The sequence below is a fragment of the Muntiacus reevesi genome, chromosome 8 (genome assembly GCF_963930625.1).
Source record: "Muntiacus reevesi chromosome 8, mMunRee1.1, whole genome shotgun sequence".
Taxonomy (NCBI): Eukaryota; Metazoa; Chordata; class Mammalia; order Artiodactyla; family Cervidae; genus Muntiacus; species Muntiacus reevesi.
The window spans coordinates 21,308,930-21,430,825 of record NC_089256.1 but is presented as its reverse complement, the minus strand read 5'-3'; the positions used below and the strand labels follow the sequence as shown (position 1 = coordinate 21,430,825).

General features: G+C 45.0%; 2 protein-coding genes across 2 annotated transcripts; both read right to left on the bottom strand.

Annotated features, from left to right (window-relative positions):
- Window positions 1-486: 486 nt before the first annotated feature.
- MX2 (MX dynamin like GTPase 2) lies at window positions 487-37,369 on the bottom strand. The gene is made up of 15 exons (XM_065943256.1): window positions 37,167-37,369; window positions 30,505-30,699; window positions 30,083-30,400; window positions 29,107-29,299; window positions 27,137-27,268; window positions 23,843-23,997; window positions 22,359-22,497; window positions 19,919-20,117; window positions 12,809-12,887; window positions 8,419-8,541; window positions 8,055-8,196; window positions 6,761-6,919; window positions 5,099-5,175; window positions 3,879-4,133; window positions 487-2,545 (listed from the first exon to the last, which is right to left on the bottom strand). Exons 1-15 carry the CDS (start codon window positions 37,347-37,349, stop codon window positions 2,306-2,308), a joined length of 2,589 nt encoding a protein of 862 aa, XP_065799328.1. The 5' UTR covers window positions 37,350-37,369; the 3' UTR covers window positions 487-2,305.
- Window positions 37,370-39,452: 2,083 nt separating this feature from the next.
- Window positions 39,453-100,347, bottom strand: FAM3B (FAM3 metabolism regulating signaling molecule B). Its single transcript, XM_065943266.1, has 8 exons — window positions 100,244-100,347; window positions 92,197-92,340; window positions 74,729-74,852; window positions 47,482-47,540; window positions 45,916-45,966; window positions 44,754-44,841; window positions 42,844-42,976; window positions 39,453-41,443 (listed from the first exon to the last, which is right to left on the bottom strand). The coding sequence occupies exons 1-8, from the start codon at window positions 100,260-100,262 to the stop codon at window positions 41,354-41,356; spliced, it is 708 nt and encodes a 235-aa protein (XP_065799338.1). The 5' UTR covers window positions 100,263-100,347; the 3' UTR covers window positions 39,453-41,353.
- Between the last annotated feature and the right edge of the window lie 21,549 nt (window positions 100,348-121,896).

The window sequence follows — 121,896 nt, the reverse complement described above, 5'->3', positions numbered from 1 at the left end:
GAGAACAACTTCTGTTGGTTTAAGCCAGTTAGTTTGTGGTCTCTTGTGTTGCAGTCCCCAGAAACTCATACACTTGATACTAAGCATCTTCCCTAGATGCCTCGCACCTAAGTTTTGGGGTCAGTCCTGAGGAGGTAAGTGAGAAGGCTTGGTTGAGGCTGTGTGCATGTGCACACATGTGTGAATGCATGTGTACACATGTGTGAAATGTACTAAGTATTTAGGGGCAGATTTGACTATACAAGTTATGACACAAATGATAACATCAGATTTCATTTTTCTCAGACTCTATTGTTCACAACTGCATTTATACTGTGAAGGGATTTGATTCTTTCCTTTTCTTTAGTTCTGCTACTATTTGTACCCTTCATAAAATGAGGGAAAATCCAAAAATAAGAAAAGTATGATATCTAAGCTGAGACCAATGTTTGTCTTTTAAATTTTCTTAAGATCTTCAATTTTGATATTGCACTTCTTTAAAATCAGAGTAAATTTGTAAGACATGGATTCCCACTTGTGCCACTTTTATTTAACATAGTATTGAAAGTTCTAGACAAAGTAGTTAGGCAAGATATGGAAATAAAAGGCATCCAAGTCAGAAATGAAGAATCAAAATAATTTCGCTTCACAGATGATATGACCTTGTGTGTATTAGAAAAACCATAAATATACCACAAAACTAACTAAGAATGAATTCAACAAAGTAGCAAGATAGCAAATCAACACATAAAAATGATATGTGTACATTTACATATATGTAAATTAGCAGTGAATGAGTTGAAAAAGAAATTAACAATTCCATTTACAAGAAGAACAAAACACTTCGTAACTAAGGGACTGAAAAACTTGTACACAGAAAACTAAAATATTGCTTAAAGAAATTAAAGAAGACACAAATAAATGGAACGATATCCTATGTTCATGGATTGAAAGACTTAATATTGTTAAGATGCAAGTACTACCCAAAGGAATCTATGAATTCATTACAATTTCTATCAAAATCCCAATGACCTTTTTTTTTGCAAAGATAGGACAACTTATCCTAAAATTCATATGGAATTTCACAGAAACATGAATAGTCAAAACTCATGGGAAAAAAGAACAAAGCTGGAGGACTCAGAGTTCCTGATTTCAAAACTTACAAGTGTACAATTATGAAAACAGTATGGTAATGTCATAAAGTCAGTCATATAGACCAGTGGAATAGAACAGAAAGCCCAGAAACAAGTCTTTGCATATATGGTCAAATGATTGTTGACAAGGGCACCAAGAACAATAGGGAAAGAACAATCATTTCAAAAAATGGTGCTAGGAAAACTGGATATCCATATGCAAAAGGATGCTTATCTAACATCATATACAAAAATTGTCAAAAAAGTATCAAAGAACTAAATGTAAGAATTGACTGAAAGAGTCTTAGAGCTGAGAGCTTCTCTATAGACCTAGAGGTAAAGAGAAATTAGAGGGAAAAATTGCTGGCAGTTTTGAACACCTGCTTTGGGACACATAGTTTGTAAAAATGTTTTCACTTAACCCTCCTAAAATTGCTGTGAAGTCATTAGCTTAGTTCAAAGAAGAAAATAAAATTATCCATAATCCCACAATCTAGAGATGACCACTATTGTGAAACTCTATATTTTTTAAAAAAATGTTTCTCATTATTAAATGTCTCTTTAAGACTTAATACAGCAATGGAGCTCACTGCATTAAGAGAAACTAAATTAAAAATGGTATCACTCAGCTGCTTTCATCTAGGGGGACTGGGAAACACCATCACAGCAAATGATGGGAAGCAGGTGGTACGACTGAATTTATAAGAAAAGGACCAGCTAAGGAACACCATTCCAAACAACCAAACTGGATGTAAGCCAGCCTCAGTTAATCCCCATCATTCATTTGTTCAATGAGATATTTATTAAGTGAACCACTATGCGTCAGAGGCCACACAAGATTCTGGAAATACAAAAGAATAAGAACTGACCTTACCTCTCTGAGTTCTCCTAATCTAATGGGGAGGGGTGACAAGTGAACAAAGAATGACAGCAACGTAACTGGGGGCTCTGGGGCCCAAGGACCAGAGAGACCCCTCTTCACACAGGAAGGGGAAGACCTCCTGGAGGAGGTGACAGCTCTGGGCAGCTCAGGACTTCAGATATAAACTCTTGTTCTGAGTGCAGTATAGCAAAGATGGACGCAGACAGCAGCAGAAAGGTCTGGTCCCAAACAAAAGGCCAATTCCTAGACCAACTCCTTTAATGATCATACACAGAAGCAAAACCCAGAAGTACTGCTGTTCCTTTGGGATTCACCCCTTGAAATGGGGGAATTCGTAGAGAGCTTGCTGTGCCTGAGTCAGCCGGTAAATCTTCTCCTTCAGGAATTTCCTCTTGGTAGCTGTATCACTCTGTTCTTGAAGCAGCCAGGAATAGTGCTGGGTGTCCTGTAGTAGCCGCATCATGGTTTTCTGCACCTTGTCACCATTCTCTTGGAGCATAAAGTACTGAATGATGAATGGGATCTGATTGGCGAGACGTTTGCTGGTTTCCTGGAAGAGGGGGTAAGAGGGGTCAGCTGGAGGGGTCTATGGTTGCAGAGAGAAGTTCCTTGGATGCATGCTAAGTCCTGGGATCCTGTCCATCTCCACTCCAGTGGTCAGTACCAACCAAGGGAAGGATCTCTTTGGGTCGCCCCATTTTCACGACCCAGGTATTCCCTCTGACACTAAGATCCACCTGAAGGCTAGCAGACCCAGCCACGTTCTAGACATCCCAGCCTTCCTGGAAGTGAGCTCCTCCTCACCCCCTCTCTCCAGGGAGGAGAGACCTCCTGGCAGTGAACCCCGGGTCCCTCCTGGGAGATGATTGGGACATATTTCAATGCTTATTTCATTCACTCCTTTCATCAGCATCTCCGGTTTCCCTGACAGCTGGACCCCACATCTGGGTCACTCTACTTTCTATCCCAATCAAGAAAGGGCTTCAGGAATTGGGTAGTTTAAAAGCTACCTTCTGGGACTTCCTTAGTAGTCCAGTGGCTAAGACTCTGCAGGGGACCTGGGTTCGATCCCTGGTCAGGGAACTAGATCGCATATGTCACAACTAAGATTCCATGCAACCAAATAAATAAATAAAAACTTAACTAAAATAAAAAGCTACCTTCTTTTCCATGCACCCTGATACTTTAACCCATGGATGAAGCCTTAGAAACCATGAAGTTGGCTGGGTTGCAAAATTTAGGGACAGGCTTTTTCACTTCTACTTTGTGGGACTTAGTTTGAGTTTGAGGCACGCTGGGTACCCTCTGAACACGTAAGAAAGCTAAAACATAGCTAGTAAAGTTAGTGTTTATGTTTTGCTGTATTCTGATCATAGTAATTTTGGAATTTATGCAGAGAATAAAATATAATGAACTTTGGAGTTGGAATTAATTTTGAACACATGTTCTGCTAAGATGAAAAATCTGATTTGGGGAAAATTAATTAACAGTGTCTTGATAGGGTTACTGTCCCTGGTGGCTCAGATGTAAAGAATCAGACTGCAATGCAGGAGACCAGGGTTCAATCCCTGGGTGGGGAAGATCTCCTGGAGATGGGAATGGCTACCCACTCCAGTATTCTTGCCTGGAGAATTCCATGGACAGAGGAACCTGGCGGGCATGGGGTCTAAAAGAGTCGGGCCTGACTGAGCAACTAACTCTTCCCCTTTCAGTGTTACTGTAAAACTATGATGAGATGCTATATGAGTAGGTTTTCACAGCCTAAAGGGCTTTGTACGCAGAGATGCCCTGTTCTTTGCTCAGCAAGCAGCTGTCAGCCAGGACTCCCCGCTTTCTGCTCGGTAGGGACCACAGCACTCTGACCTGTATCCCTACATGCTCACCATGAAATACGCATTCAGGTGGACCCCAATCTCAACAATGGAGGAAACCGAAGACTGATCATTTAAAAGGGGCTGCTTCAACTGAGGATTCTCTGAAGCCTTCCCCATGGAATTAAAAACCTCTTCTCGGACTCTGTTCAGAACCACGCCGTAAATCTGGTCTTGACAAAAAACCAGCTTCTCCATCTTGAACTGAAGTTGGATCAGATTTGTTGCTTCTGCCATTTGTTCTGTTTTTATGCCTTCGATCTTGTTCTGGTCGAATAAGGAAGATAAATACATTACTTTTCCTTTTCTTCCCCTGCTGTTTAAACAGCTTAGAACGTATTATTACTATTACTACAGTACCGTATTATGATGTTGAACACTGAATTAAAAATAATCTGAGGTCAACGAAGGTCTGAGACTTTTCAGGAGCAATTTTCAGAAGCTCCCAGTTTGCCCTCCGCTGTGTCCTCACCTGTTGCATCTTGTGGCTCCCCACCTTGCACATGCCACGCTCACCCTCTCTCCTGCCTGTTCTGTGTTTGTCAGTATATATGCTGCCGAAGTGAGCACCTGTCTGTTCTTTCTCTTGGCCCCAACCTATTTCCTCGCACGTTACTGTCTTTCTGCTTCCTCAGTTACGGTTTAGTCTACATGTTCAAGCCCATCACTCTTGTCTCTGTTGTTGGCTTGAATCCAAGCATTCAAGAATGCATCCGGTGCTAATGAGCACCATGGGATAACAGCTCCATCTCTGTGCTTCCCAGAAATCCTGCGACTCCCGAGTCATGCATATGGGCAAAGGCATCCCAGGAAAGGGAGAGGTGACTCAGTGGAACTGGGTGTATGTGGCCACAAACACGTATGTGACAACCCACTCCCCTTGCAGATTGGGGGCCTGAGAGCAGAAATGGACTGTGAGTCACTTCCCAAGAGGAGTTTTATGGGAGGAACAAGATCCTGGCTTCTGATGCAATTTGGGAGAAGAGGGTATAGATGGTGGAGGGAAGTGGCTGGGTGGGAGTCAGGTAGCTGCACCCAGATCTCTGTTCATCCCAGGATGCTACAGGGGACAGAGGCCCTTGAACCTTCCTGGCCCCAGAACAGCCTGTGCTTGCAGCAGGTAAGAATATTGGAGTAGGTTGCCATTTCCTTCTCCAGGGGATCTTCCCGGACAGGGATCAAACCCACGCACTGGCAGGCAGACTATAAGCAAGTAAACTGTGGGTGCTTACCTGGACGGTCTGATGCAGATTGCAAAATTCAGCAAAATGCTTTTTGACTGTGTCCTTGAAAGTTTGCCAGATAATTTCTGATCAAGGAAAAGAACGAAACATCAGCAAAATGCAAGCAGGAATGAAATGGGTTAAAGACACAGGAGGATAAATCATGATACACTGGCCCCATTCTGGTACTGAGCTCTTCAGACCTACAGACCAAGAGAGAAGGAGGGATGGCACATAATCCCATGGAGAAACCAAATCCAGCCCCATCCTGAGCAGATCCTGTCAACTTCTGGTCCATTCCTGGGTGTGCACTCTCGGCAGGATGGTTGCTGTTGTTTAGTCACTCAGTCGTGTCCAAGTCCTTTGCAACCCCATGAATGGTAACCTTCCAGGCTCTTCTATCCATGGGATTCTCCAGGCAAGAATACTGGAGTGCGTTGTCATGTCCTCCTCCAGGGGATCTTCCTGACCCAGGGATCAAACCCACGACCCCTGTGTCTGCTGCATTGGCAAGCTTATTCTTTACCACTTGTGCCACCTGGGAGCCCCTCTCTGCAGGGTTAGCAGCTATTTCACACACCGCACCATCCAGGCTTAGGTAAGAGGTGCATAAAGCTCATGCACACTCTCAGTTCAGTTCAGCTCAGCCACTCAGTCATGTCCAAGTCTTTGCGACCCCATGGACTGCAGCACACCAGGCATCCATGTCCATCACCAACTCCCAGAGTCTGCTCAAACTCATGTCCATTGAATCAGTGATGCCATCCAACCATCTCATCCTCTGTCGTCCCCTTCTCCTCCTGCCTTCCATCTTTCCCAGCATCAGGGTCTTTTCCAATGAGTCCATTCTTTGCATCAGGTGGCCAAAGTATTGGCGTTTCAGCTTCAGCATCAGTCCTTCCAATGAATATTCAGGACTGATTTCCTTTAGGATGGACTGGTTAAATCTCCTTGCAGTACAAGGGACTCTCAAGAGTCTTCTCCAACACCACAGTTCAAAAGCTTCAATTCTTCAGCACTCAGCTTTCATTATAGTCCAACTCTCACATCCACACATGACTACTGGAAAAACCATAGCTTTGACTAGACAGACCTTTGTTAGTAATGTCTCTGCTTTTTATATGCTGTCTAGGTTGGTCATAACTTTTCTTCCAAGGAGCAAGCATCTTTTAATTTCATGGCTGCAGTCACCATCTGCAGTGATTTTGAAGCCCCCAAAAATAAAGTCTCACTGTTTCCATTGTTTCCCTATCTTTTTGCCATAAAATGATGGGACCGGATGCCATGATCTTAGTTTTTGAGTGTTGCGTTTTAAGGCAACTTTTTCACTCTCCTCTTTCACTTTCATCATGAGGCTTTTTAGTTCTTCTTCGCTTTCTGCCATAAAGGTGGTATCATCTGTGTATGTGAGGTTATTGATATTACTCCCAGCAATCTTGACTCCAGCTTGTGCTTCATCCAGCCTGGCATTTCTCATGATGTACTCTGCATATAAGTTAAATAAGCAGGGTGACAACATACAGCCTTGACCACACTCTCCCCGTCCCCCTAAGTGGACAAACATCTGCAGGCTGTGTTTGATAATTCCATTCCAATCTCTTCCTCCAAGCACTGAGACCTATGGGAGGTATAAGGGTAACAAAGTGAAAGTTTTTTATGAGAGTTCCTCACCCATGACCTTCTGGAGCATCTTGAGCGCTGGGTCTATCAGTTGCCCCAGGTAGTGCTTCACCACAGTCTCAAACGTCTTGTAATTGACAAATCCAAGAAGTTCTTTGCCTCGATACTTCGTTTCATATTTTGAGACTTCCTCGTTAAGGATACTTTTAACTGCAACAAAAACAAACCACCAGGATAAATTCTAATAATTTCACAGACAGTTAAAAGATAGAGACTTTTTTTCAAGTCTTGCTTACGCAACGAATCCTATGGCAATGTTTCTAAATAGTTCCTTTTAATCATGAAAATAATTATTTATGGCCTGATAATGCCTGTTTGAGAAATATTGACAGTTAAGAAACAAAAATCTTCTTCTATTCCAATGTGTTTCAGTTGAGAGTCATCATGCCAGGAGAGAAGCTAAGTGTTTATAATTGGTAGGGGAAAAAATCTGATTAATTAAATGAAAATAGAAACAAAAAATTCTTGCAGCCCTTACAGCTCTTCTTCCAAGACTACATATAGCTGGAGGGCTGTTACCATGGAAGGAATAGCGCTGCTTTTATTAAGTGTCAAAACAGAGCTTCCTCGGCAGACCAGTGGTTAAGAACCCACCTTGCAATGCATGGGAGACTAGTTTGATCCCTGGTCCAGGCGGATCCCACATGCTGCGAGGCGACTAAGCCCACACACCACAACCGCGGAGCCCACGCCCTGGGGCCCACGAGTCACAGCCGCTGAGCCACATGCAGCAGTTACTGAGGTCCGAGTGTCCTAGAGCCTGTGCTCTGCAACAAAAAAGCCCTACTCTCTGCAACTAGAGAAAGCTTATGTGCAGCGATGAAGACCCCGTGTTGCCAAAAATAAATAAATAAATATATTTTAAAGTGTCAAAGCAAAGATACACACACATACAACACAGTACAACACCACACAGGCACACACCCTATTGGCCTTTGGGCTGGAGCAGATAGAAGTTGGAATTCTGCCAGAGGAAGTAAGGAGTTTGTTGTCAAAGCATAGACCTTTCTGATCTTGGACTGGGGGTAAAGAGGAGGAAAGAGACAGGGTAAGTGAAACTGCTGAGCCTCAAAACACAGAAGCAAGGAGACAGTTGGTGGAATGGTCTACTATTGAATTGGCGAAGGTCATGCTCCACAAGAATGGCTGGGAAGCTGTTACAGATACTAAGAGGTCCCTAGTGTGGGCGCAGTCGGCTCTTCGCACAATTTTTATGTGCCAGAAGTAGCTCCTGGTCTTGGTAAACGTGATGCTGCTTTTGGGGCAGCCCTGTCCCGGGACTTACCTTTTTCGATATTGGCGGTAAGTATGAGTACCCAGCTTGTAAACTCCTCTCTGATTTTGTTACATAAGCGGGACTCTGTCTCCATTACAATTTCTTCTCCTTCTATCAACTTTTGAATGTCCTCATTAAATACCTTAATTTTCTGAAAAGATGAGATAAAACCGTCAATCTGTGCTGTAATTATATTAAAGAGCAGGGATCTGGATCAGCTGTGCATGGTGGTGTGGGGGCTGGGGCTCCAAGGGGGTCAGATGACCCACTAGCTACCTCATACACCCCCCCCCCCCACCCGCTACCCCCACCCCCCACCACCTCAGGAGAAAGGAGGAGGGCAGGGCAACAGGGAGTCCTGGGTAATCCTCACCTCGATGAGGAAGACAATTTTATCCCCTTCATTGCTGGGAATGTCGTCCCCGTACTGGTGCAGCTCCTCTGTCGCCCTCTGGCGCTTCTCCTTTATTTGATTTTCTAACAAAGGGAGCGATTTCTGAACAAAATAAGAGCAAGCGATGAAAGGCTACAACTTGATGAACTTTTTTTGGTTTTAAGTTGCTAAGTCCTATCTGACTCATTCCTGACCCCAGGGACTGTAACCCACCAGGCTTCTGTCTAAGGGATTCCCCAGGCAAGAATACTGGAGTGTATTGCCATTTCCTTCTCCAGGGGATCTTCCCTGAACAAAATAAGAGCAAACAATGAAACGCTGCAGCTTGCTGAAATTAGCTGACAGGTATCTTAGGTGTATGGGCAGAGTCCCGTTTGAAAGCATTCAGTTTCTATTATCATGTGACTCTTGTTGAGAGCGACTCCTGATAAGAACTCAAGGAGGACTTGGGATGCAACGTTATGCATGATACAGCTTGGACAATCTGGTGTTGAGAATTCTGCAGTTCTGTCATGTGACCAGAGTGGGGAGGGAATCTGGTGGTGGCCAGTTTTGGGTTTTTTGTTTGTTTGACTCAGAGCTTTTATTGAGATAACAAGTACCTTTGAATACAATGGAAGGTTTCTGTAGTGAAATGTCCCCTATAACATTTGAGTGTTATAAACTGATAAATGATGCTTAGGAGATCAGTCCTGGGTGTTCATTGGAAGGACTGATGCTGAAGCTGAAACTTCAATACTTTGGCCACTTCATGCAGAGTTGACTCATTGGAAAAGACTCTGATGCTGGGAGGGATTGGGGGCAGGAGGAGAAGGGGACGACAGAGGATGAGATGGCTGGATGGCATCACCGACTCGATGGACATGGGTTTGACTAAACTCGGGGAGTTGGTGATGGACAGGGAGGCCTGGCGTGCTGCGATTCATGGGTCGCAAAGAGTTGGACACGACTGAGCAACCGAACTGAACCGAACTGAACTGATGCCTGTGTGTCGGTGTCGGCTGGCTAACGTCCAAAGCAGTCAATGTTGCTAATGACAATTTAACAAAGTGGAGGAGCAGGAATGATGGAAGGGGACCCGAGGAGGGTTGTCTTTGGGGTGAGCATCATTCCAAGTCCTTTACATCTCAGTGAAGCCCCGCGCTGTGGTACAAAGCACATGACTTCGTTGCCTGTTTTTCACAAAAAAGGAAAAGGCTCAGAGAGACAAACTGTTTGATATCATCACTGAGGTGGCAAGCAGCAGACTTCACTTCACACCCGCTCACACCTTGACAGCCTGAGCAGGTAAAAACTGCAGGTAAAGATGTCTGAGTGAATGTCATTATTATAGTCAGCCAGGCAGAATGAGCTATTGGGATTTAGAGGAAGTTTGTGGAGTAGTGTTCCAAGAAGTTGATAAGGTCTCATCCTCTCTCTCTTTGAGCAGTTTGTATCTGTAGGCAGAAAGGTGTTAATCTTTTTCCTGATATTTCAAATGATCATGATTGTGTCTTGAAATAAATTTTAAAAAATTAATTGAAAATAGTACAAAACTGAAATTCAAAATTTAAAGTGCAATATTTAAATGTTGACAACTGTTATGAAAAAAATTATCAAAATATAACAGCTTTTTTTAAAGAAAGATGCTTTTCTCAATTAGATAGGAGACAGAGCTTTTAGACGGACTTCCCCAGTGGTGCTAGTGGTAAAGAAACTGTTTGCCAATGCAGGAGACGGATGTAAGAAATGTGGGTTAGATCCCTGGGTGGGAAGATCCCCTGGAGGAGGGCACGGCAACCCACTCCAGTATTCTTGCCTGGAGAATCCCATGGACAGAGGAGCCTGGCGGGCTACAGTCCATAGGGTTGCAAAGAGTCAGACATGACTGAAGTGATTTAGTACTAGCAGCATAGTTTTTAGACAGGGCTATTTCTTTTAGAATTCTCTGCTGCGAATTGAAGGGATTCCACCAGAATAAATACTTCTACAAGTATATTCCCAAGATCACCTGAGAAAAACAAATTCATGGGCCCCACCCCAGACCTACTGACTCAGAAGCTCAGCTATGGCCCAGGAATATGAATTTAAACAAATTTTCTAGGTAACATTTTTGCCTAACTGTGTGTTAGACAAAAATTCTCCAGGCAAGACTACTGGAGTGGGTTGCTGTGCCCTCCTCCAGGCAATCTTCCCAACCTAGGGATCTAACCCACCTTTCTTACATCTGCCTCCTGCATTGGCAAGCAGGTTCTTTACCACAAACACCACCTACAGTTTGAAAAGTGTTGCCCCTAACAAACAAATATTTTGAGTATGTGTTTTCTGGTTCAAAAGAATTCATTGTTTCCATGCAACATGCAATTTAGCACGGACTGGGATCCAGCCCCTGCGTTCTACCTCTGTACTCAAGGTTCATCTTCTCATGGACAATGGTTCAGGCAAGCGTGACAAATACTCCATTTATCATTTGACTTTCTCTCTATTGTTCTGACTGAGTGATTTCCATTCTTCTACCTTCCAGATCACTTGTTTATACTTCTTCATTATTCATTCTGCTATTTATTGTCTTTAGATCAGCTTTCATCTTGGCAAATGAGTTTCTTTTTTCCTCCTCTTTATAGTTTTTAGTTCCTTTTTTATAGTAACCTGCATTTCTGTCCATAGCCTTTCTTAATTCCTCCAATATTTTCATTATCTCCCTTTTGAACTCAGCATCTATCAGACTGAAGAAGTCTGTTTCATTGTTCTTTCAGGGGCATTCTCTTGGTCTTTTCATTGAGAGTTGCTCTTCTGCATCTTCATTTTACTTCTATTTCTCTTACTCAAGAGAGTTTAGGAGAAATGATTATCTACTGTGGTCTCAGAGGGCTATTTTGATGTGAAAGGGTCCTTGTGTAGCTTGTGTGGGTTTAATATTTTTAATGGGAGGACTATTTTTAGTATGGACACCTATCACTTCTTTCCTCCTCATGTTCTGGCCATTATCCTCTTGATTTGTTGTTATTCAGTCTATAAGTTGTGTCTGACTCTTTGCAACTGCCCAGACTGCAGCATGCCAGGCCTCCCCGTCCTTCACCATCTCCCGGAGTTTGCTCATGTCCATTGAGTCAGTGATGCTATCCAACCATCTCATCCTCTGTCGCCCCCTTCTCTTCTTGCCTTCAATCTCTGCCAGCATCAGGGTCTTTTCCAATGAGTCGGCCCTTCACATCAGACGGCCAAAGTATTGGAGCTTCAGCTTCAGCCTCGGTCCTTCCAATGAATATTCAGGTTTGATTTCCTTTAGGATTGACTGATTTGATCTCCTTGCTGTCCCATGGATTCTCAAGAGTCTTCTCCAGCACCACAATTTGAAAGCATCAATTCTTCAGTGCTCAGCCTTCTTTATGGTCCAACTCTTACGTCATCCTCTTGATGGGGGTGTTCAGATTCAGTGGCTGGTGCCCAGTCCTGGGGCCCACAATGGCGATGGTGATGGCTGTAAATATTCTATTTCTCAATAAGCACAAAGCTAGAGTCCCCCTTCAAAGACATCATGAGAACTTTGTCTGTGGTTTTCTTATTTTGAGAATCACTGAAAACCGAACATTTATTTCCTACAAGTTTGAAGCTGGGGAAATGTTTTATATTTATATTTTTAGTTTATTGTTTAAATCTTGTTGAGGTGAACCATTCTTAAAGTCTTTATTGAATTTGTTACAAGACTGCTTCTGTATTATGTTTTAGATTTTTGACCTCGAAGCACTTGGGACCTCAGTTCCCTGACCATGGATCCAACCTGCAGCCCTGCATCGGAAGATGAAGTCTTAACCAGTGTTCCATCAGGAAGTCTCAAAGGAAAGTGATTTTTATACTGTGAATTGTTAACAAACTATTAAAAATGTGCTAGCTTGATATTGACTCCTTTTTACACTGCTAACCTGGTGTTAGCATTTTCCTTCTCTCTTTGCTGGCCCCAGATTGACAGATTCAACTCCTTATTTCAACACTATGCAGTTACTGCTTTTCTGTTTCAGAAGCTCTTTTGTGAGCCTCTGACCAGGAGTGATTTGGTTTTCAGAAAGTTCTTATTTGTCTGCTGGTTTGGACATTTCACTGGAGTGTCCTAGTCAACCCATGACTAAGAAAGTGACGTGAACAGGCTGTCATTTTTTTTTTAAAGATTTGTTTTTGGATGTGGATCATTTTTTAAGTCTTTATTGAATTTGTTGTAATATTGCTTCTCTTTTATGTTTTGGTTTATTGGGCACAAGGCATGTGGGATCTTAGCTAGAGATTGAACCTGTATCGCCTGCATTAGAAGGTTGAGTCTTAACCACTGGACCACCAGGTACGTACCCAAGGCTGTCATTTTTTTTATAGCTTGCAACTTAAACTACTCACTCACATTGATGTGCCAGATGAGCTCGGTGGTAAGTCTTTCTGCCAGAAGAGGCACCGTGGCCTTTCCTTCATCCAGAAGAACCCTGAAACAAGACAGAGCACGCATGAATTTAAGAAGGGCCCATAGGATCACTTTCCAGTATTGTACCTTATAAGTGGGTAGATGAGCTCAGTTCCTTGGAGTGACACACCCCATCAGAAAAGCCAGGTGGTACATGAGGACAGCTGATAATTAAGGAGCAAGATCATATCTAGGCAGGCATAGTACTAGAGAGGTTACTTTTTTTTCTTTTTGTGCCCCAATAAACTCAGGTGGTAAGTCATTTTTTTTCAGGAAAAGCAAAACAATACAATTTCATAGAGGTTAAGTGACTTGCCCAAAGTAGTATTTTATTTCTTATAGCAAATATTTATCCCTAATTAGATGTATCAATCTTAATAAAGAAATAAGCTAGAGACATCATATTTCTGATTTCAACTATATTGCAAAGCTACTGTAATTAAAGCAGTATGGTGTTAGAATAAAGACACACATAGTCCAGTATTCTTGTCTGGAAAATTCCATGGACAGAGGAGTCTGGCAGGCTACAGTCCATGAGGTTGCAAAGAGTCGGACATGACTTAGAGACTAAACAGCAACAGCATAGATCTACGGGACAGAATAGCAAGCCCAGAAATAAATCCATGCATATACAGTTAACTGATTTTTGCAAAAATGCCAAGAACACACAATAGGAAAAGGATAACCTCTTCAACAAAAGGTGTTGGGAAAATTAGATATCCACAGCAAAACGGATCCTTTTTTTACACTAGATATGAAAGTCAACTGAAAATTGATTAAAGGCTTAATGTAAAACCCAAAACTGTAAAACTCTTAGAAGAAAACATGGGGGGACATCTTCATCATATTGTTCTTGGAAATTATTTCATGAATATGACACTAAAAGCACAGGCAACAAAAGCAAATATAGACTAGTAGGATGATGTCAAACTCAAAACTTCAGCACTGCAAGTAAACAAGCAACAAAGGAAAAGGCAACCTACAAAATGGGAGGAAATATTTGCAAACCACATATCTGATAAGGGGTTAATTTCCAAAATATGCAAGGATCTCCACAATTCAATAGCAAATAAATGCTAATAACTCAATTTAAAAATAGGCTAAAAGACTCAAATAGAGATTTTTTTCCTCAAATAAAACATACAAAAGGCACATGGAAAGATGGTCAGCATCATTAATTATCTGGGAAATGCAAATCAAAACCACAATTAAACATCACATCATATCAGTTAGGATGATATTATTAAAAAAAAAGACAAGTGTTGGCAAGGATGTGGAGAAATTGAAACACTAGTATACTGTTGATGGGAACTCAAAATGATGCAGCCTCTATGGAAAGCAGTAATAAATACCTTAAAAAATTAAAAATGGAACTACCATATGATCTAACAATCCCACTTCTGGGCATTTATTCAAAAGAATTGAAATCAAGATCTCAAAGACTTATTAGGGCTCCTATATTCACTGTAGCACCATTCACAAGAGCGAAGATGTGGAAACAACCTCAATATTCATGGAAAGATAAATGGAATAAAAATTGTAGATACATACAATAGGATATAATTCAGCATTTAACAAGAAGGAAATTTTGCAGTATGTGACAACATGAATTAACCTTGAAGATGTTATGCTAAGTGAAGTAAACCAGTCACAGAAAAACAAATACTACATGATTCCATTTATGTGCTCTATCTAAAACAGTCAGACTTAGGCAAACAGAGAGTTGAATGGTAGTTGCCAGGTGTTGTGCGGAGGAGGAAATGAAGAGTGCTAATCAAAGGGTAAAAAGTTTGTGTTACAAAAGATAAACACATTCTAGAAAGCTGCCGAACAATATCGTGCCTGTAGTTAACAATACCACTTTGTGTACTTAAACATTTGTTAGGAGGGTGAACCTCATGTTAAATGTTCTTTCCGTAATAAAATTAAATTTAAAAAATGTTTACATGGTCTGTACTAAGTGCCTATTCCATTCTAAGGGCTTTACACATATTTAATCATTGAACAACCAGTTTTAGAGAGAGAAAGGCAAAGGCACAGGAACATTAAGCAGCTTGCCCAGAGTCACAGACCAGGTGGTCTGGCTGCAAAATGTTTACCTTTAGCATAAATTCATGAAGGACCCAGTAGGATCATTTTTTCCAGTGCTACTTTGAGCATCTTTGCTGCAAAAGAGCTGAGTTCCAGCACTTGGGCACACAAGGATTGAAACGCAGATATTCAGTGACAAAGCACTTCAGCACACTTTTTCATGCAAGCCTTAACTTTCCCAAAGACCTTGAACAGTGGTTTTCAAAGTGTCCCTGGACCAGCAATGTGGTCCCAGGACCAGCAACGTTGACCTCAACTGGGAAGTTGCAGTGCTTTTGCTTAGTCACGGTTATATGACTCTTTGAGATACTCTGGATTGTGGCCTGCCAGGCTCCCCTGTCCATGGGATTTCTAGGCAGGAATACTGGACTAGGTTGCCATTTTTCTCCTCCAGGGGACCTCCCTGACCCAGGGATCAAACCCAAGTCTCTCATGTCTTTGGCATTTCAGGTGGATCCCGTACCTGCTGAGCCACCAGGAAAGCCTGGGAACTTGAAGAAACACAAATTCTTGGGGCCTACCTCAGAACTCAGAAACTCTGGGATGGCACAGCTAGCTGAATTTTAACCAACTCTCCCACAAATTGGTCCTTGAAAGAAAAGCTATGACAAATCTAGACAGCATATTAAAAAGCAGAGGCATCATTTTGCCAACAAAATCTGTAGAGTCAAAGCTATGGTTTTTCTAGTTGTCATGTACAGATTTGAGAGTTGGACCATAAGGAAGGCTGAGCACTGAAGAACTGCTGCTTTCAAATGGTGATGCTGGAGAAGACTCTTGAGAATCCCTTGGATAGCAAGGAGATCAAACTGATCAATCAGAAAGGAAATCAAACCTGAATATTCATTGGAAGGACTGAAGCTGAAGCTAAAGCTCCAATACTTTGGCCACCTGATATGAAGAGCTGACTCACTGAAAAAGACCCTGATGGTGGGAAAGATTGAGGGCAGAAGAAGAAGGGGATGACAGAGGATGAGATGGTTGGATGGCATCCCCAACTCAATGGACATTGAGTTTGAGCAAACTCTGGGAGATAGTGAAGGACAGGGAAGGCTGGCGTGCTGTAGTCCATGGGGTTACAAAAAGAGTCGGGCACACCTGAGTGACTGACAACAATAACCCACAAATTCTGTTGCTTGCTTAAGGTTGAGAACCATGGGTGTGATTGTTACAGAATCTTCTCTTTGCTTGTCAGTAGTCTTCTCTGCTGTAACACTCAATACTTCTGAAAACCTTCTGTTTCTTTCATTCAGGGCAGGAACAGAGAGAAAGAAGGAACCAGGGTGATATTTATGGTGTGCTGGCCAGAACATTTGCATCTGTCATGTTATTTAATGCTAAACACAATCTCATAAAGCAGTAGCAGGACTCTCTGAGCAGATGAAAAAGCAGAAGCTCAGAGAGGTAGAGCCATCTCCCAAAGGCACAGAGTAAGTAGTAAACCAGGTCCGCAAAAATTCACCGTTTTCCCAGAGTCTCTCTTTAAAGTAGGAGCGACCACTATATCTTATTACCCTCTCCCCCATGGCTCGGGAACATCAAGTTCCTAAACAAAAGGAAAGGAAAAAAGTATCCAGTTCAATGGAAAAAACCCCAATGTCTTTCAAGAATTTTGTGGGACTCAAATGAGAGAGCAAGGGAAAACATTTTGGGAGACTAAAGTGTGCTATGACAGTGATCCCCAACCTTTTTGGCACCAGGAACTGGTTTCCTGGAAGTAATCTTTCCACAGACCCAGAAGGGAATGGTTTGGGGATGATTCTCATAAGGAGCTTGAAACCGAGATTCTTCACATCTGTGGTTCACAGTACAGTTTGTGCTTCTATGAGAATCTAATGCTGCTGTTTATCTGACAGGAGATGGAGTTTAGGTGGTAACGTAAGCAATGGGGAGCAGTTGTAAATACAGATGAAGCTTCACTTGCTTGCACATCAGTCATCTCCTGCTACGTGGCCCAGTTTCTAAGAGGCCACAGACCTGCAATGGTCCATGGCCTGGGGGTTGGGGACCCTTGCCCTATGAAATACTCGACTTCAATTTAAATCAGTGTCATCATCAGAATCCAAGAAAAAGTGAATTAAGTAAGTCAATGCATTTAATACTAAAATAATGAAAAGCGTTGGTTATGCTAATTGTGAATGTCGACATTTTATGAATCAATGAACTAAAATGGACTGGAATGGGTGAATTTAACTCAGATGACCATTATATCTACTACTGTGGGCAAGAATCCCTTAGAAGAAATGGAGTAGCCATTGTAGTAAACAAAAGTGTCTGAAACGCAGTACTTGGGTGCAATCTCAAAAATGACAGAATGATCTCTGTTTCTAAGGCAAACCATTCAATATCACAGTAATCCAACCAGTAAGGCTGAAGAAGCTGAAGTTGAATGGATCTATGACGACTTACAAGACTTTCTAGAACTAATACCCAAAAGAGATGTCCTTTTCATTATAGGGGACTGGAATGCAAAAGTAGGAAGTCAAGAAACACTGGATTAACAGGCAAATTTGGTCTTGGAGTACAGAATGAAGCAGGGCAAAGGCTAATAGAGTTCTGCCAAGAGAATGCACTGGTCATAGCAAACACCCTCTTCCAACAACACAAGGAAGACTGTACACATGGACATCACAGATGGTCAATACCAAAATCAGACTGATTATATTCTTTGCAACCAAAGGTGGAGAAGCTCTATACAGTCAGCAAAAACAAGACTGGGAGCTGACTGTGGCTCAGATCATGAACTCCTTATTGCCAAATTCAGACTGAAATTGAAGAAAGTAGGGAAAACCACTAAATCATTCAGGTATGACCTAAATCAAATCCCTTACAATTATACAGTGGAAGTGAGAAATAGACTCAAGGGACTAGATCTGATAGAGTGCCTGATGAACTATGGATGGAAGTTCATGACAGCAAACAGGGATCAAGACCATCCCCAAGAAAAAGAAATACAAAAAAGCAAAATGGCTGTCTGAAGAGGGCTTACAAATAACTGTGAAAAGAAGAGAAGCAAAAAGCAAAGGAGAAAAGGAAAGATATACCCATTTGAATGCAAAGTTCCAAAGAATAGCAAGGAGAGATAAGAAAGCCTTCCTCAGTGATCTTTGCAAAGAAATAGAGGAAAACAATAGAATGGGAAAGACTAGAGATCTTTTCAAGAAAATTAGATACCAAGGGAACATTTCATGCAAAGACGGGCTCAATAAGGACAGAAATGGCATGGACTTAACAAAAGCAGAAGATATTAAGAAGAGGTGGCAAGACTACACAGAAGAACTATACAAAAGAGATCTTCACAACCCAGATAATCATGATGGTGTGATCACTCACCTAGAGCCCAACATCTGGAATGTGAAGTCAAGTGTGCCTTAGGAACCATCACTACAAACAGAGCTAGTGGAAGTGATGCAATTCCAGCTGAGCTATTTCAAATCCTAAAAGATGATGCTGTGAAAGTGCTGCACTCAATATGCCAACAAATTTGGAAAACTCAGCAGTGGCCACAGGACTGGAAAAGATCAGTTTTCATTCTAATATCAAAGAAAGGCAATGCCAAAGAATGCTCAAACTACCACACAATTGCACTTATCTCACACACTTGTAAAGTAATGCTCCAAATTCACCAAGCCAGGCTTCAACAGTATGTGAACCGTGAACTTGCTTGAACCGTGGTTCAAGCTGGTTTTAGAAAAGGAAGAGGAACTAGAGATCAAACTGCCAACATCCGTTGGGTCATCGAAAAAGCAAGAGAGTTCCAGAAAAACATCTATTTGTGCTTTATTGACTATGCCAAAGTATTTGACTGTGTGGATCACAACAAACTGGAAAATTCTTAAAGAGATGAGAATACCAGACCACCTGACCTGTCTCTTGAGAAATCTGTATGCAGGTCGAGAAGCAACAGTTAGAACTGGACATGGAACAACAGACTGGTTCCAAACAGGAAAAGGAGTATATCAAGGCTATATATTGTCATCCTGCTTATTTAACTTATATGCAGAGTACATCATGAAAATGCTGGACTGGATGAAGCACGGGCTGGAATCAAGATTGCCGGGAGAAATATCAATAACCTCAGATATGTAGATGACACCACCCTTATGGCAGAAAGCGAAAAAGAACTAAAGAGCCTCTTGGTGAAAGTGAAAGAGCAGAGTGCAAAAGTTGGCTTAGTGCTCAACATTCAGAAAACTAAAATCATGGCATCCAGTTTCATCACTCTGTGGCAAATAGATGGGGAAACAGTGGAAACAGTGACAGACTTTATTTTGGGGGCTCCAAAATCACTGCAGATGGTGACTGCAGCCATGAAATTAAAAGATGCTTACTCCTTGGAAGAAAAGTTATGACTAACCTAAACAGCATAATAAAAAGCCAAGACATTACTTTGCCGACAAAGGTCCATCTAGTAAAGGCTACGGTTTTTCCAGTAGGTCCTGTATGGATGTGAGAGTTGGACCATAAAGAAAGCTGAGTGCTAAAGAATTGATGCTTTTGAACTGTGGTGTTGGAGAAGACTCTTGAGATTCCCTTGGACTGAAAGGAGATCCAAGTAATCCATCCTAAAGGAAATCAGTCCTGAATGTTCATTGGAAGGACTGATGTTGAAGCTGAAACTCCAATACTTTGGCTAACTGGTGTGAAGAGCTGATTCATTTGAAAAGACCCTGATGCTGGGAAAGACTGAAGGCAGGAGGAGAAAGGGTTGACAGAGAATGAGTTAGTTGGATGGCATCACTGACTCAATGGACATGAGTTTGAGTAAACTCCAGGAGTTGGTAATGGACAGGGAGCCCTGGCGTGCTGCAGTCCATGGGATCACAATGAGTCGGACATGACTGAGCGACTGAACTGAGCTGATGCTAATTGTATAATTTTTAAATATGGTAATCATCTTGGCCAATTCTGATAGGCAGGGCTGGTTTCCCTGGAGTCCAAGGCTGTCGTGAAGAATCTTACCTGAAATACGGATGTGTCTGAAAGAACAATGTTTCTTTCATGGTTGCCTCTGCCAAGCTCAGCTTGTTGGTGATATCCTGCTGGCCCCGGCACTTCACGATCATATAGCCCTTCTTGAGATGATAGGTGAGGTTCTGCATGACCTTCAGGACGCTTTTCTCAGTGCCCTTGTCCACTAGGTCTGGTTTGGTCAGGATCCCTGTGAGATGATTAGAGGAGGGCAAATGGAAAGGTCAACTTTCTCTTCAAATATATTGAACGCTACTAGGCTACGGGGTCGTTTTTGGCCAAGACCAGCAAATTATCATTTTCCCACTATATATTCTTACCACTTTTGCCCCAAATCAGCTAACTCTACAGACACAAATTTATTTCTGGGCTTGCTATTCTGTCACACAGGTCTGTACGTCTGTCTTTTTGCTAGCACCATACTGCTTTAATCACAGTCACTTTGTAATATACTTGCCATCAGGGATTATGATGCCTCCAACTTTCTTCTTCTTTATCAAGATTGTTATGACCAAGAGCCTTTCCTGCCCAGTGCCTGTCAGCTCATTCTTTCATTCCATTGTCATTCCTCTCACTTGTATTTTTATTTGCTCATCCAGTCACTCAACTCATTAACTGCCTTGTGTAATTTATTTAACAAATGTCTCTTGGGTGCCCACTGAGTCCCCAACACTAAGGCAGCATGCATCATCAGAACCAACTCACTCCATCACTATGTCTCCAAAAGCACATCATTCCCTACTGTAAGGGGGGTCTGTGACTCTCGAGGGTCTCCTGTCACAGACTCACTCTGCCCCTCTAGTGGGACCTCCTTTGAGATCCTCCCTGCCTTCCTCTCCCATGCTCCTGCCCTTACTCCTGTTGCTCACACTGGACTGAAGGTTTTGAATTCCAAGTGACTGTGTTCTTGACGGATGCTTGGTTTGCTTCCACCTTTTGGCTGCTGTGTACTTGAGTGAGTATTCCATTTCTTTTTTAAATTTATCATACTTCTCTCTATTTATTTACTTGACCCAGAATGCATGGAAAATTTGCACAATGTTATAAGGCTGTTTGGAATACACTAAGGCCTGACTGTGTATACTCTATGCATATAGTACTTAACTGAATTTACAATAATAGTTAATGTTTAGTGAAAACTTACAGATTATCAGAGTTTGTTGCTAATGAATGCTGGAGTGGGTAGCCATTCCCTTCTTCAGAGAATCTTCCCCACCCAGGGATCAAACCCATGTCTCTTGTGTCTTCTGCACTGGCAGGCAAATTTTTTTTTTTTTTAATTTTTTACCACTGAGCCACCTGGGAAGCCCCATGAGAAGAACAGAAAACTACTAGTAAGAAATATTACTCAATTTCTATAAAGATATTGATATCCAAATAGATCTATCTACTTAACAGATGAAACTGTCTTCTGTCATTAATGAGACATCCCTAAGGACTTACGATTGCATAATGGTGGATGACCCCAAACCTGAGTTTTCTCTCTGGTCCAATGTGTTCTAGACGCCTGTAGAAGTCAGCAGGTAATAGGGTACAAGTCTAGATAATATAATATAATATAATACCACATTAAACTCGAGTTGTATTCCCCTACTGTTATTTTTATCCTTACTGGAAATCTGGGCATTTTTTGGAAAAAAAGTGAAAAAGGCAGTAATATACTGGGTATCCATTTAGTCAAAGAAAATGACTGGCATACTTTCAGGAAGGTAAACTCAATGGGTAAGCGAAATGGTTGGAGAGAAGTAATATTAAGTAATAATATTAGAATTTTAAAAATAGCAGCTCTCATTTGCCCAAGGATATATAGCCAGTAAGTTGTAGAACAAGGATTGAAACCCAGGCAATCTGTGCTCTTAAACCAAATCCCCTATAATGCCTTCTGCAGGGGACATTTTTAAAAAAGGAATTTAAGAGAACCCATCTCCCCAAGGAAGAGTTCTACTTGAAAATAAACTCTATAGACACCTGTGCTCCAGTGTAAACCTGGAAGTGTATTCCCTGAGTATGTTCACACACGCCCTGGTGAGAACTTTTCCATGAACCAAAGACTCACAAGAGTTTTTCCTGTGGACTTGCAGAGTTGGCAGGCCAGTCAGTTCCTCCTTTCTGGACCATTGTGGGAGAGCAAATAATGTATTTCTCCTCCCTGATCCAGAATTGGTTGAGAATGCAAATAAGGGACAATAGGAAGGAGGGCAAAGAATATCCAGATATTGGCCATACATCTAGCCCTGACCATGAGTGAGGGTGACCCATCTGTTGTGTACAACTGCACCCCGAGCCCACGGAGTTTCCCTGGGAACAGAGCTTGTATCTGATGCAGGGTGTGGGCACCTCTAACAGAGCTATTACATCCAGGACCTTCTAAATATCTGAGGGGTCTCCCCTGGCTTCCTGTCCTCTAAGGAGCTCAGCGCTTTCTTCTTACCTATGGTCCTGTCTCCATCGGGGTCCACCTCCTGGGCCATGCTCAGCGCCTCTGTGGTGGCGATGTCCACGTTGCAGGGGACTACCACCAAGTTGATGGTCTCTTGCCTCTGGATGTACTTTTTGATGAGTGCCTTGATCTGATGCCAAGGAGTCACAACGGAAGAGCACATCTCTGGTCACCCAAGAGCACAGCTGGTCATCCCAGAGCACCACCCACACGCTAAGCTTTGGCTTAGCCCATGCCCTTCCTCTAGAATGTCTGACCACCTGCCCTCATTGAGTTCTCTGCTGAGGTTCTGCTTATCCTCCAGAGCTCATCACTGGTACTTCTTTCCCAAAGGCTCCCTGATTCCTGTGGCCAGATGAGACCCCTCCTTCCTCGACAGATCTTCCCTGGGATGCTTCTGAGCTGACGGCAAGAGGAAGAGGCATGCTTTGACCCCAGGCAAGCATTTTTGTCATGCCCTGGGAAATCCCACCCATTTGCTGAATGAAGTAGGATAAGAAGTGTGGAATTAGCCCATTAACTCAGGAATGGGAGTGACCTAATTACAAGGCTCCCAGAGACAGAGAATGGTGATCTGGATGTTGAGGAAGAAAGAGTAATCAAGTGCCTGAGACAGTGGGGCCAGCAGAGACCCATCCAAGAGGGACTGCCATGGTCTTAGTTGGGCTGTAACTGGGTTCCCAACACTGGCAGTGCCGCCCCCCACTCACCTACTCGGAAAAGTGAAGAGGGCAGCTGTGACCTCAGTCCTAGGGGAAGAGGGTCTCATCTCCCTCTCCTTCACCCCGTCCCTTTACACCCTGGACAGCAACCCTGCTTCTGAGACCATCCTTGCCTCCTTGGCCTCCACGTGAGCTGGCTCGGCAAGGCTTGACAAGGCTGGTCTCAGGGTGGACCCAGCCAGAGATCAGGTGTGATTCTGGCATCCCTGTGACGACTACGTTCTCAGGCAACCTTAAGTGGGAAGGTCTTTGGTAAAGAAGCCCCAGGCTCAGCAGCTGTTGGTTTGTATTGGTCAGAACTGCTCTGCGGTTCTCATGCAAATCCACCGCATCGGCCTTCTTGTCCCTAGCCAGAGATCACAATCTGTGTCCTGGTTGGTTTACGTAGTGTTACTTAAAAAACTTGTGGCTAAGATTGGTAGATCCCATGTAAAAATCCAATGTCTGGCTTCTTTTAAATATTAGGATAGTGGTAACACTGGGTCCATATTCCCAGAGGACAGCATTGCGCAGGGTGTGCGTTATACACCTCCAGGCCTACAGAGTCAGCTTTGCCTGTTTCCATGACTGCCGGGCCCTTGTCTGAACCCGAGTATGAGGCCTCCGCCCTAGACTGTCCTCCGCAGTCTCCTCCCCAGCTACTCAGATTGTGGGCTGGGAATGTGCACCAGAGCCCTGGGGGCTGCCGGCAGGGACCTCAGAAGTGCCCCCTGCTGAGGGTGGGGCCCACTCCCAAGTTGCAGAGAGGCTCACCTGCAGTCCGATGTCCTGCGGCTGGTTCTCCACAGCCACCCTGGTGATGCCGGGAAGGTCAATGAGCGTCAGATCTGGGACCTCAGGGGAGGTGACCTCCAGACTGATGAGCTCATGGCTGATGCCAACTCCGGTTCCAGCTATGATGTTCTGGGCTATGGAGAGGAGAAACCAAGAGAGGAGAAACCCTGAGTCCAGAGGACGAACCCAACCAAGCAGAAACTGTGGAATCTGTGGGCAGATTTGTGTGTCTCACCTGTATCTGGGGACAGTCCTAAGGTGAGAAACAAGGAGGCAATTTAAGCACAGCCCTGATGAATTGCCTAATTCTTTAGAGATTAGGAGGCGGGAGAATGATGGCAACCAGGCTACTTTGCAAACGTTTCCTGCTTTAGCTATCACTCCCAGTCACTACTTAAGCTATGATTTTGTAACTCTGTATTGAAGTGAAACATACATACAGGAAAGTACCCTTTGTCTTAAGCCTGTGGCTTGGTGAGTTTCACAGGTGGGACCCATTGGTGTCACAGAAACACACATCAAGAAATAGAACATGGGCAGCCCCCCTGCCCTGCTAAAGCCCCTCTCTCCTTGTGGATCTCTAGCCCTCACATAAACTAGCGCTTATCTTAAGCTTTACCAGTATCTACTCTTTTGCCCATTTTTGTACTTTATACTTGGTTGAGCCAAGTGAATTTGCTGATAGATAACCACTTTTGACCTACAAGAAGAGCATCTTCCTGTGGTCCCACCTAATTATAAAAGGAATCGTAAACTACGTCTTCTCTTGGTATCATGCGTGTGTGCATGTGTGCTAAGTCACTCAGTCATGTCTGACTCTTTGCGACCCCATGGATTGTACCTTGCAAGGCTCCTCTATCCATGAGATTCTCCAGGCAAGACTACTGGAGTGGGTTGCCATGCCCTCCTCTAGGGGATCTTCCTGACCCAGGGATCAAAGCCGAGTCTCTTGCGGCTTCTGCATTGCAGGTGGATTCTTTACCGCTGAGCCACTTGGGGAAACCCTCTCTTCGTCACGCTTTCTCAGCTCAACATTTCGTTTGCATGATTCCTTTATACTGGTGCTTGTGGCTGAGGCTGTTCCTTTTCATTGCCATTCTGTGTCTTGATCCAGTCTGTGGGGTGTGGGGGGTTGGGGCTGGGGGTGGGTGGAGGGAGGTGGGTAATCATAGCTGCTTGCTTGCTAAGTCACTCAGTCATGTCTGACTCTTTGTGACTCTATGAACTGGAGCCTGCCTGGCTCCTCTGTCCATGGGATTTTCCGGGCAAGAGTGCTGGAGTGGGTTGCTGTGCCCTCCTCCAGAGGATCTTCCTGACCCAGGAACTTAATCTATTATGCCTCCTGCATTGGCAGCAGATTCTGTCACCACTAGCACCATCTGGGAATCACCATAGTGCTGCTATAGAGATTCCAGAAGCTGACTTTTGGTGCACATTTTGGCTGGGAATGTACTCGGGATAAAGAAAGCTGAGCGCCGAAGAATTGATGCTTTTGAACTGTGGTGTTGGAGAAGACTCTTGAGATTCCCTTGGACTGCAAGGAGATCCAACCAGTCCATTCTAAAGGAGATCAGTCCTGAGTGTTCATTGGAAGGACTGATGTTGAATTTGAAACTGCAATACTTTAGCCACCTGATGCGAAGAACTGACTCATTTGAAAAGACCCTGATGCTGGGAAAGACTGAGGGCAGGAGGAGAAGGGGACAACAGAGGATGAGATGGTTGGATGGCATCACAGACTCAATGGACATGAGTTTAGGTGGACTCTGGGAGTTGGTGATGGACAGGGAGGCCTGGCGTGCTGTGGTTGATGGGGTCGCAAAGAGTCAGACATGACTGAGCAACTGAACTGAACTGATACTCGGGATTAGAGTTTTGAGGTGTTATGGGGGATGCACACACCTCCAGCCTTAGTGGATATTTTGTCAGTTTTCCAAAGTAGTTGCACCAGCTTACACTCCCAACCACAGTGGACCAGAGTTCCAAGATGCTGTAGATGCTTTAGAGATGCTATTCTAAAGATGCTCATTACTCATCCTTACACAGAACATTCACCCAGGTTCACAGAACGTGCCCTCCCAGTGCTGCCCACAGAGCTCGCAGCTAGAGAGAGACTGGGTAGACCTCAGCCACGCTGCAGGATGTGCTGGGCACATGTGGACAGGACAGGCATAGCAGGCCCCGCAGGGCAGAGCTTTTATCGTTTGAAGCTAGGTGACTTGCTAGGTGAAGGTCTCAGGAAGATCCTGTTTTGGGGGTGGATGCTAGAATTGAGGCAGCACTTTGCAATTTGGGGAGCAATCCCTCTGGTGAGCCAGCTGGGGACGTGAGATTCTCGGGGAGCTGAGACCCAGGAGTCACGTGAAAACCCCAGCCTTGGATGGAGTTTGCTGCTCAGTGAGGCATAAGCTCAACTCCCTAGGATGGAAGCTATGGCCACAGAGTTTCCTGTTATGATCAGAGTGAATTTTTGCCTGTCTGGCTGAGCCCAGCTTGAGAGCAGGAAGGGGAAGATGCCTTGGGGAGGGGTGGGCAGGCCCAGGGACCTTGGAGGCAGGGCTGCGAGGGGATGACCTCCAGGGTCCCCTCTGAATGAGTATGGAAGTGGATTCCAGGAGCGTGCTACTTCAGTCATGTCCGACTCTTTGTGACCCTAGGGACTGTAGCCCACCAGCCTCCTCTGTTCATGGGATTCTCCAGGCAAGAATACTAGAGTGGATTGCCATGCCCTCCTCCAGGGGATCTTCCCCACCCAGGGATCAAACCTGTGTCTCATGTTTCCTGCACTGGCAGGCGGGTTCTTCAACACTAGCGCCTCCTGGGAAGACATTCCAGGAGCAACTGAGCCTGCTTCTCATTTGGTGGTTACGACAGGCTGATCTCAAGAGCTGGATGTGCTTCTAGGAGTGGTGGGTGGGCGGGGTTGGCCTTGGGGGAAACCTCGCGGCTTGGGGACAGGGATGCGGCCACAGGCAACCAGACACTTCAGGTTAGAGCAGCGCCTCGTGACACAGGTCCCCAGCGCTGACCGGGGTAGCTGGAGCAGGGGTGCTGTCTGGGACACTTCCCAGAGGAGAGGCAGGTAAAACTGACAGTCGCGAAAGTGTAGGGTTATGCAGCAAGGAGGAGGGACGTGTGCGAGGCAGAGGGCGGCACGTGGCAAAGCCTGGAAAGAAGAGACGGTGCTCGCTGTGGGGCTGGAGAGGCCCGGGTGACTGCTGATGACCCCAGGGGGAGAAGGAGCCGACCTGCAGATGGCCTGCAGGGCCCTACCTTTACGGATCTCCCACTCCACCTCGGAGGGGTTGTGCAGTTGCTGCGTTATGTTGCGGTAGCTGATTCTCCCCGTCCACTCACACTCCCGCTTCGTCAGTTTCAGCACCAGCGGACACCGGGTAATGATTCCTGAGAGAGAGTTTCCCAAACAGCCTCTAAGTTTCCCTTAAAAAGAACCATTCACAGGTGCCCTTTTCTTTTTTGACTGCACCACAAGGCAGTAGAGTCTTGGTTCTCTGACCAGGGATTGAACCCCCATCTCTTGAATTGGGAGCATGGAGTTCTAACCACTGGACCACCAGGGAAGCCCCACCCTTTGCTCTTATCCTCCCCAGTGTCCCCAGAGGCCTTGTCTGAAATCTATATCCCTCTCTAGGGAGGACTCAGTCCAGCCCCACTAATTACCCCCGTTCCTAGAAAGGCCTCGGGCACAGTCCAGGTGGCGGCCAAGGGTCAGGATGGGGCTAGGAGTGGGAGGGAAGCAGTGAGATTTACCTGGCCCCATCCAGCCCTCCTAGCCCCTCACACTCGGACATGGAGGGAGCCCAAAGCACTGTCCTGTAAGGGGGTCCTGCCTGCCCCACAAGACTGCCACGGTCACACTGGACTCCAGACTCTTTGCTCTGTTGCTTTTCTCCTGGAAATGCTCAACCCAGGGCGGAGAGGAGGAGCCGCTGGTCCCCACTCTGATTCCATCACACATCAGAGTTGGGTGGATGGGGATCTCACAGGAGACCCAGGAGTAAAGGACCGACTGCCCATGATTGGGAGGACACACAGGCCGAGGCGCCTGATCTGGGTGGTTGTTGAGGGCTGTGCAGGGTCCATGAAGCCCCCATACCCTCCTCTGTGCCCAGGAGGCAGCCCTGGCTCCCTGGGTTCCTGTTATTTTTGACGGATGGGCAGTGCTGGAAGAAGATGGGTATGAGAGAGGGAATCAGGACAGGGGAAACTACCCACTTGAGGGTGCCGAGTGCGTCCTTTTTTCCCCTTTATAATTATTTTCATTGTCAGAATGTATGACAGCTTTTTAATTCTGTGCTTGCATGCGTGCGTGCTAAGTCACGTGCATGCGTGCGTGCGTGTGTGCGTGCGTGCGTACTTCAGTCGTGTCCAACTCTTTGCAACCCTATGGACTGTAGCTGGCCAGGCTCCTCCGTCCATGGGATTCTCCAGGCAAGAGTACAGGAGTGGGTAGCCTTTCCCTTCTCCAGGGGACCTTCCCAACTCAGCGATTGAACCCAGGTCTCCTGCACTGCAGGCAGATTCTTTACCAGCTGAGCCACCAGGGAAGGCCAGATGATCATAGTAGTAGTAAGTAAGTGTTAGTTACTCAGTTCTGTCCAACTCTTTGAGATCCCATGGACTATAGCCTGCCAGTTTCCTCTGTCCGTGGGATTCTCCAGGTAAGAATACTGCAGTGGGTTGACATGCTTAATTCTACAAACGTTTAAATTTTTTTTGTTGTTTTTTTTGAAGGGAAACAGGAACTTCCTTGGTGGTCCAGTGGTTAAGACTCTGAACTCCTAATGCAGGGGGTGCAGGTTCAATCTCTTGTGGGCATGAAAGCCCACATGCCTTGAGGCATGACCAAAAAAAAAAAAAATTTTTTTTACAATGAAACATTTAAAAACATATCACACCATGATCCTGGCTAATAGCTTCTCAAAGTGTTGAGAAAATTCTTCAAAAAGACTTTGCATGTTACCGGAAACTCACAAATTAACATAGAAATGTATCTATAGTCTTAGAGGACTAGAAAGAAACCAACTAATACAAAGCCCAGCAATGACTGTTGACACGTGAAAGAGGACTCAGGACCTAGGGGCAGCAGGAGCATCCAGGCCCACCCCCTACCCCACCCCCTGCCCACATCACCCGTCCAGGGGGCTTCCCGTGGCCCCTCCTGAGCCTACTGGTCCTGGGATGCTCTGTGGCTTGCAGGAGGCTGCCCCAGCAGTGCTTACCACTGCCCCTGGGGAGGGCAACCCCCGACAGAGCCTCCAGCACGGAGCTCTTGCCCGAGCTCTGGTCCCCGATGACGGCGATGGCGGGCAGGGCCAGGTCCTGCTCCACGCCCAGGGCCCGCAGGGAGTCGATGAGGTCAATGCAGGGCCGCACCTTCTCCTCATACTTTCTGTACAGGTTGTTTTCGGGCTCCTAAAGGAGACAGACAGACTCACAGCCTTGGCCTCTGATGGACTCCCACTGCTTTCTGGACTTTGCGGCTGAATTGATGGATTTGCTCATGTTGGGTTAGAGACAGGAGGGGCGAGAGGTGGACCTGGGTGTGCCAGAGGCAAGGCCACCGCGCTTGTTCCTGCAGAGGCTTGGCTTCCACTGCTGTGGGCCGGAGGTGGAGGTGCCCGTGTGAGTTGGGAGATGACCCTGCGAGGGCAGGCGCTCCCAGTTGGAGGGAAGGGAGAAGCCCACCCTGGGCCTGCAGGGCTGGGGTGGGGGGTAGCTGACAGTGATGACTGTGGCAGTCACAGCTGGAGGGTAAGCTCTCAGGCAGGAGACCCCAGCACAGAGAACCAGGAAGGTCATTGCTGCCCCAGAGACTGGGTCTGCCCCTGGGACTTGTTGGAAGTGCCTAGAAGGTTGGGAGTGGGGGAGGGCACCAGCTGTGCTACAGGGACTGGAGTAGACTGACAGGTTTTATTCCCCACTCCCCCCCCAACCCCTCCACCTTTCAGATGGTAAAGAATCTGCCTGCAATGCAGGAGACCCAGGTTCCATCTCTGGGTCATGAAGATCCCCTGGGGGAGGAAATGGCAACCCACCCCAGTACTCTTGCCTGGAGAACCCCATGGGCAGAGGAGCCTGGCGGGCTGCAGTCCATGGGGTTGCAGAGTCAGACATGACTCCGTGACTAACACACACACTTCTCTCCCCTCCCTCCCCCTCAAGCACCCTTCCTGACCCACCCTCCTTTCACCTTACCTTTGACCTCTGTTGGCCCCCATTTGCTTCTGGCTGCTGAGGGTCCAAATTGAGCTGATGGAAGTTGTTGGGAAGGAAGTCCGGGTGGCTCTCTCCCACCTGCCAATGGAGGGGACTCATTGTCTGCTCCGGTGCTGGAGCCGGCGGCGCTGGTGGCTGCTGATGGAAGTTCATGTCTTCCTTTGGGCGGGGCTGAGTGGAAGTCAGAATGCGCCTCCTTGACGTCAAAGGCCTGTAGGACAGCGCCATGACTGTCTCCTCTGAGAGCTGGGGTATGCGTTCTCTGGGGCTCAGCGCCTTCGGTCTTCTCGACGAGCTCTGCGAAGACACAAGACGGGAGCGTGGCCCAGAGGTCCCCCAGCAGACCTTTCTGGGGGCTGTATTTCCTCCAGCTCTGCCTTGCCCAACCGCTTACAACCCACCTGTTGCTCACTGACGCAGGGCAGGCCAGAAGCCCAGCTCAGGCCTGTCTGCAGGAGGGGCTGATGGCCACAAACAGGCACAGAACACAAAAGGGGTGTTGGTGGTGCCCCGGGCCTGGGGACAAGGGGACTCTGCGCTTCCACGGAAGAGTCTAAAGGTTCTGCTGTCACTTCTGCTGGGCTCCGCGTCGTCACCTACAGTTCAAGATGGAGAGGAGGCAGTAAGGTGTGGAGAGATGACAGGGAGCCCATCCAGCATCCCTTGGTAGGCAATCTCTGCCCCACCGTCACCGTTTCTCACCCTGGCTAGGTCAGGCTGCTGGAGATTCTGGGAGAAAGGTTGCTGGGGTCTCTTACTTCTCTGTGGGACCTATAATCAGGTGGTCGTCCCCCTAGAGACAGCTGGCCTCACCCAGCACTGCTCTGAGATGCTCATTTCGTTTTCACAGCAACCCTGCATGTCAGCGCCTAATTTGCACTTTTTCAGGTCAAGAAGGTGAAGCGCAATGGTCTAGTTACTGGCCTGAGTCAGGGCCCACAGGCTGGACAGGGACTCTGGGTCATGAACACTTTCCTGCTGTGACCGCCCCTCCACCCCCCATGGGGACCAGAGTGGAGACAGTGAGTTGAACGGCTTCGCTCTCCTCCCAAATGCAAGTCCACCTGGATATGTGGCTGTGACCTTATTAGGAAAAGCCCACTCGCAGTGGAATTGAGGCAGATCTGGGGATGATGGTGGGCCCGAAATGCAAGAGACAGGCGCGGAGGGTTTGAGACACAGGAGCCCCTTGGCTGGAGGGCAATGGAGGCAGAGACTGGAGGGTCACTGCCCCAAGTCAGGGACCCCCGAGGGGATCAGGGGCCTCAGAAGCTGGGAGAGGGGCCTGAAAGAGTTCTCCCTCAGAGCCTCCAGGAAAAACTAGTTCTACCGACACCTCGCCCTGGAACTTCTGGCCTGAGAACTGGGAGAGAATAGATATCCTATGTGTCTGAGTTGGGGGAATTTGTCATGCCAGCTCCAGAGCACTAACCACTGGGGAGGATTGGAGTCTCGAGGTGGTGCCTACCCCGTTGCTGACCCTTGGGGCATCCGTGTGTGCCCTGTTTTCAGCCATCCGTCCATCCCTTCCTCACAAAAGTGGCCCCATCCTTGCACACACTATGGCCCTTTCCCTTCTAAGCCCCTGGTCTCATCCTGTCACTACCCTTTCTAAAAACTTCTGGGGTCTTTGTGTTCAGAACAAAGTTCCTAAAGAATTTGGTCCTAACCTACCTTTTCCTATTTGATACCATCTCTGAATGCTGGGCCAATTTTTTTGCCTTCTCTCAAATTGGACCTGCACATTCATAACCTTGTGTGTGCCATTGGCCTAGCTTTAAAAGTGAGGGTGGTTCATTCACTTGTTCATTCATTCAGCAGATGTGTTTTGAGGACTGATGCAGGCTGAATTCTGTCCCCAAGTTCATGTGTCAGAGTCCTAACCTCTAGGACCTCGGTGTGTGTCTATACTGGAGAGATGGCCTTTAAAGAGGTGATTGAGGTAAATGAGGTCACTGATCCAACCTCACCGGTGTCTTAATGAGAAAAAAAAACAGATTAGGACACAGATACACAGAGAGGCAACACCACGTGAGGACACAGGGAGAAGACTGCCGTCTCCTGTCCAGGAGGCCTCGGGAGAAAGTAACCCTGCTGACACCTTAGTCTTGCACTTCTGGCCTCCAGACTGTGAGAAAATAAATTTCTGTTGTCTAAGCCATCCATCCTGCGGCACTTTGTTACAGCAGCCTGAGCAAACTAATACGAGGACCTACTATGTGCGAGGTGGTTCCTGCCGTGAGGGTTCAGTGGTGAGCAAGCCAGATGAAGTCCCTGCCTCCGGTACACACATTCTGTCAGGGAGGACCCCCCCCCCCCCCCAAGCAAGAAAGCCAACCAATGAAGAAGGCTGCAGTAATGCAACCCCAGGTGATGATGGAGTGTCTGGAAGAAAGGGAGTGGGTGACAGATCCTGGGGTCAGCGTCAGAGGTGGAGGCAGGGGCTGTTAGAGGGCGTGTCTGCATGTACAGGAAACAAGAAATAAATGAGGAGAGCAGCAACTATTTGAGGACTTGGGGAGGAGCCTTCCTGGCAGAACAAGTTCAAGTGCAAAGGTCCTGAGGTCAGAATGAGCTCAGGGAACTGGGAGAAGCACCCTTGTCTCCTGGGGGCTCAGAAAGCCCAGCCCAGGGGCGGCTCCCTTCTTTGGGATTGGGGATTGGCCCCTCTGGTCCTCTCTGCCTTGCACTGACTGGGCTGTGCCCTGGCCTTTCCTGGCATGACAGGGGCTGGACCTGACATTTGGGTTTGGGTTGGAAGGAGGTGAAGTCTTCTACCTGTGCTTTTCTAAGCGGTGAGCTCCACTGACCTGGAGACCCTAAAAAAGGGAGACCCCCCCCACCACAGGCTCGTCCCTGCTCCTGGGGGAGCCCTGCAAAAGATGTCCAGTGGAGGGAGCACCCTTATCTCTGTGCTGAAATCCTAAGACAGCACCTCTGTTCCCTCTTGTGGATGAAGGGCAGTAAGACTACTCAGTTGAGTGTTGGGCAGAAGGCCAATCTTACAGGCAACCCCAATCTTACAGTCAGTCAGCTGATTCCCGATTCCCGATGTGTGGGGCTATTGGGGGGGTGAAGCCGGCACTTCCTGGCCAGGAATTGCTGGCATGCAGCCCTCAAGTGCCCTGCGGCTGAGGCTAGCTTTAGAGGAAAAGACTCTCAGCCAGCCCCTCCCACTGGTTGGGGACTAAAACTAAATCTGGGTTTTTACAGCTGTTTTGCATCTTCCTGTTCTTCATTTCTCTGAGTCCCTGAGGTTCAGCCTTTTCTCTGTTCCACATCTGAATAGTTTCCCATGGGGCCAGTCTCCGCCACGAAATTCATTGTCTTACAAAATACCTGACCCTTCAGCAAGTGTCTAGAGAAAGTATGATCCCATGAAAAGGCCTCTGCTTTTTCTTTTTCATCCTGCTGGAAGCATCCTCAGATATTTCCCCCAGTAGTGCCAAGGAGTGCTGGCAATGAGGAGAAGCTGGAAGAGACAGGGATGGACTCTATGCAGAATCTCAGGAGGAACCAGCCCTGCTAATGCTTCCATCTCAGACTTCCAGCCTCCAGGGCTGGGAGAGACTAAATTTTCATTTTTTAAGCCCTCTAGTCTGGGATCCTGTGCCATAACAACCCTAGGACACTCACACACCATTGATGTTCAGTCACTCAGTCGTGTCTGACTCTCTGCAACCCCATGGACTGCAGCATGCCAGGCTCCCTCTTTCACAATCTCCTGGAGCTTGCTCAAATTCATGTCCATTGAGTCAGTGTTGCCATCCAATCATCTCATCCTCTGTCATCCCCTTCTCCTCCTGCCCTCAAACTTTCCCAGCATCAGGGTCTTTTCTCATGAGTCAGCTCTTCGCGTTGGGTGGCCAAATTATTGGAACTTCAGCTTCAATATCAGTCCCTCCAATGAATATTCAGGGTTGATTTCCTTTAGGATTGACTGGTTTAATCGCCTTGCTGTTCAAGGGACTCTCAAGAGTCTTCTCTAGCACCACAGTTCAAAGGCATAGTGGTTTATACTTTATCTGTTCCCCCCAAGGCCTTTCTTTGCTGGGTGGACTTGGCATCATATCTGTCTCTCTCTAAGTAAAATTCTGAAGGCATAATAATCCACCAGTTCATGCTACAATGGGAATCAGCAAATGCTAGAAAGCAGGTGTCCTTGCCCCTCAAGAGAAACAGCGTCAGGAGCCCTCTTGGCCACCACTGCCTCAAGCAAGAGGGATCCTGAAGCTCTGAGACCAGGCTTTGGGGCTTCAATTCTGATTCTGAAAGTGTGTGTCATTCTATATATCATCAAACAGTTGACTAAATTCGGACACTATCTACCGGGAGATGACAGTGGATACCACAGGACTATTATCAGATGGGGCTCACCCTATCACCCGCCCCCACCTCATCCTGCTGCTAATTACAAACTGGCATTTGTCATCTGTCTCTAGGCTTCCCAGGTGGCACAGTGGCAAAGAATATGCCTGCCAATGCAAGAGATGCAGGAGATTCGGGTTTGATCCCTGGGTCAGGAAGATCTCTGGAGAAGGAAATGGCATCCCACTCCAGTGTTCTTGCCTGGGAAATCCTATGAACAGAGGCACCTGTTGGGCTATAGTCCACGGGGTCACAGTCGGACACAACTCAGCGACCGAGCACACACACACACACACCCTAACTCTACAAGGATTAAATCCTGAGCCACTGCAACTGCTCCCTTGAAAGTAGTTCAGGATGGAGATCAGGAGCAAGGCCCTCTGTGCTCTGGGAAAAACTGGCAGAACAGGTCTTCAGATAGTTTAATATTTTCCAGAGAAGATTTTATGAGCACAATTCTTGCATCTCCTCATATCTAGAAAAGCACTAAAATCGCTAATGGTGACATCTGCTCCTCGTGACTAGCAGTGAGCTTCTGCCAAAATGTGTGCTTGATTGCACATACGCCCTTCACTAAAATCATATATTACTGACTTCCCCACTAGCTGTTTGTCACAGCTCCTCAGAGCTATCCAAAATGCTGTCTCTCAGGCTATCATCCTCATTTTGCCCCCAATAAAACTTAACTCACAACTCTCATGTGCATTTTTTTCCCCCAGTCAACACTGCCCACACTTCAGATGCAAACCGCTAGCAAGGACACCCCCCACCTCATCCACCGCCCCTCTTGTGTTTGAACAATCTGCTAGAGCAGAAACCTTTCGCTGACTAGATCACAGGTTTATTATAAAAGGATTTCCCAGGTGGCGCTAGTTCTTTACAGAACCTGCCTGCAATGCAGGAGACATAAGAGACACGGTGCGAACCCTGGGTGGGGAAGATCCCCTGGAGGAGGGCATGGAAACCCACTCTAGTATTCTTGCCCCGACAATCTCCATGGACAGAGGAGCCTGGTGAGCTGCAGTCCATGGGTTCACAAAGATTCGGACACGACTGAGTGAAATAGCATGCACACAGACACAACTCAGGAAAAGTGAAAGCCGCTCAGTCATGTCCTACTCTTTGCGACCTCGTGGACTATACAGTTCATGGAATTCTCCAGGCCAGAATACTGGAGTGGGTGGCCTTTTCCTTCGTCAGGGGATCTTCTCAACCCAGGGATTGAACCCAGGTGGATTGCAGGATTGCAGGTGGATTCTTTACCAGCTGAGCCACCAGGGAAGCCCAACTCAGAAAAAGCCAGATGGAAAAGATGCAAAGCGCAGGCGCAGGACGAGGGTGGAGCTTCCACCCTGCGAGCACCGCTCTCCCGCATCTCCAGTGCGCTCCAGAAGCCCTCCAAACACTCTCCGCTTTTAAGGCGGCTTCATTCCATAGACCTGTGTGATTCCATCACTGACTATCCGAGATTGAACTCAATCTCCTGCCCTGCTTCCCTTCCGGGAGATGGGGCGTGGCTGGAAGCGCCAGTCCTCTGTCACGTGATCGCTCACCTAGGCAACTGGCTCCTACCTCATTAACGTAACCCCGGGGACCTGACACCACCTGATTAGCATAACAGAAGCGGACGCTATCCTCCCTTTTGAGGGTTTTAGGAACACCAGTTAGGCTGCAACTGAAAGTGAAAGTGAAGTCGCTCAGCTGTGTTCGACTCTTTGCCGACCTCGTGGACTGTCGCCTACCAGGCTTCTCCCTCCATGGGATTCTCCAGGCAAGGTACTGGAGTGGGTTGCCATTTCCTTCTCCAGGGGATCTTCCCGACCCAGGGATCGAACCCGAGGCTCCTGCATTGCAGGCGGATTCTTTACCATCTGAGCCACCTGGGAAGCCCAACACAGACCAAATAATCTCTCCTTTTCCCCTACAATTGTGAATATTAGGAAATAGTCACCTGGATGAGTTAATATCTATCCTCATACTTACTTTTTTTTCTTGTGATGAGGACTTTTAAGATCTGCCCTTTTTGTTGTTATTGTTTAGCCTCTAAGTCGTGTCTGACTATTTTGCAGCCCCATGGACTGTAGCCTCCCAGGCTCCTCTGTCCATGGCATTTTCTGGGCAAGAATACTGGAGTGAGTTGCCATGCCTTTCCCCAGGGGATCTTCCCAACCTGAGGACTGAACCTACATCCCCTGAGTCTCCTGCACTGGCAGGAGGGTTCTTTCCCACTACTACCACCTGGGAAGCCTTCTACTCTCTTAGCAACTTTCTAAAATGCTACACAGTATTATTAGCTGTGGAGATGCAAGGTACAGCAAGGTGACTATAGTTAATATATTTCTTATTCTAAATCACAGCTTCACAGAGCATGAAACTCTCTCCCCTCCTCAGGATGTACAACTTCCATGGAAGTTCCAGAAGCCACTTCTGAGTGGTCACAAGGTCTTTGGCCAGACTCGGGGAGATGGGCACCCCCTGTGCTCCCAGTCCCGCCGCTTCCTTTCTAGAGCGTGCATGCAGGGATGGCTAGGGACCAGCACCAGCGCACAACACAGGCAGCTTCAGAAACAGCATCTTTCTACCTCCAGCCTTCTGGCACAAGCCACGTTTAACAGGAGCCGCTTTTAATAGAAATGCAGATCTGCTGCAGGAAGAAGCATTGAGGTAGCCCTCCCCACGCTGACCCAGCTCTTACCTGTGCACCTGTAGTAGGGAGGCCAGCAAAGTCATCTCTGCCTATTCCTCCCTTTCCTTTTAAAGGATCCCTCCTCCCCTCACGGTTTCCTTTCCCAGAAGCAAAGGAAATGAAACTAATGACTTGCCACAAAAATGAAACCATTAGTCTGCCACAGAAACGAAACCTGAAGTATCCATCCATTTCCTGGTGCTTCACACAGTGGTCCTCAGACTCCAGCTGCATCAGAGTCTCCTGGTGGGCTTGTGAACTCACGGGAGGGGGCGGGGCGGGAGGTGGGTAACTGGGCTAACAGGTTCTCGGCAGGCAGGCTGGGGCCAACCACACTTGGAGAACGGGTCACTTAACATAGCACTGTACAGAAGGACTTTCTGATTTTTCTGTGTCCTGCCACTCTCTGCCCGTATTAAGCTCTGAACATGCCAGGAAGGGATATCCACAACCCCTCACATAGGTGCGTACCCTCACACTTGGGCTGGTTCCCAGGAGTGAGCCTGACTTCCTGGTCCTATGCGGGTTACTTCACCTGCAAAACTATAGGCACGCACTCCCCGGGGTCCCAAAGCCCTCCCTTCGCTGTGACTGAAGCGTGGGTGAGTTGGGCACCCCCACCACCAAAGTATGGGGGGCCCCAAGGAGCCCTGGGGGTTCGGGGCTGGCACAGAATGGGGGGATTCTGCCTCCATCTCAGCGTCACACCCATGGGGCTTTCCGAAACAAAACAAAAAATCTTAGAAAATTAAGAAAATGAATCCCGAGCACTTTTTTGCTCATTCACCTGACTTGTGGGCAAAATGTCCTCTAAAGAAGAAATTTGGAGGCTTAAAAGATGGCTTTCAAAGCCTGACATTAAGAGGTCCTGGGGGTAGTTTTCAGGGTCTGCGTCCTGCAGGACCTGATGCCCAGGTCATCCATCCAGAGGCTCCTGGGCAGAGAGGGAAGACGGAAGGAAGAACTGGACAGCTGACTTTGCAGCGAGTTTTCTGATTCATCAAGCTGTGTCAGAGGGTGGATGCCTCTGCAGTTCCAGGAAAGGCACAGGGAAGACACCGCAGAGACCAGACAGAGTGGGACCCCTTCCACGGAGGGAGCGAGGGAAGTTCGCTGAGGAGGTGGCTGAGGATCCACCCTCCCCAGCAGCACAGCACCCTTCCTCGGCACACCCCTCAGGAAGGCTCTCCAGGAAGGTTCGGGGCCTCAGGAGCATCAAGGCACTGGACTAGTTCACAAGCTACTGTCCGGGGTTTTGGGCGGGACCTTGGTCATGACCCCTAGCTGGGGTCCCACATCCCACCCGGCCCACGGACCCTCTGAGGGAGGGCTGGTCCGGGTGCTCATACACCCTCAGCAGGACCGCTCCTTCTGAGTTTGCTTTCTCGTCGTGCAGAGGAGACCATGCAGTCTCCCCCGCTAATGGATTAAGGAGGTGAGGAACTGGGAGCCTGTGCACAGATGAGATTCTAAGTGTGTGTCTGTGCAGGGTGGTGGAGTAGCAGAGGCCACTGTGGGTGGAAATCCCCCAGCTCTTCACTGTCTGGACCCCCCTTGCTCCAGTGGTGCAGGGGTTGGGGTAGGGGATGATGGTGACCCATCTCAGGGCAGGTGCTAGGAGGCTGTCAGCCCTCATGCATGCGTGGACAGAGGACAGGCCTGGGTGGGTAGTGTCAGTGTCTGGGCTAGAGGGTGACAAAGAGCCGCTGGGCAATAGAGGGTCTCAGCTCCTTAGACAGGAACAAGCTCCATTTCTGCATCAGTGATGTCTAAAGTCGTGTGTGTGTGTGTGTGTGTGTGTGTGTATGTTCAGACACTATTTTAAGACCCCTTGGACTGCAGCCCACCAGGCTCCTCTGTCCATGATGATTCTCCAGGCAAGAATATTGGAGTGGGTTGCCATTTCCTTCTCCAGGGGATCGTCCCGATTCAGGGATTGAACCCACATCTCCTGCGTCGACAGGTGGGTTCTTTACCGCTGAGCCAGCGGGGAAGCCTGTCAAAAGTCCAGGCATATTGGTAATAGGGATTCTTAGAGCTCAGGAAGTGCCTGCCCTTCACAGGGTGGAGGTTAGAGGCCCTGCCCTCTCGTGGAAGGAGTAGTCCTTGCAGGCCCACCCGCTCTTCAGCAGCAGAGAGGGGGTGCTGGCCCTGCCGGGACAGTGGGGGTGGGGGTAGAGGAGGCTCAGGCTCACTTCCACATGGGGGAAGGGTGGGGGCGTCTGGGGAGAGAGGACAGACGCCCAGGACGGGTGACTGCCCATCTGCGTCTCCGTTTCCTTGGCAGCTTGGTTTTGTAATAGACTTTATTTGTTTTAGGTTCACAGTAAAAAGAGGAAGACACAGAGATTCTGAGATTTCCCTTAGACTCCCTGCCTCACCCCCCACCACAGGCACAGCCTCCCCACTGTCGACCGCCCCCTTCAGAGGGGTGACCTCCACGCTGACACATTGTCACCACGCAGAGCCCACGGTTTACACTAGGGTCACACCTGGGGTTGGACACCCGGTGGGTCTGGACGAGTGTGCAGTGACAGGCACCCACCGTGAGTCCCGAGAGGAGCCCGCTGCCCTCCGAGTCCTCCGTGTTCGTCCTGATCACCCCTCCCTCCTCCAGCCCCCACGCTCCCGGGGCCTCCATTCCGCTGCCTTTTCAGTGACCCTCAAGGTCCCTTCCAGGCCTCCTCTGAGGTGGTCCAGAGACCAGAAGGGGGTTTTCTCTGATGGCCTGTTTGTGTCCAAATTTCTCCTTTTTGTTAGGACACCAGTCACACTGGATAGGGGCCACCTGACTCAGACTTATTATATCAACAGTGACCCTATTTCCACACAAGGTCACATTCTGTGGTACTGCTGGTCAGTTATGACTCAACTCACGAGTTAGGGAGGAATAGAGTCTAGCCTGTAACAGGGCCCCAGCCAAGATCCCACCGACTGGTTTGCAGATTCCTCTGCAGAGAGAGACTCAGGCTCCCTGAGGGGTCCATGGTCACCCCCCCACTGCCAAGAAGCTGATGTTCCCCTGGTTGGCAGCAGGGTGCAATGATGAGGGCTCACACATGTCCTGGCAGGAGCTCTGGCAAACATCTGGACTTTCGCTCTCTCTGGCTTCCATGCCCGATAGGGACCCTCCTTCAGCCTGGCCCCCCGCTCAGAGTTGAGCCTCCACTGTCCTTCCGCCCACCTACAACCATGGAGGACTCAGCACTGCTGTCAGCCACTGAGACCTGGGGAGCTGGATCCTGCAAGGATGCTGAAATTCAGGGTGCCACGTGCTGCCGTGTTTTTAAAAGGAGGCCTGCTGATAAAAGTACTTGAAAATCGTTCATCTGTTCTAACCCCTCCATGGATAGATGAGAAACTGGAGGCTAGATAAGCACTATCAAGCTGGCATCAAAGTCTCCTATCATTTCTGGGAGCCAGGTTTGGGAGGGAGGTCAGAAAGAGCACTTGGCAATGACTTGATTTTCTTAACCCCACGGCGCTGGGCATCTTGGCATGTGGATCTACAGTGTGCCTCCTAGGAAGTCAGGGTGGTACAGTGGTCCTCCTGAGAGCAGCCCCTGCCCGCCCGGCCCATCAGAGATCCCTCCTCCCCATCCTGTTAAACAAGGTGCCACTGGAGAACACCCCTGCGTGGATGCAGACACTGAATCTCTTCACCATCTTATTGCTTGTGCCCGAGTTAGGCGCACCCAGATTTGTGGGATGAATGAATAAGTTCAGGGGCCTGCAAGGAGAGCTCAAGAAGGTTGACCCAAGAAGGTGGCTAAGCCCTGTGGCTACTGCTCATTGTCCCTATGAGATGACCGTCCATAAGGAGGGTGTGCTCTGTGGTCGGAGAATAAAGGTTTTCTCTCTGCAGAGCTATCTGGACCACACGGGTCAAACTTGGATCTGATGATAAAATAGCTCCACACCTTAACAGGCAGGGGCTTCTTCCCCTAATCCTCTCCTTCCCAGATGATATCACTGAATCCTCTTGAGCACAACCATGTATTTCAGCTCAACATCTTCACTCTATAAACACTGGCATAAAAAGTCTGTGGGACAAGATTTTATACAACTGGCAAATATTTTGATTGGTTGGTTGACAAACCTGAAATATTCATCAAATATTGACCATTGGAGAAGGGCCGCAGTCCATTCAGGATGCATTTGTCTATAAAAAGCCCATTTATCGAGGCGTAGCAATGTTAGCTGGGCCCTTTTGGTATGCAGCCTTCTACCTGGATCTCGGCTGGCCAGCCAGAATACCTGTTCTTCGCATCATCTGAGTGGTTGATCTGTGCAAAGGAAAGAAAAGGATTTAATTTATCCATTCATCTAATCAGCAATGCTTAATGTGCTAGCTGTGAGCAAAATCAGAAAAGTGGATCACTTGCTAGAATGGGATTTGCTCCAGCCTACTCAGTAGTCACACATGGATGTAAGAGTTGGACCATAAAGAAGGCTGAGTGCCGAAGGATTGATGCTTTGGAGCTTTGGTTTTGGAGAAGACTCCCGAGAGTCCCTTGGACTGCAAGGAGATCAAACCAGTCCATCCTAAAGGAAGTCAAGCCTGAATATTCATTGGAAGGACTGAGGCTGAAGCTGAAGCTCCAATACTTTGGCCACTTGACGTGATGAACAACTCATTGGAAAAGATATTGGTGCTGGGAAAGATTAAAGACAGGAGAAGGGGATGACAGAGGATGAGACAGTTGGATGGCATCACCGACTCGATGGACATGAGTTTGAGCAGGTTCTGGGAGTTGGTGATGGACAGGGAAGTCTGGCGTGTTGCAGTCCATGGGCTTGCACAGAGTCAGACCAACTGAGTTACTGAACTGATAACTGACTTACGTTTCAGGTACACTGCAAGGTGATTCAGTTATACACGTACACATATATTATTTTTCGGATTATTTTCTGTTATAGATTATTACAAAATATTGGTCATAGTTCCCTGTACTATATAGTAAACCTGTGTTGCTTGCTGCATATCTATAAAATTCATCTATTTAAAGTTTAATGGTTTTAATGATAAAGTGGTTACTCAGTGGTTTTCAGTATATTCACAGAGACATGCAAGCATCATCACACTCAATTTTAAAACATATTCTGGGAATTCCCTGGCAGTCTAGTGGTAAGGAATTGGTGCTTTTACTACTAGAGTCTGGATTCAAACCCTGGTCAGGGAACTAAGATCCTGCAAGCCACATCCTGGCAAAACAAACAAATGAAAACATTTTCATCCCTGAAACAAGAAAGCACATACCCTCTCACCATGCCCCACAGCCCAGTCAGCTCCTAATCTACTTTCTCTCTCTGGTTTTGACTGTTACAGAAATTTCATTCACATGGACTCACACCGTATATGGCCTTTTGTATTTGGTCTTCTCACTTAGTGTGTTTTCAAGGTTCACTCATGTCATGGCAGATATCAATACTTCATTTCTTTATGTGCCTGAGGAATATTTCAGGGTGCACTTACATCTATTTTATTTATACATTTTTAAGTCCATTCATCCGATCTGGGTTGTTCCTGCTTTTTTTTTTTTTTGCTGTTAGGAATAATAGCACATTCCTGTGCAAGATTTTGTGTGAATATGTGTTTTTGTTCTTTTGGCTGTGCATCTGTGAGTGGAATTGCTAGGACATACGGTAACTGTTTGAGAAGAAGGGATGTTTAACAACCACTCACCTTTTCTCTCTGAATTCCTGGAGGAAGTTCAAAGCCCTTTGATGCCACAAACACCCAGCTTGACCTGAACCGCATGTTCCTGATCTCTTTACTTCCCAGGGCTGCTATGGCCTTCTTGGCATCCTCCTTCAGCCTGGGGGTATGCAAAGGGGAGATGCCTGTGAATGTCTCACCTGCAGACTCGGGTGTGTACCCTGGGACACAGTCTGGTCCTAGGACAGGTTTCTAAAGCGGCACCTGCTATCCTGGGGCAGGGCAGGAGAGAGACGTGAACACTGGCTGAGTGTAACACCTCTGTGTGCGTGTGCGCTCAGTCGTGTCCAACTCTTTGCAACCCCATGGGCTGAAGCCTGCCAGACTTCTCTGTCCATGGGGTTTTCCAGGCAAGAATACTTGAGTGGGTTGCCATCTCTTTCTCCAGGGGATCTTCCTGACCCAGGGATTGAACCTGTGTCTCCTGCATTGGCAGGCGGGTTCGTTACTGTTTGAGCCATTCAGGAAGCCTCTAGTTACACATAGGGCCACATCCAAGACTCTTTGGAAAAGACCCTGATGCTGGAAAAGATGGAGGGCAGGAGGAGAAGGGGGCGACAGAGGATGAGATGGTTAGATGAGGAATAAAAAACTCAATGGACATGAGTTTGAGAAAACTCTGGGAGATAGTGGACAGGGAAGGCTGGAGTGCTGTAGTCCATGGGATCACAAAGAGTCAGACACGACTGAGCGACTTAGCAGCAACAACAAAAGACCCTTTTAGATTCAATCTGGGGCACAGAGTTTTAATTCTCAATTCTGAAAAGCCCTAGGTCTCACGGTCCAATTATCCTCACCCCTAAACAACATAATTTCCAGTCCTTCCTTGCTGCTGCCTGTTTACTGACCACAGAATAAAATAAAGCAAACAGAAAATGCTGAAAGATGAAAACAAATGTCAAAACTGTATCTTTCATATTCACAAAAGTCAGTATCAAAGAAGAAAAAAAAAAAAAACCTAAACAATCTTGAAAGTGAAAGTCGCTCAGTCGCGTTAGACTCTTTGCACCCCCATGGACTATACAGTTCATGGAATTCTCCAGGCAGAATACTGGAGTGGGTTGCCATTCCCTTCTCCAGGGGATCTTCCCAACCCAGGGATCGAACTCAGGTCTCCTGCATTGCAGGCAGATTCTTTCCCAGCTGAGTCACCAGGGAAGCCCTAAACAATCTTACTTTGTAGAAAGCTGCCATTTAGAGCTCATAAAGGAAAGAGGGCAGAAAAGAAAAGAAAAACAATAAGCTCAGATTTTCCTAAGTGGGCTAAATCCAAGTTTTTCAAAGCATATGCCGTAGAATTTCCACCCAGGAAGATACTCTATTAAAGAAGAGGATCTGAATTCAAACACATCTGGGAAATGTCTTGTTCAGGAGTCCCATCTTGGGAAGTCACAGTGCAAATCAGCACTGTGAGGTTCTTGGAAGTTGTACAGTGAAGAAACACATGTTTACTTAGAAGAGCACATCTGGAGAAGCTCTGAGCCAGGTCACGTTCTCTCTCATAAAAGCACTGCAGATGAGTGCATGTGTGTGTGTGTGTGTGTGTGTGTGTGTGTGTGTGTACGTCCCACTCTGCGTTTAGCTCTCTGGCCAAGGGTTAGCTTTGCTATCTTATTTACTGTCAGTGAGGAATTTGTCTTGCTACCTGGAAATAGTTCTTATTTCTAAGATTCATGTGCTCCACCAGCTCATCATTTTTCTGGAAATGCAATCTGTTCATCGTGGCTGCCCATTCCTTCTCCTTGAAGAAGCCTCCTGTTCCTTGGAGCTCTTTTCTCTCCCAAAGGGTGTCCTGAGGGACCCTGGCAGAGCTGGCACTCTGCCCTCAGCTGGCATCTCTGACTCTGGCCCCTGCTGCGATATAACTGTACACTCACCTGCTGCTGCCGTCATCGTGGGTTACCATGAAGAGCAGGGACTTCAAGGGAGCACTCTGAATAAAGTTTGTCATCGGTCCAGAGTTATCTGCCGGGTCAATGTACATTGATTTAGGACCTCCTCCATCAGCTGAGGCTGTGACCCTAGAGGTTGTTCTGCTCTCAACTCTGTGCTCTGTGTTCTGAATCCTCTGATTCTAGAGCTGTCTCTCCACCATGCACCTGATCTTCTAGTGCCCTCATAGTAAATGACCTGGGTTCCACGCTCTGGCCACATGAGGTGGGCAGCACAATCAGATCATAAAGACTCTTGTGAGTTTGACTCTCAAACCAACCAGCAATGATTTCACAGAACAGGTGGGCTTTTCTCTACAATCACTGAGAAAGCACCAGATCTGGTGTGACCGTCTTAGAGCTGAGTGGCCCCAGGACACTGAAGAGCAATGGGAGACATACACGCCTGACCCGGACAGGTTAAGTCTTTGCTGACAGACCCCTCTTTTTCTTACAGGGAGAAAACAAAGACTCAGATCAAACCCCGTTATTTACCATTGGAACTTGTCATCTATAGTTACGATCAAGTTTAATGACAGAGGGAAAACACAGCATTCCCCAGGGCATTGGGGATAGCTTCTTAATTGTTCCTCTCCATTATCTTTACAAAGGCTTGTTTCTGTTAATTCTCAGGGTTAAATAAAAATAACTGCAGTGGAGATTCAGAGCCCAGAATGGAGGGATCATTGGAGGAGGATGGGCACGTGGTCTCCAGGATCGTGCAGACCAACAAGCCCATCACAGGGAAGACAACGATATATATGATGACATTCAGGACTGGATACTGAGCATGTTATTCTGGTGTAAGACAAAAAGAGATGTTTTCTCTTTCCCTTTATCTGATGAAGGAGCAGAATCAAAGTTCCAGGACAAGTGTGAGCAGAGAAGAGATACTCTCTAGATCATGCCTTCCAACTTAAATGTACACACTCACTTAGAGACCACAAGGACTGCGTCAGACCACTCTAGAGTATTCATGCGCACTTCTGGCAGCTTTCTTGGTAGACAAAATAAGAACATTTGACATTTTTGATTGTGGGTTTTTGATCTTAATTCATTTTAATTTGATATAACTCATTTAAGTTTAAGAGGAAAAGAGTTTTCTTACCACCTTCGTACATATCGAAATACTGTGTTGCTATCACTTTCCCAGTCACATCTGGAAATGAAAGAAACAGTTTTTGAAAAGAAGGTTCATGGAGATTCAGGGTGCATGTGTGGTACTGTGGTTCTGAAAATGGGCTTCCCTGGTGGCTCAGGGGTAAAGAACCTGCCTGCCAGTGAAGGTGATACCGGTTCAATGCCTGGGTCTGGAAGATCCCACAGGTGAGGAAATGGCAACCTGCTCCAGAATTTTTACCTGGAGAATTCCATGGACAGAGGAGCCTGGAGGGTTACAGTCCATGAGGTAAAAAAGAGCTGGACACAAGTGAGCCACTGAAGAACAAAACCAAAGTTCTGAAAATGGTGTGTTCCTTCTCCCTGTCTTCCAGGAAGCATGATGCCTGGTCCCACCTAAAGGAAAGGCCCGCCTTCCCTGGAGGGGCCCCCGATGATGTTGGTCAGGAAGGCAGTGCTCTTCATCTGCCCGGAGCCTCCCTCTTGCCTGCTTCCAGTTAGACTCTCATCCATGCTCTTGCCCAGCGCACCTGCCTCCTCCTGAGAAGAGACCTGCCCTCAGCCCTTTCTACTCCCTCTATGTATTTTCCTGCCTGATTATCAGAGCTGGCACACATTCCTGAGGTTCCTACAGCCTGGGGTCACAGGAGTCTGTGCTCACCTTGCTCACAGGGACAGACACCCCTGGAAGCCCCTTCCCCAAACTTGCTACCATCCTTACTGTCGGGGGTCCCAGTGGCAAAAGTGACAGGTGTTCTTTTCCAGCCCTCAGAGGAGGTCAGGCCGTGCTCCTCTGAGGTCCTTTCGTCAGACAAGATAGGAACTGGTGTCACCCTCTGCTCGGCCACCAGGAAGCAGAGCAAACACGAGGCCCACCCCCAGGCTGTCCGTGTTCTCGGGTCTGCTGGCCCTGGTTTAGCCCTGACTTCTGCAGGTCCTTTTTTTGTTTTCTTAAAGTCGTTTTAGATTCCACAGATAGGCGCGAATACAGGATACTTGTTTTTCTCTTTCTGACCGACTGCACTCTGTATGACAAACTCCAGGCCCACACGTCTGTACCAATGACCCTATTTTGTTCCTTTCAGTGGCTGTACCACACCGTCTTTATCCATTCATCTGTTGTTGGAAATTTAGGACATATATACAATACCATATGTAAAATACATAGCTAGTGGGACCCCGCCATAAAGCACAGGAAGCTCAGCTTGGTGCTGTGACCTAGAAGGGTGGGATGGGGGGAGCAAAACCCAAGAGGGAGAGGATACGTATACACACATAGCTGATTCATTATATCGTATAGCAGAGACTAACACAACACTGCAATTATACACCAATAAAACTTAGTAAATTTATATCTGATTTCATTTTTTGGGGGGGAAGAATCACAAACTTATAAAGTGAGGCATTGTAAAAATAGTTAAATATATACTCTTAAATGCATTAAAATATAAACCTAGACTAAACCGTGTGCAAAAATAAAGAAACCCACGGTACCACAGAATACCCAAACACAAAGCTTTTAGAGGTGTTTTAAAGACACCATTTAATAACTTACAGTTGACAATGGCAATGTTTATTCCTCTTGCAACATTCCCAGTCTTTTCTCCTATGAGCCTGAAATGTAAATAAGCATCAATCGCAGAACTCCTTTCTCGCTGAGCAGTGAGCAGCCCTCCCTGCTCTATAAGATCTTCTCTTGGCAGAATTACTGTTTATCCTTTGTCACTTATCATTTCCTTGTAGATACACTCTGGCTTTGGCCCAGGTCCCTTGAAAGTCATCCCTACACTTGTTGTATGCATATCCATCCCCACACCCATGTCTGTAGATGGAATCCCTCAGGGAACTTGGGAATTGCATATAGTCTCATAATCTACACAAACAGCCAGGGAGAGAAACGCCAGTGTTTGCTTAGCACAGCCTTTCTGCAAACACTGTCTCACTGAAGTGTTAACCTCCTCATGGGAGGGCATTCATTTTCCAACTATATAAATATGGAGAACAATCACCAACAGAATTCATTAGGAGCCAGAAAGTCTGGAGACACACACACACATACTCTACCTGGGTACTTGCGTAGTCTGATAAAAATTTACTAGACCATGAACAAGGAGATGAGAAATGGGAAGAGAAAGGAGATGGCAAAGTAGAGAGATACTGAAGATGTATACTTGCTGGGCTTCGACAATGGATGGGATGTGAGATGCATAAGAGAAGGGGCTGGCAAACATGACTGACACATTCAGCCTGGCGGGCTGGAAAAAATGAGGTACAAGAGGTGGATGAAAAGAACTGGGTCTGATCCAACTCTGGTGTCAGCTTCTCTTCATCCTGTTCCCCTCACCGCTCAGAGCTTTTGCTGATGCCCGGGAAGCTTGGCGTGTTGCAGTCCATGGGGTCACAAAGAGTCGAACATGACTGAACGACTGAGCAACAAAGAATCCTTTTATCCAACCACAAAAAGTAACCCTGTTTATCTCCTTAATAAATTCCTTTCACTACCTCACTTAATTTTTACTTTTAAATTGGAGACTATGAAATGCCCAGCTTCAAGGGGATTATGCCTTAAAACCAGGGAGAAAACTGACTTTCCTGGAAATGGGAAGCATTACCGAAGGCCTTGAGAATTGTGTGTGTGTGTGTCCATCTGTATGTGTGCATGCATCCTCTGTCAAGTTTTAGAATCAATGATAGGATAGCTTCATAAAAAGAATTTGAAAGCTGTCCTCCAGTTTCGATGCTTTAGAACAATAAATATGGCCCTGGAATATTCTGTTCTTGACATGCTCACCCAAAGTCCCCGTGGATCTTCCAAACTAAGTCCTTTTGCAGAGAGGGAGCTTTTAGGGGGCAGTTTTAGAGAATATCCTATAACAATCTGAAGAAAGAAAAAGTGTGTAATAAGCCTATTCTCTCATAGGGAAATTTTTAAAAATAAAACTTTAAAAAAAAAAAAAAAAGATCTGCTACAATATGCTAGATTACCTAATAAGTATTAAAGCATTCTTAGGCCAAGATTTTTGAGAAGGCTAAGTTTCAAAGTGGTGAGACCAGCATTTAAAGTCACTTTAATACTAGCAGCATTTGCTGATTTCAGAGAAAGTACAAAAGATGAGTAGCATTTCTGACAACCATCTGAGGCAAAGAGGACAAAGGCTGGAAGCCAGGGCTGACCTAGGAGGGCCCTGATAAACCTTCCACATTTGTTTGGGTTGGGGTCAAAAAGAATTGAATCCTAAAAGTGAAAGTGAATCAGAAAAAAAAAAAAAAAGAACTTGCATGGCTGTGGTGCAGTTTTAACTCCAATGGGTGGCTCAGAAAAATAAATCTCAATCCTTAACATATATTAGATCATTCTGTTCTGCTAAAGGTTCTGCATCCCTGACAGAAACAAACAAAAAATCCTCAGTAGAAGAAGATAATACCACTAATGCCTCAATAAAAGACAAAATAAACAACAACAACATAACCCAAAGTAAAGCAATTTACCAAACGCGCTGTCTGGCATTCTGCACGTAAAGAGAGACGTCAACATAAAGAACCACCACAACCAAAAAAAAAAAAAAAAAAAAACTGGTGATAAGGACTCATGGACCCCAAATAGTAGGTTTATCAAACAGACTTTCAAACAACCATACTTAATATGTTCAAGAAGATGATAGATAAGACTGAAGATTTCAGAACTGGGAACCACAAAAGAAAGATAGATTAGAAAAATAAAGTTCTGAAAATAGAATATTTAAAATTAATAATCAATGGCAGATTATATTCAGTAGAAAAGAGAATTAGGGAACTGAAAACAGCCCTGTGCACAATGAAGGGCAAAGATACAAAGATGGAAAACAATAAATGGAGTGTATTCTACAGAGAACGTGGTAATCAAGTCTGGCATATGTTTCATCAAAAGTCTCAGAAGTATGGGAGAAAGTGAATGGGGCAGAAGAGTCAATGATGAAGAATTTATTAAATGTGATGAAGGACTTCAATAGGCACATATTTAAGAAGCCAAATAAATTCCAAACAAGATAAAGCAACAAAAACAATGGACAAAGAAGGTGCAAGTACTGAAAACCACAGACAAGGGGAAAAGTCTTTAAGGCAATCAGACAGGGAAAAAAAAGACAGTTACTTTCACATTATCAACTTTAGATTGTTGGTTGACCTCTCAAGCTTCAATAGAAGCCAGAAGACAATGGAACAGTCTCTTGAATGGGTTGAAAGAAAAATAATAGCCAACTCACCACAGAAAAAAAAAATCTTTTAGCAATGAAGATGAAATAAAGATATTTGAAAGAGACATAAATTTAGAAAATTCTCCACCAGCAAACCATTCAGTAGCTTTTGCTTTGTGTCTTTTGCTGTAACAAACTTTATCTGTAATATTAACTGTCATTTAGTTTTATGAGTCTTAGTCATTGAAACTAAGGGTGTTTATGCCCCACCCCTAATACTCAACCAAAATATATGTATATATGCAGCAAAAGTATGAACAGAATTATTTATAGCACTGTGATTCATCACAACTCCAGAGTAGAAATGACCCAAATGTCATTCAATAGGAGAATGAATAAATAAATTGTACTATATTTATGCAATTCAATATTATACAGCAATGCAAATCAACTTCTTTTATATACTAGCAACAAGCAATTGGAAGTTAAAATTTTAAACTTATTTTTAGGTTTTAATTAAAAAATTATGCACAATAGCATAAAAGTGTGAGATGTTTAGAGATTAAAAACAGCAAAAGGTCTGTAAGATGCATACACTGAATACTACAAACCATTACTGAGACAAATTAGATTTAAATAAATGGAGCTGAGTAAAAGACTCAATATTACCAAGTTGTCAATTTCCCCCAAATTATCTAGAGATCCAATGCAATCTCAATTTTTAAAAAAGCCAGTTGGTTTTTTGTATAGACATTTATAAGTTGACTCAAAAACTCATATGGAACTAGAGTTTCCATAGAGGATTCAGTAGAGAAAGACAGTGTGATGAACACACGGTGGTAGAACAATTAGTTAGCCAGGTTTTTAAATGATTATGATTCATATTTCACATCATTTTCAAAAAACATTCAAAATGGACATATCATCTTATATAAAGTAAAAACCTAAAACTATCAAAATTCCAGAAGTTTAAAAGAAAATTTGGAGTTCTTTGGAGAAAAAATTTGTGACCTTGGGTTAGACAGAAAGTTTTTAGATATGCCATGAAAAACATGTTCTGTAGAAGGAAAAAAACTGGTAAATTAGATTTCATTAGAATTAAGACTCTCTGGGCTTTGATAAAGACAGCTAGGAGAAGAACACAAGACACAAAATAGGAAAATCTGTATGCAAATCTTATATTTAATAAAGAGCCTGGATACAAAATATATAAAGAAACCTTGAAATTAATAATAAAACAACCCAGTTAAAAATGAGCTGATTTGAAAAGGTATTTCACAAAATAAAATGCACTTACAACAAATAAACACATGAAAAGATGCTCAACATTATTAGCAATTAGAGAAATGCAAATTTAAACCACATTCTGTGCATCTATTAGCATGTCTAAAGTAGAAGGACTGACCATACCAAGCACTGGTGAACATAGTGGCTAAACTGTAACTCTTATACATTGTTAGGGAATTAAAATGGTATGCTCACTTTGCTTTAAATTTCACTCCAATTTCTTCTTGCTTGCATGGCTTTTGCTTGCTTGCATGATTTCTGAAGAAAAGTCTGATGTAATTCTTATCCTGGTAAGGTAACACCAGGTAAGGTGTTTTTTGTTTTCTGGCTATTCCCACCTCCCCTGGCTAGTTTCAAGATTTTCTTTTTGTCTTCAATCTTCTCTAGTTTGAATACAGTTTACTTAGGTGTACATTTTAGGGTATTTATCCTACTTGGAACTCTTTGAGCTTCCTGAACCTGTGGCTTGGTGTCTGTGTCTAATTTTGAAAAGTTCTCAGCAGTATTACTTCAAATATTTCTTTCTCTTTTCCTTTTTCTGGTATTGTTATTACATATATTTTACCTTTTGAAGCTGTCCCACAGTTGTTGGATGTTCTTTTTTGTTTTTCCAAATTTTTCTTTTTTTTTTCTTTTCCTTCCCCTTTTCCCAGTTTGGGGAATTTTCCCAGTATTATTGACATATTCTTAAGCTCACTGATTCTTTCCTTGGATGTGTCTAGTCCACTAATGAGCCCATCAAAGTGTTCTTCATTTCCACCTTATCCTTTTGATTCTTTCTTGGGATTTCCATGTCTCTGCTTACATTACTCATTTGTTCTTGCATTCTGTCCACTTTTTCCATTACAGCTCTTAGTATATTACTAAGAAAAATTATTATGGTTAAAAGACTATTAACCATAGTTGTTTTAATATTTCTTTTGTGTTAATTCCAAAATCTCTGCTATATTTGGGTAAGCTACTGATGCTTTTTATGTCTCTTTAAATTGTTGTTGTTTTTACTTTGAATAAGCATTGCTATTTTTGCTGAAAGGCAAACATAGATAACTTGGTGTTTAACATGAACTTTATGTTCATCTGGCAAGGAGTTGGGTTGTGTTTACTCTCTGCTACAGCCGTAAGTGTCAGAGGCTAACATTTCTCCCTGCCTTCTTGAGTATCCCCATAGGCTCTTTAGACCCTGATGCTGGGAAAGATTGAGGGCAGGAAGAGAAGGAGGCGACAGAGGGTGAGATGGTTAGATAGCATCACTGACTCAATGGACATGAATTTGAGCAAGCTCCAGGAGATTGTGAAAGACAGAGAAGCCTGGTGTGTTGCAGTCCATGGGGTCACAAAGAGTCAGACTTGCCTTAGGGACTGAACAACAACAGACTCTTTGACACTGGGTTTGAGACTTTCAGTTCTTCTCCGCTTTAATCCTTTGTTATTTTATAGGAGCCCTATTATGTGGTAATGAGATGCTGGATGAGGATGTGTTCTCTACTCAAGCGACTAGATCTCAGCCTCTCAGTGAGCCTGGGCCCCTGGGTTGTGGCCTTCACAAGTGACCTTATTTTTTCTTCCACTCCTCCCGTGAGACAGAAAGGCCAGAGGGGCCTGGAGTTGGGTATTTCCCTCCCCAACCCAGGTTAGCCTTTGTTAAAATCTACATTGGTTAGACTCTGGTAAAACCACTTCCCTTGAAGGCAGGCCATTGTTAAGGAGAACAGAACACTGTGAACGTATTTCAAAAGGGTTATTTTACCACTGGCTCAGCTGGTAAAGAATACACCTGCAATGCAGGAGACCTAGGTTCGATTCCTGGGTTGGGGAAGATCTCCTGGAGAAGGGATTCCCTCCAGTATTCTTTGACTTCCCTGGTGGCCCAGTTGGTAAAGAAGTGAAAGTGAAAGTCACTCAGTCATGTCCGACTCTTTGTGACCCCACGGACTATACAATCCATAGAATTCTCCAGGCCAGAATACTGGAGTGGGTAGCCTTTCCCCTTCTCCAGGGGATCTTCCCAACCCAGGGATCGAATGCAGGTCTCCTGCATAGCAGGTGGATTCTTTACCAGCTGAGTCACAAGGGAAGCCCAAGAATACTGGAGTGGGTAGCCTATCACTTCTCCAGCAGACCTTCTGGACCCAGGAATTGAACCAGAGTCTCCTGCATTGCAGGCAGATTCTTTACCAATGGAGCTATCGGGGAAGCCCCAGGTGGTAAAGAATTGGTCTGCAATGCGGGAGACCTGAGTTTGATTCCTGGGATAGGAAGATCCCCTGGAGTGGGAAATGGGAACCCACTTCAGTACTCTTGCCTGGAGAATCCCCATGGACAGAGGAGCCTGGCGGGCTACAGTCCATGGGGTTGCAAAGAGTCAGACACTACCGAGCTACTTAGCATAGCACACCACAGCACTTTTCCACTCCTACTGCCAGAACCTCAAGGGGATTTTTTTTTTTCTTTGATCTTCACTCTGAAAGCCTGATAGGGTTCTTGGAGGAAAAACTCAGGAAGGCCGAGGAGCTCCTCCAAGGCTTGGCTTCCAAGAGTTAATCTCTCAAGCTTGTCCAAGCTCAATCTCTAGCAGTTAGTCATTTCACCTTTAAGGGTTCCTACCTAATGCTAGCTCCAGCTGAGCTCTCTGCTCCAGGTAAGCTGTGATTCTATGAATCTGCCTGTCTTTCCAGTTTTCAGGGTAGTGGTTTGCCCTGTGATCTCAATTCTTTTTGTATGTACATGTTTTTAATATACAGCATAATTTGGGATTTTTGTGTTGTGATTCAACCTAAGAATCACCTTCTTGGCAGTTTATAGGCCACTTATTAACATGTGAGATATATTTGGGTTTTTGTGTGTGTGTGTGTGATGCTTTCATACTTGGGTTGTTTTCATTGCTTTTCAAATATTTAAACTTTTGCTTTCACTATATGGGGTGTATTTGCTTTGTTAAAGGTCCTATATTAACTAAAGCATGGACATGCTTAGTCATTCAGTCATGTCCAATTCTTTGTGACCCCATGGACTCCTCTGTCCATGGGATTTCCCAGGCAAGAATGCTGGAGTGGGTTGCCATTTCCTGCTCCAGAGGATCTTCCTGACCCAGGGATTGAACCCATGTCTCTCGTGGCTCCTGCACTGGCAGGAGGATTCTTTACCACTGGGCCACCTGGGAAGCCCAAACTAAATCATGTTGTGCTGCACTTAGTCACTCAGTCATGCCTGACTCTGTGACCCCATGAACTGTAGCCCACAAGGCTCCTCTGTCCATAGGAATTCTCCAGGCAAGAATACTGGAGGGGCTTGCCATTCCCTCCTCCAGGGGATCTTCCCAACCCAGGGTCCAGACCCAGCTCTCCTGCATTGCAGGTGGATTCTTTACCATCTGAGCCACCAAGGAACTCATGGATAAGCATGTTTAAAAAAGGTGTCTAAAAAACAAAAAGCAAAGTATGGAGGACAGTTTTACAACACAAAAGGGCTAACTACCTTAATACATAAAGAAATCAATTTTAGAAGCCAATGATAGGAATAAAATGGGCAAGAGATATGAACAGTTCACAGGACATATCATCCTCCCTCAGTATCTGCAAAGAGTTGGTTCCAAGATTTGCCATGGATACCCAAATCCAAGTGCTCAAGTTGCATAACTGACTCTCGTTATCTGCCAGATCCATGTCAGTGGATTCAACCAAGCACAGATCATAAACATAGAGGGGGAGAGCTGACATACAGCTAGCTGTTTTTAGCATGAAAATACCCTGGATTCACTTGGGTTCACTCACAGCAAGAATGATGAGAGTAAAACACTGATCTGAGATGAACGTTCTCTTGGAATGGAAAAAAGTCAAAATATTGGTCAACATGCTTTGTTGGACAGACTATGAGGAAGCTAATCATTCTCACTGTGTTCATCTGAATCCTCTGAGAAGTGGATAGGGAAACAGAGCTAAATGCCAAGAATTTTTATTGGGAAAATACCTATGAGAGAAGATGACAGGTGTGGGGTTAACAGGGATGGTGGGCAGACCCCAACTCAAGCCTGACTCTAAGGGGAGGAAAAGCTGGGGTGGACATGTCCCAGGCTGCTGCGCTGTCTCAGGAGGTTTCAGCAAGGCCACTGGACATCTGAGACCTCAACTTGGCCTTCAGCTGAGCTTGTGTTTCCCAGGAATGGAGCTTCCTGCTTCTAGGTTCTGACAAGGGTTATTATCTCTTTGACCAAACTCTACTCAAGCCCTCCAAGCTTTTTTCAAATTTTTAAAATAATTTTATTTATTTATTTATTTAATTTTTGGCTGCGCTGGGTCTTAGTTGCTTTTCTCTAGTTGTGGCGAGTGGAAGCTACTCGCTAGTTTCAGTGTGTGGGCTTTTCATTGCAGTGGCTTCTCTTGCTCTGGAGCATGGGTTCTAGGAAGCTCAGACTTCAGTTGTTGTGGCTCCTAGGCTCTACAGCACAGGATCAATTTGGAGTTAGTTGCTCTTCAGCATGTGGGGTCCTCCTGGATCAGGGATTTGAACCTGTGTCTCCTGCAATGCTGCAGTTCATGGGGTCACAAAGAATTGGACACGACTGAGTGACTGAACAACTCCTGCATTGCCAGGTGGATTCTTTACTACTGAGCCACCGAGGAAGCCCTGCTCTGAAGTCTAGTTTAAAAACTAGGCTTGACTTTTGGATAAACTTCTTGGTGTTTATCTTCACATTGCCCAATTTTAGCAGGAATTCTGCTAAGTCAGTTTAAAGGTGTGGTTAAATGATATCTGATATCATTTGATATCTGATCATCACCCATATAAAATCAGTTTGCTTATCCTCCTAGCCTCCAGGTGATGTCTGATCACCCTGGCCGCCTTTAACAAGAATCTTGTTAGCCTGTTTAGCCAGAATACCCTAGCCTCCAGTGCTTCCTCTTGGTAGTCTTCAATCCATGGTCTCCACACTGCTTCTTGGCTGTCACTTCTTGCCCATGATGTATCTGGAGTTGAATCCTATCTCTCACCTTCACTGGAGGATCTCATGGCAGTCGTCCCCACACCTGCTGCCATCACCCCCTTGAATAAAGTCTGCCTGGCCATTTTCACAAAGTGTCATGAACATTTTTTTTTTCTGTAACAGTCCTCAGTCACTGGCTGGGAGCAGCCAGGGGAAGCCTGGCCTCCAGCAAACCTGCTTCGGATTTCAGAATGCAGCAGCTGGAGCTCTTCTTCAATGAACTTCCTGCCACTAGAAATCTGAGAAGTGCGTTCTCACAGTCACCTCACTCAAATGTTGCTGGAGGGACAGTTGCTTAATTCCAGGCAATGACTTAACAAAATTCAAAGTGGATGCTATTTATACAGTGCTGTGCTGTGCTTAGTCATGTCCGACTCTGCAACCCCACGGACTGTAGCCCGCAAGGCTCCTCTGTCCATGGGATTCTCCAGGCAAGAATACTGGAGTGGGTTGCCATGCCCTCCTCCAGGAGCTCTTCCCAACCCAGGGATTGAACCCAGGTCTCCTGCACTGCAGGCAGACTCTTTACCATCTGAGCCACCAGGGAAGCTTATGAATACTAGAGTGGGTAGCCTACCCCTTCTCCAGGGGATCCTCCCGACCTCAGAATCAAACAGGTGTCTCCTGCATTGCAGGTGGATTCTTCCAGCTGAGCTACCAGGGAAGCCCATTTATATAGTAACATTGTACTAAGTATGCAGTAATCCATAAGTCTATACTCAGCCAAACTATCAGTTGATTGTGAGTGGGAATGAATACACTTTAAACATGAAGAATCTTTAAAAAACATTACCTCCCCTTGTACCCTTTTCTCAGGATGTTACTGGAAGGTGTGCTCTAGCAAAACAAGGGTGAAAACTAAGAAAGTGGAAGGTACTATATCCAGGAAACAGGGCTCCAATGGCAGAGAAGGAGACAGAGGTCATCCAGAGTGGTGTTAGAGAGGGGTCCCCGGACGACAGACACACAGTGGCTTCAGGACAACCTGGCTGATTGGAGCGGAACAGAAGCTTCACAAGGTGACATTGGCAAATACCTGATGTGAGAGATTTATTTTAACTGGAGGAAATTTAGAGATTAAATTGATGTTAAGTTCATGGAAAACCAAGGGAGCCAACCACAAACAAAATGCAATTATTGTACACAACATGCTTCAGTCATGAAGAACCTTTGCTTCATCCTATTAGTAAAAACCAAACTAGAGGCTAGAGTTTGAATATATTCCTGAGATGGATCCTCACAGCCACATAACCAAAACTTAAAAGTGTCCTGACAGCCCCCAAATGCTCACTCTGACCTTAAACAAAACCTACACTTTCTTCATGTCAGCATGACCTTGCAGTTATGAACAAGTCAGCTCATACAATGCAAAGACATGTAAGTTTCTAGTAATAAATCACACTAGAAGACAAGGCACTTATTCATTCAAGCTTTATAAACCCAGTCGTGAGCACTGGGAGCCACACCTCCTAACCACCTTCCAGCTGGAAGTATCCTCGTTCGCCAGAGGTTGGGTTCTCACTTGGTAAAATATTCCAATCAAGTAAAGCTCTCTGAATTTTATGCTCACAGTCATAATCTTGTAAAGGCTGAATTTTGCTCAAACCATGATGACAGTATAGTGACTTAGTCAGAACAATGCTAAGGAAAGAGGACAGGAATTGTGTGATACAGTAGAAGACAGCTAAACTCCCAAGGGGCAAGTTCCCTTCTCCAGGGGATCTTCCCAACTCAGGGGTCAAACTCAGGTCTCCTGCATTGCAGGTAGATTCTTCATCATCTGAGTCAGAAGGGAAGCCCAAGGAAAGAGAACAGAAATTGTGTGGTACAGTAGAAAGAGAGGTGACCTACTGGGGCAAGACAGCAGATAAAACAGGAAAACAAGGAGGATGTGGTATAATCTTGCTGATCAGAGGTGGGGATGTGAGTGAGCAGGGAGCTCTGCTGACAGCTGGAAGGGCTGTTCCCGGGGCAGGAGTGCCTGTAGGCACCCAGACCATGACATTTGTAGGGATGAAGTGAAGTTGCTCAGTCGTGTCCGACTCTTTGTTGCGACCCCATGGACTGTAGCCTACCAGACTCCTCCATCCATGGAATTTTCCAGGCAAGAGTACCGGAGTGGGTTGCCATTTCCTTCTCTAGGGGATCTTCCCGACCCAGGGATGAAGGAAATGCCAAAAAACAAACAAACAAACAAACAAAAAAAACAAAAACACCCAAAACCAACAAAACACTTGTCATTCTACATAAACCTGCATCTTTTCTATATGAGACAACGAGGTCTCTACAACCTGAACTATCTGTTCCAGGAGTCAGTAACGAGAAAATACAATGCTAAAGCCACAAGCAAGTGTCTCAGCATCTGGTCGCATTTATTCCTGTTCCATTTAATTTGTTTTTATTTCTGCTTACCCTGCTTTACTCTGCATTGAATTCTGAAAAACATCTAGAATATTGTTGGAAGCAGGCAAGCTATCTTTGGGTGCTACACATTCATAGAAAGATTTAGTGGTTCCTTTAGACTACTGGATTCAAGGTGGTTCACTCAGCAGATCCTATATTTACCAGGGTGGAATCCTGGCTCTGTCACTAACAGCTGTGTGATGAGGGGCAGGTGATTGAACCGCTCACCTCTCTGTGACTCTGTTTTCTTGTCAGTATCATAGCAATAATAATGGTAACTACCTCAGAGGGAGTCACATGAAGTCAATCCTTAAGTGAGGTGGTATGTACCAGGTAGGACAATATACTCCTACGTCATGGTCTGGAGAAGGCGTCAGGCGCTATAGAGCAGGGTAGCTCCCAGGCTCTGGGGTCTGAGCTTGACTAACCTTCTTCTGATGATGTGATTCTAGATAAGCAACCTGACCCCCTGTCCCCAGTCCTCCCAGGTCATCCTACCTCTTCCTTTCCAAGGGATCCTGCTGAGTTTTCAACTTAACCTATCTCACTGACAATTCCGTTCATTAGGCCATCATCTCTGAAATTATATCAATTAGTTAGGTTCAGTTCAGTTGCTCAGTTGTGTCCACTCTGACACTTTGCAAGCCCATGGACTGCAGCATGCCAGGTCTCCCTGTCCATCACCAACTCCCGGAGCTTGCTCAAACTCATGTTCATCGAGTCGGTGATGCCATTCAACTATCTCATCCTCTGTCGTCCCCTTCTCCTCCTGTCTTCAATCTTTCCCAGCATCAGTCTTTTCCAGTGAGTTAGTTCTTCCTATCAGATGGACAAAGTATTGGAGCTTCAGCGTCAGCATTAGCATCAGTCCTTCCAATGAACAGTCAGGAATGATTTCCTTTAGAATTGATTGGTTTGGGCTCCTTGCAGTCCAAGGGGCTCACACAATTACCATACAGCATGACCATCAGTTCAGTTCAGTTCAGTCGCTCAGTCATGTCCGACTCTTTGCAACCCCATGGACTGAAGCACACCAAGCCTCCCTGTCCATCACCAACTCCTGGAGTTTACTCAAACTCATGTCTATTGAGAGGTGATGCCATCCAACCATTTGTCATCCCCTTCTCCTCCTGCCTTCAATTTTTCCCAGCAACAGGGTCTTTTCCAGTGAGTTAGTTCTTTGCATCAGGTGGCCAAAGTATTGGAGTTTCAGCCTCAGCATCAGTCCTCCCAATGAACACCCAGGACTGATCTCCTTTAGGATGGACTGGTTGGATCTCCTTGCAGTCCAAGGGACTCTCAAGAGTTTTCTCCAACACCACAGTTCAAAAGCATCAATTCTTCTAGGCTCGGCCTTCTTTATGGTCCAACTCTCACATCCATACACGACTACTGGAAAAACCATAACTCTGACTAAACAGACCTTTTTGGCAAAGTAATGTCTCTGTTTTTTAATATGCTGTCTAGGTTGGTCATAGCTTTTCTTCCAAGGAGTAAGCATCTTTTAATTTCATGGCTACAGTCACCATCTGCAGTGATTTTGGAGCCCAAAAAATAAAGTCTGTCACTGTTTCCACTGTTTCCCCATCTATTTGCCATGACCAGATGCCATGATCTTAGTTTTCTGAATGTTGAGCTTTAAGCCAACTTTTTCACTCTCCTCTTTCACTTTCATCAAGAGGCTCTTTAGTCCTTCACTTTCTGCCAATAAGGGTGGTGTCATCTGCATATCTGAGATTACTGATATTTCTCCTGGCAATCTTGATTCCAGCCTGTGCTTCTTCCAGTCCAGTGTTTCTCATGATGTACTCTGCATGTAAGTTAAATAAGCAGGGTGACAGCATACAGCCTTGATGTACTCCTTTTCCTATTTGGAACCAGTCTGTTGTTCCATGTCCTGTTCTAACTGTTGCTTCCTGACCTGTATACAGGTTTCTCAAGAGGCAGGTCAGGTGGTCTGGTATTCCATCTCAGAATTTTCCACAGCTTGTTGTGATCCACACAGTCAAAAGCTTTGGCATAGTCAGTAAAGCAGAAATAGATGTTGTTCTGGAACTCTCTTGCTTTTTTGATAATTCAGCAGATGTTGGCAATTTGATCTCTGGTTCCTCTGCTTTTTCTAAAACCGGCTTGAACATCTGGAACAACGGTTCACATACTGTTGAAAGTATTACCATGGACATTGGCAAACTCTGTTCTCTCCATTTATACCAATGGTTCTTTTTTTTTTTTATTGAAGGATAATTGCTTTACAGAATTTTGTTGTTTTCTGTCAAACCTCACCATGAATCAGCCATAGGTATCCATACATCCCCTACCTTTTGAACCTTCCCCCCATCTCCCTCCCCATCCCACCCCCCTAGATTGAGACAGAGCCCTTGTTTCAGTTTCTTGAGCCATGCAACAAATCCCCATTAGCTATCTATTTCACATATAGTAATGTAAATTTCCAAGTTACTATTTCCATACATCTCAGCCTCTCCTCCCCTCTCCCCACGTCCATAAGTCTACTCTGTATGTCTGGTTCTCTGTTGCTGCCCTGTATATAAGTTCTTCAGTACCATTCTTCTAGATTCTGTATATATGTGTTAGAATATGATATTTAACTTTCTCTTTCTGACTCACTTCACTCTGTATAATAGGTTCTAGGTTCATCCACCTCATCAGAACTGACTCAAATGTGTTCCTTTTTATGACTGAGTAATATCCGTTCTGAGTAACACACAAGATGGTCAACACCAAAATCAGATTGATTATATTCTTTGCAGCCAAAGATGGAGAAGCTGTATACAGTCAGCAAAAACAAGACCGGGAGCTGACTGTGGCTCAGATCATGAACTCCTTATTGCCAAATTCAGACTTAATTAGAAGAAAATAGGGGGAAACCACCAGACCATTCAGGTATGATCTTAATCAAATCCCTTATACAGTGGAAATGAGAAATAGATTTAAGGGACTAGATCTGATAGACAGAGTTCCTGATGAACTATGGACAGAGGTTCGTGACACTGTACAGGAGACAGGGATCAAGACCATCCCCAAGAAAAAGAAATGCAAAAAAGCAAAATGGTTGTCTGAAGAGGGCTTACAAATAGCTGTGAAAAGAAGAGAAGTGAAAAGCAAAGGAGAAAAGGAAAGATATACCCATCTGAATGCAGAATTCCAAAGAATAGCAAGGACAGATAAGAAAGCCTTCCTCAGTGGTCAATGCAAAGAAATAGAGGAAAACAGTAGAATGAGAAAGACTAGGGATCTCCAAGAAAATTAGAGATACCAAGGGAACATTTCATGCAAAGACGGGCTCAATAAAGGACAGAAATGGTATGGACCTAACAGAAGCAGAAGATATTAAGAAGAGGTGGCAAGACTACACAGAAGAACTATACAAAAAAGATCTTCACGACCCAGATAATCAAGATGGTGTGATCACTCACCTAGAGCCAGACATCCTGGAATGTGAAGCCAAGTGGGCCTTAGGAAGCATCACTACAAACAGAGCTAGTGGAGGTGATGGAATTCCAGTTGAGCTATTTCAAATCCTAAAGGATGATGCTGTGAAAGTGCTGCACTCAATATGTCAGCAAATTTGGAAAACTCAGCAGTGGCCACAGGACTGGAAAAGATCAGTTTTCCTTCCAATTCCAAAGAAAGATAATCCCAAAGAATGCTCAAACTACCTCACAACTGCACTCATCTCACACGCTAATAAAGTAATGCTCAAAATTCTCCAAGCCAGGCTTCAGCAATACATGAACCACAAACTTCCAGTTGTTCAAGCTGGTTTTAGGAAAAGCAGAGGAACCAAAGACCAAATTTCCAACATCTGCTGGATGTTGAAAAAGCAGGAGCATTCCAGAAAAACATCCATTTTGGCTTTATTGACTATGCCAAAGCCTTGACTCTGTGGTTCACAATAAATTGGAAAATTCTGAAAGAGATGGGAATACCAGATCACCTGATGTGCATCTTGAGAAATCTGTATGCAGGACAGGAAGCAACAGTTAGAACTGGACATGGAACAACAGACTGGTTCCAAATAGGAAAAGGAGTCCATCAAGGCTGTATATTGTCACCCTGCTTATTTAACTTTTATGCAGAGTACATCATGAGAAACGCTGGGCTGGATGAAGCACAGGCTGGAATCAAGATTGACGGGAGAAATATCAGTAATCTCAGATATGCAGATGACACCACCCTTATGGCAGAAAATGAAGAAGAACGAAAGAGCCTTTTGATGAAAGTGAAAGAGGAGAGTGAAAAAGTTGGCTTAAAGCTCAACATTCAGGTCATGGCCTCTGGTACCATCACTTCATGGCAAGTAGATGGGGAAACAGTGGAAACAGTGACAGACTTTATTTTTTGGGCTTCAAAATCACTGCAGATGGTGACTGCAGCCATGAAATTAAGAGACGCTTACTCCTTGGAAAGAAAGTTATGACCAACCTAGACAGCATATTAAAAAGCAGAGACATTACTTTGCCAACAAAGGTCCGTCTAGTCAAAGCTATGGTTTTTCCAGTAGTCATGCATGGATGTGAGAGTTGGACTATAAAAAAGGCTGAGCCCAGAAGAATTGATGCTTTTGAACTGTGGTGTTGGAGAAAACTCTTGAGAGTCCCTTGGACTGCAAGGAGATCCAACCAGTCCATCCTAAAGGAGATCAGTCCTGGGTGTTCATTGGAAGGACTGATGTTGAAGCTGAAACTCCAGTACTTTGGCCACCTGATGCAAACAGCTGACTCACTGGAAAAGACTCTGATGCTGGGAAAGATTGATAGTGAGAGGAGAAGGGGATGACAGAGGATGAGATTGTTGGATGGTATCACCGATTCAATGGACATGAGTTTGGGTAAACTCCAGGAGTTGGAGGTAGGCCTGGTGTGCTGTGGTTCATAGGGTTGAAAAGAGTCAGACACAACCGAGCGACTGAACTGAAACTGAATATTCCATGGTGTATATGTACCATAACTTCTTTGTCCATTCATCTGTCAATGGGCATCTAGGTGGCTTCCATGTTCTAGCTATTGTAAATAGTGCTTCAATGAACAATGGGATACAAGTGTCTTTTTCAATTTTGGTTTCCTAAGGGTATATGCCTAGGACTGGGATTCTTGGGTCATATGGTGGTTTTGTTCCTAGTTTTTTAAGGAATCTCTATACCATATTCCATAGTGGGTGTATCAGTTTACATTCCCACCAACAGTGTAAGAGTGTTCCCTTTTCTCCACACCCTCTCCAGCATTTACTGTTTGTAGACTTTTTGATGATGGCCATTCTGATCTGTGTGAGGTGATATCTTGGTGTAGTTTTGATTTGTATTTCTCTAATAGTGAGTGATATTGAGCATCTTTTCATGTGTTTGTTAGCCATCTGTATGTCTTCTTTGGAGAAATGTCTGTTTAGGTCTTTTTCCCACTTTTTGATTGTTTTTTTTTTTTTTTTTCTGGCATTGAGTCATATGAACTGCTTGTGTATTTTTGAAATTAATCCTTTGTCAGTTGTTTCATTTGCTACTATTTTCTCCCATTCTGAGGCTGTCTCTTCACCTTGCTTAAAGTTTCTTTTGCTGTGCAAAAGCTTTTAAGTTTAATCAGGTCCTGCTTGTTTACTTTGTTTTTATTTCCATTACTTTAGGAGGTGGGTCATAGAGGATCTTGCTTTGATTTATGACATTGAGTGTTCTTCCTATGTTTTCCTTTGAGAGCTTTATAGTTTCTGGTCTTACATTTAGGTCTTTAATACATTTTGAGTTTATCTTTGTGTATGGTGTTAGGAAGTGTTCTAATTTCATTCTTTTACATGGAGCTGTCCAGTTTTTCCAGCAGCATTTATTGAAGAGGCTGTCTTTGCTCCATTGTATATTCTTACCTCCTTTGTCAAAAATAAGCTACCCATAGATGCATGAATTTATTTCTGGGCTTTCTGTCTTGTTCCACTTGTCTATAGTTCTGTTTTTGTGCCAGTACCATACTGTCTTGATGACTGTAGCTTTGTAGTATAATCTGAAGTCAGGAAGGATGATTCCCCCAGCTCCATTCTTCTTTCTCAAGAAGACTGCTTTGACTATTTGGGGTCTTTTGTGTTTCCATATGAATTGTGAAATTTTTTGTTCTAATTCTGTGAAAAATGCCATTGGTAATTGGACAGGGATCACATTGAATCTGTAGATTGCATTTGGTAGTATAGTCATTTTTACAATATTGATTCTTCCTACCCAGGAACATGGATTATCTCTCTCCATCTGTTTATGTCATCTTTGATTTCTTTCATTAGTGTCTTATAAATTTCTGTGTACAGTTCTTTTATCTCCTTAAGTAAGTTCATTCCTAGATATTTAATTTTTTTTGTTGCAGTGGTGAATGGGATTGATTCCTTAATTTCTCTTTCTGATTTTTCATTGTTAGTATACAGAAATGAAAATGATTTCTGTGTATTGATTTTGTATCTTGCAACTTTGCTAAATTCACTGATTAGCTCTAGCAATTTTCTGATATTATTTTTAGGGTTTTCTATGTATAGTATCATGTCATCTGCAAACAGTGAGAGCTTTACTTCTTTTCTGATCCAGATTCCTTTTATTTCCTTTTCTTCTCTGATTGCTATAGCTAGGACTTTCACAACTATGTTGAATAATAGTGGTGAAAATGGACACCCTTGTCTTGTTTCCACTCTTAGGGGGAATGATTTCAGTTTTTCACCATTGAGAATAATATTTGCTGTTGGCCAATAATATTTGCTGTTTGCTATTGGCCATTATACATGGCCTTTACTATGTCGAGGTAGGTTCCTTATAGGCCCATTTTTTGAAGAGTTTTAATTATAAATGGGTGCTGAATTTTGTCAAAGGCTTTTTCTGCATCTCTTGAGATTACCATATGATTTTTAGCTTTCAGTTAGTTAATGTGGCATATCATACTGATTGATTTGCATATATTGAAGAATCCTTGCATTCCTGAGCTAAACCCAACTTGATCATGGTATAAGAGCTTTCTAATGTGTTCCTGAATTCTGTTCGCTAAAATTTTTCTGCGGATTTTTGCATTTAAGTTCATCAGCAATATTGGCTTGTAGTTTTCTTTTTGTGTGTTGTTTTTGTCCGGTTTTGGTATCAGGGTGATGGTGGGTTTGTAGAATGAGTTTGGAAGTGTCCCTTCCTCTGCAATTTTTGAAAGAGTTTTAGAAGGATAGGTATTAGCTCTTCTCTGAGAAGAAGAATTCTCCTGTGAAGCCATCTGGTCCTGGGTATTTGTTTTTTGGGGAGATTTTTGATCACAGCTTCAATTCCATTGCTTATAATTGGGTTGTTCATAATTTCTATCTCTTCCTGGTTCAGTCTTGGAAGATTCAGCTTTTCTAAGAATCTGTCCATTTCTTTCAGGTTATGCATTTTATTGCCATATAGTTGTTCATAATAGTCTCTTAAAATCCTTTGTGTTTCTGCATTGTCTGTTGTAATCTCTCCTTTTTCATTTCTAATTTTGTTGATCTGATTCTTCTCTCTTTTTTCTTGATGAGTCTGGCTAAAGGTTTGTCAATTTTGTTTATCTTCTCAAAGAACCAGCTTTTAGTTTTATTAATCTTCACTACTGTTTCTTTCATTTCCTTTTCATTTATTTCTGCTTGGAATTTTTTATTTCTTTCCTTCTACTATTTTCGGTGGGTTTTTTTGTTTGTTTGTTTGTTTGTTTTTGTTGTTGTTCTTGTTCTTTTTCCAGTTGTTTTAGGTGTAAAGTTAGGTTGTCTATTTGATGCTTTTCTTGTTTTTGAGGTAGGGTTGTATTTCTATAAACTTCCCTCTTAGGACTGTTTTCGCTGCATCCCATAGGTTTTGAGCTGTCGTGTTTTCACTGTCATTTGTTTCTAGAAACTTTTTGATTTCTCTTTTGATTTCTTCAGTAACCTGTTGGTTATTTAGAAACATGTTGTTTAATCTCCATGTGTTTGTGTGTCTTACAGCTTTTTTCTTGTAATCGATATCTAGTCTCATAGCATTGTGGTCAGAAAAAATGCTTGAAATTATTTCAATTTTCTTAAATTTACTGAGGTTTGATTTGTGACCCAAGATGTAGTCTATCCTGGAGAATTTTCCATGTGCACTTGAGAAGAAGGTGCATTCTTCTGCATTTGGATGGAATATCCTGAAGACATCAATGAGATCCATCTCATCTAATGTATCATTTAAGACTTTTGTTTCCTTATTAATTTTCTGTTTTGATGATCTGTCCATTCATGTGAGTGGGGTGTTAAAGTCTACTATTATTGTGTTATCGTCAATTTCTCCTTTTACATCTGTTAGTGTTTGTCTTATGTATTGAGGTGCTCCTATGTTGGGTGCATAGATATTTATAATTCTTATGTCTTCCTCTTGGATTGATCCCTTGATCATTATGTAGTGTCTTTCCTTATCTCTTGTAATCCTCTTTATTTTAAGGTCTATGTTGTCTGATATGAAGATTGCTACTCTAGCTTTCTTTTGCTTCCCATTTGCATGGAATATATTTTCCCATCCTTTCACTTCTAGTCTATAAGCATTTTTTAAGTCTGAAGTGGGTTTCTTGTAGACAGCATATATATGAATTTTGTTTTTGTATCCATTCAGCCAGTCTGTGTCTTTTGGTTGGAGCATTTAATCCATTTACATTTAAAGTAATTACTGATATATATGTTCCTATTGCCATTTCCTTAATTGTTTGGGGTTGATTTTGTAGATCTTTTTTCTTTTCTTGTACTTCTTGACTATATAAGTCCTTTTAACATTTGTTGTAAAGCTGGTTTGATGGTGCTAAATTCTCTTTGCTTTTGCTTGTCTGAAAAGCTTTTTATTTCTCCATCAATTTTAAATGAGATCCTGACCAGGTACAGTAATCTTGGTTGTAGATTTTTCCCTTTCAGTACTTTAAATATATCCTGCCATTCCCTTCTGGCCTGAGGAGTTTCTGCTGAAAGATCAACTGTTAAGTGTATGGGGTTTCCCTTATATGTTACTTGCTGCTTCTCCCTCACTGCTTTTAATATTCTTTCTTTGTGCTTAGTCTTTGTTAACTTGATTAATATGTGTCTTGGCATGTTTCTCCTTGGGTTTATCCTGTATGGGACTCTTTGTGTCTCTTGGACTTGATTGACCACTTCCTTTTCCATGTTGGGGAAATTTTCAAGTATAATCTCTTCAAAAATTTTCTCATACCCTTTCTTTTTCTCTTTTTCTTCTCGGACTCCTATAATTCACATGTTGGTGCATTTGATACTTTCCCAGAGGTCTTTGAGGCTTATCCTCAGCTCTTTTCATTCTTTTTACTTTATTCTTCTCTTCAGAAATTATTTCCAGCATTTTATCTTCCAGCTCACTGATTCACTCTTCTGCTTCAGATATTCTGCTATTGATTCCTTCTACAGTATTTTTAATTTCAGTAATTGTGTTGTTTGTCTCTTTATGTTTATTTTTTAATTATTCCAGGTCTTTGTTAATTGATTCTTGCATTTTCTCCATCTTGTTTTCAAGGTTTTTGATCATCTTTACTATCATTATTCTCAATTATTTTTCAGGTAGTTTGCCTATTTCCTCTTCATTTATTTGTACTTCTGTGTTTCTGGTTTGTTCCTTCATTTGTGTAGTATTTCTCTGCCTTTTCATTATTATTATTTTTTGAACTTACTGTGTTTGAGGTCTCCTTTTCCCAGGCTTCAAGGTTGAAGTCTTTCTTCCTTATGGTTTCTGACCTCCTAAAGTTTGTCCAGTGTTTTGTGTAAGCTTCTTTCAGGGTGAGATTTGTGCTGAGTTTTTGTTTGTTTGTTTGTTTTTTTCTCTAATGGGGAAGGTTGAATTAGGTGGTAATCCTGTCTGTTGATGATTGGGTTTGTATTTTTGTTTTGTTTAGATGAGGCATCCTGCACAGGGTGCTACTCGTGCTTGGGTGGTGCCAGGTCTTGTATTCAACTGGTTTCCTTTGTGTGAGTTCTCAGTATTTGATACTCCCTAGAGTTAGTTCTCCGGAGAAGGCAATGGCACCCCACTCCAGTACTCTTGCCTGGAAAAATCCTATGGACGGAGGAGCCTGTAGGCTGCAGTCCATGGGGTCGCAAAGAGTTGGACACGATTGAGCGACTTCACTTTCACTTTTCACCTTCATGCATTGGAGAAGGAAATGGCAACCCACCCCAGTGTTCTTGCCTGGAGAATCCCAGGGATGGGGGAGCCTGGTGGGCTGCCGTCTATGGGGTCGCACAGAGGTGGACACGACTGAAGCGACTTAGCAGCAGCAGCAGCAGCAACAGCAAAGTTAGTTCTCTGGTAGTCTAGGGTCCTAGAGTCAGTACTCCCACTCCAAAGGCTCAGGGCTTGATCTCTTTTCAGGAACAAAGATTCCACAAGTGGTCTGTTATGGCATTAAGTGAGATTAAAACAAATATCCAAAAATGAGAAACCAAAGATGAAACCCAGACAAATGGCAGCTAGAAAATTGGCAAATAATAATTAAAATAATGACATATACACATATACATATACACCCATGAGCAAAGTCAAAATAGTTCAATGAAAATAAAGTACAGTGAATTGACCTGGTGAACAAAGAAATAAAAAATAATATTTACCAGTTAAGAACAAAACTAACTAAAGCACAAACTAGAAAACAAAACTAAAGCAAGGTGCCAAGTGGGAAATAAAGCAATGAAAACAAAAGTAACAAACATGTTGAGACGAAAGGAAAGAAATAAAAGATAGCAATAATAGATACACAATGTTAAATCGAGGTAGATGAAGAAGATTTATATACATTAAAGATTAACTGCAAGGGGAAAAGAACAGTAAGAAAGGCAAACAAAGGTATAAATGTAGAGAAAATAATAGTAAGTTTAAAAATTTTTAAATTAAAAACACTTTTATAATTTCTTAAAATCTTCTCAAACAACTTATAAAAGTGTTTTTGTCTCTGGGACTGATCTGGAGAGAAATAATTACACTGGAGAGACCCAGTAACAAGGAAAGGCAGAAGTAGGGAGTAGCTTAGAAAGAGAAAGGCTCCAGAGGCAAGGATGGAGGGTGGCTTAGAGCAGAGACGGGCATTCTTGGAGCAGAGGAAGTGGTTGTTTGAGTTGTATATCCTTCAACGTAACATGATGTCACTGGGAGAAGCATTCAGTACAGTTTGACTTAACACTGTTTCACTTAATATTACGTTGTCTTCCATGTTATTAAATAGCCTTGAAAATGTGAAATAAATCCATAGCATTTCATTGTAAAAAAAAAAAATTTTTTTTAATTAAAAAAAGAGAAAAGAGAAAAAAAAAAGAAAGAAAACTCCACAGAACTGCAAAGGCCCAACATAGAGGCAGAGATTTAAAACAACAATAAAAAATGCGACTGAGAAAAAAAAAGCTCAAAAGTTTAATTAGATTCCATAGTGCCGGTAAAATCGACAACTCCAACAGAGGGGGGAGAAAAGGGAGAAAAAATCAAAAAAATCTACAGAACAAGTGAAAATATAAGAATAATAAACGTTTTTCTTGAGTCACTGCGTCAGAGTCCTTTCCCTCGCTTGGAGTCACCGTCCACCTCAGCTCCCTAGGATGCCCTCCAACACTTTGCTCATCTCTGGACCTGCTGAGGGGGCAGCTCAGATTCTAATCTGGTCCCACTCCTGTGTGTTCTTGCCTCCCATGTCCACAGCTATCAGAACTCATGCTTTTTCTTTTGTGAGAGCTCTCAATGGCCTTTTATATATTCCATAGGCCATTTATATAATCCATAGATCAACTCGTTGATCGTGTGGATTTAATCTGCAGCTTGTACAGCTGGTGGGAAGGTTTGGGTCTTCTTCCTTAGCCACACTGCCCCTGGGTTTCAATTGTGGTTTTATTTCCACCTCTGTATGTGGGTCGTCCACTGACGTTTGCTCCTGAGGCTGCCCTGGAGGGCTTGGGTTTGCCCCTGTGAGGGCCAGGTGTGGAGGTGGTGTACCTGCTTGGGTCGCAGGGGTTCTGGCGGCACCAGGTACTCAGGGAGGTTGGCGGCTAGGGCAGCAGGAAATATAGTGATCTAGAAGGGTATTGGCCAATACGTTCCAGTATCCTTGCCTGGAGAATCCCCCTCCCTGACAGAAGCCTGGCAGGCCACAGTCTAAGGGTCACAAAGAGTCGGACACTACCAAAGCGACCCTAAGCGCATAGATGCAAGACATTTTTTTGCCTGTGGCCGCTCTGCCCCAGTGAGAGCTGAGCATGAAGGTGGTGCAGCTGCTTGATTTGAGGCGACCCTGGTGGCCCCAAGGGTGCAGGGACACGGACGGCCTCCACTGCAGGAGTTATGGCCGTATCAGAGTCTTTTTTCAACCTTGTGTAGCTGGCAATCAGAAGGCCTTTTTGGCCAGTCTTTCTCCATAGCTCCGCCCATTCAGGCACTAAGAGGGCTCCCTTGCCTGGCGTCCTTCTCTGTTGTTTGGTGCATCAGACACATAGAGGGGCCCCCCTGGCTGTCCTACACTGTAGATTGGCACATCAATCACTTAAAGGGGCGCCCTGGGTGGGGTCCTACTCTGTGGTTCAGTGCCTCAGGCGTTTGATGTGCCAGCCTCTCTATTGTTCAGCTGCCAATGCTGGCGTGTAGGGGGAGCGAGGTTATGTCTCCACCCTGTACGTGTGACTCAGCAGTATTGCCTTGCTCCCGGCTTTCCTCCACAGGCTTTTCCCACGACAATCTCCTCCCTCACATCCCCTTCATCCGTCTCTCTACAGTCAACAGCAGTTCTCACCCTGGGATTTGCTCCACAATCCCTAAACTCCAGCTCCCAGCTGCTGCGCCTTCCAGAGGACTGGCATCCCTGTCTGGGGTATGTGTGGCTGTGGCAAGGACTGTCTGATTTTCATTCCGTTTAGGCTGCCACAGCTCAGCTGTTTCACTCTCAGCCTTAAATGTTTCTCCTCTGACTCGGACAATTTGCCCCCATGTGGGGATCGAACTCCTGCTTTAGTCCCCTACCTGCTGAGAGCAGGTCCAGTCCTACTAACACTATTTTCCCCTGTAGTTCCTTCGTGCTACCGAGTTTTGTGTGGTTCTATATATTCTTTTCCACTGGTCAGGTACTCCTGTCCATTCTCAACTGGTGTTCTGCATGCATTTCTGTGTCTGAAGGTGTGTTCCTGATGTATCTGTGGAGAGAGATGTGCTCCACGTTCACTTACTCCTCTGCTATCTTGTTCTCTCCTATACCAGGGGCTCTTAATGAGGTGGGGAGTAGGATTATGCCACCCTGGGGACATGTGACAATATCTGGGATGAGTGCTGTTGTCATAGCCAGAGGGAGGGGGAAGGTTCTATGGCACCCAGTGGGTGGAGGCCTGGGGAATTGCCAAGCCTGCAATGCCCAGTGTGGCCCCCACTGCACAGAACCAGCAGCCCCATGCGTTCATGGAGTTGAGGTGGAGAACCCTGAACTGTGAAATCAGCTTCTTGGGCATCAGCCACAAGTTCTGTGTCAGGATCCCTCCACTGAGTGCCTCACCCCTGGGGGTTCATTGGTGGATGAACGTTTGTCAGTAAGCTCTCTGGCAGAGTGAGTGGGGCTTAGAGAAGGGATGGACCTGCAGAGGGGCTATTTTTACCCAACTCACAAATACTGAACAAGGGATAGGCCAGGACTGAGTAAGGCGTATGAAACTGAATCTGACCCCCTCTCTAAACGTGCTGCCCGCTCCCTGGTGGACAAGGTACGTGCAGAGACAAATGACTAAGATGGAGGGAGGAAAATGCAGGCGAGCCAAGTGCTCTGGGCAACAAGCGACCAACAAAGAAGGGAAGGTGGGCCTGGTTTGGGGGGATTAGTGGGATGACTCCAAATGGCCTCCTGCTCAGGGTTAGGAGCGCTCAGTTTATTTTATCTGCAGTAATCACTTAATCACCCAAACCATCCTGAAGTTGGGTGTTGTGGGTAACCCTGAGTTCCCTCAAAGTTCAATTGTTATACTAATCCTAAGAGCCTCAGAATGTGACCTTATTTGGATACAGGACCTTTAAGGAGATGACTCAGTTAAAAAAAGATCTTTAGAGTGACCCTAATCCAATATGAAACAGCCTGTTGATGAGAGTGAAAGAGGAAAGTGAAAAAGCTGGCCTAAAACTCAACATTCAAAAAACTAAGATCATGGAATCTGGTCCCATCACTTCATGGCAAACAGAAGGGGAAAATGTGGAAACAGTGACAGATCTTATTTTCATGAGCTCCAAAATCACTGTGGACAGTGACTGCAGCCATGAAATTAAAAGACACTTGATCCTTGGAAGAAAAGTTATGACAAACCTAGACAGTGTATTAAAAAGTAGAGACATCATTTTGCTGACAAAGGTCCGTCTAGTCAAAGCTATAGTTTTTCCAGCAATCATCATGTATGGATGTGAGATTTGGACCATAAAGAAGGAGGAGCATCGAAGAATTAATGCTTTCAAATTGTAGTGTTGGAGAAGATGCCTGAGAGTCCCTTGGACTGCAAGGAGATCAAACCAGTCAATCCTAAAGGAAATCAACCCTGAATATTCTTTGGAAGAACTGATGCTGAAGCTGAAGCTCTAATACTTTGGTCACCTCATGCAAAGAACCAACTCATTGGAAAAGACCCTGATGCTGGGAAAGATTGAAGGCAGGAGCAGAAGGGGGCGACAGAGGATGAGAAGGTTGGATGGCATCCGACTTAATGGACAGGAGCTTCAGCAAGCTCCAGGAGACAGTGAAGAACAAGGATCCTGATGAGCTGCAGTCCATGGGGTCACAATAGACTGAACATGACTTAGTGAGTGAACAACAACAGCAATCCAATATGACTGGTGTCCTTTTAAAGAGGGGAAGTTGGGACCAAGACACAAGGAGGGAGGCGATGTAAAGACCCAGGGAGAAAGTGCCATCTGCAAGTCAAGGGGAGAGGCTGAGACAGACGTTCCCTAGCAGCCCCAGAGGGAACCAGCCCTGCCCACACCTTGATCTTGACCTTTGGCTTCCAGTGTGAGAGAATGAACGTCCATTGCTTATGCTGCCCTGTCTGTGTACTTTGTTATGCAGCTCTAGCCATGGAACACGCTGGGCTAGGACAGTTCCAAGTGCCAGGGATTAAATGGGCTATTAAGGGTGAGGCAGTTGCAGGGAATCTAGACTGAGTTGAGCAAGGGGTGTGGGCTGCAGGGAGAGATGACACTGACTTTATTCCAGGAGGGTGAGACTCAAAACCCAAATGCAAGGACAACTATGTCCTGAGTTTGGTGTTTCCCTGACTTTGAAAGGCTAGAGTACAAAATACATACTGAAGTTTGTGCTGTGTGTGTGTGAGCGTGCTAAGTCGCTTCAGTTGTTTCTGACTCTGTGATCCTATGAACTGGAGCCCACCAGGCTTCACTGTCCATGGGATTCTCCAGGCAAGAATACTGGAGTGGGTTGCCATTTCCTTCTCCAGGGAATCTTCCAGACTCAGGGACTGAACTCCCACATCTCTTACATTTTCTGCATTGACAGATGGATTCTTTACCACTAATGCCGCCTGGGAAGCCCTGAGTTTTGTGCTGACTGCTGTCAAATGGAAGCTCAACATGTGACACATAAAACCACAAGAGAAAATCCATGTGTCCCCATCCCACCGTGGGCACAGCGGGCTTTCTCAGCTCCCCTCGGATGCCCCTAGCCTCTGCCTAAAGTCAAGGACATGCCCTTCTCTCCTGGGACAGACTTGCTGCCTAGTCAGTTTCAGATTCTGCCTGCAACGCAGGAGACCTGAGTTTGATCCCTGGGCTGGGAAGATCCCCTGGAGAAGGAAATGGCAACTCACTCCAGCATTCTTCCCTGGAGAATGCCATGGACAGAGGAGTCCATAGGGTCAGAAAGAGTCAGACACAACTGAGCGACTTTCACTTTCACTTTTCAGCCTCAGAGAAGGCAAACAACCACGTGGGGGAGCTAGGCTTTTTTTCTTGCACTGATACTTACATCTCATCCTCAAAGCAGATCTTGGCGTATTTGTCCCTGCCACCCCCGCTGAGCAACCGGTATGCGTAGGTGTCTGCGGGACACGGGGACCAGTGATCACATTTTTGCCTTTTGGGGGTTGGGGCTGCAACAAACAGGAATATAACAGTTAGCATCACACAGTATTGATCAGAAGAATCCACTGCTTGGCCATGAACGGCAGTTTGTCTGCCCCAGGACTTCATATTGGCAAATCCCAGTAGTGGTAGAGGGCTTCCCAGGTGGCTCAGATGCTGAAGAATCCACCTACAGTGCAGGAGACCTTGGTTTAATTCCTGGGTTGGGAAGATCCCCCAGAGGAGGGAATGGCCTCCCATGCCAATAGTGGTAGAGGAAAACTGGGAAGATGTGAAGCTAATTCAACCTGCTTTTGTTCTCAAATAGCAAATATGCAAAAGGAGGGGATGCTGAGTAGATGGAACCATTTAAAAGGAGTTGGGAATCACTCTTAATCTTTAAGCGTGCTGGTGAACCAACCAGTAGCCTGTGGAACATCTATCCAGCTTCTGAATTTATACACCTGAAATATACACACACACACACTCTTGACCATTGTTAGTCCTGTCCCCAGGCCACAGGTGCAAGACCTTGTACCAAGGCCAGAATTAAAGCCCAGAAACAAGGTCACCTCTGAAGCTGACCGAGCCCCTTTGTAATCGTTGCCAAAAGCCCATCCCTGCCCCCACCCCCCCCACCCCGCCTTTGATCCTCATGAACAGGCTTCCTGAGCCATTATTAGACAAAAATGCCCTCCCCAGTGCTCACCCTAACCAATCACCTAATGCCACCATTCCAGCAGGAATTTTCTTTGTCTTGAGGCTTTAAAAATTGGCTACTAACCCACGAAAGGGGTCAGCTCTCCCTGGTCTGTCAGGAGGTATTGGCCTGCTAGCTCGCAGCACCCACATTACGTCTGCTCTTTGTTCTCTATAAACTCACTCCCTTCTGAGATGCTCTGGGTCTGGAAACTCTTTTCCAACCCACGTTCAGACTGCCTCCACAACACCACTCTGGCCCTGGCCGATCCCTCTCCTTTCCCTCAAGTGTGAGACACTGAGGTTTTCTGCCTGGGCTGTTGTCAGTGGTGGCAGTCCCTGGAGATGTCTTGCCCAGCAGTAGAGGTCAGCAATCGGGGAGGGTGGGGTCAGCCAGCCCCAGGCAGTACCTGCATCTCCCACTACTGGGTGCCTTGTTGCCATCACTACCACTCGTGTCTCCCTCCTTTCACAGGTGTGGCTGTCTGGCATCATCCACAGAACCCATGGTCTTGTGCTGGGCTCAAATTTTAATCCTGAGTCTCCAGAAAAAAAATCAGAAAGTGCACCCACTCCTCCAGTTTGAGTGGGGATGTGCTGCCTTATGGGTCCATGCAGCGCTCTTCTGTTTCATCTACCTGGATGAAAGCTCGGCCGGCAGGGTGACTGGGAGGCCCTGCTGGGGGAGTCAGGACTACCCGTGAGTCCTGTGATGGCTGAGTGCCATGGGGCTGAGCTGGACCAGGGCTGAGCTGCTTGGGGATCATGGGGATGTTGGTGCATGCCCACTCCTGGTGCACCCCAACATCACACTTATCTCTTCACATCTTTCTTCCCCTCACTTGCGCTACTCACATCACTAACCAAAGCTCCATCCCACCTCACACTGTCCAGATTGCCCTGTTTTATTTTCTTTTGCTTAGCCCTCATCACTGTTTAACACCCCATAGTTTTTTTAAAGACAGCTTCTCCTTGAGGACAAGGATGTCATCTGTTTATTTTCACCGCACCCCCAGCACCTAGTGGGTGTGCAGCATAAGCAGCTCCTCCATCAGGATGTTGAACAAATATGGAATGGAGCAGGACCCTGTGGGGCCTCCCTGGGATGGATCCCCACCCTCCCCCCAGCCCGAGTCCTCTGCCTGCCTCTTGTCTGTAGAAAAGCTGAGTCTCCCAGGACCCCCCAGAGTCACAACAGCCTGACTCAAGAATTAATGATTGAAGGTATATGTGACCATATAGTGACAAAAGCAGCAGTTGGGCCAGGAGAAGTGGTAACAATTTAAACAGTAAATCAGCGATATGGCAGTGACAGAATCTTTAGTTCCTCCCTGAAGTACACAACAGGGATAAGAGTATCTCATGCACAGCACTGAGTTGTTTTACAGGTTCTAAAACCACCACCAAAAGGAAGAGGGTAACCACCCAATGACTACTGTGTGTGTTTTAAGTTGCTTCAGTTGTGTCGGACTCTTTGTGACCCTATGGACTGTATCCCAACAGGCTTCTCTGTCCATGCGATTCTCCAGGCAAGAATACTGGAGTGGGTTGCCATGCCCTCCTCCAGGGTATCTTCCCTACCCAGGGATTGAACCCACATCTCTTACATCTACCTGCACTGGCAAGCAGGGTCTTTACCACTACTGCAACCTGGGAAGCCACCCAATGACCATCATTAGCATGTATATTCCAGACCTACTGGAGCCTCAGGAGTGATTGCATTAACCCCTGGTACCCTGCGGTGACACTAAACTAGCGGGCAGTCACTCCTCGCCCTTCTTTTTCCGGCTCTGGCAACAACAGGCCGTTGAGCCCCAGGTCTGATCTCTATGTGCACCTACATGATAGGTGCCAGAGGCAGGAGCAGCAGACTCCCAGCTGAGAGCAGGTGGAAGGAAAGCGGGAGCCGGCAGCTCTCCGAAAAGCACAGCTGCATGATGGCCTAGCGTGCTTGGGTACCAGGGAGTTGGGGCTCCTCCCCTCAACTGGCCCTTGTTCCTCCTCCTGCCCTTCAGAAAGAAAAATAAGGTCGGCCCTCCCTCCTCTCTCCATGGATTCCACATCTTGGACTCAACCAACCAGGAACTTAAAAGATTTAAAAAAATTCCTGAAAGACCCAAAAAGCAAAACTTGAATTTGCATCTGGCAGGCAATGCTTTACTTAGCATTTACATTGTATTTACAACTATCGACATATCATTTACATTGTACTAGGCTTTATACTTAACCTAGCTACGATTTAAAGTGTGTAGGAGGGTTGTTAAGACAGCAAATCCTCAGTGTTCTCATCACAAATTTTTTTCTATGTCTTTAATTTTGTGTTTATATGAGGTGGTGGATATTTACTAACTTGTGCAAACCATCTCATGATGTATGTAAGTCTGGTCATCATGCTGCATACCTTAAACTTATACTTGCCTGTTTAGTTGCTCAGTCATGTCAGACTCTGTGACCCTGTAGACTGTAGCCCACCAGGCTCCTCTGTCCATGGGATTATCCAGGCAAGGATACTGGAGTGGGTTGCCACGCCCTTCTCCAGGGGATCTTCCTGACCGACCCAGGGACTGAACCCATGTCTCTTGCATTGCCGGGTGGATTTTTTACTACTGACCACCAGAGAAGCCTCCAAACGTCTCCAGTGCTGTATATCAATTATGGGATTCCCTGGTAGCTCAGCTGGTAAAGAATCCGCCTGTATATCAATTATATGATAATAAAATTGAAAGAAAAAGAGATGAAGTATAAAGGAGGATGTGGGTGGGTAACATGCAGAACTTGTACCATTTTATATAAGGCACCTGAGCATCTGTGCATTTTGGCATCTGCAGAGGTCCTGGAAGCAATCTCCCACAGATGGGGGGTTGACTGTAGCTGTCTCAATTGGGCTTGATGTTCCAAAGGTCATTGGAAGCCTGAGAAATGCTCGTCACAGCAGCAACTTGCCACTTTGTGCCTGTCCCTCTGGGAAATTTGGAAAGCTGGGAACTGCGAGTGTTGCTGAGGATGGCGGGAGACAGGAGCCAGTTCTGGAAAGCTGTCAGGCTCAATGGAGTCACCTGAACTGACAGGTGCGCTATGGTTCCACTCCTGGGTATGTAAATACTAAAAAAAGTCTCAGCCATGTCCATGAGGAGACCTGTGGGGATGCCTCCTACACAGCATCTGTATGGTGACAAGCTGGAGGCAACGGGGAGCCGGCCCCCACTCCCAAGAGAGAAAGAAGAGGAAAACTCGAGAACTCGAGCCCCAGGCACCATGCAGCCTGAGCAGCCTCAGAGGAGAGGCACCCACAGCCAGACAGGGCCTCAGCCATGGCGCTAAGTGACACCAAGAAGCAGGTCCACGCAGCACCGAAATGCAGGCCTGAAAAACAGGACAAGCTGGGATGCAAGTAGGTGTTCAACAGAAGGATGTCATTAGATGCATCAGAGGGCTGGCGGACAGTGGGTGATGTCAGATAGGGAAGTGGGGATAAAGGGAGAAGTAAATAAAATGAGAGAGCAAGGAGGAAAGTGGGGGATAGGATGGATTAGGAGATTAGGATTGATATGTATATACACTACTGTGTATAAGATACACATTAATAATGTGTGTACAAAATAGCTGAGAAAAGAAGGGAAGCTAAAGGCAAAGGAGAAAAAGTAAGATAAACCCACCTGAATGCAGAGTTCCAAAGAAAAGCAAGGAGAGATAAGAAAGTCTCCTTCAGTGACTGATGCAAAGAAATAGAAGAAAACAACAGAATGGGAAAGATTAGAGATCTCTTCAAGAAAATTAGAGATACCAAGGGAACATTTCAGGCAAAGATGGGCTCAATAAAGGACAGAAATCATATGGACCTGATAGAAGCAGAAGATATTAAGAAGAGGTGCCAAGAATACACAGAAGAATTATACAAAAAAGATCTTCATGACCCAGATAACCACAATGGTGTGATGACACACCTGGAGCCAGACATCCTGGGATGTAAAGTCAAATGGGCCTTAGGAACCATCACTATGAACAAAGCTAGTGGAGGTGATAGAATTCCAGCTGAGCTATTTCAGGTCCTAAAAGATGATGCTGTTAAAGTGCTGCACTCAATATGTCAGCAAATTTGGAAAACTCAGCTGTGGCCACAGGACTGGAAAAGGTCAGTTTTCATTCCAATCCCAAAGAATGTTCAAACTACCACACAACTGCACCCATCTCACACACTAGCAACGTAATGCTCAAAATGCTCCAAGCCAGGCTTCAACAGTATGTGAACTGTGAACTTCTAGATGTTCAAGCGGAATTTAGAAAAGGCAGAGGAACCAGAGATCAAATTGCCAACATCCATTGGATCATGGAAAAAACAAGAGAGTTCCAGAAAAACATCTAATTCTGTTTTATTGACTATGCCAAAGCCTTTGACAGTATGGATCACAACAAACTGTGGAAAATTATTAAAGAGATGGGAATACCAGACCACCTGACCTGCCTCCTGAGAAATCTGTATGCAGGTTAGGAAGCAACAGTTAGAACAGAACATGGAACAAGACTGGTTCCAATTTGGGAAAGGAGTGCCTCAAGGCTGTATATTGTCACCCTGCTTATTGTCACCCTGCTTATTTAACTTACACGCAGAGTACATCATGTGAAATGCCGGGCTGGATGAAGCACAAGCTGGAATCAAGACTGCCGGGAGAAATATCAATAACCTCAGATATGCAGATGACAACACCCATATGGCAGAAAGCAAAGAAGAACAAGAGCCTCTTGATGAAAGTGAAAGAAGAGAGTGAAAATTTGGCTTAAAACTCAACATTCAAAAAATAAAGATCATGATATCCAGTTCCATCACTTCATGGCAAATAGATGGGCAAACAATGGAAACAGTGGCTGACTTTATTTTGCGGGGCTCCAAAATCACTGCAGATGGTGACTGCAGCCATGAAATTAAATGACACTTGCTCCTTGGAACAAAAGATATGACCAACCTAGACAGCTTATTAAAAAGCAGAGAGGCATTACTTTGCTGATAAATGTCCATCTAGTTAAAGTTATGGTTTTTCTAGTAGTCATGCATGGATGTGAGATTTGGACTATAAAGAAAGCTGAGCGCTGAAGTATTGATGCTTTTGAACTGTGGTGTTGGAAAAGACTCTTGAGAGTCCCTGGGACTTCAAGGAGATCAAACCAGTCAATCCTCAAGGAAATCATTCCTGACTATTCATTGCAAGACTGATGCTGAAGCTGAAACTCCAATACTTAGCCACCTGATGCGAAGAACTAACTCATTGGTAAAGACCCTGATGCTGGGAAAGATTGAAGGCAGGAGAAGCGGATGACAGAGGATGAGATGGTTGAATGGGAACCAACTCAATGGACATGGATTTGAGCAAGCTCCGGGAGTTGGTGATGGACAGGGAAGCCTGCAGTCCATGGGGTCACAAAGAGTCGGACACGACTGAGCGACTGAACTGATCTGAACGCACAAGATGGGCTTCCCTGGTGGGGCAGTGTAAAGAATCCACCTGCCAATGCAGGAGACTCAGGTTTGATCGCTGGGTCAGCAAGACTCCCTGGAGAAGGAAATGGCAACTGGCTCCAGTATCCTTGCCTGGAAAATTTTATGGAAAGAGGAGCCTGGCGGGCTACGGTCCATGGGGTTGCAAAGAGTTTGACACGGCTGAGGGAGTGAGCACAAACACATGTATAAGATAGATAACTAATGAGGACCAACTGTAGAGCAGAGGGAACTCTACTCAGTGTAATTCAAGGAAGGGATATATGTAAACATGTGACTGATTCACTTTGCTGTACGGCAGAAACTAGGGCAACATTGTAGTTTTTCCCAATACAATTTTTTAAAATTAATCAGTTAATTAAATGAGGGCAGCCTGGGCCATGGCAGGTCACCTCTGCCCCTAGTCCAGAGGTTCTGACCACTGAAGATGGTGGTCCTCTTGCTCTCTGTCCCTCCCTGGCTCCACCAGGGCTTGCCTCCCGTCCATCCACTCACCTGACCTTTCTTCCTACAATTCTTGTCCCAGGCCCGCCTGGTGATAGATCTTACTAAGGGGGCAGTGAGGGGCCTGCCCCTCTGCTGGTTTCCCTGGCAACCGATGAGCCCACCCGGTTCAGTGGCCCCTGTAACTGATAACCTCCCCCTGCCCCTGGGAGCAGGACCTGCTGCCTTGGCAGCACTGTGAGTGTGGGTGTCGCCCCAGGACCCTGCTCCCCATGTGTAAGCCCCCCATCCATTAAACCAACGATGTCTGCGTTGCTGACTCTGGGTGCTTCCGTGGGTCTTGAAACTGGGCAACTGCAGGGCGTGTAGGCCTGCTGGGGGACAGCCGGACAGGGAGGAAAGGAAGGAGTGGGTGGAGGAGGAGAGACGTGGGAAGACTTGCCCCTCACGGGGAGGGAGACTGTGTGTCTGTCCTGTCCTGGAGGCGAGCCCAGAACCTTCCACGAAGTCCTCATCTCCCCGTGAAATATGAGAAGGGGGATGCAAGGGTTAATAGTCAGTTACCTGTCGTTCTGGCTAAGCCATGAGAAGAACAGCATAGGTAAAGAATAAAAGTCAGATATAGCAACTAAGTATAATCTAAACTAAAAGCCCATCGGGCTGATTAGTTGGGGTTGTCATGCTTTGATAAGCTAAGGAGGAACACGGTGTGGACCTTGGAATGCCAGGTCAGCGCAAGTTCAGAACGCGGCTTGTGCACACACTGATGGTTCTTCCGATGTTCCTGTGAAGATTGCTGCCCCTGGCCGTGTGATGCCCTTGGGACTAGGAGGTAACATAAAAGTACAGAGAAGAGCATGAACTCTGGGATGTGACTGGGGGCATGGGAACCTTATGTTATCTAAAAACCAGACACTTTCTGCATAACGAGAGCTCAATAAAAGCGATGTGGACTCGGTCAGCAGGGCTCTTGATCCTAGAGGTCATGAGTCCCCTGGTCCCATCTTTAAAACACTAATACAGTATACTAAGACACATATATGGAATTTAGAAAGATGGTAACGATGACCATGTGCGAGATAGCAAAAGAGACACAGATGTAGAGAACAGTCTTTTGGACTCTGGGAGAAGGCGAGGGTAGGATGATTTGAGAGAATAGCATTGAAACATGTAAATTATTATATGTGAAACAGATCACCAGTCCAGGTTCAATGCATAAGGCAGGGTGCTCAGAGCTGGAGCACTGGGATGACCCTGAGGGGAGGAGTGGGATGGGGAGGGAAGTGGAGGGGGGTTAAGGATGGGGAACACATCTACACCCATGGCTGATTCATGTCAATGTATGGCAAAAACCACTACAATATTTTAACGTAATTAGCCTCCAATTAAAATAAATTAATTAATTAAAAAAAAACAACTTTAATTCTGTCTCTAGTTTCCTTTTTCCAAACTGTGTGGTAACCACTTTCAATCCCTACCTGCTGCGCTGGCTGCAGCAAGTGGAGCCCAACGTGGGCTCAAAAGTGAAGGGTCGCCGAGAGAGAAGCTAAAGTTGAACAATCGCAGCAGGGTCCCGAGGAAGAGTGGGGTGAGGCCTCTGGAAATCCCCCTTTGCAGTAAGTAACACTCTCTCAGGCACTGAAACCCGGGTTAAGCATGGAAAATTCAGAAAGCTTGGAACAACACCCGCCGTATATATGCCTTGTAAGGCAGCTTTTAAAAGAGGCGGGGCGGCGGGGTGGAGGAGGGGGCAAAAATCAGTGAGGGCCGGCTATTGGAGCTTTTACAAACCATTGAGAAACACTCCTGGTGGTTCCCTTCTTTAGATTTAGGAACATGGGAAAACGTAGGTAGTGAGTTAGAGAAACTTCTTTGCAAGGGAGTGCCCTTGCCTGCATCTATCCGGTCAACTTGGACACTGATAAAATCCATTTTGGAAACTCTTCAGACCCCTAAAAGCTCAGAAGGGAGTGAGGATGAATGTGAAACCCCATCAGAGGGAGGACCTGAATATACAGAGCCCAAGGGGGTAGAACAAGCTGCACTTCCTTCTGTGCCTTTGCTTAAGAAAGAGGAATTTCCTCTGCCTCCTCTTCCTCCCCCTCTTGTCTTAACTGCTGGAGCAGCTCAAGCTTTTCCTTCCTTAGGACTGACAGCAGTTCTGTCGCCCCTCCAGAAAGGCATTTGGCAGGCTCGACAGGAGGGTTGATTTGGAGGTTATGGCTATGGCATTTCCATTGACAATATATGAATGGATAGCTCCTGGGACAGATCCTAATAATCCTAGTGGGGTGTATGAGGCTGTACACAAGCAGATTCAAAATATTAAAGGAACATAAGCAAGCTGTTCAGAACTATGAAGTAAATTCTCCTTTCACCTTGGGAATAGGGCAGGGACTAGCTGAGGGTGCCCCTTTGATTATGACGGCTCATGACCAAGCCAGGTAGATCCCCATCTCTTCAGATCAATTGATAGGCAGTGGAAACTGGGGGAGAACTCAAGATCAAGTGCTTATGGAACAGGTGAGGCGACACTACATAAGAGCCTGGGAGAAAACAGAGGTTAAAGGACAGGCTTTCTTTACTTTAAGAGAAGACCTCACCGCCCCAGAGACACAATCCCTGCTGGGACAACATCTTATCAGTTAGGCCACCCCTGTCATCAGAGCCCATTTGAACACTCTTTGGTTTATTTTTTAGCTATGAAACTATGACTACAAAAAAAAAAAGATGACATTTTTGACACTGAATGGCCAGGATATTCTTTAGACTTCAGAGAAAACTGGTTAAAATAAAATCTTTTTAAAATTCCAAAACTGGTTCTTCCTGCATGTACAGTTAGGAAAAAGTTGGCTTGTTAAAATACTTTTTTGGAGCTCCAATTCTGCCTGAGAAACAAAAACGGGCCTGGGTAAAAACCTGAAGTTAACTCTTATCATATCCTTGGGATACACAGCCCACTCTATCTGGGACTCCAGCCATGAACAACTTGGTAGAACTCAAACCAAGAAAAAACAATGAAGGGGCAAAGAGACATTTTAAATTTCAAGAGGAAAACCATGAGATCTCTGTCTGTCTGTCTGTCTAAATTTATCTGTATCTCAGTGTGTGTCTTTGTTTTAGGATAATATGAGGTTAACTTATAAATGAGCTCTATTTAATTTCAGGTTCACATGAACTGAGAAATATTCAATATTAACTAACATTAATGTTTTGTTTGTTAGGCTAATTATGTCTTGAGTCATCAATATTGTGTAATACTTTTATTATGCTTAGGCTTAATGTAAATTAAATATGTCGACAAGGAAAGTAACTTGAGTGAAGGAACTTTAAAAATAACACACACACACAAATATATATGAGATGAAAACTTTTAGATAAGCTCTACTAAAAATAATTATATTTTAGAAATGTCTATCTAAAATAATCTCTGAGGACTGGGATAACTTAAATTTCTAGGGCTGTGCTAAACTAAATGATAAAAGTTTATTAAATCGCTAGGTCATTGCAAATAAATAAAGATTTTTGAAACATTAATTACTGAACAGTAACAGAGAAACTAAAGAGATTTTGGATTATTAATAAATATGTTTAGTGCCATCCCGAGATGTTCTCTATTAAAAAAAAGTTAAAACTTTTATTTATGTTCACCAATCTACAAAATGCTAATAGAAAAGACAGTTCATGGTTTCTTAAGGAAAATGAGATTTATGTTTTTAATAAAAAAGGTATGAAAAATAAAATTGCAGTCTACTAAAAAGTGAGACTAAACTTGCAGGTGGTTATTTGCTAAGTAGATAAAGTGATGAATACAAAAAGTGTAAAAAGGTTTGTGGCAAGTGAAAGAAGAGTTTTGTGCATGGTACATTTTCTTAAGACATAAACTGCCTTTGAAGTCTTATTGTTACTTTGACTAAGTTAAAAACTATTATTTCACAATGAATATAAGCTGGTACCAATCTGGAATTTGGTTTTCTCTTCCTGTTAAAAGAACAAAGTTTTCTTGGAATATGGATTTTGATAACAGATTATGTAAATTTCTTTGTCTTTAAGTGATTCATACTTGCTTATAAAATCTTTCATTACTTTGATAAAATGAATGAGTGTTATCTCACAATGATCTATGGAGACTATGGCAAACATGCACAAAGATCATTCTGCTTCTACAAAATTAACTCTTCATCAGGAAATTTAAAAAGGATAAACAATGGTTTTAAACCCAACAGTCAGGGCTATGGGAAGTCCAAGATGGCCACTTGGCTTTTCCTGGGTCCCTGACAAACTTCACTTTTATTTCATAAGCTAAAGCCTCTCCTGGCTTCAGGGTTGATATCTCACAATAGGAAAAAAAAATTGTTAAAATGTGTTTTCTACAATCTCCAGTGATTGGGGCATCCACTTTGCTGGACAGGTCATACAGACATCACAAACTTCTTGCAGACTATTATTTTTACTGATGTCCTTGGTCGTCAGGAAAGGACCACAGAACAAAGGGATTGGTTACGTGAGATTGAACAGACTGCTAAATATGACTAAATATGCTAAATATGACTAAATATGCTAAATATGACTTTTTGTCTGACATATTATTGGCTTCTAATTTTTGTTTTCAGATACAAAAAAGCTCTTCTCCTCAAGTCACTAATGGTTTAAAAGAATTTAGTGATTTACACCTGTGGGTAAAATTAAAACATTTCTCTTTTCTCTTTGCCTCGTCCCTCCAGAAATTGGAGACATTTGGGCTGTGAACAGCTTCATCAAGGTAAAAAGGACTATCTCCAGACATTTACAAAAATCTCAGAGTATACTGAGGATCTCTAAAAGAAATATCCCCCCCACCCCGACTGATGTCAGGCCTATGGCATCTAATACGTTTCACTGAATCTTCAGTTCTAGTTTTGCTAATTACTATCTGTTTTTACTAAGGGGGCTTCCCTGGTGGCTCAGATGGTAGAGGTCTGCCTGCAATGTGGGAGACCTGGGTTCAATCCCTGGGTCGGGAAGATCCCCTGGACAAGGAAATGGTGACCCACTCTAGTACTCTTGCCTGGAGAATTCATGGACAGATGAGCCTGGTAGCCTAGTTCCTTGTGCTTATGTTACACTGTTAAGAGGTTTAATTAAGTTATTCAAAAGGACACTCTAAGTTTGTTTCTAAAGATTATCTCAATAACCAGTCTTTGAATGAAGATCAGATGCTCCAGGATCTACAACCAGCAAATTAACAGGCCATAGTCATTTAAAAAACTAAGTCAGATGACCTGGAGATGTTACTGAGCTATACCTAATGAAAGTTCTTGACTTAAAGTTCTTACTTACGATTTTACTATTACTGCTAACTATATTGTTTTCTATATTGCCTGTTTCAAAAAGTGTCATCCCTTACATTATCAAATGTGTGACTGAGCCACTGATATAATGATGGTAAATAGTTCCATATGAAACCCATAGTTATAATGGATGTAACTCATATATCTCCCTTTGGTAAGCTCTCTTACATACATGTGACTATTGATACATTCTCTTAATTTAAATGGACCACTACTCAATCTGGTGAGACTACAAAACATGTACAAAGACATTTATATGCTTGTTTTTCTGTTATAAAACTACCAAAAACTGTAAAAACTGATAGCAGCCCTGTTTATACCAGTAGAGCATTCCGACAATTTCTTAAAATTTGGTCTATAAAACACTCTACCGGCATTCCCTATAATCCACAAGGACAGGCCATAGTGGAGAGGGCTAATCAATCACTTAAACATACGATACTAAAACAAAAAAGGGGGCGATGCCATAGGACAACAAACAATATTGAATAAAGCTTTATTTACTCTCAATTTTTGAATATTTCAGCACAAACTATGGAAACTGCAGCTGAGGGACATTTTCAGGCTACATCCACAGATACAGCCAAGCCTGTGATTTGGTGGCAAGACCCACTAATAAATGCTCAGTCACTGGGGAAGTTAATTACATGGGGAAGAGGGTTTGCTTGTATCTCCCCAGGAGAAGGTCTAGAACCTGTGTGGATTCCAGCTCGTAGAGTAAAACCGAGCAGAAACAGCCAGTGACTCCAGGCAACCTGATCATGGCTATGTTTGCCCTGATAACCATCACAGTGAGTATATACCTGACTTTGGCAGAAGCAGAGGATTATACCTATTGAGTCTATGTACCTAATTCCCCCACTGCTAAGCCCTGTTAATTGGGTGGATCTCTCCCTGTTTATGTTAATGAATCCTCCTGGATCCCTGGTCCAGAAGACAAGCGTTTGTCTTTCATAAAAAGGAAGAGGAGACCCCCTTCAGTAGTACTTTGGGTTTTGACACTTGGCCTCTTTGCCTGGGTGCTTACCAGCGCTGTCTTAATCTATCAATGCAGGCGTGACTTTCTGTAAATTCTTTGGACAGAAATCACACTAAGGCTTAACTGCATTTACTTTCTGGATTGAGCTTTGGATATCGAGAAACTAATCAAAATAATCTACCAAATCAGATAGAGCCCTGTGTTAGAACAGATGCATATGGGCCAACCGACAAGATCAAATACACTGGGATAATTGAAGCGGGACTGAGGTGGTGATCTTACTTAATGGTTCCATGGAATTGTCTGGGACCGGTCCCCTAAGGGGTATACAGTGTCTAATTGCTTACACCATAACTCATCCTGCAATCCTTATAAGAAGCTGCATTGGCATGTATGTGAGTACAATCGCACTACTATTACTACACACTAAGAATATCCCACTATCTGGCATGGGAGTGGCATGTCTTCTCCATAGCAACAGCTCAAATCAGGTAAGGCTCAAATATAAATATGGAAGTTGGCCTGAAGAAGTATTGAAATAAGCCTGAAGAAATATTGAATTTGGGATGGAAATTATTCTCATTCCACAGTTTATACTCTGTCATTCAATACATCAACAAACTGGACATTTTATACTCAAACTTGTGTTTGGGATCCATACGTGAATATGATTGGCACTATAACTATTAACAAGCCAGAAAGGAACCTAACCTGCCAGGATTGCAAACTATATACTTGCTTGATTCAACTCTAACCATTTCTATGTGATGTTGCACAGGAGTTTAGGAGTCTGGCTGCCAGTAACTCAAAGTTGGCCTTGGGAACCCTCCCCTGACATGCATACTTTGCTCACAGTACTAAATACCATTCTGAAAAGATCCAAGTATTTCATTGAGCTCCTTCTTGCCACCATAACAGGCATTATTGCCATCACCACCACAGTGGCAGTGGTGGGAGTAGCTCTCCATCAGATGGTACAAACCACCACTTTTGTGCAGGAGTGGCATAAAAATGCCAGTTCCGCTTGGGGAGCCCAAACTCATATAGATGAGGAGATTAACAACAGGTTGGTGGATGTAGAAAGGAACCTACATATTGCAGTGCTACTGTTAGGGGCAGAAGTGCAAAATCTTAAATTACAAATGCATTTAAAGTGTGACTAGAACATTACTACTTTCTGTGTGACCCCCCAAGGAATATAACCAATCTGAACAAACCTGGGAAAATATTAGATGACACTTGCAGGGTTATATGACTGACAACCTTACTCTAGATGTTAAACAGGCAAAAACCATTGGCATGCAGCATGCTTCTCTTAGACTACTACCAGGAACAGATACACTTCAAGGAATAGCAGAGGGCCTTAAACAATTGAGTCTTCTTGAGTGGACCAAAGGTATCAGAGGTGGTCTCATTAAAACACTACACATGCTTTGTTGTTTCACTATAATCCTCTGTTTAGTCTTCAGAGGCACATGAAAAGTCCTCCGAGAACTAATGAAGAAAGAAGCCGTGAGACTGGCATATCTTCTGCTACAAAAAAAAAGGGGGGAAATGCAGGAGTTAATAGTCAGCCACCTGTCACTCTGGCTAAGTCATGAGAAGAACACCATGGGAAAAGAATAAAAGTGAGATATAGCAACTAAGTATAATCTAAAGAAAAAGTACATCGGGCTCATTAGTTGGGGTCGTCATGCCTTGCTGAGCTAAGGAGGAACATGGTGTGAACCTTGGAACTCTGGGTCAGCACAAGTTCAGAATGCTGCTTGCGGAAACACTGGTTCTTCCGATGTTCCTGTGAAGATTGCTGCCCCTGGCTGTGTGATGCCTTTGGTACCAGGAGCTAACATAAAACTACAGAGAAGAGCATTAACTCTGGGACATGACTGGGGGCATGGGAACCTTATGTTATCTAAAAACCGGATACTTCTGCATACTAAGAGCTCAAAAAAAGTGATGTGGAATCGGTCAGCAGGGCCCTTGATCCTAGAGGTCATGAGTCCCCTGGTCCCAACTTTAAAACTTTAGTTCTGTCTCTAGTTTCCTTTTTCCAAACTGTGTGTTGACCACTTTTGATCCCTACCTGCTGCGCTTGGCTGCAGCAGGGGGAGGCAGGGAGGCCAGAGGACGAAGACCAGCTGTCCAGGCAGATTCCAACCACGGCCCAGATTCCTGAGCAGGAGGAGACTGGCTCTAGAAAATGAGCCAAGTCAGCGGGACTTTTCCGTGCATGCAAAATCACACAGGAATGGTGGGGAGGCTACACCCAACCCACTGACAGATGGTATGAACCCAGGGAGAACTGGATTTACAAAGGGAAGGGTCAACTCCATGGAATTCCAAAGCCATGACCAAGGGCCTCCACAGCTATGTCAAGAAATGGGCCATTTTAAGGGAATAGGTAATGAAGTGGGCAAAGCCAAGCCAGGATGAAGGAGTGGCAGCCCCCGGTGGTGGATGCAGGTGGTCTCACTCCGGGGCCTGGGCCATGGGGGTTCAGTGCTCAGAGCCCCAGTTTCCAACGTTCGTCTTGCTCAGTGCCCGACACTGACCTCACACCTCAACGTGATCTTCCTTCGCTGCTGATTCTGAGTGGGTGTGTCACTCACGGTGGCCCGTAGCCTCGGGGACTGAGGAAGGTAGGTCAAACTCTGTGTAGAGCCCAAAGTAACAGAGGATTCCAGGGTCCCGAGGCCTGCAGGAGTTGTGTTCTGTCCTTGAACCTTGTCCTGAGGCCAGGAAAGCATCCTCTACCCACCTGTTTGCCAGGCACAGAGGGGCTCTGAAGGTGGCACCTGGACAGGGCGCACCTGTCCCTCGGGAACATCCATTCCCTCAGCCACACTGTGGATAACAGCACAGAGTAAGTGTGGCCGCCAAGCCAGCCCAACCCCATGGAGGATGCTGTCCCCTTTTGATCTTTTATCCATGTAAGAAATGGAGTGCTTCTTGCCATATCAGTAAACAAGGATGTCACAGTCATCAGCAGTTGCAGCCCTCCTATGAGAGACAGTGAGCCCTGAGGGAACTCAAGAAGGAAAGAACATCTGCCATCTAGCAGCCATCAGGCTGCAGCCACTTCCTACGGTGAGCTCTGAGGAACTCAGGACATAAACCAGGATACTGGGCCTGGAAAGCTGAGGCGCATATGAAAGGAATGATTTCAGTGAACCTAGATTCTTGTGTTTTCCCATACATAGAAAAGTGCCAAATTCCTTAACTTGGGATATCTGGTTTTCTTTAAATAACGGTCATCTTTTGATGTTCAGACTACTTGCCTTTTGTTGCAAGGCTTCTATATAACCTGGCTCCTCCCCTTGCCTCCTCAGAGTTTCTCTCTCAGAGCTACTTGAGATGCTGACTCCCGGACCTGAAGTCCAAAAAATTCCCACTGAATAGAACATAACTCTCAACTTTTAGGTTGTAAATATTTTTTAAGTCAACACACGTGAGAGTTAAACTACAAATCACAAGACACAACCTCCACACTCTGTGTCCACCAGACTCTTGAGCAGTCATGAGTTCCCCCAGAGCTGAGGCTGCAAGCCAGTAGGATCCAGGACACAGCTTCTGGCTTTCAGCACCACCTTTGGTTCCCAATAACTCAATGTGCTTTGTCACGAGGGAGGATGACAGGGCCTCCCTGCTCCCCTGGCGGGAATCAGAAACCACATGAATGAGCCCGTATAAAAAGATCAGGTCAGAGGCAGCTCTTGGAGGCAAGCCCTCACCCGGAACAGACTCCCATTTTGCATAAAATTGGAGAAAATGAGAAAGTCCGCCCTTTGAGAGCAGATCCATTCCCTGAATACACAGGGTCTCCCCCAGGGCACTGGCCTCATTCATAATCCACACGCAATAAAATCCATCTGACTACAAGCAAATTCACTGTGAAAAATACTACTTAAAATAAAAACACTTCAGTCATAGTCAATATCTAAAAAGTTCTTTTTTTTTTTCCTGGCCACAAAAGGTAAACAAGTTTGAAAAGGAATGGTTTTTTAATAACATTTTAAAATCATCACCTGGCTCTTTACCTGTGACAATTTTGTATCATTTATTTCTGTTAAAAGTATATCAGCTACCTATTTACGAGATTGTGGGAAAATGAACAGATGATGACTTCAGGGTCCCACACATTTTCCAATGTAATTTTTAGTGGATATTTTGTAATTTCACTTCATCCCCTATTCCAGCGTGAATTTTTAATGCATCCTGCATATAAAGCTTGCTTTCCTAACATCATGGCTTGCTTGGGGTCTCATGGGGTGTGAGCAGGGCAATGGAGTGGGAACTAGGGCAGAAGATTCTTCCTCTTCCTCCTCCTCCTCCTCTTTCTCATCAACATAAATGGCAGTAGAAACCACAGCCGAATCTCACTGCTGTAGCAGGGCTACAAGTTCTTGCCTTGACCCCACCGTGGTACCCACCTTTGAGGACGGGCTTCTTGCCGATGCTCTGGATGCTGTAGACGGCGCTGGACAGGTGCACGTCTGGGATGAGCTCTGCCAGCAGATACCCGGAGTACCAGGCACACAGGGAGACGAAGATGAAGAACACTGCCTTCAGGGTGCCTGTGGACAGACAGACGACAAGACGCATGTGGGTGCCTCCACCCGCTCTCCTGACCCCATCCAGGCTTTCCTGATGGCACTCCTGAGTCTTGGCAGAATGCCCCGTGGGGAATTCCTCAGGACGGTGGGCTGGCGAGGGCCTGGGGGCACTCAGTGGAGCCCATCAGCTTCTAAGCACAGCCGGAGGGGAACAGGATCAGGTGACGTGAGCAGGTGACAGGAGTGGGATGTGAAGGAGGTCGGGCTGAGGTTCCCATCTGCTGCTGTGCTGGTGAGCTTCCTCACGGGCTCACATCAAGGACTCGTCAGGCGGCCCTGACACCTGGCCTTGGGACAGAAGAGGCCCTTCCCTCCAGAGCCCGTGGGACTTAGGAAGCTCCTGGAAGCAGAAAGAAACCCGGAGGGTGACGGAGGCGCCCTGGTTTGTTTACTGTGTCACCAGTGCTGAGGGTGGGACCTGGCATCCGTGAGCATGCAGTCACCCTTGTGACACTGGAAATGGCCCCCAGACTGTCATTATCCTCAGACAAGGCTGGAGGGACACCCACGGTTCCTGGCGAAGGATGTTGTTGAGTCCGGCTGCAGGCCACAGGTGCAGAGCTTTGCACCGATCACACGGAAGTGGAAGCAGAACCCAGAATCAAGGTCAACTCTGAAGCTGACTGAGCCCCTTTTTAACCATTGCCTAAGCCCCCTGATCATTACTAACTAGCTTCCTGCCTCCCAGTTAGACAAAATGCCCACTCCAGTAAACACACTGCTTTGCTCAGTCGCTCAGTTGTGTCTGACTCTTTTCGACCCCACTGACTATAGCCCGCCAGGCTCCTACATCCATGGGATTCTTCAGGCAAGAATAGTGGAGTGGGTTGCCATGCCCTCCTCCAGGGGATCTTCCTGACCCAGGGATGGAACTCAGGTCTCCTGCACTGCAGGCAGATTCTTTACCATCTGAGACACCAGGAAAGCCCAAGAGTACTGGAGTGGGTAGCCTATCCCTTCTCCAGGAGGATCTTCCCAATCCAGGAATTGAACTGGGGTCTCCTGTGTTACAGGTGGATTCTTTACCAGCTGAACTACCAGGGAAGCCCAAATACCCTACAGCACCCCAACCAATCACCTAATGCTAACCTTCCAATAGTAATTTTGTCTTGAGGCTACAATAATTGGCTATTGACCCATGAAAACTGTTGACTCTCCCTGGTCTTTCAGGAGTTGTCGGCCCGCTGAGCAGCTCCCAACACCCACATTATCTCTGCTCTTTGCTCTTAATAATAAATTCACTCCCTTCTGAAATGCTCTGTGTCTAGAAATTCTTTTCCAAACTGCGCTCAGATTGCCTCCACAGACATCCCTGGAGAGAATCTGTCTGGTCGATAGACTCCAGGATCCTCCTCTGAACTCCTGGGGACAAGGCAATGACCCACTCTTAGGTTCCTAGAGGCCTGGGGGATAGCTCTGTCCCTCCACAGACAAGTTTTTTAGAGTTTACTCCATAAAGAGTCCACAGATCAGGACTGTGCAGCATTCCCCAAGCTGCCAAGATCCAGGGATGGCCCAAGACCCTGCACAAGGGGACTCAGGGATGTCCCAAGACCCTGCACAAGGGGACTCAGGGATGTCCCCCATCAGTGTTTAGGTCCAGTCCTGAGAAATAACAAGAGGACGAATGGATGGATGGAAGGATGAAGGAAGGGAGAGAGGGAGGAAAGAGAGGGAGAAAGGAATGGAGGATGAAGGTAAAACAAGGGAGGGGAGGGGAAGGCAGGGGAAGAGCCTGCCCACTGGACCCCACACCTCCTTACTGTCTTCTTTCTGTTCCCTCTCAGGCAAAGCATCCGGAAATAACTGTACCCTGGAGTGGCTCCAGGCCTCACCATCCCCCTGCGCTCCAGGCCGCTGTGCTGGTTGAGGCCTCCAGAGCCTCTAGGCTGCCAGCCCCAGGCCCCTCGGATGGCTCTGCCCCATCCACACCCTCCCTGGACAGCATACACACTCCTGGAGGCGGGAGGTTCCCCTGTCCTGGGCAGGCCTAGCCTCCTCTACTGGTTTTTCCCCTCTGTGTCTCTCTGCAGGATCTCAGATGAGCTCATCCGGACCGTCCTCCGAGCTCTGGACAAGGCTGCCCCCTTGCTGACCAGTCAGTACCCAGGATGCCTCTCAGGGCCTCGCAGGCCCCAGATGAAACCCTTGATCCTCTCCAGCTCCCCAGTCTGCTCCTGCCCCACATCTTGCCCAGGACAGGCTCCGACATCTGGGCCTCTTCCCAATTCCTCATGTCCCCTGCCAGGCTTTGGTGGAATCCACTGGCCAGGCTGCTGGGGCCCCGCCACAGACCTCTCTTCATCGCTATGGCCTCTGTCTTCTCAGGTCCCCCGTTCTGGCTCTTTGTCCCTTGTAGCGAACCTAGGTGCTCTCCATGGTGGGTGCTGACTTATCACTGGAGTGTAATAAAGAATAGGCTTCCCAGGTGGTGCTAGTGGTAAAGAATCCACCTACTAATGCAGGAGATATAAGAGACATGGTTCGATCCCTGGGCTGGGAAGATCCCCTGGAGGAGGAAATGGCAGCCACTACAGTATTCTTGTCTGGAGAATCCCATGGACAGAGGAGCCTAGTGGGATACAGTCCATAGGGTTGCCAAGAGTTGGACACAACTGAAGTGATTTAGCCTGCACCCATGTACATAATAAAGGATATATCTCATCTTTATCCCAGTTCCTGGCACAGAATTCCTTAACCTCTGATAACTTCCTGATTGGAGTGTCTGCTGTGGTTCATACGGGGCCCCTTTCATCCACACCAGAATTTATGCTAATGAGGCGGGTCCTGGGATAGTTTCCAGGGAGGGTGGCTGGCCATGCCAGAAAGACCCAGCCCATACCTCAGACCCACTCTCTCTCTTTTTTTTTTTTTTTTACTGTAGTGGTTTTTGCCATACATTGACATGAATCAGCCATGGATTTACATGTGTTCCCCATCCCAATCCCCCCTCCCATCTCCCTCCCCATCCCATCCCTCTGGGTCTTCCCAGTGCACCAGCCCTGAGCACTTGTGCTCAGACCCACTCTCAAATCCCAGGAGAGGGGAGAGAAAGGAGGCCAGCTCAGTCATGTACCAATGATGTAATAAGATCCCAGTGAAACTTGGAACTCAGAAACTTGGGGGGTTTCCTGGCGGGGAACACACAGATGTGCCAGGAGGGGACGTATCCCGATTCCCAGGGGTGTGGGGACGGGACTTTTGCTCTAGGCCCTCCAGGTCTTTGCTGATGGCCACGCCTGCTGCTCAGCTGTGTCCCACTCTTTGTGACCCCAAGGGCTGTAACCTGCCAGGCTCTTCTGTCCATGGGATTCTCCAGGCACGAATACCGGAGTGGGTTGCCACTTCCTCCTCCAGGGGATCTTCCCAACCCAGGGCTCAAACCTGTGTCTCCTGCATTGACAGGCAGATTCCTTCCCTGGGAAGCCCTGCATCTGGCTGGTCCTCCTGATTTGTGTCCTAAAGGATAAAGCTGCAGCCGCAAACACAGCAGTGCTTGCAGTGCTTCTGTGAATCGTTCCAGAACTGCCCCTGCCCTAGGAGTGGTGGGAAGCCTCCGTTTTGTAGCCAGCTGCTCAGAAGTGTGGGTGGCCCCTGAAGCCTGTGGCTGAAGACAGGGCAGCTCGCAGGGGGCACAGCCCTTTGCCCCTGGGTTCTGTGGGTGGTGGGTGTCAGAGGTGAACTGAATGGCTGGACACCTAGTCTGTGTCAGAAGGCTGGTGTCTCCCCACCCAGAGCCCTGAGCAGAGACCAGTGGGTATTCCCCAGCCCCCTTTCCCACTCTCCAGAGCCCAGCCCTGGGTATCCTCTTTCTCTGGCCATGATGAAGTGCAAACCTCTGTCAGTCTGGCCATGTTGAGCCCCGGATCTCAGCTCCCTCTTCATTGCTAGTACCTAGAGATTCTCTTACCCCCAGCCACCTCCCCCACCGACCTGGACTAACATGGGGTGGGTTATAACCGGTCAGTGTTACAGGTGCTTGGGGGGTGTCTGGTTAACTTAGGTAGTCACCTGGTGAAACAGGACCCCTCTGCCTCACCTGGATCATTTAGTCATTTTTTCAAGTGCATATTTCAGTATCAATTCCCTCTTTTTTCCAACCATGCAGTTTCTGAGAAGGTTAGAACATAATGCAGAGAAGGCTTTCGGCTGGGAAATGACTGAGACAGTGTGGTTATTGCAGTCCCTAGCACAGGGACCTCTCCAAGCTGGAAAAACCAGCCACAGAAAACAGCGAGAGCCCAGGGGGAGCTGGCATGCTGTCCCGGAAACCCCTTTGTCTGTTCTAAGCTCCAGCCTCGCCGACCCACTGCTGAGCTGCCCGCTGCATCTGCACCCTGGGGATGAGTTTGTCCCTCTGCCCCCACTGCGCCCACCTCCAGACCCTGGCCATCTGTTCCTTCAAAGGCCCCAGCGCGCATCTGTGGCCTCCTGGGTGTGGCCTGCGTGGGCACCCTCAGGTCAGCCCATCGGCGCTGCCCACCGCGTCTCCCCTTCAGGTCTGCGCCGCACACCGGGGATGGGGCGAGGGTCATAGGGTGTCCCAGACAGGCTGCTGCATGCGCCCTGAGTGAACCGTGGGATGCGACTGCTGGAAACATGGATTCGGCATCAACAGTCTCAGGTTCAAAAACAATAGTTCACTGTGTCCCACGTGTCAACTCACAGACAAGTGTTGTATTTGAAGAAAACTGGTAAAGTGGAGGTTATTCAGATCTTCTCAATGTCACACGTGAGATCTTTGAGCAAAGAGTTGCTGTTTGGTTTGGAGGAGACTGAAAGGGAGCGGGCTGCCACCTCTCTGATGCCCTTTTGCTTGGAAGGGAGGCATGGTTTTGTCCCCACGTGAAGCAGGACAAACCGGTGGCAGTGACAGGGAAGATAATGAAGACAGAATAAAAGCCCAGACATCCTCACACAGGGAATCATGAACTTGGAACTTAAACGTTTTCCAGGGGCTCCTAGGAAGGCTATAAAGAGTCTGTGCTCCAGGGGAGGGGCGCAGCTGCTGACCCCCAGGCCAGGTTTCCCACAGTGACTGGGAGGAGCCATGATCTGCAGCCAGAACCCTCCTGGGCAGGGCGGGCAGAGCCAGCAGCACGCACTGGGACCAGTTTACGGTAGGAAGATGAGGCACGGGCGGGAGGTGGAGCCAGCACCTGGGGCCGCAGTGGGGGGCATGGCTGAGGATTCATCTTGGGGCTCAAGGACTTGGCTAAGATCAGCCCCGGTGCAGGGGGCAGGGCGGGGAGGTCTACCCCAGCAGGCGAGGTCCAGCACCTTCAGACGTGGAGGAGGAGGTAGAGGAAGTACACAGAGTCCAGGAACTTCTGTGATTCTATGACCAGGATCTGGCCTTTCCTCATAAGGCAATAAAGTTGTCATCAGCCCACAGACGTGTCCTGAGCGCTTCTACCAGTTGTCACCCATGAGCATTAGAGCAAAGGCCATTCTGGGCACAGGTAGGAAGCTGGAGCTCCCTCCTCAGAGACCCTCTGTTAGGGCACCTGTGTGTATGCCCCCCCCTCGCCCCTCCCCTCAGATGCTCGGGTGTTTCAGGCTGGCGCTGACCACTTAGGCTGGAGGACAAAGCCAGTGCACACTAAGGCAGGATACTGGTGAGGGGGGTCTCAGGATCCCCCCGCCCATCCAATCCTGAACCCACAAGAGCACACTCAAGAGGGATCCCTTCCACATCAAGTGGACGAGGATGCTGCTTGTTACTGGCAGCCTCCCCCCAGGGACCCACACCCCCTGGGCCCCCGGAGCAGCCACACCTGCACTTCTTGTCCTTGAGAAGCTGGGGGCGCTGAGGGGTGGGTGGACCAGACTTGGGTTTCAGCGGCTTTGTGGCTCCACGCCCTGCTGGTCCCAGCGGCCACAACTGTCACAGTCCTGTTGATGAGGCTTTGTGGCAGTAGGGCTGGGAAGTGTCACGTCTGAGCATCTCAGCAGGCTTGCAAGGTAACTCACCTTTCAAAGTTCACATGCCAGCACCCGTACTTTTAAGGAATTAGGATGACTGCTCCAGGTAGCTGCCCTTCTCCTTCGGTCTGAGTGTCCTTCCTAGAGCCCTACTCAGGGCAGACCTGGGGCTTGACTGAAGTGTCTAGGAAATGCTACTTCCACGCATTGTCAGATCCTTAGCTCACAAAATCAAAAGTGGCATAGCCCTGACATTTTGTGAGTATTCTCTCTGCAAGTCACACACAGATAAATGACAACTCGGTGTGACTTCAAAGCTTGATGTGAAAGGACCACATAGCTCACAAATGAATCACAAGGACTGCGTGTGAAAAAGTAGTAGGTGGGGGGAAAAGCAATCTAATAATATTCAATTATTTTCCACCAAGTCAGCAGCAAAATCATATGATAAGTATATACTAAACAATATGTTGTGCTCAGATGCTCAGTCGTGTCTCACTTTTTGTGACCCCATGAACTGTAGCCCATTAGGGTCCTCTGTCCACGGGATTCTTCTGGCAAGAATGCTAGAGTGGGGTGCCATTTCCTCCTCCCGGGGATCTTCCCGACCTAGGGACTGAACCTGCGCCTCATTTGTCTCTAGCATTGACAGGCAGATTCTTTACCACTAGCGCCACCTGGAAAGCCCAAGTATACAACGTAGAAATAATGAAAAAAAAATTCTTCCAAAATGGCTGTAATAAAAGTCAGTGCCCCAAGAGATTTATTTTTCCCCCAAGCAAAGAAGTGCATCTCCTCACATTTATCCTACAAGCCATGCAAGTTACCCAAAGCAGTACTGTTCATAGAAAAATGGTTTTGTAGAAAGCATGGATATTTTACACAAAGACAACAAAAGTCTTAAAACTGGGCTTTCCTACATGTTGGGCATGGAGCAGAAAAGCAATGAGCAGGACTTTCTGCTGTGTGGTCACACAACCTGAACGCCTCTCAGGGAGGAAGGAGGTCGCCTGCCACCCAGGGATGGAGGGGTGACCTCTAGAGAGGCCAGGAGAAAGCTCCATTTTTGATCTTTTCATTTCTTCCCACTATGCTGCCACACTCTGGGAGGAATCCAGATTTCCTCCAATTACGGAAGAAACAGCAAAATTGACTAGAAAGGGAATGTGTGGCAGGGGCCAGAGGTTCACATGGACCCCAGGGTGCCTGAACTCACAGGCAGGCGGGAGGGCGAGGCACACAGGGGCCACTGCTGGGAAAACGAGTGCTGGGAGATGAAACAGTCTCTTTCTTACTTTTTTTCCCCAAAACATTCTGCAGGCTCAAGTAGTTTGGAGGACAGGAGTGGGGAGTAGGGCGTCTTATAAAAAGACGCTACAGGAACTGTCATAAAAGTGACAATGGGGCACTCCTAGTTAATGAGCCCCCACTTCCCAGCCACCCGCAGACCGGTGACTTAAAACACTCAAGTTTCTGCACTCTTCATAATTCCCTGGGTTCGTTGGGTGGACCTGTGGCTAGGATACCCTGGCTTCGGCCCGAGGGACCCCAAGTGCAGTTCACAAGGGCCTCTGACCGGCTCGGGCAGCCCCCTCCCGGCCCAGGAGCGCGGGGCCGCTTAAGGGCTCACTGCGTTCCGCTCTAGCTGCGCTCAGCCACTGCCTGCTCTCCCGGCAAGGCGTCACAGTCACTGGTTTCCCCTCTTTTCTCCGCCCTGCACGCCACTAGGGCGGTGGGGCAGGCGGGAGGGCGGACGAAACCCCAGCCCACTGGCGCCGCGGCTGGATTCGCTTCGCGCCTTCCTGATCCCCGAAGAGAAGACCCTCCCCGTGCCGCCCCCACCTCTGGCTCCGCGCGGCGGGTCCCAGGAAGGGCGAGGGGGCGACTCTCCCGTGCCGGCCCCCCTTCCCGTCTCCCTCCGGTGGGGGATTGCACTCACCGGCAGTCACGGGGCGCATCTTCCAGGTGCGGCTCCGGGCCCTCCTGACCCTTGGCCGCAGCTCCGGGCGACAGAGGGAGCCTCGCGAGGGCTGGACTGACCACTGGGCGACACGCCCTGGGGGGCAGGCCGGCGGCGAGGAGGGCGGGCAGATGCGTGTGCTGGTGTGCCAGGCGGGCGCGGGCGGGGCAGGTGAGCGCGGCAGGTGCGCTGGCTGCACCCCGAGCTCTGGGTCAGCAGCCCAGGCTGACTAGGGGATCAGAGAGAACCAGAGGGTTTTGCTTTGAAGGGAGGACGCCCTCCCTTTATGGTTGGCAGCTTCAGATCCCAATTAATGTCTCTCAAGGTCAAGAGACTGCCAAGATAGCCATATTCTGAGTCTTTAAGACGTTCCACCAGAATCCAGGTTCCAAGTCCAGGTTACCCGGGCCACTGTTATAAGGCTCTTCACTTCCTCCAGAAGTTTCTGCCCACTGCTGTTTGCACAGCCCAGCCTCCTGCCTCTTGCTTCCTCCTTGACTCCGGGAGTTGATCGTGGAAAACAGAACAATGTCCCAGGTCCCATGGTCGGGGTGGCAGGGCTGCAGGTCCTTGAGTTTCCAGGAGGCCAGGCATGCTCCAGTGGGAGGCCAACAGATGTTGGAAGTGAGCTTCCCAGAAGACGCGCCACCTCCAGAGAGAAAGGGCTGTGTCTCTCCCACAGATAGCTTGCACTCCAGACATCCATCAGGTTATAGGAGCATTTGAAAGTCACGGTGGACTCAGACAGTGGAGGGCAAGTTGAAGCTCCAAGGGCAGTTGGTCACTTTTGTGTAAAAAAGAGCTCCCGAGAGGCAGGGAGCGCCCCCCTCTGAATCTATTGGCTCCTGCAGTTCTGCTCCCCTAAGAAAGCCCAGAAGATTCCAAAGTACCCTGGGTGGGGGTTCAAGGAAGCTTGGCTGTGACCCGCCCATAAGACAGGGGTCTCTATTACAACTCCTTCTCCGGGACTCCAGTTTCCCTGGTAGTTCAGCTGGAAAAGAATTCACCTGCAATGCTGAAGACCCCAGATCAATTCCTGGGTCTGGAAGATCCACTGGAGAAGGAATAGGCTACCCACCCCAGTATTCTGGCCTGGAGAATGCCATGGACAGAGGAGCCTGGTGGGCTACAGAGGCAAACAGTCTGACACAACTGAGCAACTTTCACTCACTTCACTCCAGGACTCCAGAAGGGTAACCGGCTTGAGCATGGCACATTTCCATCTGGATGCTCCTCTGAGCTGCTCTATAGTGCTGCTCAGAAGTCATTCCCCAACTATTCCTAACAGTTACACTAAACACTGTGAATCAGCTCATTAAAGGCAGTGTGGGTTTCATCTCACCTTTGTCTTGAGCTCACCTCATTTTAGAGATGGAGCTTTTATCTCTGAGTTTGCTTTCATTTAAAAAAATGTGGTCAAAAGTGCTCTTAACATAAAATTTATCATTTTTACCAAATTTTAAAAAATGTACACTTTTAAGTGTACAGTTCAGTGATGTTAAGACTACTCACATTTTTGCATAACGGAACTCCAGAACATTTTTATCTTGTGAAACTACAACTTTGTTCCTACTAATCAACTTCCCATCCCCTCCCCACTAGCACCTGGTAACCACCATTCTATTTTCTAAGACGTTGAGTACTTCGGCTATCTCAGATAATTGGAATCATACAGTGTTTATCTTATTATGACCTACTTATTTCCCTTAGTATAATGAACCTGAGATTTATCTGTGCTGTAGTATGAGACAGGATTTCAGTCCTTTTTAAGACCAAATACTATTGTATGTCAAACAGATCGCCAGTCCAGGTTCAATGCATGAGACAGGGCACTCAGGGCTGGTGCACTGGGATGACCCAGAGGGATGGGATGGGGAGGGAAGTGGGAGGGGGGTTCAGGATGGGGAACCCATGTACACCCATGGCTGATTCATGTCAATGTATGGCAAAAACCACTACAATACTGTAAAGTAATTAGCCTCCAATTAAAATAAACAAATTAAAAAAAAAGAACAAATACTATTCCATTATATGTATAGGCCACATTGTCTTTACCTATTTGTCCCTTGATGAACACTAGAGGTTGTTTCCACCTCCAGGCTAGTGTGAATAATGCTGCTATGAACATAGGTGTGCAAATATCTTTTCAGTTCTCTTGGGTATATACCAGAAGTGGGATTGCTGGATCATATGGTAATTCTATTTTAATTCTTTTGAGGAACTACTATGCTGTTTTCCACAGTGGCCACACCATTTTACATGCCTAATAACTCCATTTTACAAGTGTTCTGATTTCTCTGCATGCTCACCAACATATTATTTTTATTTTATAGTATTCATCCTGAAGGATGTGAGGTGATAACTCATCGTAGTTGGATTTCCATTTCTCTAATAAATCAATGTTGTTGATATGCTTTTGATATGCTTGTTCATTATCTGTATAATATCTCTGGAGAAATGTCTATTCAGGTCGTTTGCCTATTAATAAATCTGGTTGCCTATTAATAAATCTGTTGTTGAGTTGTAGGAGTTCTTTAAATATTCTGGACATTAACTCATGATCAGATATATGGTTGACAAATATTTCCCCCAATCCATAGTTTTAACTGTGAGGATTGTGCAGAAGTCTTGTTTGATGCAGTTTTTATTTGGCTCATCCACTTTTCCTTTTGTTGCCTGTGCTTTTGGTGTCATATCCAATAAATTATTATCAAATCCAGTGTCAGAAAACTTTCTTCCTATGTTTTCTTCTAAGAGTTTTACAGTTTTAGGTCTTGAATCCACTTCAAGTTAATTTTCCTGTACGTGGTTTTAGGTATGGGTCTGATTTAATTCTTTAGAATGTGGATATTCAGTTTTCCCCAACTCCATTTGTTGAAAAGACTTTCTAGTCTGTCTTTGTGCCAGTACCACTGTTGCTTTATAATAAGTTTTGAAATCAGGAAGTGTGAGCCCTCCAACTTTGTTCTTCTTTTTCAAGGTTACTTTAGTTGTTCAGAATCCCCTTAAATTCCATTTGATCTCAAGAATCGATTTTTCTATTTCTGCAAAAAGAAATATTTTGATAGGAATAGCACTGAAACTGTAGATTGCTTTTGGTAGTACAGGTGACTTGTGTGTGTGTTAATTGCTAAGTTGTGTCTGACTCTTTGAGACCCTGTGGACTGTAGCCTGCCAGACTCCACTGTCCGTGGAATTCTCCAGGCAAGAATTCTAGAGTGGGTTGCCATTTCCTTCTCCAAGGGATCTTCCCAACTCAGGGATCAAACCTGGGTCTCCTCAATCGCAGGAAGATTCTTTACTGTCTGAGCCATCAGGGAAGCCCATGGGTAGCTTGACAACATTAAATTTTCAGATCTCTGGACACTGGATGGCTTTTCATTTCTTTGTGTCTTCTATAATTTTCTTCAGCAGTTTTGTACTGTTCAGTGAACTTTCTTAGTTAGGTTAGGGTTTGCTTTCAGTTTGCTGTAATCACCATACATCCAGACCCCACTCCTGATTCTCACACTGTCTATGAGAAACTTCCTCAAGTTCTCCTTAGCAACTTCCCTGGATAAACACAACATAGCTTCCATGTCTGGGGAGCTGTACTAAGGAATTTTCTTTAAAGGAGAAATGCTGTGCACACACGACACTGAAAAAGGTAATGAAATCTATGGGACTGACAAATGACGGAGTGATTGTTCGAATAAATTACTGTGTCACCGCTTGTAACTCTATGAAGGAATTTAAAATGATTGGTGTCAGGAGCATTCATTACTTGTAACACACATGAAACATGTACATGAAATACACGTTAAGTGGCAAAGCAGGAACAAACAGTGGACACTGGTACATATAAAAAGACTGGAAACACATCAAAGTGAAAAACTGTTTCACTTCCTGGAGCAGACTGGACTGGGTAGCCATTCCCTTCTCCAGGGGATCTTCCCGACCCAGGGATGGAATCCATGTCTCCTACATTGTAGGCAGATTCTTTACTGTCTCAGCCACCTGGGAAGCTGGTATAAAGCCACATTACTTTTACAATTTTGAAAATAAATGTGCACTGAAAACTTCTATAACCTCTGCTTCATCCCCCCTCCATACCTCAAGCTTCCCTGGGCCACCAGCTCATTCTCCAAACCCTTCTCTCACAGCCGCTCCCCACCCAGCAAGTCTGTTTCATAGGAGTCCCCTCTCCTTCACAGGTACTTCCTGCCAAGTCCAGAGTTCCCGTCTCAGAGACCACCACTGTCCCAAGCATTTCCTGTAGCCATCAGTGCTACCTCACCCAAGCCCACATAGGATTCCCTCATCCTGTTTATACACATGCTATAATTTTGTACATGGTATTTCATGACTTACCTTTGATGTTATAATATCTCAGAAAGCATCATACACAAGCGCACACAGACTTGGCCTGTTACAGTGGATTCCTGTATTCTCTTCTACCGTTGGATTTTTTTATTTTCTTCTATTCTTTTAATTGTTTGATGAACCGTCTTTTATTTTTGGATTGTAGATCTTATAACCATATTTTTTATTGCTGGGTGATCCTTCTTAAAAAAATTTTTTTTTTTTGCTGCCCTGGATCTTCATTGCTTAGCTTGGGCTTTCTCTAGTTGCGGTGATCAGGGGCTACTCTTTGCTGCGAGGCATGCGCTTCTCATTGCAATGGCTTCTCTTGTTGCGGAGAACTGACTTGAAGTTCATATGGCTATGAAGCGCATAGGCTTCAGTAGTTGTGGCTCCTGGGCCCTAAACTCAGTAGTTTGGCGCACGGGCTTAGTTGTTCCGTAGTGTGCAGGATCATCCAGGATGAGGGGTTGAATCTGTGTCCCCTGCATTGGCAGGTGGATTCTTACCCACTGTACTACCAAGGAAATCCTCTATTCTTTAAGTAGGCTACAGAAGGGCATTTTGGTTTTTTCCCAGGCTTTTCTACTATGAACAATGCTGCAGGAAACATCTTTGTGCATCCACCTTGGCATACATATAGGGGTGGACTTAAAGTAAATTCCTAGAAGTGAATTACTGAATCAAAGGTTATGTGAATTCTGAATTTTACCAGATACTTCCCACAGCCCAACAGAGAAGTTACACCTATTTACAGGGCAGCCAGCAGCATATGAGAATCCCAATTTTTCATATCCTTCCTGACACATTATATTACCCAACTTTTTGATCTACACAGCCTGTTGTCGAAAAAACTTAGTATGGTTCTAATTGATTCTCTCATTAAAGTGACAGAGTTGGCATACTTCCATAGGTTTAAAAGTCATTTGTGATTGGTGCCTGTTTGTTTTCCCAGGAAGAATCTAGTCATATACATTGCACACTTTTCTATTAAGTTAACTTTTTTTTTTCTGATTATGTTAGTAGCTCTGAGAAGTAATTTGTGGACTAGATAATACATGTATATAGTTCACTTTTATTTTTAAAAATTTAAATTGTATTTATTTATTGTTTTTGGCTGTGCTGGGTCTTCATTACTGTGTATGGGCTTGCCTCTAGTTTCGGCAAGCGGGTGCTCCTTTCTAGCTGCAGTGTGCAGGCTTCTCATTGCAGCGCTTCTCGTTGCAGAACACGGGCTCGGGCATACAGGTTTCGGTAGTTGCGGCACTCAGGCTCAGCAGTTGCGGCTTGCAGCCTCTAGAGCTCAGGTTCAGTAGTCTTGCCCCAAGGGCTAAGCTGTCCCTCAGCATGTATGATCTTAGTTCCCAGACCAGGGGTCAAACCTGTGTCCTCTGTATTGGCAGGTGGATTCGCAACCACTGGACCACCAGAGAAGTTCCCCTGGTTCAATTTTTAAAGTATATTAGAAAGTTGATAGTAATAAATCACCCCCTTACTCTTGCATCTTTTCTACCCAATAGAAAACCAACAGGTTTTTAATAGGTTATTAATTTCTTGGGAGTGCTTCCAGAATTTCATTATACACATTCAACCAAATAAGAATATCTTTCCCTCCAACACTTAAACTAACATGCTCTCACTCTGACCCACCTCTTGCCTCTCAAGACATCTTGGAGAGCCTGCCGCTTGTGCACACAACGCTCTTCTTCATCCTTCCGCACCTGCAGAGCATCGTACAGCAAGGATGGACCACAGTTTACCAGCTCCCTAACACAGCTGCTTCTTTTCCACCTTCTTTTAGTACTAAATACACCCTGATGAAAACCTCCCACATAGAACAAGTTTGAAACTACTTGTTTCAAACAAGTGAAGAAAAGTAAATAAATCCCTAGAAGAGTTGCTGGGCTTGTCTATCAGTAATCCTGAGATTCTGCCAGAACAGACCCGGATTGGATGCTGTGTTCATGGACATGTTCCCCTCCACCCACCCCCTAGCAGTGTTCATGCATATCTCCCTTTAAGGGCTTTTCAAGGAAAATTTTTACTGCTCAACTTTCACCTTCACTTGTTACTTTAAGAAAGTACTGCTGTTTAAGAAGGGACTTCCCTTAAAACACATTCCTATGTGAAGCAACCAAAATAGCAAGGTGGGGGGGGGCACCTTCGTTTATATATAGTGCAAAGCACCCCCTTCCTACACAAAGGGACATCTACTGTAGACATGGATATAGAATTATAAATTGTGTATTATAGCTTTTGCAATTTTATATTTATTAGTTCCTTATTGTAGGTAAAAAAATTTTTTTTCCTGTTTATTTTTACTTTGGATATCAAATTTTTCCCTGTAGGCAGCTAAAAAATGTTTGATTTTTCTTTTCATAGTTTTGTTTAGCTTAGAAAGGCCTTTTTCTCCCTCCCTTTCCCCTACATTTTATTTTTAAATCAAAATATTTGATTCCTCTATATTAAGTTTTGATGGAAATTCAAACTTCAGCTGCCCAGCCAGTTGTTCATTGTTTGTTGAATGGTAACCTTCCTTCATCGATTTGAAATGTCTCTTCCTCATATTAAGTGCCACGTGTAATAATCTTGTACATATCTGGACTTTGTTCTGTTCTTTCTGCCTTATTTCCTTCTGCTTAGGTATTTTCTAGTGATTTGTGCATGTTTATTTTCCACATGAACTTAAAAGATTTGTTTTTAATTTATTTTATATTGGAGTATAGTTGATTAACAATGAATGTTATATTAATTTCTACTGTACAGCAAAGTGACTCAGTTTTACATACGTATCTCATCTTTTTCAAATTCTTTTCCCATGTAGGTTATTGCAGAGTATTGAGCAGAGTTCCCTGTGCTATATAGTAGGTCCTTGTTGGTTGTCTATTTTATATACAGCAGTGTGGACATGTCAACCCCAAAGTCTCAATCTATCCGCACCCCTCTTCGTCCCTGGTAACCATAAGTTCATTCTCTAAGTCTGTGAGCTTTATCTGTTTTGCATTAATAAATAAGTTCATGTTTACTTTCCCCATGAACTTTGATTTCAGCTGACGGTTCATGAACCGTTACTACCCTCCAGCCACGAAGTCTGCACTCTGTTTTGGACGTTTTACTGAGAAATCTTTTTCAAACTGCACAATAGCCTAAAGTGGAGACATCGGAACCATTTATGGATGGTGAAGTGAACATCAAATGTCACGAAGTTCATCAGTTAGTGATCAAAGTTTCTCCAGGGTTGCAAGTGGGTCCACACATCCTCCCTCTGTAAATTCATTTGCTTATTTAGCACATCAATTAAGACAATTCCAGGGCCTCCTAATAATTCTATTTTAATAACTATGATCCCTAAGTTCCATCTACTTGTATCCATGAACATCCTTGCTTCCGAAGTTTAATTTTCCATCTGAAAAATTCGTAGCACATAAAATGCTAAGACTTCAAAAAATTCTTCTACATAATTACATTTAACTTCTTTACAACTAAGTCAATCCTGATTTTTCTCGTTTATTGTACAGCTGGATGTATTGAAATGTCCCCAAATTTCTGAAAACTAACTTCCCTTCTTTTGCAGCTATGAGATCTTGTCACTGTGTCTCCCCAAAATTGCTTACCCTTTCTCTATTTGTTCTCTGTGTAGCTTTTTCTGACTTTCCCTCCAGTTCACTAATTATATGTTCAGCTCTATCAAACCTGCTGTTAAACCTATTCATTGTTTGTTGTTGTTCTCTCTGTGTGTGTGTGTGTGTGTGTGTGTGTGTGCGTGTGTATAAAATTTCTAGAAATTCTAAAGGGTTCTTTTTCAAAGCAGTCCTCCCTAGGACTCTTCTTCACTCCTCTATACCTGTCCAAATTCTCTTCCTTGTTTGGGGGGTTATTTACTGTCTGTCTCCTCCAGCATGAAATAAGCTCCACCAAGGCAGGACCTCCTCATAAGCATCTCTGGGACACTAGCACCTGGAACAGAGCCTGACATGAAGGGGTTTCTCCATGAGTTTCTGGTGAACACCTGGGTACATGGATAAGGCGTGAACCAGTGATCCCATGGGGAAGAGACGGCAAGTCAGGAGGGGGCGGCCCCCTGCCACGACAGCTGGTTATGAGGCTGACCTGAGGGAGGGGCAAGAGGCTGGCTCAAGGGGCAGAACCCAGGAAACAAGAGGATCCACAGGATCCTGGGAAGGAACAATCAGACAGAGAAGGAATCATCCAGTCAAAGGTAATAAAGACCAGCATCACCAGTCTGTTTCCTTCTGACCACACAGATTACAAATGAGGGACATTTGGAGCAGAGGATGTTTGCAACCACATCTTCATGTCCTGGGACCAAAACATCCTAGATGTCTTTTTTTTTTTTTTTTTTTTCTTTTCAGTCAACACAAAAATTCACAGCACGATTGAGAGGAAGATACAGAAATTGACAATATATCCCCTGCCGCCCACTCAGGGATAGTCTGCCCCTATCAATGTCCCCCCCAGAGTGTATATTTGTTAGAACTGAGGAACCGACACATCGTTACAATGAGCTGACACATCAAAGACTCCACAAGCCCACCTTTACTTTAGGCCTTTTTCTCAGCTATGCATGCACTGAGGGTTTACACAAATGGACAATGGCATCTATTCATCTTTGTGGCCTCATACACAGAAATTTCACTGCCTTAAACCCCTCTGCCCTGCCTGGTCATCCTACCACCCCACCCCAACCACTGATCTTTTTATTGTCTCTGCAGTTTTGCCTTTTCCGGAATGTTCTGTAGTTGGAACCATACAGTGTATGGTCTTCTCAGATTGGCTTTTTTTTTTTTTTTTAACTTAGTAATACATATTTAAGATTTCTCCATATCTTTTTATGACTTAATAGCTCACTTCCTTTAAGCACTGAAGTGTTCTATTATCTAAATGTACTAGTTTCTTCATCCATTCACGTACTATAGGACATCTGTTACTTCCAAGTTTGGGCAATTATTCATAAAGCTGCTGTAAACGAAGAGGAAGTAAACAGCCTCTTGATGAGGGTGAAAAAGCTAGCTTAAAAACTCAACATTCAAAAAACTAAGATCATGGCATCCAGTCCCATCACTTCATGGCAAAAAAAGGGAAAAAGTGGAAACAGTGACATATTTTCTTTCCTTGGGCTCCAAAATCTTTCCGGATGGTGACTGCACCCATGAAATTAAAAGACACTTGCTCCTTGGAAGGAGAGCTATGACCAATCTAGACAGCATATTAAAAAAACAGAGACATCACTTTGCTGACAAAGGTCTGTATGGTCAAAGCTATGGTTTTTCCAGTAGTCATGTATGGATGTGAGAGTTGGACCATGCAGCGTTGAAGATTTTGGTTATTCTAATAGGTATGTTTTGGTATCTCAATTTTCTTTTGATTTGCATTTCCCTGATGACCTATGATATGAAGCATCTTTTCTTATGTGTATTTGCCATCTGCATGTCTTCTCCGGTGAGGTGTCAAGGTATTTAATCTTTTTTAACAGGTTGTTTTCTTGCTGTTAAGTTTTTAAGTTTTTATTTATTTAATTTCCTTTTGACTGTGCTGGATCTTCATTGCTGGTCACGGCTTCCTCTAGTCGTGGTGAGCAGAGGCTACTACTCATTTCTGTGCACAAGCTTATCATTGTGGTGACTTCTCCTGTTGTGGCCCGAGGGCTTAGCTGCTCTGCGGCATGTGGAATCCTCCCAGACCAGGGATGGAACCCATGTCCTCTGCACTGGCAGGCAAACTCCTAGCCATCATACCGCCAGGGAAGTCCTTGTTTTTAAGTTTTAAGAGTTCTTTGTATATTTTGGATAAGAGTCCTTCATCAGATTGCTAAAGGTCTGTGGCTTATCATAATTTTCTAGACATTGTCTTTTGCAGGGTAGAGTATTTAATTTTAATGAAGTCTAGGTTATCAATGATTTCTTTCATGGAAGGTGCCTTGGCATTGCATCAAAAAAGGCATCACCATACCCACGGCCATGTAGGTTTTCTGCTACGTTATCTTCTATGAGTTTTGTAATTTTGAATTAATTTTTGTAAAGGGTATAAGGTCTGTTTTAATGTGTATGTCTAGTTGTTCCAGCACCATTTGTTGAAGAGACCATCCTTGTCCCATTGCATTATCTTTACTCCTTTGTCAAAGATCAGCCAACTATACTTAGGTAGGTCTATTTCCGAGCTCTGTATTCTGTTCCATTGATGTATTTGCTTTTTCTTTCACCAATATCACACTACTGTGGTTACTGTAGCTTTACGGTAAGTATTGAAGTTGGGTAGTGACAGCCTCCTGAATTTTTTCTTCTCCTTCAAAATCGTGTTGGCTATCCTAGGTCTTTTGCCTCTATGAATAAAGTTTAGAATCAGCTTGCCAAAGTCCATAACATAAGAGTTTTGATTGAGATGGCATTGAATCTACAGGTCAACTTGGGAAGAACTGACATCTTGACAATACTGAGTCTGTCTATAAGTGTAGAATATCTCTCCATTTATTTTGTTTTTCTTTGATTTCATTCATCAAAGTTCTGTAGTTTTCCTCATATAGATTTTGCAGACACTTTGTTAGATCTATATGTAAGTATTTAATTTTGGGGGGTGCTAATTAAATGGTATTGTGTTCTTAATTTCAAATTCCACTTGTTCCTTGATGGTGTATAAAAAAGTGATGGACTTTGATGTCAAGTTAATAAACTTTGTACCCTGCAGTCTTGCTCTAATCACTTAGTTCCAGGAGTGTTTTGTTGATTGTTTAGATTTTCCTGTAGAGATGATCATGTCCTCTGTGAACAAAGACCATTTTATTTCTTCCTCCCCAATCTGTATACCTGCTATTTCTTTTTCTTATTAGTCTTATTGAAGAGGTAGAATGTTCAGTACCAGAGTAATGAGAGAGGACAACCTTGACTGTACCTGACATCAGTGGGAAAGCCCTGAGATTCTCACCACTTAATATGATGCTTGCTGTCGGTTTTTTTGTAGACATTCTTTATCAAGCTGAGGCAGTTCCTCTCTACTTCTAGTTTCCTGAGAGTTTTAACAAGAACTCTGTGCTGTGCGTATGCTGGGATTTTGTCACATGCATCTATTAATATGATCATGTGATTTGTCTTTTTTAGCCTGTTCATACGATGGATTGCATTAACTAACTTTTGAATATTGATTCAGTCCTGCGTAGCTAAGATAAAGCCTGCTTGGTTGTGGTGTGTCATTTATTTTCTATGTCAGTGGATTTGATTTGCTAATATTTTGTTGAAAATTTTTACATGTATATGAGAAGTATTGGTCTACAGTTTTCTTGTAATGTCCCTGTCTGGTTTTGGTAACAGGGTGATAACAGCCTCCCAGAATGAGTTAGGAAGTATTGCCTCTGTTTCTACCTTCTGAAAGAGATTATAGAGAATTGTTACAATTTCCTCCTTAAATGTCTATCAGAATTTCACCTGATGAATTGACTGGTGAATTCAGGCCTGGTGCCTTCTGCTTTGGAAGGTTATTAATTATTGATTCCATTTCTTTAATGAATGTAGGCCTATTCAAATTGTCTATTCCTACTGGTGTGAGTTTTGGCAAATTGTGTCTGTTGCAGGGGAAAGGAAAAAGAGGAATGAGTTTTCCTGAGAATAAAGAAGATAAAAAGAACAGTGAGCAGGCCTGAACATTCCTAGTTTCTTTTACTTTAACTGCTCCTAACTCTGTATGTTTGTGACTAAGTTTGCTTTTCTGCCCCCTAACTCTGCAGGAGCTACATGTTGCACCTATTATCCTTTGCTTACCCTTACAACACCCTCTTAACCTTATGGCTCCTCTTTTTTAAAAAAAAAGAAAAACACATCAGAAAGAAGGCCACAGAGCCACTGAACTGCCAGACTCATTACTGGGTTGCTGATGCCAGCCTGTGACTGTCTGTGAACAAGTTTGTAACACTCTGCTCCTCATCTCTGACCCCTGACTTCAAATCCTCCTCTTTTACAAGCACTAGCGGTAAAGAACCCACCTGCTGATCCAGGAGACGTGAGAGACACGGATTTGATCCCGCGGTCGGGAAGATCCTCTGGAGAAGGAAAGGCAACCCTCTCCAGTATTCTTGCCTGGAGAATTCATGAACAGAGGAGCCAACCCATGGGGTCAGGAAGAGTCGGGCACGACTGAGTGACTGAACAACAATAACAATGGCTTGAATCTCTGTTGAGATACAATTTATTGGTGGCCAAATGATGGGCCCTTTCAAAATTAGAGAAACTAACAAACTAGTTTGTAGGGCACAAACCAAAAAGCCACTGACAACTCCGGGGTTCCTAGGAATTGTGGGATTTTGTCACATATGGATACCAAATTTGGGGCTAACTGCAAAGCCATTAGACCATGCTTTGAAAGGTACAGATTCTGAACCTTTGGTTTGGACGGGATACTGTCAAAGGGCTTCCCTGGTGTCTCAGATGGTAAAGAATCTGCCTGTAATGCAGGAGACATGGGTTCGATCCCTGGGCTGGGAAGATCCCCTGGAGAAGGGAATGGCAATGCAATCCAGCATTTTTGCCTGGGGAATTCCATGGACAGAGGAGTTTCCAAGGCTACAGTCCAGGAGTTGAAAGGAGTCAGACATGACTTAGTGACTAACACACACACTGTCTAAAGGCTTACAAGACTCTGAAACTTAAATTCATGTCTGCTCCGGCCCTAGGCCTGCCTGATCTCCAGAAAGAATTCAAACTACATGTGCATGAGAGGCAGGGGATGGCCCTGAGCATACTTATACAACTGGTGGGAGACATTCCCTGACCAGTAGCCTATCTTGCAAAACAGCTGGACACCACAGCTGCCAGCTGGGCCTCCCTGCTTACAAGCAGTGGCCACCATCTGCAATCTACAGAAAGGTTCCCTTTGTCCATACAATGACATTGAACATCCCACATTAAGTCCTGGTCCTCTTGGAACAAAAGGGTGGATACTGGTTGACATCAGGGAGGATGGGAAAACATAAGGCAATCCTGCTTGATGATCCCAATGTCACCACTGGAGTGACCAGTGTTTTAAATTCTGCTACCCTGCTTCCCTCCCTCTCTAAGAAGGAGATCCTCCAGAACTGCCTGGAGGTTTTGAAGACCACTTAGCCCAGTCAACTGGATTTGACAGGTAAGCCTCTGAGTGAAGCTGATTGGGACCTGTTTACTGATGGCAGTAGTTTTGGGAAGGACGGTCAGACATATGCAGGATACGGAGCAGTTGAGGAGTAGGTACGGAGGGGCAGGTAGTTGCAGCCGCCCTGCCCGCACCCCCACCTCTGCACACAGAGCTGATTGCTCTAACCAGAGCTCTAATCTTATCAAAAGGAGAAAGAACCTGACTTCCTGGGCTTTACTTGACTCTGGGTATCCCAGAGCCTTTTATAAAAAGGAGATAAAGTAAGGAACAAAAAGAAAAAGCCTTCTAAACTTTCCCCCAAGACAAAAGCTTGATGATTGGATCCTAATGAAGACTAAAGTTTTAAAAGTTGATGGAATTTAGATAAAGGTATATAAAATTAGTGTATTTAAACGGATTTATATCAGGTGGTTACAACTCTTATTTAAGTATATTGTAGGATAGATAAGGCGTATAGATTGCCACTAAGAAAATATTAACTAAACATACTGAAGAAACCAGTAGAGTTACCTGTGCCATACAAAATAGGTAAAAACTGGGAACTAACATACAAGGGCTAATAAAAATAAAATAGTAATTTTGCTTTGGTTTAATTTATAAATTCAGAAAGGTCTTTGCCGAATGCCTTATACAAACCATTGAAGGCATAATCATTTAAACTCTAAAGTTACAAAATATAGAACTCTGTAAAATGAATTTCAGTTTGATTAAAAATTTTGTCACTGACTTTAGTAACTTTAGGTGACAAAACCGTTCATTGAAAAACTAAACCACCATCTTTGTCTTGCAAATGTCTCAACCAGAATATGAATACGGGTCACAAGTACCTGATAAACTATTCAGTCTTTTTTTCCATTTATTTTTATTAGTTGGAGGCTAATTACTTTACAATATTGTAGTGGTTTTTGCCATACATTGACATGAATCAGCCATGGATTTACATGTGGGATGGGGAATGCATGTAAACTATTAAGATTATCTTGTAATGCCTGATTCATTACTAAGCTTTTAAGTAAAGCCATCAGATCTCTTGTCTGCCTGTTTATGTCTGTGTACCCATTATACATGAGATTATCTCTATTTCTGAAAGGTAATATTGAAATTAAATTCATAAGGAGCTCTATTTAATTGTTTAAGAAAAGATGCTACATTTAACTAAACTGACCAAAATGAATTTCAGGCTCACGTAAACTGGGAAATATCCAATATTAAGTTGATACTGGTATTAATGTTTAAGTTTATTGGTCTAATTAATATAGGCATGTTATTAAGAGTCATCAAAATTCAATTACACGGGACTGAATGAGCTGATACATGTGATTTATAACTTTGTGACTTTAGAAAATATACTAGCTTGAATCTGTTTTTCAAAAAGATCTTTTCTTTTATGCTGTGAGCTACAACAGTTTGATAAAAACAAAGATAAAACATTTTCTCTGTCTCCCTACCTGATCCTGCTAGAGTTTAGCTTCTCCAACTGGCTCTCCTATGGTCTTGATGGTTTACTGCAACTGAATTACAACTAGTTATACTAATCATTGCTTACTTTGTCCTTTGTTTCCAAATTGCTTATGCTTTTGTCTCCCTGTTACACTATGACTTTTTCAGTGTTATTAGCTGCATTACTTAGATCCTAGTTTATAAGATTATTGTTTCTTACTGTACCCAGTGTGTAACCAGTCCTCCAACAATAATGATGACTAGATGACTTAAAGCAGTTGATCGGAAATGCAGTTCCATATAAGGTCAACGATTGTAACAGTATAAGTCTAGATATGGGAAGAAACAACAAAAGGGAATATTTTCCTGGACCACAAGAGACTAGTAATTACAGGTAGTCCAGAGATTCTTGAATATTGTTTTATGGCCTAGTCCAGTAATAGCACATTGAGTGACCTCTCAACAAAACCTTCACCAGACCTGAGAATGAGCATTCCTAGCACCATGGGACAAAATGGTCATGTAATACCCCCAAACTATGGTCAGATTCATGACCCTGAAGGGGCTCTGCCAACTGGAAATTGGCAATTGCCATCTACCTCTACAAAGATTAAATCATGGCCACTGAAGCTGCTGACCTTCAATACCTCCTGAAAGGAGTTTAGGGTTGAAATTAGGAATAAGGCACTCTGTGCTCTGGAAAAACTGGCAGAAGAGACCTTCAGATAGTTAGACACTTGAAGATTTTTATGAGCCCTTCTTAACATCTTCTCATACCTAGAGAAACATTAACATCATTGATGGTGACAATCACTTTGGCTAACAAGGAAAAATTACAGTTTAAGTAAAAATATAGTAGCTATGGAAATAACTAGGTGACACGATGGTATTTTAGACAAGTCCTTATATTGCTAAGAACTTGAGTCTCCTGAGCTGTGTCAGACTTAGGATGCCATCAGCCATTCTAAAAACAAAGTCTGCTAGCAGCTGGTGACTACAACCTTACTTTTTAAAGGTCTCTTCTTGTAACTATTATATGCTTAGATAATGAAATTGCTCTGGATCATGTGTTGACAAAAACAAAAAAAAAAACACATGTGTAATGACCAATAGCCACATTAAATGTTAAGACTTACTTAGATAAACCTAGACAACCAGCTACCTGGCTACAAGCCTCCTCAAAGTGTTAAGTCTAAATTAGCAACCAGGATAATTTTTTTCTATTTTGTCTATTAATGTGCAAGTTTTCATTCCTCCAACTACTTCTGAGTCCAAATTGCTCCATTTGTTTGGACAAGACGACCTAAGCACTGACCCTATCTGAATCACAGTCAAAATTGTCATCAAACATTATCTTGCTTCTTCTTTGGTCTCTAGCTACAAAAACTCTTTTACTGATCTATGGCCTCTGTTTTTTTAAAACTGTCTGTTAAGTTTTGTCTCGGATGACACCAGTTTTGCATCAAGATAATGATGATGTAGAGATTACAGTCACTCCCTTGAACAGATCCTGTGGGAATAACCATAAAACTCACCCAGGGGCCCCTTAATAAAACAGGATGAGAGCTCCATGACCCCCACTAGGTAGGGTTGATGAGTCCCATGTCAGCACTAAAGAAGTTACGGAAGACAGTCTGTCCCTTGTCACCCCAATAAAGATTTCTTAGGGTTCATGTCTCTCAAAGGAAATTTGAAGGAGATAGATGGGCCCCTGCACTGAACAGCTAGTGACTGTCAAACAGAGCAAAACTGAGGTTCTGTCCTCAGCCAGACAAGAACAATACCTATTTCCCTTCCTCCCTTCTCTTTCCTGCAAACAAAGAAGATAAAGAAAACAGTGAGAAGGCCTGAACATTCCTAGCTTTTTTACCTTAACTGTTCCTTACTCTTCATGTCTGTAACTAAGTTTGCTTTTCTGCTCCTTAAGTCTGCAAGAGCTACATTTCACACGTATTATCCTTTGCTTACCCTTACAATACGCTCTTCTCCTTGTAGTTCCTCTTTTTTACACATCAGAAAGAAGGCTGCAGAACCACTGAACTGCCAAAATCAATTACTGGGTGACTGATGTCAGGCTGTGAGTGTCTTTGAACAAAATCCTAAAACCTTTGTTCCTCACCACTGATTTCTGACCACTAGTGCTCATCTTATATAAGCCTCTAGACTCCTCATGGAAGGGGTACAGTTCTTGAGGCATGAGCCTACTGTATTCCCCTCTCTGCTGGCTGAGAATCAAAGCGAGCTTTCTATTGCCTACAAACTCTGACTCCGTAATTTTTTATTTGTCTTTGGTGGGCAGAGAAAGTCAAGATTTGGGCCAGCAACATGTTTTTTAAGGAATCAGTCCAACTTATCTAGATCAAGAAATTTGTGGGCATAAGTTGTTCACAGTATTCCTTTAACACTTTTTTAATGCCCATAGGGTCAGTAGTGATGGTTTAAATTTAATTTCCAATATTGGTAATTTGTGTTCTTTTGTTTTTTCTTAGCCTGGCTAATTTTATTGATCTTTTCAAAGAACTAGCTTTTTGTTTTACTGATTTCCTATTTTACTGATTTCTGCTCTCATTCTTATTATTTCTTTTCTTCTACTTGTTTTTGGATTTGATTTGCTCTTCTTTTACTAATTTCCTAAGGTAGAAACTTAGATGATTAACTCTGGGTCTTTCTTCTTTTCTTATACATGCATTCGATGCTATCAAGTGTTCCCTAAGCACCGTTTGGCTCTATCCCACAAAGTTTGATAAGTTATGTTTTCATTTTCACTTGGTTCAAAATATTTTAAAATTTCTCATGGTGTGGTGCTAGCGGTAAAGAATCTGCTTGCCAATGCAGGAGATGCAGGTTCAATCCCTGCGTTGGGAAGATCCCCTGGAGGAGGAAATGGCAACCCACTCCAGAATTCTTGCCTGGAAAATCACATGGGCAGAGAAGCCTGGCGGACTACAGTCTACAGGGTCACAGACAGCCAGACACAACTGAAGCAACTTAGCACACACACATTCTTCTTTGTCCAGGTTTTATTTAGAAGCATGTTGTTTAATCTCCATGTATTTTTGGATTTTCCAGTTATCTGTCTGTTATTTATTTCCAGTTTAATTCCATTGTAAGTCTGACAACAGATATTATCTAGCTTCTATTATTTTAAATTTGTTAAACTATGTTTTATGGCCCAGAAAATGGTATCTCTTGGCTACTATTCATGCTAGCTTGAAAAGCATGTGTATTCTGCTGTGGTCTCCAATAAAGCCCAATACAATGCAGCAACTCCACCTCAAGGCTAGCCCCTCGAACATGAACTGCAGGCATTTATATTCATAGCATCCACAGAAGATTATAGCCAGAACCCACATACAATCCGAAAGTCTATCAATAGGAAAAAAGATAAATGAACTGTGGTATATTCACAGGGTAAAATCCTACTCATGGATTTAAAAATTAAAAAAAAGCACTGCTGTTAATTGCAACAGCATGGATAACTCTCAAAAACAACATGCATACCAAGACTTCCTGGGCGGTCCAATGTCTAAGATGCAATGCAGGGCTTCTGGGTTCAATCCCCAGTCAGGGAACTAAGATCCCACATGCCACAACTAAGACTCAGCACAGCCAAATCAATAAATGTTACAAAAACAACATGCATACCATACCAAATGTATGACTGATCACATTTAGATGACATTCAAGAGCAGATAATAGTCATCTGTGGTACAGAAGACTGAATAGTGGTTTCCTCTGAGTGCAGGGGTGGAAAGACACTCAGCTGGAAAGGATTCGGGGAAAATCTGCATGCGCGACGGAGAAGTTATTTATCTTTATTTGGGCGGCGAGTACACAAGAATCTTACATAAAAAGTTATAGGGCTATATGTGTACTTTACTGCATAAAATACACATATTGAAGTACGAAGAGTACTTCAATATGTATGTTATCAGGAAAAGAAAAAACAAGTGGGCAGAGATGGCAAAGCTGGACGGTGCTGAGGGAGCACATTTACAGCTTAGTCCGGCCGATGCAGTGCTCACCAGACACCTGGTCAAGTGCCAATCCAGACCCGAGTGGCCCCTCTGAAGCCCGCCTTTGGCTCTGGCTGGCCAAAGTGCAAAGCTGCCTTCATCAAACAGTGCAAGCTGCCTTCATCCTTCTTTGGGAGACTGGAGGGAATACTGATGGTCCTATCTCAGCTTGGACACCGCCCCCCCCAACTACACTATATCCTGCTCTTCCTTCAGGGCCTCCCCCAAGCCTGTCTTTCTTTCTGTCTCCCTCCCCTATCAGCCCCCACATGCTTCTGGTCACCCCAGACTCTCCAGGAGCAATCAGCTCACAGGAGGCTGGCCTAGGAACCACGGCATGGATGTGACTGGGGGTCATGAGTGGCTGCCTGGGTTAGTCATCATCACTCACACACACAGAGAATGAGACCCAAAGTGTTTTTGCTTTTTCTTAATGCTTAGCAAACTTAAGTGATCTCTTTTTTTTTTTTTTTTTTGCCTTTCCCTGATTTCACATACTGAATGAAACATACTTCTCAAGTGTTAAGATCATTGCATTTAATTTTTTATTTCTTTTGTGTCCTCTTACAGGGCTTTGTGGTCAGTGACCATTCAATTTATACTGTAGACCAGCAGTTCTCAAAGTGTGCTCAGGGGACCCCTGGAGGGTCCACATGACCCTTCAGGGATTTTCCAAGGTCCAAACCTATACACTGTAACATGCATTGCCTTTCCTACTCTCATCCTCCCACAAGTACACAGTGGAGCTTTCCACTGTCTACTGAGAAGGTCTGCGTGGCTCAGTGAACCAGCATCTTCAAAAGAGGGATGAGAAATGATACAAGATCATGAAAGGGCAAAAGACCCACTCCAAGTGCCAGACAGACCACTATATTTCACACATCAGAGTAAGGAAAACTCTTTCAGATTCTACATTGCAACTCATCTTTAAGAAAATACCATTTGTTGGGATTTCCCTGGCAGTTCAGTAGTTAAGACCCCCCACTTCCACTGCACAGGGCACAGGTTTGACGCCTGGTCAGGGAACTAAGGGGGCTTCCTCAGGAGCTCAGCAGTAAAGAATCTGCCTGCAATGCAGGAGATGCCGGTTTGATCCCGGGGTTGGCGAGATCCCCTTGAGGAGTGAATGGCAACCCCCTCCAGTATTCTTGCCTGAAAAATCCCACGACAGAGGAGCCTGGCAGGTTACAGTCCATGGGGTCCAACAGAGTCGGACATGACTGAAGCGACTTAGCACACATGCACACACAGGAAACTATTATCCCACATGCTGCATAGTGTGGTCAAAAAAAGAAAATGATAGGGAATGATTAGAAAAAAAGAAGTATCTTTGTTGAATTTTGGCATAGGATCGAAGCAGGATAGCCACAGTTATGTAAGAAAGATACTAAGATACTCCACACTGGAACTTCCCTGGTGGTTCAGTGGTTAAAGAACCTGTCTCGCAATGCAAGGGATGTGAGTTCAATCCCTGGTTGGGGAACTAAGATCCCAGGGCTGAGGAGCAATGAAGCCCACACACTCCAACTACTGGGCCTCTGTACCACAACGAAGATCCCACATGAGGCAATGAAGATCCAGCACGCCACAGCTAAGATCCAACACAGCCAAATAAATAAATATAAATAAAGTTACTCCACACGGTTCTGATTATGTATCATGTGATGCCAGAGTTTGACCAGTCCTTCCACCAAAACAACATGTTACAACAAACTGAATACCAAAGGTGCCCTGAGGACCCAGCTGTCTTCTGCTAAGGACATTAAAGAGATTTGCAAAAGTTTAAAACAATGGCATTCTTTTCGCTATTCTGTTTTGGAGAGTAAAGTTATTTTTCACAAAAATATGTTGATGGGCAATGACTATAGTGCTGTTATTTTAAAGTGAATTAACAAATATGTAAAAATTTTCTCAGTTTTAATTTAAAATGCGTAACCTACAAACAGGCTTCCCTGGTGGCTCAGAGAGTAAAGAATCTGCCTGCATTGTGGGAGACCCAGGTTCCATCCCTGGGTCAGGAAGATCCCCTGGAGAAGGGAATGGCAACCCACTCCAGTACTCTTGCCTGGAGAATTCCATGCACAGAGGAGACTGACGGACTATGGTCCGTGGGGTCGCAAAGAATCGGACATGACTGAGCAACTAACACAGACACAACCTACAGAAACAAAAGCTTTTCTGGGTTTCTCTGTCACTTTTAAATTTACAGAGGGGTTCTGAGATGAAAAAGTTTGAGGACTGCTGTTTCTGGCTGCCTGACTAGAATATTGAGCAGACCCTTTAGAAATGGAAGGACCAGATACTGCAGCCAGACAGACCTGTGTTTCCATCAATGGTCCACACTGTGCTGATGGATGTGGAGTACCTAATTTAGTATCCCTGACCCTTGGGGTTTTATTTTTCATCTGTGCAATGGGAAGAATAACATCATTTTCAGAGCTGCTGAGATTAAATAATGTACCAGCACAGACCATCTGCAGCTAGCAGGAACTCGGACATTTCGTTATTTTTGCATGCTGCACTTGGTCTTCTAAGGCTTTGAGGCAGCCAGAGCCTCAGTTGAATTAGGACTGAAGTTCAGATTCCCAGCTGGCTGGTCACCTACAGGGACAGGAGGGCTCTCCATGTCATGAGACACAGCCCAGGACAGTCATAGGAGGGTAGAAGGGCTGACACTTCAGAGCTCTTCCAACCTTG

Excerpts from the sequence above, each read along its gene's own strand:
- FAM3B (XM_065943266.1), bottom strand. Across the intron at positions 47,541-74,728 it reads ATCTGCTTTGAGGATGAGAT|GCTCATAGGAGAAAAGACTG; the intron begins GTAAGTATCAGT and ends TTTACATTTCAG. Across the intron at positions 42,977-44,753 it reads CACGATGACGGCAGCAGCAG|GCTGAAGGAGGATGCCAAGA; the intron begins GTGAGTGTACAG and ends GCATACCCCCAG.
- MX2 (XM_065943256.1), bottom strand. The coding sequence starts at position 37,349 with ATGGATGGATACTTCAGGTTTCGTTTCTGTGGCAGACTAATGGTTTCA. Across the intron at positions 5,176-6,760 it reads GATGCTCCAGAAGGTCATGG|AAATTATCTGGCAAACTTTC; the intron begins GTGAGGAACTCT and ends TTCCTTGATCAG. Across the intron at positions 2,546-3,878 it reads ACCTGAATGCGTATTTCATG|GAAACCAGCAAACGTCTCGC; the intron begins GTGAGCATGTAG and ends CCCCTCTTCCAG.